Source organism: Hypomesus nipponensis, chromosome 18, assembly GCF_054491055.1.
Source record: "Hypomesus nipponensis isolate SF chromosome 18, ASM5449105v1, whole genome shotgun sequence".
Classification (NCBI taxonomy): Eukaryota; Metazoa; Chordata; class Actinopteri; order Osmeriformes; family Osmeridae; genus Hypomesus; species Hypomesus nipponensis.
Window position 1 is genome coordinate 19,084,714 of NC_140378.1, and position 133,162 is coordinate 19,217,875.

Below are 133,162 nucleotides of genomic sequence, written 5' to 3' on the forward strand. Positions count from 1 at the left end.
CAGCAATGATTAGTACCCTCACTCGCAACTGAGTATTATTTGCAGCAGTGTTACAGCTTTTGTATAATCAAATGTCAATGTATTGTATTTCTTCATAGTCAATCCCTACAAAGGAAATAAATTAGGTAATATGATTACACCGATTACCTGTTGTTTTTCTACTGTTAAATACTATTAATATTAGGGTTTTCCCCGGCAAATAATTATAACCTTCAAAACATGAAGACCAACTGTCATTGGTGGTCCAAAAAAGAACAGACTGTGGCAATGCTACAGATGGTACAACATTGCCCCTCTGTGGATGAGGATACATTTCTGTAAGAAATGTAATTTCTATATATCTGTAAGAGAATTTAAAAAAGGAGAGACAATTCCATACAAATTAATGAAAAAAGAATGTTTCTTTCATAACTTTTGGCATACTGCACAGCAATCTTGTCCACTGAGACCGGAGGACATAGAAAAGTAAAAACAGATTGGAGTTTAGATGCATGTTCCAAACAAATCCAATTCTCTGTCTCCCAGGAACCAATTTTGACATACAGAATTATTGGTTAAACTGCCCACTTCTTCCTGCACAACAGTTTTCTCCAAATGCCATCATGCCCTTGAAAGCCTGGATGCTCCGGTGCTTAGATGCTCAGCTGTGCATATGTTTGGAGCAACTGGAGGAGAACCACCGAACCGTGACTGTAATTGATTTCCTCTATGCATTTTTGCATTTCCACAGTAGTACACCAGAGCATGGAAGCCAAGAAGAGGCATTCATTATCCAGGCTTCCTATGAGTCACCTACTGTAGCACAGTACATCCCTCTCTTAGGTTTTTTGTAACTTACTGTAGCACTGTCGACTACATAGAAGGCCTAGAAAATAACATGTTATTTTAAAGAACCAGTCGGTATATAGCACTCATAACTAGTCACTCAACTAACACAAATACTTCTGCCTTTGTACCTAGACACCAGATGTGATGTTATTTTCACTCATTTCAACACCAGGATTGGTTAATAAGCTTTACAGATCTCAGGTTTGTTCCACCATGACCTTGATGTCTTGTAATTCATTGAATATTTTTCCAGAATAATAGTACTGGCAAATCTATCCATACATTCCAGAGAATATCAATCAGATTAACTGTTAACTTTATGCTGAGTGATGAGGATTGATTCACCATTAAGGGATGTCAAGTGTCCACGCATCAAAAGCCTGCATGTGGATTTGTAGCTGTGCTGTACTGACAGGTCCACAGATGAGGTCTGCACTGGCATCGGCAGAGCCCGGCTGCTGTATTGTTCTTTATTGCCCGGCTAAGACATCTAGGCTAGGTGAGCTAAATCACCCCGGCAGAGTGATTATGTAGAACCCAGAACTCAGCACACAGAAGGGTTGACTCAAGTCTATGTCAATTTGTTACAAGCGGGGGAGTAGCTCTCACAGATCGGATTGCGAGTAAAGCCTGTGACCGCGCCGTAGCAGGATAAATAAATAAACAAACATTGAGAACGTGTCAACAGAACGTAAAAAGGTTGCTTAATAAATCAAGAAGCCAGAAAACAAAACTTGCTTTATAAAAAATCGGAACAATGTCACTTAATCAACACAATTTAGGCAGTTAATGTACCATCTACATTTAGTGTATGTTAAATGATATCGTGAAAATGCGAAAAGTAGGCTATATCTTTCAAATTCACTAATGTGTCATTTAGGTTAGGCTACTCAACTATCAGTTAAGGACCGGTGTCAATCTGACGTGTAGGCTAAAATGTTAAGACACTTGTAAATGTTCCAAATGACACTTTCTTGCTTCTGTTACATGCACTTTGAAATTACGCGATATATCATCATTTAACCCGGTGCCAGATAGCCCACTCTGACTGACCAAGATGCTCATGTCATAACCGGTAGCCTGTTCACAAACCACGCACGACGCAGGGAGTTCCCTTGAACCGCAAAAAAACGCCCCTCCGTCTCTGCCTATCTCTACTGCTATTCTCGCCGGTTGATCTTCTCTGCAATTCTCCCGGGTTATCTCCCGTGACGGAGAAAAGGAGCTCCGGGGCGGTGGCGGCGTCCGTGTTCCGTTGCTTCGCTGGCCCAACCTCAATGGTCCAAATCTGGATTGAAGACTTGACATCCGGACCTGACAGGACAGGTAGCTCGCAGTGTATTGTGTATTTTCGCTTTGTTAATCTGCACGGTTGTCACAGGTAGAGCCAACGGTACCGTTTTACGACTGCTGTGGTCTAAAATAATGAGAATGACATTGTGGACTACATTTAATTGGTCCGTTTTTAGATGAAAAGCTGTGCTCTAAACCGTGAGCTGACCATCCATCCATCCATCCATCCAAAAATAGGGTAGCATAGCTTACAGTTTGTATGCCACTGCCAGTTACCAGGATAGAAGGTGTTTATCGCTTGAATATGTGCAGCTTTCGTTGTTCGGTTGGTGATTGCATAGGTTGATGCATCTTTTTATATCTTGGTTTCGTTTGTCGATGGACTTGGGTCACATACATGCTTTTTAGGCGCTGCCAACGAAGCAGGTGCAGGGTTTGTCAATGGGCGATTTTGAATGAATTGTACAGTAGGCTACTATTAGCCTACTTACAGATTACTGTATGGTTTAGAAATGCTGTTCATGGGTCAGGACCTTCTTTTGTGTCCCTATTAGAGGATTCATTATTCTTACCGCCCATCTGGCGCTCTCGGTAACGAGCTAATTGGAGTCTGAAGAATTGGTGCGGGTGTGGCAAAGGGGACAGGCATGCGCGCGCCGGGAGGTAGAGCGTGAATAATCCTGCTGGGCGCACCTAAACGCTACCGAGGAAATTGTTGCACTTCACAAACTCGCGCTAAAGGCTGCTGCCGTTCATGAGGTGAGATTGTGTGACAGCCAAGCACACTGCAACAATGACTAGCCTGACTATAAGAATATTATGTAATAGCCTACGCCTAGCCGTTTTACCTCAAGTCATGCGAGGAACTTAATGTAGTCATACAGTTGCCTACAATGTGCTTATAGTTTGAGGCTTATGGTCATAATTCTTTCAGCGTGTATTGATTATGTTTCCTCATATGGGTTTGTAAAATGTATAGCTTATTGATTACCTCAGGCCATGAATGAGAGTTAAGACTAATTCCTAACCAAACAATACAGAATCTATGATTTCATTTCAAATTAGGCAACTCATAATTTAACTCTGCTTTCTAGATTATTTTCAGACAAGCGAGTTTCCTATTATAATCGTTACTAACAGCCTGCTGCTAAAGAAACAAAAAATCCACCTGAGCTTACTATCTAGAGTAGCTCTCCACGCCTCCACAATCCCCACAGGCCAAAACCTATTTTCTGGGTGTCTTTGTGTGTTTAAAGGTGTGTGTGTGTCTGGGATGTGCCTGCTTCTGTATGGGATCCCCAGCTCTTCTGACTTCCTCAATGTATTCCACCAAGCGTCTTTCCCTTGTTGTATACGTGGATGATGTTAGCAGCTAGCTGGTGTATCTGTGGAGAATGTCTGTGGATAACTGCACTAGAGGGCTTAACCCTCATCTCTTTATTCTTTAATTGGAGCTTGTTCGACTCCCTTCTCTTTCCTCCATCTCCCTGCTTCTCTTCCCTCCTGTTTCGACTCCCTTATGTGTGTTTTGTATTCTGTGCGTAGCCCTCCAAGGTAAACAAGCCAGGCACTTCTCACAAGTCCTCCCTCTCTCCTCAAACTTCGATTGGACAGTTGGTCAGCTGGAATCAAACCATAAAAAGTCAGTTGTATTAAGGTACTGAAAACGACATTCTAGCTAGACATTACATTTCAATTCATTCAATGGACGCTTTCATCCCAAAAGACATACAGACAGTGCAAATAGAAGGTATAGCAGGCGATCAAGGATCAGAAGTGGATATTCCTGTATTTGAGTGGTCAGTGGTCATGGAACTGATGTGTATTTGTCACGTTGAGTAAATGTGTTTGTTCGTCTGTTATCACTGGTAACGGTGGCACGCTATCACTTAAGGATTGAAGTGGTGTTTTTTTCAGGATTAAGGGAACATTTATGTACAGTGTGTGCCTGCAGTTGTAACCTGCTGTCTGCAATCTGTCATGTGTAAACAACTCTTGAGGGGAACAATTAAATTGTGAATTTTGAACAACGACCACAACAACAACAACAAGCTCTATTTGTGTGTGTGTGTGCGCATGTGCACGTCCTGCCAAGGTAACAGTCAAACACAATGTCTCCCCCGAGTCCCATTTCCATCCCTCCTCCTGTATGATCGATTGGTATTAGTTCATTGAGCCTGTGCCAACAGCCAGCACCAGAGCGTTTTGTTGAGATGGGTCGTTCACACAGCTGTGTCTTAAACACTTAACTTGACTGCGTAAAACACACACGCGCGTTTGCTTTATAGCTCTCTCCAACGACCTGTTATCGAAATGTACATTCTGTTCAAGGCAATCCCCCTTCAAAATGAGAAGCATGGCTTCAAGGACTAACAATCCATTTAGCAACCGGCGCAGCAACAGTCCACAAACACAGAGGATGGACTGTACTGTGCATCATTTGAGTCTTTGCCGTCAGAAACAGATGACCTCTATCTGAACCCACATCCAGAGCAGTTAACAGATAATAAACGACTCCAGTCACCACCGTGCCCCTCACCAGGTCAACCCAATTTGTAGGAAACAACCCTTTCAGTCGGTAATCTACTTCCTCGTTACGAAAAGGCTTTGATGTGAAGGGGCTCCGTGGCTGCCGTCAGCTTGCCCAGATGTTCCGAGCGTCACAGCGCTCTGCGACAGACTCGGCCTGGCCTGCAATGTGCTCTGTGACCATCTGAACGGAAGCTGCCACAGACAGCGCCCAGTGATAGTTTCTAGAGAGGGAGAAGGATGGAGGTAGAGAAGGAGAGAGAGAGGGAGAGAGAAACAGGGAGAGAGAGAAACAGGGAGAGAGAGAAACAGGGAGGGAGAGAGAAACAGGGAGAGAGAGAAACAGGGAGAGAGGGAGAGAGAAACAGGGAGAGACAGAGAGACAGAGAGAGAGAGAGAGAGAGACAGAGAGAGACAGAGAGAGAGAGAGAGAGAGAGAGAGAGAGAGAGAGAGAGAGAGAGAGAGAGAGAGACAGAGACGTGCGTCAGCCTCTGACAATGTCTCCAGGCGGTTTTCTCAAGTAATTTTCTGATGCGCCCGACAGACCATGTTAGGGTTGGGGTTACCATGGTAACTGCATCCTTAACAAGAGCTGACTCTTTGTGTTAACTATCGTCCCTGGCCTTCCTGCCTTCCTTCCTTCCTTCCCTCCCAACCTCAGCCAAACTGAGTTACAGGGCCAGTGCTGTCATTTTCTTGTCAGAGGGAGCGAATGTGAAAGTATGTTTTATTTTATTTTCTCGTTCCTGTGGGCTCTTGTGCAAATGATTGACTCTCCAAGTGAAGGCCTGCCATTGTGAGGCATCTGAAGATTTTTCGATTTGCTTCATCTGAGTGGCAAGACAGTGACAATAGGGGACTTGAGGGAGTGCCAAATGGAAGGCAGGCAAGAGAGAGAGAGAGGCAATATAGCAAGGACATTGACTACTACCACACAATCTGTGAGAGAGTGCTCATACTCGGGTACATGAAGCGTGACTACAACCATTGGGTTCAAGAACAATGCACTCTGGGAGATGTTGTCCAATATGTGGATCATAGGCAAATAACCTTTTACTCTGACACATTGATCGGCCCTTCGTAGTTCTATGCAGTATAGTTCCCTGGAACTACATTTCCCAGGGTGACAGGCTCATTAACATGAAGAATGATGGGATGCACTGGAATGATTGGTAGGGTTATCACATAGCCGTCCTTGAGATTTTCACAGCTATTGACTACCAATGCCATCACCTTAAGTCAAGGTCTTCGTGTCAAACCCTCACTGAATACAGTGCCAGGACGTTATTTGAGTGTAATAGCTTTCCAACCATACCTTAATATCATGTAAGAGTAATATGAGTTTGCACTTTTTAACCATTCCCCCCTGTGTTCACCTTTTGTTGGATGTGCGGGATTGTTTGGCCTTATTTTGAATTCCCTCGTTAGCTGTCAGAGCGCTGGTAGCTGTTGGCATGCTGAAACGAGGTCTCTTCCAAACTGTACCTGTCTCGGTCTGCACCAGGTCAGTGAGCATCATGAACGGAAGCAGAAACCCCCTCAGAGAGAACATAAAAACGTGACAAATACACAAACCTCCACTGTCCTCCTGCCTCTCATGGGAGGCAGGTTGTAGGGTGCTGAACCAGGCAACACAGCACAACCCCACCAGGCACGCTCTCAACTGGCTGCCTGGTTGTATTTGCTGTCTGCTCTTAATGACTGCCTGCTTGTATATGTTTCCTATTCGTACTGACTGCCTGCTGTTCCTTGCTGCCCATTTCCCCTGCTCAGGGGATGATGGCACAGCCTCATTGGCTAGGCCCTGATATCATTTGTCTCCTGTTGTGGCGTGACACAAGTCGTAGCCAGCAGACTGCTTGTGCTTGTACAGACTCTGCTCTCCCCAAGACTGCTGAGCGCCAAAGGTTTTCAGCATGTGTGTGTGTGTGTGTGTGTGTGTGTGTGTGTGTGTGTGCGTGCATGCGGTTTTCCCTCCAACAAGGACGTCTCACCATTCCTTTCCCTGCCCCCCCCGCCCACCCCCTAAACCACAGGGGCCGAAGCCAACCTCCACTCAGCCCAGATTGATGGACTGGCTGTAAACTCCATTAGAATAAAAGTTCTGATTAATAAAGCTCTGAGTCTGCGTGGGCTGGCATACTAAGCAGGGAATGTCATATATTTTTTTGTGGCAGCTCCCTTGATTGGCCAATGTTCAAATTAAAGGGTGTGGTTGGACTATAAATGACATTCCATTAATGTTTTCAGTTTGTGTGTTACTGGACTGTATTGTGTTTAAGTATGCAGTGCCTGTGATGCTTTCGGCAGTTGGGTAGAAGTAACGGTGAGCCAATGTTATAATAAGGCACTCCATGGTATCAGACATGAGTCATGGCTCTGTACCGCATTACCCAAAATGCTTCTGCTCTCCAGGGCTGGCTGGCCAATCAGGGGACAGATCAGGAGTCCCTGTGCAATGGCCACTGTGAAGAGCTATGACGATAAACACAGAAGTCAGTCACTGCTTGTCAAAGACACCATAGAGAGATTAACAAGCACCAACAAAAAAGAGGGGGAAAAAAGACATTTCTGTTCTAACGCCCACTATAGAATGGCAAAAGATACTCATTATGAGGATAGTTTTACACAGGGGCTGAGACGGGAAGGGAGGAGATGCCTTCAGATTCGAGCGGCGTCCACAATGCCAATCGATTGATTGCCCTAGATTCCTTTCACCTCCATCAGAATCTCAGTTATTTTCAGGTGGAAAATGAATTGCACTGAAAGAACAAGGTGATTTGGTCCGAATATCGAGACCAACAGGAAATGTTTATCCTCCAGCACTGCTGTGACACTGCGGGCATAGTCTGAGCAATTCTGTATTCTGTATAGTCACTACAACAAACCGTTTAGCCAAACTTTTTTTGGTTTTTGGTTTTTATCGACGAAACGTTGGCGACAAACAGTGTTTGACGACCTGGCGTATCTACCCGCTGTCTTCCCTGCGTCTTCGCTCTGCTGTGCGACGCTTCAGCGAGGACCCATGTTTGATGGATGCCTCCTGCCTGCCCGTCGCGCAGATGAAGGATAGGCCCCGGGATACGGAGACCCGCCCTAGCAACGCATCCATTTATGGAGACCTGCAAATTGGCAGGGGCTCAGTGAGGATGGGCCTGGTGAAGACGAACGAGGCTGGCCAGGACCATGACGAATGTTGAATCGTAGCCGACACTCCACCCAGAATGATCCCCCATCATTTCGGTTACCGTATAGGCATTTATCTGTGCGACCTGCCATCGATGAGTGCTGCTATTGTGGCGCTACAGTGCCTGTGCCCTGTATCCACATTTGAGGTGGCTGGGGTCGATGTTTCCATAGCAAGAGTCTCAACTCCTGACTGCTACAGCTGATTGGGTTTTTGCAGCCTGTCATTGATACTGAGATATCTATTCAGCTGGCGCTGGGTGCCAGTTGGAGGCTGGGCAGTGACTGCTATCTCATCTTTGACTCTGGAACATACCAGAAAGAAAGGTCATTGCAGAGATACAAGGCAGACATGATGACGCTAAGAGCAGTGACAGTGGCTTAGATCTGCAAACTCATAGCGGGGATTTATGCAGCTGTCGAGACGGCAGGGCTTAGATTTGAATTCAGCATCACAGCCAAAATAGCCTACGTCTCCTGACTTTTGAATGTGTTTTTAAGCTTGCTACAGAGACAGTTTATAAGATTTCCATTCAGAAGCAAAATGGTTCTTATCTTGTTAAGTGCCTTGTGATAAACATCAATAGGCAAAAGCATATCTCAAGAAAATGGAAAAAAAGGATGTAATTGTTTTCTTATCTTTGGTGGCAGTACATTACAAGGCCCCTTCAAGGCTGAAACTGCTGTACAGCTTCAGAAATGCAGAGTCCAACCAGTATCTCATACCAAATTCATTACTACTGAAATAAAGATTGTTAAATTATAACACCATCAAAACAAATTAGATGTGTGGGTATACTAGTGATATAATTTTTTGCAACAAAGCTGATAAAAGTAGCAAGTGTGTCTGGCATGGCCGCTAGTTGGCTAATGCAAGTGTGCAGCAGGTGCTAATGCGTTTTAACACAACCTATCAAATCATCAGTGAACAAATGGCTGTGGATAAACAATGAGGATGGCTTGCAAAACCTTCTTGATTTCTCTATTGATATGGTATTGACCTTTAGATGACGCTGTCTTATCTTATTATAATCACCCGGAGACCCTTTAGCATGATGAAACCTTTTGTTTGGTTCCCTGCTTACTCTTTTCATTTTGACACGTACACACAGACACACAGACACACACACACACACACACACACACACACAGACACATGCACAGTCCTACAAGAGGGTTTAGTGTTAGCATTAGCAAATTAAGTCCTTATATTCATATAAAGTCCTGATAATAATAATCCCACCAGCATTACTGAAAATGCCAACATGTGTTTTGGATTTATTCAATATGTCAAGTTGGCACCATTTTGTGGCACCTCCATAGCATAACTTTTTACCTAGTTCCGGTGGGCTATGCTAGATGAAACAGCAGATCTTTCACCTCAGGCACTGAAAACACCTTGGTGAGAAGTTTTGTTAAATGTTCTTGAAATCTGTTTACAAGGGTAAATTAACAGGAACACCTGTTGCAGTGAAGCACGATCCAGTTTGTAGAAATGAAAATGATAGGTTATAGGAATGCAAAGGATTGGATTTTTGTTGTTCCAGGACATCGTAGACCTGGGATGTTGATACAATTCCCATAATGCAACAGGAAATTATTATTATTATTTCCTACTCTGGTACACATTTCAACAGTTTCTATGTCCAATTACAACCATTTTTATTTTTTATACGGAAAGAATTTAACGGAGTTAACGGAAAGTTTTCAAAGAGAGAGAGAGAGAGTGAGATTATGTTTAATGTCAAGGAGGTTCTTTGAAGACAAGCTGTCAGCGGCTCGTTGAAAAGCCTTAGCAGAAAGAGAAAACTAATCTGTCTCTGACAATGATTAGGTACGCCCTGACCAGAACAGGCGCGGATGTCATTTGATTCAGTTGCAACTGACCCATATTAGACACCCATTAGCCTTCTTCACGTCTTCCTGACGTGTTTCAAATAAGCACCTATCCTCCTCCAAGTCCACTTCAGATCTTGCTGTGGACGTTTATGATAAATACAGGCTTGGCTTTGTCCCTGGGTTTCACATGAAGCCTGAAAATGGATTTTAGAAAGATGTGATTAACTTTTTAGGAGATTTTTATGTTGGAAGACACTTGGACTGGGGCTCCAGCACACTTTGTGACAAGGTGTTGAAATGTGAAAGAACGTCCTTAATGTTTGACGTATACCTACACAGCTGTTCAGTATGGAACTACTTTTTAAAATTACATGCTTTGTCTGAATTTAACACCTTCCATTGAATAAACATGAGGTGGGACAATTGTATAAATAAATAAAGATAGTAGTACTGTGTAGAACTATGTGAATAGGCGACTGGGGACTTCTCAATTCCCCAGAAATGAACGCATTCAAGAATCAGAACGTCTAGTCTGAAACAAAGAAACAGCATCAAAAATCCCCCTTTGGGCTTTCAGAGCTCATAAAAACAAATGAAACAGTTTACCAAAATGTTTGGTAGAGCTTCAACCACATGAATGTAAGGTGATAAGACCTATTTCATCTTTCAAAATGACCAGCTCTCTGAGAGCCCCCCCATCAGCACCACTAAGAGAGGGAAGCTGCTGCTGCTGCTGCTGCTGAGACGTGCATCCTCTCCAGAGCCTGTTAAAACCAGCCTTTGATCATCTCTCATTATGCAGAGATGGGCGATATCGTTGAGGGGGGCAGAGTAGCGGGATGACCAAACCTCTCGAATGGTTAACCCAGAGACACATTCAGACAGCTGGCGGAGGAAAAATGTTAATGTTGGCTTCCTGCTCATGCTCGCGGTGACTCACCACCATGTTGTCCATTGTGTGTTTACAAGTACGCCGGTAACGATCGAGCTGAATTAAAACACAGCTTTCTTCCTTTTCCAATTAAAGTTGTCCTACAGTTAACGTTTTCATCCTTTCATCCCAGCACTTGTACCTTTTCTCTAATCCCTCGTTCTCATTAGACACATCATCTCTTGTTCCTCCCTGTTCTCTTGCAGGGGCTTCTCATTAGCGCTAATCGGTTATTCACGCCAAGAACACCATTGGATCCCATGTAAAACTCTTACCTATTAGAAAACTGCTCAATAGGCGACAGAACCAAAGCCCAATTTTCCATGCATTTTATGTCAGTTTGACACAGTACAACAGTTAAACTTGCAGTTGTTTACATGCTTAATATCCCGATTAAACTCCTCAGAAGCCCCTTGCTTGAGCAGTTCCTACTGAGAGGAAAATCATAAAAATAAAAAAAACAAAGTGTTTTTATCAAGCACACAATACAGTCAAGGTCAGAAAACCACTTAAGGTAATCCTGGACTGCCAAACCATGCAGAGAAGCATTGCATACAGTTTTTCTTGCAAGAAAAGCAGTTTGCCAGGATAGAGAAGTGAGCACCAAATAATACAAAAATCAAGCCTACTGAATAAGGAATACATTATGACCCACCAGTTATTTTAAACATGACAAAGAATGACCCTCTATTTAAAAAAAAAGGGGATTAAGACTGACTAATCTATCTTCAGAAACATCAGCTGAAGCATAGGAAGGCTAGCAGCAGGCCCATCACTTCTCTTCCTCTTAATAATGAAGCCATAGTGTAACTGGGGGCTTTATCAGCCAGAGAGAATTCATCTTTCTGAGCTGTATAGCCATATATGAAGATCAAGTCTTTTTAATCAGGGAGGAAAGAGGAGCACTTTTTCGAGAAAAAAAAAGTGCAAGAAGTGGTCACCTTCAAATGACAGGCATCATCTGTCTCTCTCTCTCTTTCCCTGTTTTCTCTCTCTTTTCTCCCTCACACTCTCTTTCTCTCTCAATCACTTGCTCTCTTTTTCTGTCACTGTACGTTCCTCTATGTCTTTCCACCGTTCTTTCTCTACCTCTCTGATCTGGAAGATTATGTTCCCTGGACTCTTCACCTCTCTCTCTGCCTCTCTACCTGTATCCCTATTTCTCTCTCTCCCTCTTTCTCTCCTTCCCTCTCGCTCCCTCGCTCCCTCCCTCGCTCGCTCGCTCGCTCCCTCGCTCCCTCCCTCCCTCCCTCCCTCCCTCCCTCCCTCCCTCCCTCCCTCCCTCCCTCCCTCCCTCCCTCCCTCCCTCCCTCCCTCCCTCCCTCCCTCCCTCCCTCCCTCCCTCCCTGCTGTCTTGTGCTGTGCTGCAGGGTCTCTGTCTGCTGTAATTTATGCTATCTCTTCTCTGAGCATGAGGGAGAGGCTCCCGAAGCCAGCACTCTTCATGCAGAGTGGTCCTGTGGGAGGCTGAGCCCTGCTATTACAGCCACAGACCAATAGGCTTTCTCTCTCTCTCTCTCTCTCTCTCTCTCTCTCTCTCTCTCTCTCTCTCTCTCTCTCTCTCTCTCTCTCTCTCTCTCTCTCTCTCTCTCTCTCTCTCTGTCTCTCTCTCTCTCTCTCTCTCTCTGTCTCTCTGTATCTCTGTCTCTCTCTCTCTCTGTGTGTGTCTCTCTCTCTGTCTCTCTCTCTCTCTCTCTGCCTCTTACTTTCTTTCTCTCATATCCCCTGGTTTTCTCTTTCTTTCTCTGTCTTTTACTTAGGTTTTCTCTATTTCTCTCACCCCCTCTCTTCCTTCCTTCCTTCCTTTCTTCCTTCCTTCCTTCCTCCCCACCTCTCCCTCCCTCTCTCCTTCTACCTTGCTCTGAATGTCTTGGCTGCACATGTGAAAATCACTTATGCCGGCTGAGACTAATTGAAGCCGCTACACAATAGCTGTCAGTCTTGTAGCTGATTGGATTTGACACTACCCAGTGTATTTTCTGGCCAATAATTGTACAAAATGTGACAGTGTTTTAGCACAATCAGTATTTTACAGAGGTGGGGACAGACGTGACAGTCCAGAGTAGAGTGAGGTGTGTAAGTTAACCAGCCTATGGGATGTGGCCTGTCGAGAACACTGTCAGAAGTGTGCAAACGTGTGTTTATGTGTCGTTTCAGGATTGTGAGCCATCACCATGACGACCGAGAAGGTTTTGGCAGGGGAGATAAAGAGTGCCATGGAGGGTGATTCCAGGAGAACCAATCAGGTATGAGCACCCATCATTCTGCGCGCCTCACATCCAATCATTAAAGGAGTATCCGGCGTAGAGATTGGTATAATCCTTGAGCCTGTTTGGTTCCCTGGGGGCGAAACATGCATTATACATTTATTTTATACATTCGAGGAACTCGCACTCAACATCCAGTGAGTGAAGAACATTGAACAAACAGTTGGCTCAGTTTCCAAGGTAATAGTCAACATTCAAACTGTAAAAAAATATATATAAATAAAGTCACATTTGAAACTGTGCCACTTCTCCAAAGGATGATGTCACTAAGGTGTCAGATGACATGGATGACAGCTCAGACAAGACGCCCAGCAAATCCTCCAAGTCGCCCCAGAAGACGAGCAGGAGGCCCAAGACTGTGCCCGTCAGAGTGACCCTTCTGGATGGGTCAGATTACGACTGTGGAATGGAGGTACGTACTGCGTCCTGGCTCTTGCAGTGAAGGTTCTCTACACCAGTGGTTGTCAACCCTGGTCCTCAAGTACCCCCTCTCCTGCATGTTTGAGATGTTTCCCTGCTCCAACACACCCAATTCAAATGAATGGGCCGTTAACAGGCTTCTGCATAACTAGATAACGACCCATTTGTTTGAATCGGGTGTGTTTTACACGTGCAGGGCAGGGGGTACTTGAGGACCACGGTTGAGAACCACTGTTTGAGACCATTCCAACTGGGGGAGGGGCAACCAAGCTGGGGCCATGTCTACTGTTAGAAGGACCACTTACTGTAAACATTGTTGTCTGTAGTTTTCTTCACTGCAGTGAAGAAAACTAACCCCCCCCCCTCCTGGACTGTGAGAAAGAAAATGATCCAACACTTTCACAATCATTTAATGCTGTGTACTCTGTTAGGGATTAGGTTTTGTGTTATACTTTGAGGAAGTATAACACAAAATTGTGGGATACTTTGAGGAAGCTGGAGTATCCTAGCACTTGCATGAGGTCTCTCCTGGAGTTTAATTTCAAACGCATCTGAAGAGTGTTTGATTTGTTTGTCTCCTGTGTTTCACCCATGTCTTCACAACCTGTGAATTAGAAACCCGGTGAAATAATTAGACTTAATTGCTGTCTATCTACAGTGACATTAAAGTGACTACAGAGATAGAAGAATACAATGAGAGATAGAATTAGTGCCACCCACGGCAGCACTATACGGCTTCATTATGAAGAAACATCCTGTGGGAATTTAGCTTTACATTCACGATATGTGTGTTCCAAGAACTGGATAAAGTTAACATTTGAAAACACTGTGATGTCCTTGGGTTCGCTTGATTCGTGTTACTCACAAAGCCAGCAAATCAATCCAGCTAGTGTCAACCGTGAAACAAACGCACCGCTTGTAAATATTTTAAAAACACTCCCTAGGTCTAATCGATTTTTCGTAACGGAGCCAGTTCTGTTGTGTTCTATATTTTGATGTAAAAAAAAATATAGCGTGTTAACCGCAGTTTAAATATCTACCGTAAGCAGTTCCGCTTTGAACTGGTCTTTCTGTGCTCCGTGTGCTTGAAATTCATCCCCTGTCGTCCCTGGAGGAGGGGCAGGGAGGAGGCCCTTTCAGGAGATTGCTTACAGCCCTGCCATATCAATGGAGCGGTTGACTCAGCAGTACGAGCCCTCAGTGGGCCTCCCAGTCATGCTACGCACGCTACTGACTCAGGGAAACATGCTCTCTGCTCTGGTCCTCCAGGGGGGAGAGGCAGTTTACATGGTTAGTGGGTGAGGGGTGAGAGGTAGGGGTGAGGTGTGGGGGTGGGGATGGAAGGGGTAATTCAAGTGAAGTGTTCGTATGTTTGTTTTCAACTGTGGGTGGGACAACTTTTTTATTAATAAACGCGGCTGTTGAATATGATTTTCTTAAGTAGAGAGGGTAAAATGTCTGGGGAAATTGTGAGGTGTACTTGCGTCGGTTGCAACTGGGGGGATATCACTTTTCATGTCAAAAAACAACAACAAAATAAATCCTTCCGCAATGCAATACCCTCAAATGCAACTTTCGTTTTATACACATAAGCAACTGCTCTTGCGTAACCCCCATCCACACTTAGAACTTGAGTCCCAATGTTACAGTAATTGCTTACATAAAATCACAATAGACATTCTCAAACTATATTATCCACTAGGGGTAGGGCTGGGCGATATATAGAATATTAGCAATAATATTGCAATAATTTTGACAACAATGTAAAATATCGTGAATGTCGAATTGAAAAAAAGTAAAACATTCTGGTCCTTGTGTTGCTTGTGTTTTAAGATCACCGTCTGGCTCCTCTGTGTTTAAACACACACACACAAACACAAACTCAGTGTGTTCACATGCCTACAAACTGAAAATTGCACTCGCACTCTCTTTTGCTCTTTTTGTCCTGTCACACAAGTGCATGAATCGTTTCATGTGAGTAGGTCAATGCGCGTAGGTTTTTGTGAAGTTTGTGACTGTGGCAGTGGCTGGCTCGTTAGCTACCGTTTGCTTCACTTTATGCCTCAGAAACTTAAATTATGCCTAAACCGTGCAACGTAACCTTCTTGCAACGTTTTCGGGAAAAAAAGAACATTGACACCGACACAGTGTAGTGCTAAAACTGATGGACTCAAGGGATTATAATCATAATAATTAAATAATAAATATATTGAGATAGAATATAGCAGGGCTGTCAATAACCCTGAATATAGGTTGTGACAAATTTGCCTAGTTTTCAAAATGAAAACTAGCCACACTGTGAAATGAAACCTTGTCGCAGTCACATCCCCCTGCCTACAGTAAATGTTTGTCTCAAGTCGTTTGAATAATGCTGTGGCTAATTAACTGCCTTAAAGTGTAGTAATCGGACAGGAGCCAGGGAAATAAAGGAGCGGGGCTCCTTTAAGAGGAGAGATGGGCTCAGGCCAGGCGGGAGGTGCCGGGGAGCTTACAACAGACAGTGGGACTTAACACTATGGATCATGTTAGTGTCGGCATGGTAACCCTGGCCGCTGCTAAAGGTGACAGGAGATTGGTGGAGATCTTGTTGTCGATGCCGGCTTGACCTCACCTCGTCCCTGCACAGCCCCTTCGTCACCACGGTGACCTCCATGCAGAGTCTATGCAACACTGACCCACCCCTAACCTCCTCCCCTCTCTCCCTCTCCTCCCTCACACCCTCTGTTCTGGCATCAGAGACATTAAGCCAGGATGGGAAATCCATACAGCTGATATATGGCTGCTCTTACTGTAGGTGCACCCAGGGAGAACCTATACTATGGGGGAAGGGAGGGACGGAAGGGGGTAGGTAGTGTGCGTGTTGGTATGTGAGTCTATGTATGCTTGTGCATTTGTACTCCCACTGTATGTGGGTGTGTGTGTGTGTTTATTGAAATGCACCTACTGCATGTGGGAGATCAAATAAACCACGGTGTTGCACAGATTAAAAATTCCCAGATGTCCATTAGTGTAATTGCATTAATGATGTGGAATGCCCAGCCGTGCTTTAATGATCTACACCAGTCATGCAGCAGTCTACAATCTTCTGGAAGTTGGGATTGATGTTCTAGCTCTTAACATCACAGGGATTGATGGAGCACAGCGCATTGTTTAATCTGTGACCTCAAGCCTCACAAACGCGACAGGAAATCTGGGGGTCTCCAAGCTCAACCTCTGATAAACATTACTGCACACACAAACACACACACACACCTTGATAGTGAATATTAGCGGCTTAATGTTTTTGGCTGCTCTTACCTTCCTCCTGTGCTGCCAGAGCGAACAGTTGAACTGATTTGATCCATAATTAATTACAGTTATACCATTAATAAGAAAATAGCTGTCTGTATCAAATAAACCCAGTTGAAGAGGCTTCCTTTTTGTTTGAAGGTGTTTGTTTTAAGCCTCACCTTGAAGCAGCTGACATCCAGGGAGCAGGCTTTAATATGACCACCTTCTCACACTTATATTCTCCTTTGATTTGCTGTGTATCTATGTTCAATACTGACACATCCTCTTAGACTGGCTGTGAGTCTGCATACACACACACACTGCCTGCTACTCTGCACACACACACACACACACACACACACACACACACACACACACACACAGTCTCCTTTCATCTTGTTTGCATGGTTCATGCAATCTTCAAAATAGATTTCTAGGATTACTGCAAATGGCTCCTTAAACAATCAGAGAATAGAACCAGTGTATCAGAAATGTGATTGGACCCGATTTGAAACAACGGCGAAATCTCATCACCAGAGTTGGATTGGCTGCAACGCTTGGCAGACCACCTCAAATGTGTGTTGCAATTTCATTTGACATGAAAATCGAATATGTTTCCAACATTTCACCACGTTAAGTTCTGTTTTGCTACCATCTCTGACACCTCTCCTGGCTAATGTGTTTTGCACTGGTATGTTTTGGATTAAATTCAATTCTCATGTTTAATTAATTATCTGCCTAATTAATGCTTTTCATTTTGGCTCGTAATGACTGGCTACTGTACGGCTTTCTTAAACAAGATCGGAACAAAGCTCTGTGCCCTCACTACACTAGAGCACACACACACACACACACACACACAAAGAGAAAGAGAAAGGCCCTATTACTTCTGTTTCCATGGTAACAGCTGCTGGGTAGCTCTGTCGCCGTAGGAGCCAGGTTTCCCCGGGAGACGAGCATGGCGCGCGTGTGTGTGTGTATAGACAGCATCTGCCAAGGCTGCATCTGAATCCCACTGAGTTGACTGTGGAAGCCCTGAAGGGTTGACGATAAGGTGTGGTCCTCTGAAACGATTCCAGTCCTCTCCCTTATATAGACATATGGAGGCCCTGGTCCCGCCCCCACTCCTTGGGGAGGAAAGCCTATTGGGCCGAGAAAGTGTCTCTCAGCCAACGGAAGGGCGGGGTTTCTGTTTTTCTGTAACGTTACAGTGCTGAGAGAGGTTTTATGAGAGAGGCGGAAAGGAGATTTGATGCTGTGAAGCGTGAACACATCTGCATGGCGTCCTCCGGCGCTCTGGCGGTCATTAATGTAACGTGTCACATCCTGCGGAGGCTTTAATGGAGCCTCGTGGCTGTTGCATGATGAAACCTGAGACATGTGCTGAAATGAGAGACTGTTGCTTTGCATTTGTTTCACTTAAATGCTCTGTTTCATGGGTCCTGTTCCCTGGTGACTACAAGCCTATGACAACCAGATGAGAGAAAAACATCCCTTGGATTTGATTGCTACTGTGTTGTTGTTTTGTCCCATCAGTGGTACGATGTGAGCCCAGATGGTAGCAGAGATACTCAATAACATCGAGAAGCATTTTGGATCATATCATGAGATTTGACGACTTGCTTTCCTAAAGGGGGCAAATCGCAGCAACCGTACGGCTTTCTTGAAAATGTGTGTGCGTGCGTGTGCGTGCGTGCGTGTGCGTGTGTGTGTCTTTGCAGAAGTTTGCCCGAGGCCAGGCCCTGCTTGACATGGTGTGCGGCCATCTGAACTTGCTGGAGCGGGACTACTTTGGGCTCTCCTTCTACGACACAGACAACACCAAGGTCAGATCCCTCCGCCCGCCCCCCCTCCTTCCACCCAGGCTGGTTCAGACACACCAGATCAAATCACCGCTCTCAGTCTCCCTCCGCATCACTGAGAATCATCAATACTCCATTAGAATCATCCCTGGTATATACATGTACAGTGCTTTAAGCAAGCCCTCGCAGTCAGTAACGATGAAGTTATGTGCAGCGTTGCTGAACAATTATTGAAAACCAGAGGGAAACTGAAACTCAGACCCAGCTCCAGCTGTAATCTTTAATTTAACAATCACTCCAGAGATAAAATAATATTCAAGCTGCATCTGAAGGAGTAATCAGTTCCATCAGTAATACCTTTCATCAACCAACAACAAAGGAGTTGGAATAAGAACTGAAGTTGTTAATGAGCCGTCGAGACAAAAGAGAAAAATCATTAGGAGGTACAATAGGATCTCGCCGAAAGTCTCGACCAAAGCCTGAGGTAGAATGACTCTTGGAGGTCACAGGAAGTGATACTGTAAGTACTGGTTGCCCTTTTAACAGGAAATTGGTGTGGTCTTCCCAGTGGTCACTCCCAGTGTGGGAGAGACACAGAGAAGGTTGCCCTTTGAATTGTGATTAAATGTGATTTGCCCTTTTCAAAGCACTGCGCGGTTGGTGTCGCCGTGCACTGGAACCGTCTCTCTGAAGACTCCAGTGACATTAAACCATGCGCACTGGGCTTAACTGCCGTTTATTCCTCTCTGTCATAAAAACCTAAAAGCAATGACACCGCTTATGGAAGAATTTGTTAGTATAATTTGTAAGTATATTTTTGACCTCAAAAGATCTGGTGCCCCCCGGGCCTGTGAGAAAGGGAGTCGACTGCAGTGTTTCCCTTCATCCTCTGAGGGTTCTTCTCCTTCATGTAACGTCTCTTTCAGAATTGGCTGGACCCTTCGAAGGAGATCAAGAAGCAGATACGAAGTGAGTGTACGAGTGCACTCCACCCTACCTTACACCCGACCGACCTAATACACACTCTCACTCTCACTCTCACTCTCATTCTCACTCATACTAAATGAACACTGTCTGATGTTTGTCCACAGTAGGCTCGTGGAACTTTGGTTTTGCAGTCAAGTTTTACCCCCCCGACCCGTCCATACTGATAGAAGACATCACCAGGTGTGTGTGTGTGTGTGTGTGTGTGACAGGTGTGTGTGTGTGTGTGTGACAGGTGTGTGTGTGTGTGACAGGTGTGTGTGTGTGTGACAGGTGTGTGTGTGTGTGTGTGTGACAGGTGTGTGTGTGTGTGACAGGTGTGTGTGTGTGTGACAGGTGTGTGTGTGTGTGTGTGTGTGACAGGTGTGTGTGTGTGTGACAAGTGTGTGTGTGTGTGACAGGTGTGTGTGTGTGTGTGTGTGTGTGTGACAGGTGTGTGTGTGTGTGACAGGTGTGTGTGTGTGTGACAGGTGTGTGTGTGTGTGTGTGACAGGTGTGTGTGTGTGTGACAGGTGTGTGTGTGTGTGACAGGTGTGTGTATGTGTGACAGGTGTGTGTGACAGGTGTGTGTGTGTGTGACAGGTGTGTGTGTGTGTGACAGGTGTGTGTGTGTGTGACAGGTGTGTGTGTGTGTGTGTGTGTGACAGGTGTGTGTGTGTGTGACAGGTGTGTGTGTGTGTGACAGGTGTGTGTGTGTGTGTGTGTGTGACAGGTGTGTGTGTGTGTGACAGGTGTGTGTGTGTGTGTGTGTGTGTGACAGGTGTGTGTGTGTGTGACAGGTGTGTGTGTGTGTGACAGGTGTGTGTGTGTGTGTGTGTGTGACAGGTGTGTGTGTGTGTGACAGGTGTGTGTGTGTGTGTGACAGGTGTGTGTGTGTGTGACAGGTGTGTGTGTGTGTGACAGGTGTGTGTGTGTGTGTGTGTGTGACAGGTGTGTGTGTGTGTGACAGGTGTGTGTGTGTGTGACAGGTGTGTGTGTGTGTGACAGGTGTGTGTATGTGTGACAGGTGTGTGTGTGTGTGTGACAGGTGTGTGTGTGTGTGACAGGTGTGTGTGTGTGTGTGACAGGTGTGTGTGTGTGTGACAGGTGTGTGTGTGTGTGACAGGTGTGTGTGTGTGTGACAGGTGTGTGTGTGTGCCTGTGATGGTCTGTGCCCGTGCTGAACCCTGAGCGTATGTCTGGACAGGTACTACCTGTGCCTGCAGCTGAGGGATGACATCCTGTCTGGCCGGCTGCCCTGCTCCTTCGTCACCCACGCCCTGCTGGGCTCCTACAGCGTGCAGGCTGAGCTGGGGGACCACGAGCCGGACGAGCACGGCCCCGACTACGTCAACGACTTCCGCTTTGCCCCCAATCAGACCCGCGAGCTGGAGGAGAGGGTGGTGGAGCTGCATCGTCAACACAGGTGAGGGGGGGGCGGGGGAAGGGGGGTGTGGGGGGAGGAGAGGGGGAAGAGGGGGTGGGGGGTGAGGGGAGGGGGGGGAAGGGGGGTGGGGGAAGGTTGGAGTGTGAGGTGGGAGGAGTTGTGAGGTGCGGGGGGTGGTGGAGGGGGAAGTTGTGGGAGGGGTGGAGAGTGGGTGGAGTTGGGTGAGGCGGAGGGGTGTGACTTGGGGGGGCGTTGTGAGGAGGTGGGAGGGGAGGAGTGGGGGTGGTAGGGGGGTGGGCTTGGGGTGTGAGGTGGGGGGCGTAATGATGGTGGCTGGGGGTCTGGGCTACAAGTCTGACTACAGACTGTTGTCATGGTTCTTGTTGTGATTTCATTTGTTTTTACTGTTGGTTATGTTTTTGGGGGTGTTAAAGCTAGCTAGAGATTGTATCTCAGCCTTGATCTGAAAACCACTTGAGCTGTACTGAATCATCCGTGTCTTAAAGTTTCAGTGTCTTACTAATCCCTGATATCTGTACCTGTCCACTCCTAGTGTCTGATGCTACAGCGTCTACGAGACGCCTGACTGTAATCTTTACTGTATGTTGTGGCCTAGGGGCATGAGCCCAGCTGAGGCTGAGGTGAACTTCCTGGAAAATGCCAAGAAGCTGTCGATGTACGGAGTGGACCTCCATCATGCCAAGGTACTGCAGGCCCTAACCCAGCCCTGTGGAGCTCGCCTGCTCACCCCGCTCTGACAGACTCGGACAAATACTGTAGGAGTACACACCATTAAACATAGACAGGATTGACCACATTGGTATTGGATTTAACATACAGTACCAACCAAATACGAACACGATTAAACATCTGCAAGATTGTCCAAAGATGTACACGATTGAGCAAATTGTAGTAAATCATTTGACCGGATGTCGACTGGATTGCCTCCGCCCCCCCCTCCCCCCCCCCCCCCCTCCCCCCGGTTAGCTTCACACAAACCCTTCTCTCCCCTGCGCTGCTCTCTGATTGGCAGGATTCGGAGGGCATCGACATCATGCTGGGCGTGAGCGCCAACGGTCTGCTGGTGTACCGCGACCGCCTGCGGATTAACCGCTTCGCCTGGCCCAAGATCCTGAAGATCTCCTACAAGAGGAACAACTTCTACATCAAGATCCGACCAGGAGAGGTGGACCACACAGTAACGTTGCTCTTCACAAGTGTCGTGTTCTACCTGACCTCACTCTGTTACACACACACACACACACACACACACATACACACACACACCTTGTCTCAGCACGTCACGACAGCCAGACTGACATTGACATTTGAAAATCGTTCAAAGATTTTATCATCATACTTTTTTTTATAAATGTCTTTTACTTGAGGATGTGTTTACGTTTTGGACTGTTCCAAAAGGTTCAACCACAGCCGTCTGCGTTTCTGCTCCAAACGCTGTCGTGACTTGTTGTGCAAAGCTGTGCATACACATATCAGGTTACTTGGCTCGCTGCAGAGGAAATCAACACTTTGATGCTGTTATTTATAGAAGTCCTGATACTATTCTTACAGATGAGGCAGATGTGTTTTTGTGCTTACGGAGAAGAGAAGGGGAAGTCTTAGTCTGTGCTGACTTCAAAGCATGGTGGGCTGGGTGTAAAGATTTGCTTTCATGGTGTTTTTTTTTTTTTACTCAATTGACGTTGAGTTAGCGCCTCTCATTCGGCCCGCTCTGGTTTCCAGCTCTTAAAGCGATTACGCGCCTCCGGTCCTCCTCCGTTCCCTGTCAGTCAGACGGCTGGCGTGCATGCTAATCTGGCGCTAACATCTCCATACTGGATAGCGGAGATCTCCACTGCCTGTTCCTACCACTGTTGGGAACGGCAGGGCAGAGCAGTCGGCCAACATGCTTGTCTGAAAGCTCTGCGGTGTTGATCAGGGAGGGCTGTATTTCTGTCTCCCTCGCCAGACAGCAGTGCTGATGTCAGCCGTTCACAGTCAACAGCCTGTAATTCACCAAGCAGGCCTCCACTCCTCCCTTGCACTCCCTCCTTTTACTACTCCTTTCTCCTCCGTGTCTTCACTCCATCCTTCACTCCCCTCCTCCTCCTCCCTTTTCCTCCGTGACCCCTCAGTATGAACAGTTTGAGAGCACCATTGGCTTCAAGCTACCCAACCACCGGGCTTCTAAACGCCTGTGGAAGGTCTGCATAGAGCACCATACCTTCTTCAGGTAGGGAGACACACACACACACACACATACACTCACAGACATTCCTACACGCACACTAGGGCACGTATACACACACTCGCACACACACACCTGCATGTGCACACATACACACCCACGCGCACACTCACACGCGCGCGCGCGCACACACAGATACTTGCCCTCGCACACGCACACACACACACACCAAAGCCTTGCCCACCACGCATGGCACAGTGCACGCTCGACTACACTGCTATGCTTGGCCTCACCTTCTACCTCAGTCCACTTTCCCACCCCCCAAAGAGGTCACTTTACACACACACACACACCCACACACACACACTGCGCAGCAGCCTGTATGTGTGGCGGCAGCCATTTTGATGTAAAACGAGCCTCTCCCATAGGCTGGTGTCCCCTGAGCCTCCTCCCAAAGGCTTCCTGGTGATTGGCTCCAAGTTCCGCTACAGTGGACGGACCCAGGCCCAGACCCGCCAGGCCAGCGTGCTGATCGACCGGCCCGCCCCCCAGTTTGAACGCTCGGTCAGCAAGAGGCACCTGCTGCCTCGCAGCGTGGACGGAGGTGAGGGTGGACCAGGTCTTTGGGCCGTGTCTCGTAGAGAGAGGGGGTCCCTCATGGGTCCCTCTTCCAGTACACCTGATTCAATTGAAGGGTCGTCACCAGCTAACAACCCTTGATTTGAATCAGGTGAATCAGACCAGAGGCAGGGTAACCAGACCAGAGGCAGGGTAACCAGACCAGAGGCAACCAGACTAAAGGCAGGGTAACCAGACCAGAGGCAGGGTAACCAGACCAGAGGCAGGGTAACCAGACCAGAGGCAGGGTAACCAGACCAGAGGTAACCAGACCAGAGGTAGGGTAACCAGACCAGAGGCAGGGTAACCAGACCAGAGGCAGGGTAACCAGACCAGAGGCAGGGTAACCAGACCAGAGGCAGGGTAACAGCGCTGTGTCGTCCCCCAGCCTCTGCCCTGGGAGACAGCATGGACCACCTGTCCCAGCGCAGCTCCAGCGAGCGCACACACTTCCTGTCCCGAGAAGACCTGGACCAGGAGGGCAGCCTGGACCTGGAGCACGACCACTATCACTACCAGGACCAGGACCAGGACCAGGACCAGAATCAATACCAGGATCAGGACCAGGATCAGGACCAGGAACAGGACCAGGGTGATCAAGCCTATGGTGTTGCCATGCCTTCTAAGACCATGGAGATGAAGGTACAGTACGAGAATAGAGCGGTACGTGTCTCAATACTCTCAGATCGTTCTTTCTACCTGTGTCTTCTCTCTACCTGTCTCTTCTCTCTACTGTCTCTTCCTTCTACCTGTCTCTTCTCCTTTCTGACTGCTAAGAAGTGAACATAAGCCTGTCTGATTTTTCCCTCTTTTTCTGTCTTTTTTTAATCAAATCAAAACGGTTATGGAGGCCATTTTAGTGATCAGTCTAGGCTCCCCTTCCAATTCCACACCTAACCTGCTGGAAAATCAAATAAAAATGCACACAGAAGTACATCTGGTTTGACACAGTCGCAGTAGTCTGCTCTGCACCCTCAGTGCAAACACAGAAATAAAGCTTTCTCGTCTGCACCCAAACACTCCTTATCCCTCTCTATTGCTCCCCTTTGATTTCAGACAGTAATCCCTGTGCCATCTCACTCTCGCTATCTCTCTCTTTGTTTCCATCCTCTCCCCCTCTTCCGCTCTCACCCTCTCTCTCTCTCTTTTTGTTTCCAACCTGTCTTTCTCTCTCCTCTGTCCTCTCTCTTTCTCTCTCTCTTCCTCCCTCTCTTTCTCTCCCTCTCTTTCTCTCTACCTCTCTCTCCCTCTCTTTCTCTCTACCTCTCTCTCCCTCTCTTTCATTCTGTCTCCTCTTTCTCTCTCTTATCTAAAAGTGGTACTTCTCCCGGCCGCGTCTTCTCCCTTAATCTGCTCCCGGTGTGTCTAACCTCCCCAGTCTTTCTCCTGACCTCTTTTTCTTTGCTGTGCCCTCCCCTTTCCTAACAATCCTTTTTTCCCCTTGTTTCTTCGCTGTGAGCTAACAGTACCAGCCGCACTAACTGCTTCTCTCCCCCCCCCCCCCTCTCTCGCTCTTGCTCTCTCTCTCTCCTGGCCTGTAGGCTGAGGAGGCAGGCTCGCCCCTAGACTCAAAGCCAGAGGTATTTAGTCTGTGGTCACCGGAGTCTGTCTGTCTGTCTGTCTGTCTGTCTGCTCGATGGTTATAGAGGCAGCCTTGTGTCATCCTTGAGCATGGCCGTTCTTGTTTCACGTGTCGTAGTTCGAGGTGTTTTGTCTGCACAGTGTCATTGTTCATGCGTCTATCACGTCATGGCTGTAGCAAGGCACCATAGGATGTAAGGGTGGACATGACCTGGGAGACTGACTGTTTCACCTCTAGGTTCACCGTGGGATACTGAATGATGAGCATGAATATATTGAACGTTCGGGAGAATCTCCCATACTTTGACCTGGTTATTTGGCAATCATTATTTGGCTTAGGCCATTAGCAAATTGAACGCGGTGCGGGCTAATTGTCGACAACGTTCTGTAGCGTGTACAATCCTAATGTTTACATTTCTAATGGAGGGATTAACTAGTATTAGAGGGATAAACAGATGGTGAGGCAATGCTGTTCATAGGAGAAATTAGCTGTAAACATGGAAGTGGTTTGATAAACATACAGTCGAGATCTCTCGATGAATACAATCACATTATGGGGTTTTTGCACGCGTTAATTTTATTTTCTGTTCAACAGCTCAAGTACTGTTGGAACCTCAGATGTAAATATACACCTTTTACTGATTGCTTCCATCCGTCTGCAGGCATAGAATGCAATTAAACACTGCAGGGAAGCGTCAGTGCTGATTACATCAAGCCGATAGGTGTTGCGGTGCGATCATGCATACGTCTGCGACTCGGTTCATTCGTTGTTATTTCCCCGACGGTTGGGAGAGAGAAACCGCCCTGAGATCTCCCACTCCAAAGCTCCTGCACCAGTCGTGACGTCTCAGTTTCCATGGCTCCAATCACTGTCTCTGTGTGTGTGTGTGTGTGTGTGTGTGTGACGATGATTGCCTCTCTCTGTCCGTCCATCTGTCTGTCTTGTCTGTTTGGCCGCCTGCCTTCTGGAGTCACCTGCTACCTCTCTGTCACTGAACGCGCCAACGCCAACGCCTGCTTCCCCCAACACCTTCCTTTTCTTTTCCCCCAACCCAACCCCACACCCTCCCACCCTCCTTGCTCTGCCCCAAGCCCCTCCCACCCTCCTCCCCCAACCCAACCCACTCCTCCCCAAAACCCCTCCCACCCTTCTCCCTTACTCCTCCTCCTCCACCAACCCTGCCCCATCCCTTCCCCAACCCCCTTCTCCGCTGACCCCCCCCCAAACACGCCTCTCTCACCAACCAGCAGGTTCAGCTCTCCCCTGCTCTGTGCTCTCTGTGATCCACACCAGGGCGCTCTGTCCCGGGGCTGTTGTCTTGTGTGTCAGAGGACCAGTGAGCTGCTGTCTGACTGGATGTTGTAGTCCTGTCGCATGCTTGGCTCCTCTTCAGCCTTCGGCCTGTGGAACGCACACCGCAAGCTGTTCCCTACGTTGACGTCCACCTGTTTCGCACCAGGGGGAAATGTCTCTTTGATTAAATAGACGAGGGGCTTTTCATTGGTTTCACCCACTGAGAAAGCGTTGAAATGCAATCCATCACAATTGTGTAGTCTCCTAGGCTCTGTTTTATTAATAAGCAGGGGCATCAAAACCCCGGGGGAACACATGGAGACTTCATTAACTTTTAGTTGCGCTGATGAAGACAGATGTTATGTGATGAATGCACCGCTCAGGAAAACATCAGTTTGTTACTAATCTCCCTTTCATTGCATTCTAGTCCTCGTTCAAAAGCAGATACAAAACAATGCGAAAACAAACTTTTGAGAGCCGTATAATGAGGTCTGTGAACATCCAGTCATTCATCTGTCCATGAAGTCAGCATTAGTCTCATTGGCCTGCAAAGGGCAGAAACAGATTGGACATTTGTTGTTGACGTCCTCAACCAAATCGGAATGGACATGGAATTTGTAATGAAAAACAGCCCCCGTAACTCACTGTGAAAACAGGCGCTTTCAACCCAAAGCCCATGTCTGGTTCGATTTCCGAGAGGTCAAGATTGCTTTTGAGGGGCTCGCTAGCCTGTGCGTCTCTGGCCTCTGACCTCCCTCTGTGTGTGGCAGCAATTCCTGGACAAGCCGGAGGACGTTCTCCAGAAGCACCAGGCCAGCATCAACGAGCTGAAGAGGGCTCTGAGGGAGCCCAACAGCAAGCTGGCCCAGCGGGAGAAACGCCTGTCCTCTGCTACCCCTCCTGGAGGAACACCGGAGAGGAAACTGGTAAGGGAGCCGGGGGTTGAGGGAGGGAGGAAGGGGGGAGGGAGGAAGGGGGAGAGGGAGGAAAAGGGAGGGAGGCGGGGAGAGAGAGGCAGAGGGCGGAGGCGGGGAGAGAGGGAGAGAGACAGACAAAGAGAGACACGGAAAGAAACACAGACACCGAGAGACAGGGAGAGACAGGGAGAGACAGGGAGAGAGAGGGAGAAAGAAAGAGGGAGAAAGAGAGAGGGAGAAAGAGAGAGGGAGAGGGAGACAGAGGGAGAGTGACAGAGAGAGAGAGAGAGAGGAAGAGAGAGAGGGAGAGAGAGAGAGGGAGAGCACCTCTCTGCGGATATGTTCCAACACTAATGCGGCTAAAATCCTTTAGACCATAACCAGTTCTATTTTAATTTATTTTTCGGTTCCCTGATGGTTATGCTGGAGGAATGGGCCTGTTGTTCGTGTCACTCAAACATCTCAAACACAACTCCTTCCATCTCCCGGAAACCAACTCTGTTATGGAGGTAGTGTGAGAGTAGTGCATGTAGGATAACGCAACTGTTTACTTTATGTCAACATGTAGGCCACTGTGGAAGCCACATTGAGCGGAAAGCACCACGGTTATCAAGGAAGCTTGGTGTCTGACTGGAACTTGGAAAAGACGTCCCTCTTCACACCGCAGTCCACTGCAGGGGAAGACAAGTTCTCCACCGAGGCTTGGCATGAGGGGACCTCGGAACATGGTCAAGCGGGCATAGGAACAGAGGTGACCCTTCGTCAAACACCATGTGACTCTCTGGGAGCTGGAACAGTCAGCACGGGGTCAGAGTCCCCGAGAGAAGCCCCTGTTTCAGCAGAGCTCAAGGACGACATGAGCACCCAGGAAGACACAGCAGGAAATGACACGCATCCCTGCGACTCCGTGTCCTCGGGGAGTTCCTGTCGAGAGAACGGCTATGACTCCCAGTCTGTGGAGAGCTATTACTCCAAACAGAAAATCGAAAGGGAAAACCTGAAGCTGAAGCAGAGTCTGCAGCGGGATGTTCATCGTCCTGAGAGGACCCGCGACGCCGACGCCGGCGCCCAGCGAGCGTCGGATTCCAACAATCAAAACCAAAGAAGCGACTCTGAGGGGAGCCGGGGGAGGGCAGAGACTGACGCGTCGGAGAAGAAAGAGCGGAGCTCAACGGGAGGCAACCAACCCGTCAAACCCGGGAGCGTTCAGTCGGAAGTTACCAGAATAGTTCCCCTCAAACCGCAGAGATCAAAGAAGTACCTGAATAAAGAGAACAAAGGTGTTGTAAAGCCTTCCTCTCCGGGCCCGACTGAAGAAGACTGCGCCGTGACCCCGGGGGCCGCTCGGATGACGACACCCGCACAGGGCTCTGCTGTAACCGTGACGACGGCAGACGAGTTTACTTCGGTGTCTCCCTGCGCACGCTACCACACTCAGACGGGAACTTCCACCAGCAACCAGCGAGCAGAGACTTCCAGCTCACCTTACCCGCTGCAGACCAACTTCCTGTCCCGACAGGAAGTCGGGGTCCTGAGAGAAGGCCCGGGGTGGATCCACTGTCGGGACGGTGACCGACACCTTCATGAGGACCACCTTCGCACGTACCCTGATTTGGAAGACCCGCTCCCCTTCAGCTCTAAGGTCTCGGCCCACCAGACGACCACGACTCCACCATCGACCCTCCCCTTGAAGATGCAGTGGCCCTGGGACACGTGTGTGCGGAGCAGACACAACACGGCCAACGTGGACACCAGCCACATCCACTACCGGAGCTCCTGCCAAGAAACATCCAAGAGGAAGCCAGCGGTAACAAGGCGTCTACCTCCACCTGCCTGTCCGTCATCGGGAATCCAAGCATTGCATGTGCTTCAGGCGATGGGTCACTTCCCACAAGCCTTGTGCTTTGTTTGTTTTTTTTTTTTTTTTTTTTTTTACCACTTGAATACACACACTTCTGAGCCCAGTGTATAAAAAGAGTCAGGTAAAAAAAAAAAAAAGACTTCACAGCACTACGCATCGCACCACGGCCGGGCGCCATCTCCAGACGTGACTCACGTTCATGACCCAGCCAGGCGGATGGCGTGTTCACTCCGCTTCCCCCCAAAAAAAGCTTAACATCTTGCTTGCACATTTCAGAACCCAGTGGGCCTTTTTAAGCAACGTTTCCATTGCTTAAGCTTCTGGCCTCCTCCTCTTCCTCTCCCCCCTAACGTCTCCCTGATAACAGCTGGTTTCTCCTTCCAACATCACCCTCTTTCCTTCCTGACTAAAGGTGGTTGCTGTTGCAAGGAGCCCACACACCTCCCACCATCTTCTTCCTTTGAAGCCACAAATGTTGTGAATGTTCTTTGTTTGCCAACAGCGTTGGCCATTTGGACCGAATGTTCAGCTTTGGCAACTCTGCAGCTATTGACGGTAGTAACCTCATTACAGGGCTAAATGCGTTGGCTGCAGAGCTGTCAAGTTATTCAGGGCTGAAGTATTCTTGCGCTGTGGAAGATTGTTTGTGTGTGAATACTTGATTCCTGAAACATCTCCTTATTAACTCCAACAGTGCATGGCATTACCATTGCACTCGCAATATCGACCTTGTAAATACATTAGACATGCATGCGACTGGCAGTAGCCTCAGGTAATGCTCATTTCATGTTGATGAAATTTAGCAAGGATGAATTATGACAGCATTTCTGTGTGTCTGTTGACTGTAAGGGAGGAAAAAGCTTCAGATACTAGCTAAAAATACTTATTTTGCCAATCATATAATTCCTGGTAACACACAGTCAACATTGTATGTAATAAGTTTCATACGATCAATGCAAACGATTCAATAGATCATAGTGGGACTTCTCTCTCTGAAAACACTAACATGTAACGCAACTGTTCTGGGCATCACTGTTTGTGGAAAGCGACTTGCTTTTCATGATTAAAACATCCTTCTTTTAAATGGTCACCTTTCCCTTACAGGAGACTCCTCCCACACCTGCCATTCATGAGGAGCCTCTGGATGAAGCTATGGTGAGTCAGCGCTCTCTTTCAGAGCTTCCAGTTAATCCTCTTCTTTAGTCTCTGCCTCCGGGACAACACAACAAAACATAACTGAAAAGCGCCTTTAATTCCCAAGACTCATCACAGTCACGTGTCTTTCATGGGAGGGAGTCAGGTGGCTGAGCGGTTAGGAATCGGGCTAGTGATCTGAAGGTCGCCAGTTCGACTGTGCCAAAAATGACGTTGTGTCCTTGGGCAAGGCACTTCACCCTACTTGCCTCGGGGGGAATGTCTCTGTACTTACTGTAAGTCACTCTGGATAAGAGCGTCTGTTAAATGACTAAAGGGAACCCTAGGAAGAAGCCTTACCGCACTGGCCTGAGTTTCAATCTGGCCGTGGCCCTTTGCTGCTTGTCTACACCTCTCTCTCCCTGCCTTTCCTGACACACTTCATTTACGAACTGTCCATTAAAGCATGAAAAAGGCAAAAAAAACAAACATTTATTTCATTTTTTGGGCCATTACTTGTATTCCTTTCCCTGTGTCATATGTTGTATCCCTCCGTGTAACCCTTTATCCCTCCTGCGTGTCGTTCCTCGCCTGTCCTCCAGAGGGAGCCGTGGGAGCGACGCCTGGGCTCCGTGTCGGAGGACGACCCCGACCACGAGACCCTGTACCTGAAGGAGACCCACCTGGGCATCGAGCGCAAGTGCTCCAGCATCACGGTTAGCTCCACGTCCAGCCTGGAGGCGGAGGTGGACTTCACCGTGCTCATGGACCTGCACACGGGGATGGAGGAGTTCTCCAAGGGCATGACGGAGCTGGGCGGGAGGGACGCGTCCCCGGACGGCGGCCTCAGCCTGGGCATCGACCTGCTGCAGGAGCCCTGGGAGCCCCAGCCCCCGCCGGTGGCGGTCCCCATCCCGGCCCCCCGGAGCAGCCCCCCCATGAAGACGCTTCTCCCCGGGGAGGAGGTCAGGCACGAGGGCAAGCGGCCGGAGGTAAACGGACACCGCGGGGTTGGCGGCTGGCGTCGGCGTGGCAGCACTCTGTTGTTTTGGTTTGAAGATGGAGGGGTGGGAGTTTGTTGGTTTTGGGACACTGTTTTAGTCTCACTCAAGACTGTAAATTCAATTCATTTGGCCTGACCCCCCTCAAACATTTGTATTGTTTGTCCCCATCCACTCTTCTAAAGCCTGTAGTTCCCAGAAAACCAAAGAGGTCGGTGCCTGTCGACAGAGAGCCCTCGCTGAGAGACGTTGGTCACATGGCCCCGGGCCCGGCGCTGAGCCGGGAGGCCAGCGTCGTCATGGCGCCCCACGGGCCCAGGAAGACAGACGTCCGCACGGAGACGCAGCCCAACGGCTCCGAGGTCACCACGACCATCGTGGAGTTCACCAACCAGGTAGCTAACCCTAACCCTAACCAACCAGGTAGCTAACCCTAACCCTAACCAACCAGGTAGCTAACCCTAACCAACCAGGTAGCTAACCCTAACCAACCAGGTAGCTAACCCTAACCCTAACCAACCAGGTAGCTAACCCTAACCCTAACCAACCAGGTAGCTCCCGCTTGCACAGGCACTGTCTGGAGATGGATACATGAACGTACTTCTGTCGACATTCCTCTTCATTCGTAAGATATGACTGGCAGGTGGTTGGATGAGTCTTTTCTAACGGATGGGATCAAGTGGAATTGATCGTTCTCTGTTAATGTCATGACTCAAACCTGTGGGACTTTGAAACGCTGATAAAACAGATGACTGTGATGTGAGATTGGTTTGTAAGTGTTCAGGATTCCTGTGTGTTACAGGATCAGTGTGTGAGTGGCGTAGGAGAGGGGCCGTACCTGACGAGAGAGAGTGGGTCCCCGGTGAGTAAAGACGCTGTCTGATTTGTCCCATTTTAACTCTTCGGCACGCTGAGCAACAGGCCTCAGGGGCTTGAGCCTACTTTCCCCTCAGTGTTGGAGTGGTGCACCAGGGACCTGAATTCTGAATGTGGGCCTGGCTTTGTGTGGCGACTGTATCATAATCAAAATCATAATTGTGTTTAATCGCCAAGTAAGTGTTCACAAACAAGGAATGGACTTTGGTGGGCAGGTGCATACAGTGAACATAATGAACAAAATAAAAATGTAGAAAATGTCCAACAAAATTAAATAAAATACTAGGGCTTTACAATATAATACTAAGGCTATAATATAAAATATAAAAAGTATGTGCGTACGTGTGCATGCACATTAAGTGTGTGTGTCTCTGCGTGTGTGTTGGTGTGTGCATGTATTGGTGTGAATGTGTGTGAATACCTTTGTGTGTGAATATGTGTGAATATGTGTTTCTGTGTGTGTGTATTTACCTGTCCTCCATCCTGACAGGTGCACATGGGTTCTTTGAGAAGAGAAGCTTCCGGATCTCCCATACTGGTCGCTGAGAACGTTACCTCGGCAACCACACACGTTACCAAGGTAGCGAAAAATGACATATATTCTAATTATCTTTAATACCTTTAGCTGCATTCTGTTGCTTCCTAATGTTAGACAGTTCAGTGTGTTGAATAGTACCTGTTTTGTACCTGTGGTGTGTTGAACATAATTCTGTGTGATGTGTTTTGTTAAATGTCGTTCTGGACCTGTGGTGTGTTGCAGACCGTGAAAGGGGGCTATTCAGAGACCAGGATTGAGAAGAGGATTATAATCACAGGAGACGATGATGTTGATCAAGAACAGGTGAGATGTCAAGTCTGCACTGCAACACATGCTGGGATCTTAGGGAACACAAAGAATGCATCATACAGGATGAACCCTATATATGTGTCTATATCATGTGAGTAACATGATGCCATTAGCAACATGTCTAACATACGTCATTATGTTAAAGCATCCTGGGATCTAAAGGAAGACTGAGAGGCCATAGAAGGTCTTGAGATGTGTAGTTCTTTAGAGTTCTGTAGACGGTTAAGTATTGCTACTCTGTCTGGTGGCACTGTGTAACCTCCCCCCTTTTATTTGTATATCTCTCCTCTCCCTCCTCTCTCTCTTCTCTCTCTCTCCTCTCCCTCCTCTCTCTCTTCTCTTTCTCTCCTTTCCCTCTCTCTCCTCTCCCTCTCTCTCCCCTCCCTCCCTCTCTCTCCCCTCCCTCTCTCCTCTCTCTCCCTTCCCTCTCTCTGCCCCTCCCCTCTCTCTCTCCCCTTACTCCCCCTCTGTCCCCCTCTCCCTCTTTCCCCTCCCTGTCTATTTCCACTCCCTTTCTCTTTCTCCCGTCTCTCTCCCCCCTCCCCTCTCTCTCCCTTCCCCTCCCCCCTCTCTCTCTCCCCCTCCTCTCTCTCTCTCTCTCTCTCTCTCTCTCTCTCTCTCTCTCTCCCCCCTCCTCTCTCCCCCCCTCTCTCTCCCCCTCCTCTCTCTATCTGTCTCTCTCTCCCCCTCCTCTCTCACTCTCTCTCCCCCTCCTCTCTCTCTCTCTCTCTCTCTCTCTCTCTCCTCCTCCTCTGTCTCTGTCTTCTCCCCTCTCCCCTCTCCCCTCTCCCCTCTCCCCTCTCCCCTCTCCCCTCTCCCCTCTCCCCTCTCCCCTCTCCCCTCCCCCTCACAGGCCCTGGCTATTGCCATCCAGGAGGCAAAGCAACAGCATCCTGACATGCTGGTCACCAAGGCAGTGGTCGTCAGGGAAACGGAGTCCTCGACGGAGTCTCCACGAGGCGTGTCAGAGGTACGGCTGGTCAGAGAGCTGTGGTGTGACTCAGCTGGAGGTCACAGTGTGGTGACGCCTGCTTGTTTTCTTCTCTCCTGCAGTCATGATTCCCAGAGACAACAGCGCCCCCCTCAGGACCAGACATGTCAGTGCTGGACCTGAGGCTACAGTCCTACACACCTGACTACTGCCTGTTGAGCTCTGACAGACACACACACACACACACACACACACATTCACAGACACACACTCATACAGACTGACTAATTCCATCACACTGGAAATCTCAAATAAGACAATATTGTTCCCGGATGTATCTACCCCAGAAGCAACATGACTCATTAAAAGAAAAGAATCCCTTTATTGGTTAACCTTTCCCTTGCTTTATGCATTATCTGGCAATGAATGGGTTAATCACAGACTGCAGTGGCTCGATGGACATTTCAGTAAGAATATCAGGAGGAGAGGGGGGTTAAATACAAAATATAATCCGAGCTAAAAGAAACAACAATATTGTTTAACATGTTAAAAAAAGAAAAGAAAAAAGGATTAACCTGGATTCCAGATAACTTTATCCACAAGTATTCCCCCTTTAGAACCTTCTACAGACGTAAACCTACAGTGAGCAGTGTGTTCCCCAGTGTTCCCTCATCTCCTGGTGTGGATGAGGAGGACCCACACCAGGACTGGAGTAGTGAACGTGCTGAAGCAGGGTTATCAAAGGTGGAGTCGCACTTGGAGATGTTGTACTCTCTAAGCTGGCTATGTCAAGAACAGCCCCGCCACGCCCTCCTCCTTCTTCCTTTCTCTCTTCCCCCTTATCCCCTCTTCCCCCTTCCCTTTGGCCCTCTTCCTCCTCCCTTTCTCCCTCTCCTCAGTCCTCCCTTTCAGTGTTCCCTCAATTTTTTTTCCGCAAACCTCAGTACTCTGCAAACCTCCCTCCCTCCCTCAGTACTCTGAGCAAAGTTTGCAGAGAACCCTGCTAGCTTTTTCCCTAGCTAAATATACCAGAAACCTTCACCATCGCTTGTGTCCGTTCACGAGTACTTCAACCGGTCTGCGTGGTCGCGTAGGTGCGCAGCTTAGAGGGAACATTGCTCCCTTCCCCCTCTCCTCCCCCTCTCCTCCCTCCCCCTCATCCCTCCCGTGTCTGACAGAGCGACTGGTAAACTGTCCGAGGGATGTGTCTGGTTGAGGTCCCGAGGATGTGTGGGCACCTGCCCTCGACGGTGAGGTCGCTGGGACGGACGCCTGGCGGGTTCTGGAGCGCCAGATGGGCCGAGGCGAAGGCGTGACACGGCAGGTCACACGCCAAGGTCGGCGCCGAACTCCTCTCTCCGTCGCCCTCGCAACTCCCTGCTCACGTGCACGTCTTGTTGCAAGGCTGATGTGGGTTGCATTCAAACAACTGTCCCCTTTTATATTGTTTACCCCCCCCCCCACACACACACACACACTCAAACACACATACATACACACAACCAAACTAACTACCAACTGTATGGTGGAATCTCAGCAGTTACTATCCTGGACAAGTAGATTATAGATGTTACTGTATTCTTATGGATTTTTTTAATATTGCAGATGTTGTAGGTGTGAGAAGGTGGATTTCTGTGAATGGAGTGGTCATCGCATGGCCACTGGTAGATAACGGATACTATGTGCCTGGTGTGTTTTCATAAAGTGGTGAATGTGTGACTACTGAGCATGTCTGCTCCTGGGTCCAGACAGGCACCTGAGATGCAGAGCGTTCAGCTGGAACACAAGTTTGTAGGCCACTGATTTATCAAGTTCAAATAACGTAGATATTTAGAAAGAACTTAGCCAACTAGGCTCCCATTGAAACAAAGTATTTTAGAAATATCCTTGCATGACGAATACTTACATTATGAAATTGAATTGCATTATTTGATAAGATAGTAGGAAAATGGTTTTCTTCTCGGTAAACCCCGTTGTAATGCGTAGAGCAGCACATCCAGAATGCTGTACAGAGGATTGTTTTGCCTCCATCTGCAGTAGATAGGTTTGGTATGTGGATGAAATATTATGTTATCCTCACCCTTGAATTTAGCAACGTCAGATCTCAAATCTGCACTGTAATCTTTGAATCTGCGCACAGGAAATGAATCTTTACGACAGGAAATTACACATATCAGCGAACAACGGCATTTGCAGTTCAGAAATCGAAAAAGATTGATGATTACACTCAGTCCTCATGTGAAAGGGGTATTGCTAATCATCTTTCTTTCTTTTTTTACCAAACAAAAAAAAAACAGACATTGAACTGTAGCCTTTTGTCTCTACGATGCTGTTGCTTCCCACCTACAAACCAGTGCTACAGTGCATCTTCAACTGAAACTGCAAACTCTTTACCTGAAGGAGTACTGGTCAAGTTCATGAAAACATCTATATGCATGAAGGGAGACTGCAAATGATCTTTCTGTGCTGGTATTTAAAGTGAGGATAGAGAATGTGTGTTTGCCAGTGTAAAGTGATCCAGCTAGTTCCTGGGCATCTTCTGAATGAATTGATCCTCCTTTAAGGAAAGTGTTACAAGTGATAAGAATCGGAATCTTTCATTTATTTTCAGTGTTTGTTGGTGTGTGTGGTTGTACTGTTAGGAAGAGACCATGGACCTTGTTTACTATGACGTGTGGTGTGCCAATGTATGGTAGTAGTAAAACTAACATTTTTGTATGAGGAACTGCTTCTGACAGCTTTATTATCAAGGATTTACTGTCCATGAACGATGGGCCAGAAATATGACAAGGCTCCCATATGGAACACAGGGGGAGGGAAAACTTTGACAAAATTTAGGAGAAAGTTTGGATAGCAGTACAACAAATCCACTGTGTGTTCTGTTGGCTACCAGACCCGAGTGTGCTGTTACTGTAGTTACCGTGGCACCAAATGCAAGCGTGTGGGCCTTCTAAATGTATCTGTCTCCAAGGACAACCATGTGGTGTTTTTATATTTCAGTTACAACGTCTCTTTCAATGACAGTTGTTGATGCCAGGGTTTAATGTATAGTAGGGGTGAAAAAACAACAACAACCTATATCCACAGGCTTGGTGAGGAAGTGCCCTCTGTTGATTATACTCATGTACACTAGGGGGCGCCCTTTCCCCAAATCGGAGGCTGTTGGTGCACTCTCCTCTGGTAAGAGGTTTGCCTATGAAAACATCAGCAAACTAAGTCCTTACCTTAAGTCTTCATCACAAGGGATCAAAACACATTTGACCTTGAACTCTGTGGTAACCTCCTCCACCTCCTCCTCCCCTCACCCCCACCTCCTCCACCTCCTCCTCCCCTCACCCCCACCTCCTCCACCTCCTCCTAGAAGGAGCAGTCCACTCCTGGATGCCTGACATGTAATCAAACAGACCCTGATTAAGAGACACTCAGCCAACGCTCTGTGCCAAACTCTGATTGGACGACCTCTGGCTGACCCCACCCCCCAACTCTTGCTCTTCCTGTATAGTCCTGCTCCTTCCTCACGTCAGTTCTCCTGTCTTTTGCTCTGTGCTGCTTCCCATCGCTAGGTGACGTGTCTTTGCTGTACAGTGTACCTGCATTACTTCTAAATGAATAAACGAAATTGAAAGAAACAAGATCTTTCTCACAATCTTTTCTTTTTTTTTGCGTGTGCCTGTTGTTCTCATATGTTGTTTTTTTTAATGAATTTCTTCAGAGAAATAAAGCTGTTGAGAAAGAATCGTTTTGTGTTCACCAACAGCTCAAAATATGTAATCAAATGTTGTCACATTCTGCCATGTTTCCCAAAAATTTGAATTGTTACTGAGACACAAAATAAATGACAATATTTGTTTTTATTAAAAGCAGGGTTATCCATTCGAACATCCTAAGCCACACTGATCAGAATCATGCCAAATAGTCAACTGTAAAACACCATCTCTCACTGCAGTTTTGAATCGAAGCAATGTAAGAAAACTCAGCAATCACGGCCACTTCTTTCACAACGTATCATGATGGTAGGAGAGAAAGGCATATCTCACTGAGCAGAAAAGCTCAAAAACATACGATGGAAAAGTTTCAATTAAATACGAGGATGAGAAACAGCCCAACAAAAACATAATTAAAGAATCGTAACAAAAAATAAATATATATATATATATATCTAGAGAAACAAATCAACACATGATGACGTACTACCACTTACAACATGGACAAAAAACCATGACAGACTTAAGGCTCATTTTGGACCTGAGGGTTTCATACATACAATGTACAGATGTTGCTCACACCTTCTAGCGTGGCTTTTTATGCACTTATATAATGGAGGGAAAGGAGAGGACAGTGGGGAAACATCCATCTATCAGTGGCGTTAAATTGAAGTGCCTACTGGCAGCCATGTTGGATCACAGTGCATGTTTTTGCTGCACCGTGAGGCCAGGTGGATGGGAGCCATTTTGGCTCAAAACCACGGTTGAGCCCAGTCCATTTGCACCACATATGGATCGTCAACAATAGCGACTGTTTTAAACTAGACCCTAACAATGATGCGGTTAGAATAATTCCCCGGTTGTTAAATTCCTGCGAGGCTGGAGAGCTTCAGTCTGGCGCTGACTCACTTCAACAGGAAGCTTTAGTACATAGATCCCATAGCGACAAGGCGGTTTCCCTCTCTTAGTTACATATGGTGCTGTTTACAATCCTGGTGCAGATGTGGCCCAGGTACCAGAAGCTCTGGATGGGTCCGCTTGATTTGTCTCCCCAGTCAGTGCAGTCAGGGCATCAAATACAGTAGTCCCATACTTCTCCAAGAAGTCACTTAAACACAGCTTTGACTGCTCACACTGAAAGCTGTGTATGCAAAATCAATCAGCATGTGTAGTTCTCTCTCACCAGCCAGTGATGTGCTGCTGTTGAACGCATCCAGAGGATGCCTAAAGACAGACATTGGCTTGCGTTCGACCACATTTCGGACTCAAAACAGACCAAGTCCTCGTGGACATCACTCCTCGCTTTCCGAAAAGAAATCCTTTAGAAAGTACAGTATGATATGGCAGAAGCTAGAAAAACAATCAAGACTGAAACAAAATAAAAAAGCGGTCACATCCATCCAGAAGCAGCTTTTGTAAGGAGCGTTGGCGCTGGGCTTCCAAACGTCTCCTTGTTAAGATTTTTTTTTCTAAAACGTTGAAAGAAAGCCTCCACTTGACGGAGGTGGTCTTTGTAAGAAAACGATAGATTAGCAGATAGTGGAGAACAAAGAGACGCAGCTCTTGCGTACGTCCCTCCCTCCCTCCCTCTACGTCTCTGTGCTGCCTCCTGGAGAACTGTGGAGTCCTCAGAGTGTCGGTCATAGCAGCGTCCAGGCTGTGAGGGCGAGAGTCAGCACGCTCACCGCTGAGGAGGCCGGCGACGTCGCCGCCGCTCCGATGGCCAGCGAACCTGCAGGACATGAAGATTCTAGAATATTCAGAACAAGAAGATTCTAGAATATTCAGAACAGGAAGATTCTAGAATATTCAGAACAGAAGATTCTAAAGGTTTCTCAGGCCTCAGACATTAGTACAATATCACACTACTAGAACTGCCTGAGATGGAGCCACAGCATTGGTCTTATTGGCTGAGCTGTATGTCAATTATGACTCAACTCACTGTAAAATGTTCCTCACTTTGTGTGAGGAAAATGTCACATTTTCAGATGGGCAAGATGGATGTGTGTATTTTTACCAGTCCACACATACTAAGGTCTAAAAAATGGCATGATGAAATATAACAGAAAATTACTAATACAATAAAATGTAAAATTCTAGGACTGATGCAACTAAATCCATTTTAATCTGCACTTTAGTGTGTTCAGGTCTAAAATAACAACTGGTTGAGTGTAATTACTTTTAGAAGTCAGTAGGTGGCACTGCTGTGCTACACTGGATATTGCTCTTCATCTACTGCATGGAGTCATTGTTCTGGAAATTGCGTGTCTATTTTAAACTTTCACATAAGCTATTTTGTTTGGTTGCCGTCTCCAACAGGTGCAATACCTCATACCCAACGTGTAGAGAAAATAAACTAATTATCAGGCGTCACAGGAAGGGGCATCACATTTTGCTTACAACGTTTTCCTTTCATTCCTTAATTTGTTTGCACGAATATCTGTACTTGTTACTTCTTGCACTGTGTTTACACTGTTATGATGTTATTAAACTGTTGATACACTTGTCATTACACTGTTGTTACACTGTTGTTATGCTGTTATTACACTGTAGTTACACTTTAATTATGTTATTGCAATGTTGTTACACTGATATTATGTTGTTGTTACACTGTTGTTACACTGTTGTAGAGGGAGTTAGTGATTTTTACATGACTGAGAATAGAGCCATCCCTCATCACCCATGGCCATATTGGAGAGGTTTGAAATTGTCAGCGTGAAAAAGGATTCCTGGCGAATTTGCGTGGGAATGTCTATAGTGTCTGTGATGTAAGATCCAGTTACCAACGTGACACTAAAACAGGTATTAGTAATGGCTACTTTTTACTTAATTATATGTCACAGCCCATACTTCTTTACTTGAGTGAAAAAGTGAAGTCAGTACTTCAACTTTTACCAGAGTCTTTTCAAACATGAGTATCAGTACTTCTACTTGAGTGAAGGACGTGTGTACTTTTGCCATCTTTGAAAGGAAGTGACATCACGGCAAGTAATGGCTCAGGAAGTGACATCAGACCTGCTATCCTGGGGATGGTGATCTGCCTGCTGCTGAGGCCCTCCCCTCCCTCGCTGAAGGGCTTGATCTGGATGACGTAGTCCTGGTTGACTGGCAGAGAGAGCTCCAGAGAGGTGCTGTTGGTCTTCACCACGCTGGGCTGGCCATGCCTGTCCTGACTGTACATCACCTGGAGGGGGCGACACACGCAAACACACGCCTCAGAGGGTTGCCCCGGCGGCCTCGGGCACGCTCGCTATACTGCTGGGTTTTGTCGGTCGGACTGAAAGCCCGGGTGTGGATCAGGGAAAGTTCAGCAGTGAGGGTAACCCAGTAACTAACACAGAGATGGTCAACCAACCCAGAGAAGGTTAGTTATGAGTTTTGTCCTTTCGTTTCTATGATGAGAAGCCTAGCACAGTCACAACGGGGGAAGCCGACCCCCTCTCTGGTCCTGGTGGGTTTCTACACCAGGAAACATTAAATCACTACACACACATCAAATCATCCAGAATAAATGGAGGTCTCCTGACAGGAGGGGAGGCACTGTAGCGTTTCAAATCTCGACAGGGAATCTGCCGGGCTTACAGTACAGAGACACACATTATCTTCCAGTGCACCACAGAGATGTGGACCGCCGAACAGCAAACCTTCCTGCTGCTACACCTTGTTTATTTCCCCCCTCCTCACTTTGTATCCGGTGACCTCGGACTCGTTCTCCAGCGCTCTGACTTGGTCCCACTTCAGGATGACCTTGGAGTTGGAGGTGTTCCACATGATCTTCACAGGAGCCTGGCTCGGTGCTGCACGACACAGAGGAAGGGAGGGATTAGGGGAGGGGAGGGAGAGGGGTGGTGAAGTGGAGAGGCAAGATGAGGAATAGGAGGCAGGGAAGGGAGGGATGAGGAGGAGGGATGAGGAGGAGGGATGAGGAGGAGGGATGAGGAGGAGGGGGGGTAGGAAAATGCATTAGAACCGTGGATCAACGGTTTTGTTGTTGTTGTTGTCAGTTTTATTTTATCTATATTAAACACACACAAATTTATTCATAGAATTATGCAATACGTTTCCTGACAAGTAATTGAGTAAGAGAGAGAGAGAGAGATCAGCTCATTAGACAGGAATACAGAAGAAAAGAGAGAGATGTGTACAGAGAAAGAGAACAAAAGACAACAGAGCGAGAGAAAAAGACGGAAAGGCCCACTGGCAGACAGACAGATAGAGAGACAGAGAGCGAAAGAATGACAAACGAGAGAGAAATAAAGCGAGAGAGAGAGAGAGAGAGAGAGAGAGAGAGAGAGAGAGAGAGAGAGAGAGAGAATGAGACAGCAAGAGTAAGAAGGAGCAAAAAAAAAACACAAAGACAACCAAACAGACATAAAAAGAAATGTAGTTGTGGCGTATTCCTACGTGGTTTCTTGGTGGTGATGTTGACGGTGGCGCTGTGCGGGCCCAGCCCAGCGCTGTTGTAGGCCCTCAGGGAGAGGTGATAGGTGGTGCTGCCCTCCAGCTCCCTGATCACCACCGCCGTCTTGTTCCCCAGAGTCCGGACCACCCGCGCCTCCTCCTGCTTCTCCCCCTCGCACCAGTACCTCAGCTGATACACACAGGACGCACTCAGGCCCTGTCTCACCTCCGCACTCAGGCCCTGTCTCACCTCCGCACTCAGGCCCTGTCTCACCTCCACAGTCAGGTCCTGTCTCACCTCCACAGTCAGGCCCTGTCTCACCTCCACAGTCAGGTCCTGTCTCACCTTCACACTCAGGCCCTGTCTCACCTCCACAGTCAGGTCCTGTCTCACCTCCACACTCAGGCCCTGTCTCACCTCCGCAGTCAGGCCCTGTCTCACCTTCAGTCAGGCCCTGTCTCACCTCCACAGTCAGGTCCTGTCTCACCTTCAGTCAGGCCCTGTCTCACCTCCACAGTCAGGCCCTGTCTCACCTTCACAGTCAGGTCCTGTCTCACCTTCAGTCAGGCCCTGTCTCACCTCCACAGTCAGGCCTTATCTCACCTTGCTCTTCAAACACAACGATCATTCACAAGAGAAAGGAGCTGTGCAGAGATAATTCAAGTTTGCCCTTCTCTACCTTTTATGAATCGCTACACCTTTATTTATAACAAGATTTGCAAAGGCTTACTCTATTATGTGTCATTTTCAATGGAGTGTGTGTGTGTGTGTCAGAAATGTGTCAAATGCTAAATTACTAAAAGACTGTTAAAAGCTTGAGTGCACTTGATGCATCTTCTCCAGAGTAATAAAACCAATGGATGACTCCCTTAAGGGGAGAATTAAACGCCCCTCAATTACTTTTAAATACTTTATTTGATTTGTGTAATTGACCCAGGTCTGGTGTGCCTGTGTGTGTGTGCGTCTGTCTACGTGTCTCCATTGTGTGTGTGTGTCTGTGTGTGTGTGTCCCCATGCTCTGACCTCGTAGCCCAGGATGCGTCTGCGGTTGTTGCTCCAGGGGAGGGGCTTCCAGGTCACCTCCACCTGCGAGGACGACACACTCCTGGCCCTCAGCCGTCCTGGAGCTCTGGTGGGCTCTGCACACACACACACACACACACGTACGAACAAACACACGCACACACAGGCAGCATCGTGCGTAGGGGCACAGACACACCAGCACAGACAAAATACACACAAATGAAAGACAAGAGTCAAATCGGGTGAATGGTGTTGTATGGGATTAAACGGTCTTGACAGTATCAACGATGACCTCACCTTCCTCCGCAGAGTGGATGGTTGTCACCGGGCCGAAGGGCCCCTCCCCTTTGTTATTGTACACGCCCACTTTGACGTGGTAGGGCGAGAAGGGTGGGATGCTCTCGTTCTTGAAGACGTATTTGGAGGCATCAGGAGAGGTGACCGCCGCCTGCATCCAGCCCTGTGCCCCGTGAGGGCGGAACGCCACCACGTAGCCAAACCCAGGACCACCCTGCTGCTCCTCAGGGACTGGCTGGGGGGGGGGGGGAGGGGGAGAGGAGGGGGGGGAATGGTGGGAAGGAAGGAAGGAATAGTGGGGGAGGGAAGGGAAGAGTGAGGGGGTGGAACAGGACAGGGCAGGGGAGGAGGAGGAAGGAACGGGGAGAGACGGAGGGCAGGGGAGAGAGGGAGTGCAGTGGAGGGAGGCGGGGAGGAACGGGGAGGGAGGAGGGAGCGGAGGGGAGAGGAGGGGGGCAGGGGGGAAGGACACAAGGTTATGATTACGGTAATGCACAAACCTCATGGTACCACACACACATACACACAAACACACACAAACACACACACACAAGGCAGGGCGCTGGGTGACGTACCTCCCATGTGATGACAAGCTCTGAGCGACCTCCACCACCTCCGCTCACTCTCGCTGGAGTCACCTTGGGGGCTGTGGAATCAAAGTTGCTTTCAGACGCCTTCCTCTGCACTCCTTTCTTCCCGTCTCCATGGCAATATTAAACTAAATTTTCACATTATTATTATTATTTTAATTTCACACAAATCCCCCTCTTCCTCCTCCTAATCAAAACCATCATCATCATCTAGCTGCGACAAAGAGAGAGACAAAATATTCCAACGACCTCATACCTTATGCTAACATTACTGTGTAAAGGAGCCTTGACTGGAATGGCATCGTGAAGGGAACACAAAGTACTACCCAGAGGTGAGAAATGTAATTTCTCTAGTCTTTGAGAGGGCTACATGTTTTGAAAGAGTGAGTGTGTGAAGGGTTAGACACGTACGCATGTCTTTGGTGCGAGCCTTCTTGGAGGACTTGCTGGGTTCTCCAGTGCCGATGGCGTTGGTGGCCAGAACCCTGAACTCATACTCCACCCAGGGGCTGAGGTCCACCACCGTGGCTGTCAGCTGCCTGCCTCCCAGCAGCTCAGGCACTGACAGAACAGGAACCAGGAAGGAACCAGGAGGGAACCAGACAGGAACCAGGAAATAACCAGATAGGAACCAGGAAATAACCGGATAAGAACCAGGAAGGAACCAGGGAGAAACCAGGAAGGAACCAGACAGGAACCAGGAAGGGTCCAGATAGGAACCAGGAAGGAACCAGACAGGAACCAGGAAGTAACCAGATAGGAACCAGGAAGGAACCAGGGAGAAACCAGAGAAAAACAAAGAGACAAACCAGTCAGTGAACAAGCACTGCTATTGGTATGTAGATGAACTGCACAATAGTTGATCATGCTACTTCAACCAAGTATTGGTATGGAATGATCAAATCCTTAATAATTCATTGTGAACACACACTCTCCCTATCACATGCACACACACATCCACACACACCTCCACACACACCTGTGTTCCTACCTGTGGTTCCAGCTTGCCAGCCCAGGGAATAGGGCGTGCGAGCCTGGATGATGTGGCTGAGGACTGGGCTGTGGTTGTCAGGGCCTGGGCCCCAGGAGAGAGAGGCGGTGGTCTCAGTCATGTCTGTCACCTGGAAGGCCACCGGAGGACCTGGGGGACCTGCGAGCCACCAGCACCTCAGTCACAATCACCACAGACGACTTGTCCAAACAGAAAAGTTGTGTCCCTTCACTTCTAATCAGGGACAGAGGTTTCATCGTACAAATTCAGGTCGTCAGGTGGCTGAGCGGGTTGAGCATCGGGCTAGTAATCTGAAGGTTGCCAGTTCGAATCCCGGCCGGTGCACATGACTTTGGGCAAGGCACTTCACCATACTTTCCTCGGGGAGAATGTCCCTGTACTTACTGTAAGTCGCTCTGGATAAGAGCGTCTGCTAAATGTAAACTGCAAATCTGTCTTCCTCAGGTAAAAAAAAAAAAAAAAAGCTGTCCCACCCACATTGGAAAACAAGCCCACAGCGCTGATTCAGATTGAATGATTTATTGATTTAGTTTAGGTGTACCTCTAACCACCACGTCAGTAGCGATGGACACACTGTCCACTTTGGTCTGGACGGCACATGTGTACTTCCCAGCATGCCTCAGCTGAATGTTCCGGATCATGATGTCGCCCGCGGAACGCTGAAAGAGAGAACAATGACGCGATGACATGACAACGACACTGGGGAACATTCTAGATTCATTAAATGATAATAAACCTTTTATTTCAGCTGAAACTTAGAGCAAGCTTCCTCAAACATATGACGACTATTGCTCAGGCATTAAATATCACTTATTTCTCCATGCAGCTACAATGCAAGATGTTCCAGGCAGGATTTTCTAAGTGTAGACCAGCAATGCTCTAGCCTGGCTGCCAGCCCAACTTCTCCCCGCCCACACAAAAATGTGGTCGGGAAGTTAGGTCTGGAGGGTCTCGTATTGGGGAACAACTACAGAAAACCAGGATCTGGGCGGACCAATGAAATTGCCAGGGCGGGCTTTATACGATGATGGACAGATGATCAACAGTAACGTAATCACCACATCACAAAAGAGCGCTTAAGTTGAATTTGTTTTGAACAAACAACATATTACGTTGCTCTGATTGGTTGGAGGTCTATCCAATTGAGCGAAGAGTCATTTGTTTTCGAGGCTCGTTTGAAACACGCCCCGTAGTCAAAGCCCAACGGAGAGTTCTCAGATTCATATTCTGACTAGAATTATGAGTAGGACAACGTCAGGCTAGCAATGCTCTCCAATCAAACCTTTCTGGTACATTGAAGTCTCCATCCAAACCTTTAAGAATAATTTGTATACTGTACAATCACAATCTACAGGAATTAGACTGACCTTTCATACTTTAGCTACATCCACTAGTAAACCCCTTGATCTAGTTAAGAGGCTGAACAAGCGAATGAAGGCAGCACTAAAACAGTATAATGCAGTATTTATGTAAAAACTTTAATTGGTTTTTAAATTCTGAAAAACTTTCAATCCAACAAAAAGCACTGGAAAAAAAACATGCTTTCCTTTTGGGCTGCATTGATGGTGGATAAAGAAGGTTAGGTTAAGAATCAAAGACTTCAATTGAAATTATTGGATGAAGGTTTTAATCCAATTTTTTTTTAAACATAAATTATAAAGGGCTTTCTTTCAAAGAGAATCTAAGCGCTTTTATTCTTGTCCCTGTCTATACTGCTCCATATAAATCTATACTGTTATAATATGTGGGCCTATTAACTGTGACCTTTAACTGTACTGAAAAACGCATGTCAAAGTAACGTCTGTCTAAGAGTGATGGGCATAAAAGATTTCACCGAGGACATTTTGTCGGAATCAAAAGCCCAGACTCTAAGAGACATCCTGTTCATTGGTTAACTTATCGATCCTTTACTTTTTTTGTAAAAAAAGGACCAATCATGGCACAAATGATCAGCTTTCAGACTTTATTACTGTAACCTGGGAACTAGATCATAAAGAAATGGTCTGAATTTTTTGGGTGGAACATTCCATCTAAAGCCATTGATGTCTACAGCAAATTCTCCACAACTAAGACACGCTGTAATTAAGCCAAATTCTTTTCAACAGTTTCGCAATTATTTCTATTCATTTTTCATGTCCGTTCCCCAATCCTGAAAGGCATATCCGTTTCCATAGTTGCCATTACGGAAACCAAGGAAATTAGTTTTTCCACCATTTGTGGCGGTCAACTCATATAATGTACTCTAAATTAAGCTGATATATTTCTAGACATTTGCTTTTTGTATTTTACGGTGTTTACTTTTTTCTTCCCAACAGGTTAGTGTCAATACTGTAGCTCAGGGTGTCAAGCACCTCGGTAAGACAGGGATAAACACTATCATCCCACGACCAGCACCGCCAATGATCCCACACATTCCAGAATAAACAGAAGGTGATTAAGAACCCAAGCCATCATAATTACTTTACATAATTAAAGGAGAAATGTATTCGGAGGTAGAAGATCAAATGCAATGCTCGACTGAGCAAAGAGCGAATCGTCAATTCCGCAGGCACTGCTTTTGTCAATGAAGGAGGTGTTATCAACGAGCATAAAAGGCAAACAAACTCTCGTCAATTGAGATAAATAATGATTCATAATTGGGAAAGCGTGAAATGCTCTGGTAGAGCAGAGCTTGAGAGACCCTGAGGCAGTATGAAAGTAGATGTAACAAACAAGTATTCATCTCAAAGTTTCACCCTCTGATCTACCACAAAGTCAATTTAAGGGTTGTGCTCTTTGAAGGTAAACAACTTCAAACAAAGTTTACTAATGGTTTGGAAGTTTTGGAGGGTGTCAAAATGTCCCTCTAAAATAACTTTTCCTTCACTTAAGATTCTTTCAGGAATGATATTCAATGTCTCCCCTTTACTAGAACGAAAGAAGCTTTTACAGAAATCCTGCACAAAGGGCGAAAAAAAAGTTGCACATTCTAAAAGCACTGCATTACAAGAGTAATCCGTAAAGAAATCACTCACTCCGCCGACTCTCTCAAAGTACCCCCCATGGCTCCCGAAGTGGATGAGCTGCTCGTTGAAGAACCAGGTGAACTTGAGGTCAAGCGAGGGGTCGTGGGCGACCTGGCAGGGGAGGACAATGCTCTCGCCCACAGTCACGTCCAGGTGCCCTGCCAGACTGGTGATGATAGTTGGCTCTGTAGAAACCAAAGCAGCACATTTTCAAGTTATCATAGAAAAACCCGCTCGGGGTCATCTCCTCACCTTAGATAGAGCATTCCTTCCTGAGCAGAAATGCTCAGGAATGCTTTTTTATTTTCCTTTTCAAAAGTTATTTCTTTCAACCTAGTTTCAAACCACAGAACAACTGTGGGAGGTCAGGGATTGTTTTAATACATATTCATTTAATGAACAGACTATCGCATGTTGTCAAAACCACGTGTCTCTGCAGAATACAAATCAATCGAATTGATTTGAGCTTGTTTGTTTGTCTTCCTCGGACTCAAGCAACCAGTTACTTCCACAAAGCCTCACCATGTCTGACTAACGTATCAGAGATAAAGAGCAAGAGAGAAAAGAGAGCGAGAGGGGGGTGCTCTCTTGCACAAACCACCCTTTCCACAGGTCAGCCCAGAGTCTATAATTTGGTTCCATTTGCGCCCAGACAAACAGCCATCCCATTTCAACCACAGCGTGGGGCGTGTTAGATATCAACATAATCTTTGGTCCGACTCGGTTGGGCATCTCTTTCCCTTCGACAATGCAAACCGAATGTGTGTGTGTGTGTGTGGGGGGGGCCGTACCGCAAGCCTGTGGTGAATTATGCATGCGCATCATAAGCGTCTAATGGACAGAAACGCCGACACAGCGTGTCAGGGGGAGTAAAGGTCTGTACTGCAGGCTGTCAAAACAAGCTAGTTTGTTTATCTCACACCCCCTGAGGTGGTCTGACTGGTAGTGGAGGTGCATTTCAGGTGAGGTTGGGAAACTAGATCTAGATTTAGACTGAGAAATGAGAGGGAGGACTTCATCAACATCCGGATTCTGAACTCCCACCTGATGTTTGCCTTGAAGATCAAGGGCACATCTGGGCCTACGCCTGTATTTCATACAGGAATACAATTCAGCTACTGAGGGAAGTAAATGTGGATCAGGAATGTGTAACGTTTCAGAAAGTCAACCAGACAAAATCAACCTGGGGGTTATATCACATGCTCCTTGAAAAAGGCTGGGATTGATTTCCGTCAGATGAAACTGGTTGCATTTCATGAATACCATATGTAAATATGATCCAAAAAGATGTACTCGTGTAGGTGATAGCCCCATACTTACATGTGAAAGGACCAACAATGGGAAAGGAAAGAAGGACATTTGCAATTCAAAACTTGGGAAGAATCACCAAAAAGGCATTTTAATAGAGCATTGTTGTTGACTCTGCTATTTAAAAAGGGCTGGGAAATTCATTGCCTTGCAGAAGCATGTGATTTAAATGGATTGAAGCCTTAAACAAACCCAGCACGGCTATTAGCCGGCATACAAAAGTATGAATTAAACATCAAGGCCCGGGCGCAAGTTTAAAGTCAAACGCTTATTCTAACCTTGACCAATCAAGTAATTGTGCAGAATATCTTTGTGGCGTTTGGAAACTAGCTGCTGGTCTCCCATGCCATGCTTAGCATGTGTGGATAAATGTGGTTAGGGAGAACTGTGGTTTGGCTGCATGATGTCGGATACGTGCAGATAGTTAACTTGAAATTCTTCAGATATAAGTGGCACAGCCTGCTTTTCTAAGATATTGTAGGAATACAATTCATTTATTTTGAGCTGTTCAAGAATGATGTTCAAAACATTTGCCAGCTCATTATAATAGCTGAAAAGCAAGCGAAATTATCTTCAAAAAGCTTTTGGAATAAGTCCCACACAACACACAATACAACCAGGAAATTGGCTGTAAAACATTCTGACTGGCTGAGGGTTAAGAGGAGTCTACTAAGGTTCTAAAAATGATTGACCTTTTCTGTGCTGTATTTTTGGAGACAGTTGAAGAGAGAGACAGAAAAGCAAAGAGGAGAAGACATGCAGGAAATGACCCGGGTCAAAAATTGAACCTGAGCTCCTGCGTTAAGGGCTTGGCAGACCCTGCACCTTACCTTTAACAAAGAGACTCCCGGCACTGCTGGCTACTCCAAACTGGTTCCTAGCCACACATGTGTAAAGACCAGCATCCATTTTGGAAACGTTTGCGATTCGAAGACTTCCGTTGTCCAACACAGAGACCCTGAGGGGCGAGATTAAGAGAGAAACATTTAAACAGAACAACTTATCTCTGCGTTAAGTTAGACTGTGACTGTGTGTGGAAAAAACAGCATTTGACTGCCAGCATCAGTTCATAACTGTATATGCTCTAGTGGTCACATGAAATGCGTAACTCGTTACTTGTAGCTGCAAATGTTCTGACTGTTCTACCTCACTCTTCACACGATTATAGGTTAGAAACTTTTTAAAATTCAACTGACAGTGAATTGTAATCCTCTTCTTCTGCGGTGTGAACTTGTGATGTGTTGGAATTTTTATCAGTTATTATATTACCTGTTAAACCCACATTGAGACTTGGAATCTGTCATCATTGGATTGACGAAGACGGTACTTTGACAGTTACTGTCTCTAGTTAAGAATAACAATGTGTGTCATTGCAAGCTAGCGGTCATGTGTGTCATCATTTTTTTGAGTTAGATCAGGAATCGAATCATGTCCAAGTATTGAGATTTAACAAGTAGGGTAACGGCATCCGCAGCAACACTGAACATTTAATTTTTAAAAATGACCCCACTGTATATTGTTGTCGTTTTATCAAGCGAGGAGGCCACATAGCCTACTTAGATTGAATGTTTTATATCAATTTATCTTCATCTAAGGTTAGAATATGATTTCGGGTAATTACAACCTACAGGATAGGCTTATAGGTTAAACTCCTTTCATTTTATTCCAAGTCTACAGTAACTGGGGAATGCTGCCTGTGGGTTCATGCTAACAGCATTTCTGTCAATCACCATAAAGTAGCAATGAGGCAAAAAAAATAAAGAAATAGACAAAAAGAAAATGGAGTGCCAATCTTTTCACTTGTAGTGAGTTGAATTGTTTGTGATTCACATTTTGAGACTGTTCAAATCAAGGGTTTATTGATGCCTTTGCAGATATCGTGACTACTGTAAAATCATAATTAAGGTAAGGTAATCCAGTCCATGGTTCTCATACAAGAACGTGTTGCCGGCTACAATGTCACACATCTATAAATACACGCCAAAACAGGTGCGGTGATGTTTATACACTTGTTTACTGTTCTACGTACCTCAGTGTGATTATCTGTATAAGTTTGTACTTTTTCGAGCAATAAAAAATAAACCCAAAAAACGAACAGGTGCGGTGAGGAAGCGAAAAAAGTGGTTTCTAACCTAAAATAATGAGTGGGCCTTACGCATAAACAGGTGTTGCGTTTTCATGTCACGTTGCCATGTGCTTATCTGACAATGTGAACCATACTGTAATACAACAGCAGATTTTGTTTCAATCGAAGGATCACCACATTCTCCTTCCCGTTGTCAGTGGAAAAACGCACGCTCCGGCAAAACCCGTTCTAAGCCTCCCTCATGTCATCCAAACTAAAGAGAGTGCCAAAACTGGCCGACACCCAAGACACTTATTAAAAGCTTTAATAAGACATTCATCCCCCTGAAACACGCTGCCCAACAGGCTAGGTCTTACAAGATCATCAAATCTGACCTACTAAGATAATACGCGAAGATCCCACGAATTACAATGCAGCAGTGTATTCTGTGTACTATAACTGGTCCCTCAGGATAACCAATGGGGTATTTCCCCCACCACTACCCCTGGGTTTTCTGGCGTTAATAGCCCGTAATAAAGAGTTATGGATATAAGACATCACAGGGACTAAACTGCAGTATCCAGCACTTTTCCTACAATACATCTCTCACAGGGAGTAATAAGATTTGAAAGGGTGAAGAAATTGTTTCCTCTTTTGTTCTTAGGGTACTCTTTGCTCCAGGACTTCTTCGCAACCATTGAGGTTTAAGGGAAAATCTTGTGGTGCATAGAAACTAAGACTGGCTTGGAGATAAACACAAAGATGGCGACCACACGTTTCTAACGTCACGAAACAAAGTCTCTTTAAACCATGTGCCGTGGGAGAAGGAGACTCCTTCATCTTGATGTTCAATGACATTTTGCCAACTCTCTTTGAGATTATAATCTGGAAAGATGCCTGCTTCCTGCTTGGGTCTGTATAACAGGATTAAGGGCTGCGTTCTCGTCTCCTGACCTCAGTATAACAATCGTTCACTCAAGAGGTCTATTTTCAGTGTGATTTTGACAAACCTATTAGTTCAATCTGTTTTTACAGGCAGTCGGTCTGGTCAGCATCGAGATGTAATTATGGTAAGCACATTAATGTTAACCTTATCGCCCTGTATAAGTGCGCTGGAATCCTGTTATATTAAATCCTGTTAGAAGTGACTGGCACAGCAACCTGATCTCATATCGTTTCGTCACTTACTGAGATGGTGAATATGTTAACACAATGTTACAAATGTGACCGTTTCAGATATACCCCAACTCCCTCCAAATTTCATATTTTCAAGGTGACCTGCTCTATCTGAAATGTGGACCCACAGTGACAGCAAGCCATCGGCTCCTATGGCAGCTGTGTAAAATGTGGAAAGATGACTCAAGTCAATCAACGAATCAGATCCCCAACAGGTCAGGGAAGTCATAGGTTCAAATCCCCCCCTTGTGTAGCAACACAGGAAAGCCTCAGTTGCTTAGTGCAGCTCAATATGGCAGAAAACTTGCTTATATATTTACAGACTTATTAATATTTTGCAGAGATTCATAACATTATTTACGGTATATTCACATCCGACACACCAAGATAGAATCAAATCAGACTTAAATAACCAGGTTCATTGCCAATTACAGCTGAGATATTTTCTTGCCATGTACTACCCACTACTAGAAAACCCAGTGTTGTTCTTATTTACAATCGGAAAATACAGCATCCTGTTGTGGAAATCCGTGGTTTGCGACTCCTAAACGAATGCATACCTCAGAGGCTCATCCATCATTGGGTTCTACCTGCTGCGAGATGAAAACCAGGTGTACAGCATGGGCGGAGCCAGCGGGGGCGGAGCCAGCGAGGGCGGAGCAAGCGGGGGTGGAGCCAGACGTTATTACAGTTTTTTACAATCGCTATGACAGTTGTTTCAATACCTTTAACACGTTTCCTAAACTCTTAGCACAGTTAGCACAACATCCGCCTGTGTAGGCTGTACAATGAACACATTTCTTGTTGCGTTGACACAAAATGCATAGTGAACACAAATTTGAAATACTTGAACTTCTTTTACATACGTATAAGCTCAACCAAGACCAAAACAATCTATTTTTACTGCCCAATTTACCAATGCTTTCACTCTGTCTGCAAAACTGATAACATCATGTTCAAAACCTAAATTATTGGCTAAAGTCAAAGTGAACACCTGTTTATATTGTGAATTGAAACACAAATATATCCCTTGTATTTTATTCCATTGCTACTGAGAAACAGCTGAGGTTATGCAAATACTGTAAATCACAGCTGATTCCCAACTAGGAAACACTCAGGTGTTGAGGTTCTTTCAATTGCATGACCATATGGCAGTGGTTCTCAACTCTGCATGTTTTAGATGTTTCCCTGCTTCAACACACCTGATTCAAATGAATGCGTCATTACCTAGCTCTGTAGAAGCCTGGTAACGAACATGCATTTGAATCAGGTGTGTTGGAGCAGAGAAACATCTAAAACGTGCAGGACAGGGGGTCCCTGAGGACAGGGTTGAGAACCACTGCAATATGGTATAGACAGTAACGAGGACCTCTTTGGGCTGATCTTGTGTGGGAAAAGAACAATATAGAGCAACATGAAGAAAGTAAGAATACAGTAATGCCTGCACGAGGGAGAGGGAGACAAGTACCAGGACAAGGCAGAGGAAGACAAGTAGCAGGACAAGGGAGAGGAGGACAAGTACCAGGACAAGGCAGAGGAAGACAAGTAGCAGGACAAGGGAGAGGGAGACAAGTACCAGGACAAGGCAGAGGAAGACAAGTAGCAGGACAAGGGAAAGGAGGACAAGTACCAGGACAAGGAAAAGGAAGACAAGTACAAGGTCAAGGGAGAGGAGTGGGACAAGAGGGAGGGAGAGGAGTTAGAATGTGTGGTGGCGCTCAGAGAAGGGCCAGAGCTAGGGTAATACTGTAAATGGAAGCTATATTGCATATTTCTTGCAGTAATGTTCTGTTGCAAATTAAGCCTTTACTGCAACAATTATATTTCTGTCTTCTTTTTTTCAATACAGTAACCGTACATTCTATAAAGCTACTCTAAGATGAGTCATTCATTTTTTGTTCTGAATTTATGCTGCAAAAGAAACAAAATGCATGCATTTTACAAAACCCAACAAAACTAAAACGTAGAGAGGCTTCAAAAGAAACTGCATTGCAAACACAATCTATAATCCATAAACTGTGAGACCTGACACATACCTGCATAAATGAAGGCTGTTTCTGTAATTCCATCTGATGTTAGTGCTTTTTATGACATTGTGCTATAATTGACTAAATGTTCCAGTGAAAAGAGAACATGTGTTATTGTTTGGTAGACATGGTGTCATGTTTAGGGTATTTTTGTGTTATGACAATTAGTGTTTGAGTTTAGTTTATGATGTGTGATTTTGAGCATGAAATTAACAGTTTTGCCAATTGTGTGGTAGGCGTGTTGGTGCGTTGAGAGTTTAGAAAACTTGTTTAAGGTATTGAAAAAACTATCATAGCAATTGTAAAAAACTGCTACATCCGAGCCTTCAACCAAGGACCTAGTCAAGGTTGGATGTGAGCTGAGATAGAAACTTCCAAAGGTAATCCAAGGGCTAAATGCATTTTTTTAGCATTAATTTGAGCGTAAAATAGTTTTTCGAGCTTTATGGAATATAAACATTACGTTGGACTCATATTGTTATTTGTGCCAAATAATAAAATCCAAATTTTTACCTAAAGGATTCAAAGCTTTTGAGAAAACATTTAGGGCTCAAGACCAAGAAGCCCCCCCCCCCCCCCATGGTCTACAATAGCCTCAGTCACACATCACAATCACAACCTCCTTTAGTGAGATATCTAAACCAGGTCCATGCTGGGAGCATTGCAATCATCAGTTATTATTTATGCAGCGACACATCACGTTGCCCGGGGAGGCAAGAGGGAAGCAGTGGGGAGAGGTGGAGAAAGGGGGAGGAGGTGGAGGGAGGTTGAGGTGGTGGAGGGAGAGGGGTAGGAGGTGGAGGGAGGTTGAGGTGGTGGAGGGAGAGGGGTAGGAGGTGGAGGGAGGTTGAGGTGGTGGAGGGAGAGGGGGAGGAGGTGAGAGAGGGAGGTTGAGGTGGTGGAGGGAGAGGGGGAGGAGGTGAGAGAGGGAGGTTGAGGTGGTGGAGGGAGAGGGGGAGGAGGTGAGAGAGGGAGATTGAGGTGGTGGAGGGAGAGGGGGAGGAGGTGAGAGAGGGAGATTGAGGTGGTGGAGGGAGAGGGGGAGGAGGTGGAGGGAGAGGGGGAGGAGGTGAGAGAGGGGAACCTGCAGCGTGCCATACCGTGGTGAAGAAGGATCTCGGGCAGCACGGTGGCACCAAGGCTGCTGATGCAGCTAATACAATTAATCCCAGATCAAAAAAGAAATTCAGGCCCCCCCATCGCCACACCACATGCACAGGCAGGTGTGCTGTTGTGTCTCCTGTTCAGAGCGCCGTCTGCGCAAATTAAGAGGCTACCAAAGGAGGCCAGGAATAGCTGCAGAAGATCCCTGCTCTGCCTTGTATAGGAGGCGTGCTGTAGGCTGTGAGCAATGCAAACCAGTCTCTGGAGCTCGTCTTTTTGGTAGTCGATGCCAAAAATTGACGGTGCCAGAACAGTTGACAATGTGTGTGTGTGTGTGTGTGTGTATAGCATGTTTGCGTGGGAGGATGTGAAAGTGTTGATACCTTGAGTCATCAAACACATCCCTGCACTTTCAGTTTTATCATTCCACTGCTAAACCCCGACAGTGGAGAAGGGTTGCAGGGCTTGCCGTCTAAACGAACCACTAAACTCTGACAGTGGAGAAAGGGTTGCAGGGTTTGCCGTCTAAACGAACCACTAAACTCTGACAGTGGAGAAGGGTTGCAGGGTTTGCCGTCTAAACGAACCACTAAACTCTGACAGTGGAGAAGGGTTGCAGGGCTTGCTGTCTAAACGAACCACTAAACTCTGACAGTGGAGAAAGGGTTGCAGAGTTTGCCGTCTAAACGAACCACTAAACTCTGACAGCGGAGAAGGGCTGTCGACACAAAAGAGCTGTATCACTCCGTGTGCCAGAGCACGCAAGGACAGTTCCACTAATTCCCGCTCCAGTTCCCCCAAGCCCCACCTCGACCAGCCACTCCTCCAAAAACCACAAACGGATGTCCTCTGAGAGAGTCTCCCTTCTCCCCTTCTCCTGCTTTGCCGGCTCCACAAAACGTCTGCACAACGGAAAAGATCCAAGCCTTTAAAAATTCACTACCCACAACGTGTGTACTGCTGCTACAGCACCAGCACTGAGAAAGCAGGAACGCGGTATAGGCTCATCAGCCAATGATGGATCACGCTAGCTGGAGGCAGCCTCCTCCACCTCCTAAGACTCAATGCCAGGATCGTACGTTCAGGCCTAACAACCCCCTCGACTGGGCCACCTCCCCAGTAATGAGCGGATGGATCCGCCCATCGATCTGTGTGCCAAGGTCTAGCGATGGCCAATTACCTTATGTAAACACTCAGAAAGCACTTGCAGACCGAGCCAATGGGGAAATGTTCAGAGCAGCTCTATGCAATAAGGGGTGTTGAGGGAGATGTGGGAAAGCGCAGAGTATGCTGTGTTTAATGCACATTTTCCACGGGATAAACCATTTTTTAAGTGACGTTTAAACGTTTTGTGGAGTAACACATATTTATACGGGTACGTTTAATTGATAGCAAGAGGAACTCTCTGACACGCAAAGATAAGCATTCAAAAAACAAACACAATATTGAGAGATATTACAAGAACACAATATTACACAAATAGCGCCAAACTAAGTACACTACATCCTTACAAGGTAATCTCTGTGATCCAAGCTCAAGTGGATTTCCCATTTGCCACCAGTCCAGGTGATCACATTGGAATTCTTGGTTCTTGCTCCTCTGAACTATTTCCTAGCAGCCTACCCTAAATCCTGTGTCCTGTAGTTAATCTTAATTGGGTGAACCCTAATCCCATGTAATCTAACGTTCAAGCAGCTGTGTGACTGACCCACCTGTGGCTCTCTCTCAGGGCCTCCTTGCCCTTCCTCCAGGAGATCATCCCGTGGGGAGACATCTTCGGCCGGCACTCAATCAGCACGTCTCCCCCCTGCCTGGTCAGGGTCTGGGGCTTCAGCAGGTTCTGGGAGAAGTCTGGAGCTATGGCTAGGGAGGGATGGAGGGAGGGGGCAGGGGGGAGAGGGAGGGAGAGGGAGGGAGAGGGAGGGAGGGGGCGGGGGGGAGGGAGGGGGCAGGGGGGGAGCGGGAGGGAGGGAGGGGGTGGGGGGGGGGGGAGGGAGGGGGCGGGGGGGGGGAGGGAGGGGGAGGGGGCAGGGGGAGGGAGGGAGGGAGGGAGGGAGGGAGGGAGGGAGGGAGGGAGGGAGGGAGGGAGGGGGAAGAAAGGGAAGAAGGGATAGAGAGAGTGGGGGGAGGAAGGGAAGGGGAGAAGAAGAGAGAGAAACTGTTTAATTTACTGTCAGAAAGATGGCACTGCAGAGACGAGAGTTGAAGAGGCACTGTATCACTGTATTCAAAAACATGTAGAACACAATGAGAGAGAGAGAGAGAGGGGGGAGGGAGAGAGAGCGAGAAAGAGAGGGGGGAGAGAGAGAAACAGAGAGCTGGCGTGGATGTGTCTTCTTTAAAAAGGCATTAATTTAAGGGGAAACTCAACGCTTAGCACTTTCCTAACGCCTCACAGTTTTCCTTGATAGGCTATAATACATCAAGCATTCAGCCATGGGGTTTCCAACAAGAAAGAGTGGTTGTACGGCGAGCAGGAGGCTTTGTAGACCTTGCTTTAGGCTTTAATTACTGACACTCTATCAGGCTGTTTTGTATGCATGGCGACTCATCAGAATGCTCTTCAAAGCCAGCGTAGGGCCGAACACTGGTGACAGCGATCCTACACGCTGTGCCTCACAAATGACTCCCTGCCACGTCAAGCCTTGAAGGAAGGAGAGAGAGTAAAACACACACCAATGTCAGCCCTTCCTTTAATACCAACAAGACAACAGATATCGCCATTAAATCCCGAGGTCCCCCCACAGCTGGTGAGGAATGAAGAGCAGGTTCCCACACAAACAAACTACAACGATTCTCCCTGTCTGGATCTCTCTCTGAGTAACAAGGCTTTTTGGTGTAACTATAAAGACATGGCAGTTTGAAATGAGATTCTCCCCAGATTATGACCAGGCTCCAGACAATTCATAAACAGATCTGGTTTACTTCCTGAACATACGGCACAATCAGGAACAACTCAGGTGCTTTGGGGGAGTCTGAACTGATCAAAATGCTCATTGTTTGTTTTTAGAGACACTAAACATGGCTGCAATTATAGAAAATCTACATCCCAGTGAGCAGATGTGATGAGCAGTCAGTGTGTGTCTGGTGTGCGTCCTGAGTGTTTCCAGTGTGTGTCCAGTCTTACCTATCACTCTGAGCTCAGTGTTGGTGAAGACTCTTCCATGCTTGTTCTCAGCCACACATTGGTACATGCCGATGTCTACCAGCCTCAGGCTGTTGATGGTCAGGACGCCGTTATTCACCTGAACCCTGTCCTGAAACACACACACATAAACATACACACACACACATCAGGTCCAACTGATTCAATCCCATTTAAATTCCTGTTTTGATTCATCCTTACCTTAACCCAAAAACCTAACCTGAACTCTAAACCTAAACCCCCCCCCCCCCTTACCCATAAAACTAGTCTAAACTCCTAACCCCAATCCTTAATGTAATTCTAACCCCAACCCACCTATTACCCACTAGACATAGATAAGAGGGCCAAAAACATACCCCCACAACATAAAAATAAAATAGTTTGCTGTCCTTGAGTGGATTTCTGGTCCCCACAAGGATGGTTAAAGACCCAGCTACTCACCACCACAAAGACTTGATTAAAGCCAGGTTTGCAGTTTAAAGCCAAAATGGCTTTGAACAATTTAGGAACAAAATGTGATTCCTAACTACCCATTTGGAACATAAAAGAAATCCTATAATTGCTGTGTTCAACATTCAGCATTTAACATTTCAAATCCACAAAGAGGCATATTTCCATTATAGCGTTGTAAATTAAAAAGCTTCTAACATAGCTCCTAAAATAATACATCACATGACAGGAGGAAATGAACCTTCTAATAAACTGTCTCTAGATCCAGTGCAGCCTCATGAAAAAAGAAAACAGCCGATTCTGTGCTTTTTTATGGTTTTAATTAGTGCTATACCGTACAGTGCATGGACACTGCTCAGATGCCTAAGTACTTTTCCATCAACACTAGCGTCTCCTCATGGAGGACTGATCTACAGTAATTCCTTCTCTCTATCCTCGGGAGTTTTGATAATTGAAACATTATTTTCCAGGGTTCTAATAAGCCCAGAGAGAATCGTTCTTCAACACCATCCACCCCCCCCCCCCCACCCCCCACCCCCCCACCCCCCACCTCCCCGCTCAGATTCTCATCAAATCATCATTTCAAAATGAACTCTCTCCACGGTATTAATCAGAACAACACAATAACCACCACTACGTACAGATCTGGATCGTTCTGAGCAAGGTTTCACGCGGCGTCATTCGCTGTGAACACAATACACTCACACACACACACTCACACACACTCACTCACTCACTCACTCACTCACACACACACACACACACTCACACACACTCACTCACTCACTCACTCACTCACTCACTCACTCACTCACTCACACTCACACACACTCACACACACTCACACACACTCACTCACTCACACACACTCACTCACTCACACACACTCACACACACACACTCACTCACACACACTCCCCCGGTTCTCTCCAACCCAAAGTGGATGCCGTTTCGTCCCTCCCTCTCCATCCTACCTTTCATTCCCTTTGACCTTATGAGAATTGTCACTGCTTCCTACTCCCCCTTTATAGTCGTGTCAGTGTGCGTCTCGGCAGCTCTCATTGTGCTTGCCCTTGATCTCCTCCATTGAGTGCAGGGCCGGCCCCTTTTTTACATTTTTTTTTAAACCCATTGAGAGAGCAGTTCCAGAGGGGCCTTTGGCGCGTCCGTCTGTTGTCTGAACGCATTACTTCGCCGCCACTTGAAAGGACAAGGCCTGTCCCTTCCCATCAGTGGGTGACCCTGCTGAGCCGTTTCAAACAGACTTCTGACTGAGCCGTTCTCGACACAGCAGAGAGGCTGACCCAGCGCAAGAGCTCACGCCCTGGGGGAGGGGGGAGAGGGGAGGGGAGAGGGGGGAGGGGGGGGGTAGAGGGGCTGTACTTACGCACACAGCACTTAGGATGGCACAAAGCAACTCTCCGGATTTTTGGGGGAGAGAGTTTGTGTGTGTGAGTTGGGTGTGTGAAACAAATAGAAAGGGAGTAGTGAGTGTGCGTATTTCAAGTGCACGCAGCCGTGTGTGTGTGCGTGCCTCTGCATCTGAGGTGTGTGTGTGTGTTTGTCTCTCCCGCAGGGTGTTTTTAAATGACCCGACGCGCGGCCCCAGAGCTAATGGACAGCGGCCCTGTCAGAGACGGGCGGGTGACACGTTGGGCCACTTGGGCTCCACACGCCCATTTAGACTGAAGTCAGAGGACTGGATACTGGGTCAGACTGTTGCTGCCGGCACAGGTGACAAATGGAGCCATACGTCAGCTTCCTGCGCATCGTTAATAAAGCGTCTTCTCTGTGGTGCCAGAGAAGGCCGTTCAGCCAGCTTCCCTTTTCTTCCAGAGGATTTAACGATCACACAGGCTGTTTCTTAGAGCCGTAGGAGTCCCTGGGATGGAACAGCGCACCGCCCGCCGAGGAAGCGTTTTTAACTGCGGAGGCATGGTGTGAAAACGGGGAAGAAAAAAAACCTGATGTGAAGGGGGGGCGGGGGGGGGGGTTTCTCTTGATAGGAGTGGAAAATGAGTAAGTGAGAGTGGGTCCTTGTCTCGCAGTGGTTGTATTTTGAAGTGACAGCTCTGCTCGACGCCATTTCCTTCCCCTGACGTGATACTGGAACCAGGAGGAGAGAGACAAAGAGAGAGGAGAGAAGGGAGGGAATGAGAGATAGAGAAAGAGATAGAGAAGAAGAGGTCGAGGGCAAGGGAGAGAATGACAGCGTGAAAAAGAATGAAAGAAATAAAGAAGCAGAGAGAGAGAGAGAGAGAGAGAGAGAGAGAGAGAGAGAGAGAGAGAGAGAGAGAGAGAGAGAGAGAGAGAGAGAGAGAGAGAGAGAGAGAGAGAGAGAGTAGAGGAGTGGAGTGGATAGACCCTTTGTAATGAGGAATAACAAATGGCACCCTTCTCCTCATTCTCCTTCTCCTCTCTCACTACATCTCTGACCTTTGGGTTTGGAAATTGATTAAATGTTGCCGCCACTGACGGTGGCATTTGGAAAATGGTAACACCCTCCCTTATTAATATGGCCAAGTGTACAAGAAGCCTGTTACCTTGCCCTACTCTTGACAGAGATTTAGAATACAATGTTACTCCAAATATCCATGCCGAACAAGGTGTAGGGACGCCCGGTGTAGTGATGTTTCTGACAGGCTGGCATAATATGGGTCTCTCTTTAGCCTCCCAAACAGATGGATGATATAGATTCAGATTTGAATCAACGAATCGAAAGAATAGACATTCCAGACAAACAAATACCGTTGGTGCCACAGAAGCTATTTAAAACTCTACTACCTAATTAGATGATAACACGGATGACACTAGCGTTGGTTCCAAAGTATGTATTCCTGGTGATTAACCTCTACTGTACTACGGAAGCTCACACTGAAACTGCCCAGCACTTAAACGAAATGTTTTTCACGTGTTTAACACATCTGCTCAAACATGCTCAACGCTCAGACACCATCAAGTGTCTTCGTTCACCGAGGCCACAAACGCCTTAAAAGCCTCTCACCGCCACAACACACTCCCTCCAGCACAATAACAAACTAAGCGTGAATGTGCGATCCACTCAGTATGATAAGCTTGCTTTCCTTCCATGGGGGGAAAAGTGGTCTAATGGTAAAAAAAACTTAGACAGATTACAGAGTTTGACGACTAGAGGAAAATTGCATCATTTTGGGGATATTTGATGCCAATTTCAGTTCCTCCTGGGGATGTTTTACCCCTATTCTCTTGCCAAATAAAAGCACCTGCTATGACTTTTGTATGTTCCCAACTAACAAACAACAGTTTCCAAAACATGGAGAGGCTACAAGTGACGTGCTTTGTTTAGTTTGATTTCCACTTAAGCAAAAAAATATGGTCAGAGTTTTCAAAGTACACAAGGTTCTGCTTTGGTGATTCAAGAATAGCTCTTGTGCAGCTGTTTATGCCATAATGTTCTGCACGGCACCACTCTACTCCAGGACAAAACTAATATACGATAACCACAGCCAGCTAAATCATTTAAAACATGGGCTCTTATCTATGGCAAAAGCCTTTTCAGCACATCCTGTAGCTGTCCTGAAGCAGCCACACTCCCTACCTACCAGTTTCCCTTGACAACATCCTCATGTATAAATCTACATTTACATTTCAATCTTCGAAGCAGCTCTATGAACAAGAGACCTCTGAAAAAGCCCGGGCCCTCTTACCTCCATGGGGTCCAGAGACTCCCCGTTCTTCAGCCAACGGTAGGAGGGCTTGGGCTTGGCGCTGGCCTTGCATTCCCAGACCAGGGTGTCGTCGATGGGCCTCTGGGCATCCTCGGGCTTCTCAATCAGGTGAGGCGGCGCTGTTGAGGACAGAGCACAGTCAGCGGGAGGGGGGACAACATTGCAGAGCCCTGCATCTCGCTAATGAATGAAGACGTTACGCAGTGGGGTGGGTAGGAACTGCAACTGGGTCATAGTTAGTGTGAGAATCGATGGATCAACCATGCAGGCAATTAGTTTGTTAATGAAGCAACCAAGTGTGCCATTAATCAACCAAGTTCTCATTAACCCAAGGCTGACCTCACTGGGAAAAGAAATAACAGCAATACAAGGTTAAGAGGGGTGGCTTTAACAGCAAAGCTACTGTATTGTTCCTCTGTCATAACCATTTACTGGGCTGCAACATTTCCTACAGGTTGGGTATTGGATGCTAGTTTGTTTGTGTTTCGAAACTGATTTTCAGACACGGAGGACTTTGTAAGTGTTAAGCAATAACTAGTTAATAAAACCAGTGCAAACACAACAATTAGTATTTACTAATGTATACAACTTAGATGTATTTCACTGATCCATTTCTTTAAAGCAGTTTTGTTTACGACTTGAGAAAATCCGGGATCTTTTCACAGTGTTGAAATGGTGCAGTATTTATTCACGAGAGTGGTTTCTTTGTCACATAAATGACTGCAGTCTTATCTCCTGCAACAATAGCAGAGGATTCATAGTCTGAAGCCTCCTCATAAATACTGTAGGCTCGTCCAGGGGTCGGGAACAGCTCTGTGAAGCCTGAACGTGTGTGTATTTGCGACCGCGTCTATGCTGAACACTTGTGTTCTTCTATACCCGTGTGTGTAGTTGAGTGTGCATGTGCATGCGCCGTCAAAACATTGTGGTAAACAAGGAAAATGACCAAAACACATTAGAATGCTAAGTTTAGTACGTACAGACTGTAGAATCAACAATACACCACTATTAGGATGCAATTGAAACAATCTCCTTCCTTAGCTGACTTAAAGTGTGTTTAATGGGTGGTCTCAAAAGATACTGTCCACTCATTAAAAGGTGATATAAATATAATTTTGGGGGGGACAATTCTGTCTCGTATTTATATAATATTCTCACAAACTCAGTCAGCGGGGGAAGGGAACAAGGAAAGAAAGAAGCTGGAAAGCAATAAGCCCAAAAGTCTTGAGGGCGTTTCATGTTGCTTATTTCCACTTTCTTTGTTATCTCCTGAAACAGGCTCGCCGAACACATCGCCTGAAGAGGGTTTCACCACAAAGACAAATTCTGCCTAATTCAATTAACATTAAGGCCCTGTAAGAAGTTGTATTTTCGCCTCTCTAAGGAATGGGGATCGAACCAACAACGTCTGTCTCCTTCCCTCTTCTGCACAGTAGCCTACTACCTTATGATGAATGCTCCAGGAAGCTTTTAGACAATGCTAAATTGAAAATACATTACTTTACAAAAACAGATACCAAATGACAACCACCCAAGCTATTACAAATGGGACCACCAAGGATTAGATAATGAAAGGAAGACGGCAGAACTTCTTGGGAGTCAATTTGATCCGGCGCAGGTCCATTCAAATGCATCTGACCACTACATGGTTTTATTTCATAAATTACATGGAACTCGGAAGAGCCATTAAGTGGGAAATTGAAAGCACGACACCGCCCCATATGGAGCAGGAGCCAGCGGTGGTCCTTACTGGGAGCACCAGATCCCTGTATTGATTCTCTTATTCTGCTATAGAGTTGATGGATGTCTCACAGGCACCCGTCCATGGGAGCTCAAAATGAGATTACAGATTTTTATCACCTGGCAAGGAGCCAGTTTGTGTGGCTTTGAAAGAAGACAGCACCGAAAGTTAACAAGGACAAACAGCGCTTCCCATACAACTAAAGCTGAATAAAGCGGGCTTTGAGACCAATGTCAAGTGTTTGTACTACAGCGGCGAGAGGAAGCTTCTTTCATCTGACTTGCAGGTACAGAAAATGCGTATTATCATATCAAAGGCGCTTCCTTCGGAATAACATTTCTAAAAAGATGGATTCGATCATTTTAAAATGAGCACATCCCAGCAGAGCTTGGTGCGCCATCATCAACGCATTAACAGTCAAATTAGGCTTTGAAATACCATTAAAGCTTTGGTGGAGACCTTCCAAGCTTCCTCAGTAAATGGCCAATAACTGGAGTTGTAGGGGAGACAGAATCCTCTCTCCCTGAAGTCAGGTATAAATCTGTGGGGGTCTACGCTTCTAGTTAGCCTCTGGCACAATAAAAAGGTTGTCAAGAATGAACTATTGATAATACTTTAATTTACAACGCCATTTCATTCTATGATGCAGGTATACTGTATATGGCCAGTGATAAAAGCTTCCAGAGTTTACAACAAATGGGACTTCTGTCAGAAATATGACTTTTTGACAAAAACGATTAGACAACAGTGCTATAAATTATCTAAATTGTATTTTTGTTTATAGTCCCTAGATCACACGCCTGTTCCAGTGCGACACATTTTCATAGTATCCTGTTCAGATAAGACCCCAGCCTCGAATCCCCCCCCCTCCCCCCAAAACCACCAGCCTACCATAAAACGAGAGCTTTCCTTTGACAGTGTTCCTCCCTCTGGCGTTTTCGGCCACACATTCATACAGTCCTGCATCTTCTGCCTGGAAGTACGGGATCTCCAGAACGCCGCTGGCCTTGTTCACATCCACCTTCCGGCCGAACGGAACCTCGTCCACCCTCCTCCAGCTAATAGTGGGGACAGGGCTGGCAACACAGAGAGATCAAAGTCAACATCAGACGCAACTGAATGGATTTACTCCGCCTATGTGTCTGTCAACAACTTTTTAGACTCTCTACAGTTACCAGCTAACTTTATATTTTTCTGGGAAACTATAAGCTATAACTTTACAATATTGTCTGGAAAATGATGCATAGAAGCAGAAGTAGTCTTGCTAATTGTGTATGATAGCAGTAATTACTGCCTTTTTCAGTTGACAAAAAATATATTTTTGATTCTATTAATCTAGCAGACGCTTTTCTCCAAAGTGACATACAAGTCCAGATGCCCTGTCTGTCTCCGTGTGCCAGGATACTTACTTTCCCAGAGCGAAACACTCAAGCTTCACCGTAGAGCCTTTCGCCACAGGCACAATCTCTGGAAACTGAACCTCAATCTTTGGCTCATATTCACCCATGATGCCTTGAACAGTGTAAACAAAGTGTTAATCCTTACAGACAAAACAAATGCACGCATTCAGAATCCAACATTTTTCATAAGATTACTTGTGTGGGTTTTAAGTGCCAGCGGTTTAATTGACAATAAGGCCACCATTGATTTCCTCATTTATAAAAAAAAAAAGGTTGAATACAAAAGAGTAAGGAGCCCACCATCGACGCGGAGCACCAAGGGGGCGGGGGGTCCTTGAACGCTCCTCTTGGTGACCGTGTTGGTCACCACGCAGGTGTAGTTGCCTACGTCCGAAGGCTCCACCTTGGCGATGTACAAGTTGCCCGTCTTCTGGGAGACAAAGCGCCGGGTGTCCTGAGTCACAAAGGACGGGTACTCGTTGAAGATCCACGTGAACGTAAGCTCTGCGGAAGGTCGGAAAAGTCAGGGTGAACGTGAGCTACGAAAGTGTAATTTTTTCTTAGGTTATGTTTCCAGAGAGCCAAGTGTGTTGTGGACCACGCTTGTAACATATTGTGAGATGCAGAGGAATGACAAATATGATCTACTACTGATCTACCCCTGTCAGGAACACATCCCTTTGTGGTAGGCAGAGAGGAGACCAGACTGTAAGTTATCTCAAATTTGAGTTGTTTTGACTCACAGAAACCATATGTGAGGCTCATGAAAGCAGATATTCTCTGGTTTAAGATGAAGCCTTCACGGTTGGACATAGCATTTATCATTTATGAGGGCAACAGCTTAATGAAAATGGCAGAGATTCTCCGACACTGTGAACATTGAGAAGACTCGTTTTTTTCTCCTTTTTTTTGCTATACCCAACCAGAACCTTATAAAAAGGAATGATGGTGTTTTGACATATTGACACTGGGATAAATTGCTCTGGACCAAGTTGCATCCCTGTCCCAAAAGCAATCTTTGCTGTTGATCAAAACTTGGGTCAAAATGATGACTCTGCATTATTGTATTGGGAATAATTGAAAGATGAATTGAGCATGGCTCCGCACAAGCCCTGAGCCAGAGTTCTTCAGTACTAAGCTACAGCACCTGCCAATCAGCTAACCACAAAACAACGTTCATGTGTGCTGCTACTGAATGACTTCACAACCACATATACTATTTTACTTAACGAGTTGATGGCAATTATACTGCCCAATACAATACTAGATTAAGTTTGAGCAAAGTTATCCAAGCTCTAGGTACAAGCCTTTGTACGCATCACAGAGTTATACAGATTTTAAAAGACTGGATGACAGGATATACAGTATGTAAATGACTTGGGCTGTTTTCACAATACCCAATGGGCATAGCCTTGCTTAGCATCTGTGAGTCGCAACATCTTTATTAGCATGATACATTCACTAAGAGAGACAGCTGTAAGATATTCCTCTGCCATTAATAAAACATTCCCCCTCATCCTGACAAAACGATGCATTTTTAATGGTTGTTTTTTGTGTGTTTTTTTTTTACAATATTTTCCAAAGGTGCAGGGCAGTACAAAGTGGTACAGCAGGAACTGAAAGGTTACTAATTGGGCCCAGTTAAAGTTTAATGATAGGAAAGAGGAAGTTGGCAGTAGATACATTATCTCTGCCAGGACACTTGAGAGCTTTGGTAGATGGACAACAGTGCAATAATGCCGTAATGAATGACAGTGAAAGACAGATATTCATTTGTGGTTCTGATTAATGGTTTATATGGAGGGCAAAATCCATTTTCTTTTGATGATTTATGGTGGACTGTATAAATTGAACATGACAGAAAACTGTATTGATATTACGTATTTCCCTTGAGTAAAACCATGTCATTTCAGTAATGAATTCAAAAGTGAAGTTAGCTTTTTGTAATAATACAATACAAACATACAAATATGAAAAAACCCTCAACATCACATACAAGAAGGACCAGTAAATAACATAGGTTAGGTAATCTACTGGTAACAAAACTGCGTAGGATTCATACAACACACCTACATCCTCTCTTCTGGGCTTGTGTGTGAGAAAGAACAAGAGATTTCTGCCTTGAGGAAGCCTGAAAGGTCTGCTTCCATTAGCGAAAGGAGGTCGAGTGCATTAGGTCTGATTCTGAACATGCAGCCACTCAGAAACTACAGAAGGACACAGAGCTGGTTGACAGACAAACAGGCAGACAGACATGCAGCCAGACAGACAAGAAAAACAAAAAAATAAAAACAGACAAAAAGAGTGAGTAAGGAGAGAGAGATACAGAGAGAGAGACTGGTTCCTAATCCAGGCTTTAGGAAAGCAGACAAGACCGACTTCTCTGGACTGGCCATTATCATTTTGGCCACAGCGTTAACAAAGTTCACGTCCTGCAGCATTCTTGAGGCACTTCTCTCCAACGGCATCATTAACATGAAATAATGGCGTGTTGAATAATACATGAGTCAAGCTTTCAAAGGGTGACGAGGCACATTTGGATTCCCGACAGTGTGTCGCTGGTCCACGCTGTCCATGCTGATCATGGTGCTGTCGTATGTACAGTTGCTTTCAGAGGCATAGGTTTGTTTTCAAATGTGGGTGGGGCAGGATTTATAATAACTGAGGATGCAGCTGGAAAATTGTATTTTCAAACGTTTTCAAAAGGTTTCATGTATACTGAAACCTGCGCCCGTGGTTTTATTGCGTTTTTCGTACAAGTGCAATATTTGATTTCTCCATTCATGGGAATGGGACGTGAAGAAGACATGAGTTCTTGGACTCCTTTCTTCTCTCTCTGTTTCAGACTCTCTCTGTTCCAGAATCTCTCTGTTCCAGAATCTCTCTGTTTCAGACTCTCTCTGTTCCAGACTCTCTCTGTTCCAGAATCTCTCTGTTCCAGACTCTCTCTGTTCCAGACTCTCTCTGTTTCAGACTCTCTCTGTTCCAGACTCTCTCTGTTTCAGACTCTCTCTGTTCCAGAATCTCTCTGTTTCAGATTCTCTCTGTTCCAGACTCTCTCTGTTCCAGACTCTCTCTGTTTCAGACTCTCTCTGTTCCAGACTCTCTCTGTTCCAGACTCTCTCTGTTTCAGACTCTCTCTGTTCCAGACTCTCTCTGTTTCAGACTCTCTCTGTTCCAGACTCTCTCTGTTTCAGACTCTCTCTGTTCCAGACTCTCTCTGTTTCAGACTCTCTCTGTTCCAGACTCTCTCTGTTTCAGACTCTCTCTGTTCCAGACTGGGAAGTTGCTGAATCCTTGGGTGAGGTCTCTCACATCTCCACTGTTCTTTGCTTGCCCGCTCCCACTTCAAGAGAGAGAGGGAGGGGTGCGTGTCCTGGGTAATTAGGGAATAAATCACTCTGAAGTTACCTCCGTGCAATCCGCACCTCACTGACCAATCAGAGTGTCTCTGTCCTTGTTACCGGAAACAGACGGCAGCGGTTGCTGGTTCATGGACGAGTCAATTCTGTCTTTCTCAGTTGGGGTTGGGATGCGAGTCAAAGCTGATGGAGTTAAGTACAGTATCTGACGTTCTGGGTGTAAAGATGAAGAGATGTAATCAAACTTGCCAATGCAGTATTTACAGTAATATATATATAATCCAACTCTTAAATAATTGTTAAATGATGTAGGAAGCGGGAGAGGTTCTTTCAAAATAAAGTTGTTTATTTACCACGTAACTATGGCTATGTGGATATGGAAGTCTGAAGTCCCAGGCATTCTGTGCAACAAAATTAAACACTGTCAAAGAAAGGATAATAATAATAATAATAATAATGGTAATAATAAACTTTGTAACACCCTTTTCTTGACCCAAAGTGCTATAATCAACAGATCATAGATCAAGACCACAGAAAACACAGCAAGACTGGGTCCTCCAAGGATACAGGAACATACAGGATGTTAATGATGATGTGTTTTCTGGGGGATTTTTTGAGGTGAAAGTGTGTGAATAACGCTGAACAGGAACGGCGTGCATTATTGTCATGGCAGCTGTGAAAAGACGAGACTTTCTGCAATGATGGTGGAAAATGCAAGATGATTCATCCTAAAGCACACATCAGCATTCTCAACATCTCCATCAATAGGCGTAATCTACTCTGACAGGAGGCAAAACCCAACAAGAAAATTGATCATTTCGGCTCCGCTTTCAGTCTCGAGGGGACTGTTACAATCCATCACAACATGAAAGGCTAAATGGGCAATTTGAATAAATGGAAGCTTTACTGTATTCTACGGCTCTAGTGGCCAAAACAACCTCCAGTTGCATCTGGAGAAGAAGTCTTCATGTGAAAAACACTTGTGATCAGAGAATCTCAAGGCCAGTTCAAAGATTTGCCAAATTTCAGAGAGTGTCACTCTGCCAAGGAACAGCAGAACCGGTACAGTGTAACATCTCAGTGTTGGAAGGCACAAGGACGAAGACATCCTGTCGTACTGTATATCAATCAACAGGAATTATTACAATGATGTACATATCAAAAGATATCTGATAACCAAACACCTAAAAATACAGTACTGGGTTCACAATAATGTAATCTAGAATTCCTCTGTTCCAAGCATCCAAAGAAAAACGTCTTTGAAGTGAGAAATTGTCAAATATGCAACGCAGTCACCACCGCAATGCAGTCAGCAGGCATGAACAAAGCGAGAACAACAAAAAGCCAAGGGAATCTCCTCGACGTTACAAAATCGAGTTTAAAAAGAAAGATGTTTAAATTTTTTATTCAGGATTTGAAAGGATGTGCCATCCATCCGCACCCCTCACCATGGCACTGAGAGCCAAGCTGCGCGTGAAGACAAAGAGTAAAAAGGCGCCCCGCTGTTTTGACCATCTGTCAATTCAAAGTTTGTAACGAGACATCTCATCTCACATGCAAGAACAAAAGCAGAATGGAAAGAGCACCACAAGTGGGCGGATAACAATACCGCTCTATGTTCATCCGATCCGTGCGATTACATGAGGTGAAACCTCAAAAAGTTTACATCCGGCACATTTGGAGGAGTGCAGAATGTTAAAAAGGCCACAGTTTCTGCTGTTCTGCTGTCCATTTACAAAGCGAGACAGACAGAACAGGAGACCTCCCTCTCTGTAGCCCAGACGTCTCTTATAGTAATGCAGTACAGACCCTCTAAACATGCTAATTAATGTGCACGGAATGCTATTCTTATCAACACGTTTTACTGAGCAAGGGGTGACCTTAATTTCTACAGTAGAAGTCATGTTAGGCAAGTAATAGTCAACATCTACACAGATAACATCTTCACCAGACACTTTTGTCCTAAGCAAAGTACAGAGGGGGATTTGAACCTACGACTTCTGGATCTGAAGGCCAACACTCTTCTACTGAGCTATCTCCTGTACAGCTGATGACACGTTGTATTAAACTCTGACTGCTGTGACCATTATAGGGAGTGTGTCATCCACCACCGCATGATACAATACTTGACTAGCATCTCAAAACAACTCCTTTTTAGCTTCCTGGTAAACATGAATGGTATGGTAATGAGGTTTGTGAGGTAATGCAGTTGTTTTTAAACAGTGACAGCCAATATATATCTTAAATGTAATTTCAATGAAATCATAAAAAGTGTAAAATAACAACAAAAAAAAAGCTATCACAACCAATGGAGGAAACTGAAATATGTTTTTTTCCGCAAGTCTTTGGAGAGATCCCAATGTTTGCCCACAACTCATTGCCATCATCAAGGGAGTCTGTGTTTTTAAGTCTTTGACACAGTAATTTCCCACATGAAGAATAACCACATTCTCCAACAACTTGGACATATAGCATACAGAAGTCAATTATTTGTTTCGGATTGTGCCATAAATCAGTTTTCGCAAAACCAAACCTAAGTAATTTCTATAATGTAGCCCTAAAAGGTCAACATTACCTTTACTATACATGTATTTCCTATCTAAAAGCACCAGCAAGTGACATAAAAACAAAATGTTCGCCACTTTCCAACTTCAGTGAAGTGTTCTGTGATTACTAGTCAAATTTGTTGTCATCAATTGAAAACTAACTACTTCCTGGGAAAACTGAACCACTGCATGTAGCACATGATTAAAACATCAAACTTGTCAGAACATAATTGCGCCCCCCCACAGTTAAAAAAATATATATAGGCACCCAGACTCACAATCTGGAGTGTCTGATTTGCATTTGATAAGGCACAGCAGAAACCCATTGAATTGAAGGTAAAAAAAAATAAAATAAAAAAAGGTTAGAAGATAATTATATTTACCCCGTTTGCTTGAATGACTGAAAGGCCATCTCCACAAAAGCCCACTAGAAGTTGGGAGTTAATAGCAATGGACGCTAAATCCCCATTTATAACGTCATGGTTACAGAGGCTGATTGGAAGGCAAACAAGACACCTCGAGACAGGAGCTCCATTAATGACGCTGCAAAATCAGAGTTAGATAAAGACCGTCCAAGTCTGTGTGCCCAAGCCTTTCCTGGGCGCTGCTTTGAGACGAGACTGACAGCCGACGCTACAAAGACACGTCTCAACTGACCGAAAGAATAAGAAAAGTATTTGAGCATCTTGGGAAAAGATGACAAGTCTGACCAGTTTTGGCACATTTCTGTATCCCTATTGATAGATAGATCTACTCTTATAAGAGCGAGATATCAAAGTCTAAATATATACCTTTCAAAGTGTTTATAACCAGAAGACACATGTATAACTGGTAAGTTAATGTGCGTAGAATATTGAGACCATAGTAGCTAAAATGCGTTTTGCATATAAAATGTTCGAAACAATCATTTGAGGATTTTAGAACAAACGACATGACTGATTGCAACGACAAAGGGTAAAGGTCACACTTTGAATGTTGGTGGTCTTACCTCCAGAATAGGGAGGGGGTCCACACAGCAAGACCACACCTTGACCTTCACGAACCCTCACAGGACTCCGTTTCTGGGTCTTGAAGTTTTCCAAGTCTGTTTTCAGGACACACACAAAGAAAAATGATGAACTGCACTTTCTTTTCATGTTCCAATTACAATATATAACCTTTGCCGTTTTCACAAACCCAAAACATCGAATGACGAGCAGCTTCCACAGGTTTTGCCGTGCAGTTGTCATACATGGTATGAATTGTCTACAATGTAGTAATTACTGATATAAGTCGTGTATTTTGACTCGAGTTTCCCAATCGTGAGGGAAGCAAACACCTGAATAATTACATTAAACCTAATAATTTAATCTCAAACTCTTATCAATTGATTTTTCTTTTCTATTAAGTTAAACTGCAATACAATTAAGCATTCACCACGCAACTTCATCATGTAATCATTCTCTTTCCACACACAGCAGCATACAATCTTAACCACCTCTGGCGAGTAGAAAGTAATTCCTCAAGTATAAGTTTCACATGAGTGGTTTTAATTGGAACTATGCCATTGTTATCCCTTTCTGTGTTTCATCCATTGAACACAGTCAAGTAACAATTAAATGACTGAAATTGAAACGTTGTTTGTATGAAACTGGTTCCTTGATGACAACCTGCAGGGAGAGTGAGAGGGAAAACACAACAGACGTGTTTGTGCTGCTGTCAAAGCTCTTGGATTTCCAAGAAGCTCCTGTCGAAGAAACAACAAAATAAAAGTGAGGATCCAAACAGTGAGAGCTTGACTACTGCAATCTCAACACAGGTTCCACTTATTCAAAAATAATGATTTGGAAACACCTACATGGCACTGAAGTTAGACTGCTAGGAATTTTTGGAGTGGAGCATGTACAAGAACGTCCACGTCCTTGTACGTGCTGCTCTAGCAAACGGTAAACAAACTGCAAATGTTTACTCTTCGCCTTTGGTCTGCAAACGCCTTTGTAAGCAGATATTTGTTAAAACGTTGTTAACCGAGACCGTAGGTCGAGAAACAAATCCGTTTTAACAAATCGAGGCGAATCTTGAATCTTGAACATAAAGCCTTTCTGTATACAGAGCAAACGCCTGTTCTTTTGGCCCTTCAGTGAGCAGTGGAACTCTACTGTTCTGTGATACACAAAATTCAAATGAGAAAGTCTCTTCTTCATTCAGCACATTATACGCTGGAGATAACTGTAAGATTCTGGGGAATCATTAGGCCCTTTATGGTCTTCCAAAAAAGGTTGAATCCAGATTTGGGCAAGTCTGGAGGGGCCTCTACTATGACTACTATGGTGAAGCACTGCTAATTCATCTCTAACATTATATGTGTGATTAGTTCGGCTGGAAGAAGAGGTTTAAATTGGAAATTGCATAGCTCTGTAATTTATCAAGAACATGGTGAGGTGAGGTAATGAGTGTCTTTAAGGCAATGGGATAAGTCAATTACAAAGCTGGGCTTTGCTTACCTCAGATCCAGTATTTGCATATAATTTAAAAAGTGTGCTATCGGTCCAATTAATAACTTTATATATAAAGTACAATTTTCCACGACAGAAAACTTCCATCACACACAAATCCTTTCAAAAAAACGAATACAATACATACTGTGCAGTGCTTAAAATGATCAAAATGATCCAATCTGAATAACGAATGAGAACCACTGAGGTGAAAGAGCCAAACGATCAATATTCTCATAGTGTATCGTGAAGCATAAATAAACTAGGCACACCAAAACCAGCAATGCCTGACAGGCCAGGCTGCTCTGCAACCCACGGATCGTTTTATCAGGCCTATCACGAATACCCCCCTCCCTGGTCTGTTAGCCTACATTGCAGGGTCCAAGCTATTTTGAGTGCTTTGAGATCCATGAAATTGGATGTAAATTAGCATTTTTGGGCTAGCTACCCCCAATGTGACCCATTTCAATGAATGAGACGGGAATTTGGAAACGGTGAACATGGAGAGATTGTGGTTGTTGTGAGAATGACACCCATTGATGTTCCGCCACGTAAGAGTTAGTGGTGAGTTTATGGGGAGTTGCCTGTCCTGATTTCATTCTCACATCCATGAAATACGAACCACAGTTTAAGTTCTGAAACTCCATTCTACTCGATAGAGAGAGAGACAAAGAGAAAGACAGAGAGAGAGAGACAGAGAGAGAGAGAGAGAGAGAGAGACAGAGAGAGAAAAAGAGAGAGAAAAAGAGAGAGAAAAATAGAGAGACTGATACGCAGAGAGATACACAGATAGACAGACAGACAGGGAGAAACAGGGAGAGAGAAGGAGGGAGAGAGAAAGACAGTTTATGGTGGCCAGCACCAACTATCACCCACCAGCTCACTCCTACTTTAAACACACTAATATACAGAGAATATAATAAGAACAGAATATCTTCAGTTCGAAACTAGCAACAATTCTGCTCCAGCACTGCACTATAGTGTACACTGCAGCATTCAAATACTGAACGCCTCCTCAGGAAAGTATTTTTCTTTTGAAACCTAGGAACAGGTCTTAGCAAGGCACAACCCCTGAGATCAGATTTTGTCCGCATCTCAGAAAGCAGCACGACTCAATAAGAACTTAAGAATTTCCACCTGATGATGAAGCAGTTGAACAAAATGGCTGAATAAAAAAAGGGAGACTAGATGGAGGGGGAAGAGTGAATCTTCTCGTTAAAAAATAAGTGATAAAAATCACATGCTTGTGAAGTAATTACACAGATAACGGTGTTATGTCAGAACGGGCACAGGCAAATATTGCATGCAAATTATACACAATTATAGATCCGCAATGTAGGAATGTCAAACCTTAACACCCAAGATACACGAGCTGTGGTTCCTGTGTTGTCTTCATAAATACAGCTATTTCACCCTTCATTAAACACAGAGCTAAACCACAGTGGTGCAGGACTGAATGTTGCGTCTGCTGCATGGCTTGCATTTTGTCGTGGATTTGCATTAAAATAATATCCCTGTAAAGCAGCGGTTACAATCTGTGGTGTAATGTTATATCTTACAACAGGGAGAGCCGTTTCAATTGTGAAAATCCCCAGGAGATTAGAGAACTCAATCTGGCCCTTGCAAACCAACAAGATTATTCCAGCCCTCACAACAGCCAAGATGAGAGCTTTTATACTTTGAACCCGCAGCATTGTCAGAGGGATTGTCAACCTATATGAATTCTGACGCTTAAGCCCCTATTAGTTGGTCCAAAAAACATATTCCATTCCTCAGGCTACAAACAGGGGAAAGATGTATCTACAATGTCATGATGCCCTTACACCTTCCATCCCTTCAAGTTGGATGTTATGAGATAATAATGAACAAACCGTAGGAATTCTGATGAGCCAACAAGCTGTAATATGAATCTTGATGTTTGCAATTAATCGTAACATAATTTGCATGCCACGCAACATCGAAACATGATTACATTCTTGTTAGTTTAATGAACTATCTCCATCTTCACAGCACCAACATAGCACTCGCGTCACCTTATCGTGGTATTTCAAAGCTTTTGGCTGCACACAGTCAAGATATACCCCAACCGACACCACACTATTTCAAAGTGCACGCCAGGCTCCTAGTCTTCTTACAAATGACACAATCCCCCTTCATCGCAGGAAGCTCCTGGATGAATTATACCTCTGACCTGGGGCCAGTCCATCACCCAGCATGGTTAATTAAGTTAAACCAAGAGCAATAAATAAGACAGACCACACTACATCAGCCTCTGGTCCCCCTCAGGTAACAAAAGCCACAGGTCAAGCTAGGCGGAGTGGGAGGGGGGGATGGGGGATGGATGGATGAGACCAATCACAATGACAAACAGTGTGGGACTAACTTGTAAAAAAAAAAAAAAAAAAGAATTGAAAAAGGATAGCACGCATGGATATGATGCACTGCCCTGTAGGGAGATGGGTGGGGGTGGGGGTGGGGAAACTTAGGACCGAATGGTGTCCTGTACGCAGATGATATACTGCTCCAGGCACGACACACACCAACACTCCAACTGTGGGCCAGATGAATGCCCCTGGTGCTCTCCCCAACAAAGATCATCCTTGGGACTGCTGGAGCAGGGAAACAGACGTCAGAATTCAATCTGGATGCACCATCTGTTCGGCGATATAGCTGCTGTCATTCTAGATGGGCTGCCCGTCACAAACAGAGGACCGGAGTTCACCTTGCCATCAGAGGCGGCGATGACTCTGGTCTTATAATACGTGATGGATGAAGGCTGTAAAGCATCAGGTATACAGGACTCTGTCAAGGCCCCCCCACTCCCCCCTCTCGCAATCTCACCATCTTCATCACTGGCTCTATGGTGAGCTACTCGTAGGACCTCCAGACAGAGTCAACAGGCTTAAACCGGTTTAAAGGATAAACACGTCGCGTGACATCAGCACGCATGTTAATTAACGTCCTCGTTGACGCTCGGCCCTTCAGTGTTTTTCCATTAGTCCGGCAAAGACTTCCACTTGGAAGAGGAGCTCCCAAATTAATTACAAAGGAGGATTTGACTTTTTTTACTGAATAAATATGTTTATTATTTAATTTTTTTAGAACTCACAAGCGATATGCAGACTGGCTTCTCTGCTGACAACAGTGCCAAAGGAATTAGAGGCCAGACACTGGTAGATCCCCACGTCTTGGTCTTTGTTGAGGTGGCTGATGCGCAGGTTCCCCCCGCTGAGGACGTAGCGTGAACCGAGTCTGGGGACGATGAACGAGTCGTTCAGCTTCCACCTGCAAAAAGGAAGTGACACGGCTCAGTGCGTCAGGAGAACACGACACACGGCGAACCAAACTCCACAGCAAGAACTAGAGAATCTGATAAATCAAGTGTCTTCAGGGTTTTTTTTTTTATTCATGTTAACACTTTGCACAACAGCGTTGGATAACACATACAGTATACAGAAGGGGATATCTGAGTTTAGCTTCTCTACATTAAATTCCCCCCAAATCCCCATATTCTGTAAGCTGAACGTTATCCTGAGTGTATGACTGGAAAGGCGTCAGTGCGAGCCAACACTTCGTGGCACGAGTCCCAAATATCATGTTCTACTGCAGGTTTCCCAGCTCTGGTTCATTATTCATGCGATCCATACCGTCGAAGACCATAATGACACGCTTTCATCATGATCAACCCATAATCTAAACCCAAACACCACACCACCCTTCCTTTAACTCTGACGAAATTAAAACAAATAACAGCCTTGTGTGCTTCGCTGCCAACGACATTGACTTTAATTGAAGTGGAAGGTGATCAGTGAGAAGCATTATTTATTCTCAATGATAATTCATTCATCTCTTTTCACGTCTGTGCCTATCTGAGGCAAAAGTCAATACGTACAAACACTGTAATCTTTTAGTATTTTTTATATATTAAACCCCCCCATGAAACAATTCCACGGCACTCCATGGTTTGCATTTCATACGATGCTGCTTTATCATCATCCTCATCATCATCATTGCAAGTGGGGGTTCTGGGTTCACCATGGACACCTTTACCTAGTTAAAATGTTCCACTGACAGAAGAACAGGAGGTCTTGTTGAACTAGGCTGCTTTGTGTAGGACACAGATGATGTTAATGGCTTTTGATTAAAGGTCACAAGACATTCAGCCCACAGAGAATAATAGCATGTACCAAGTATTGCAATCAAACAGAACTGGAAAGGTCGATCTCTTGAAAATAAATCCAGGAAGTGATGGAATGTTGAAGGAATGGTTAAGGAATGTACTTCATTTGGTGATATACAGGAATTTGGTATGATAAAATGAACTATGTATAGTTATCGTTTAGAAGTATTGCTCATGCTTGTGAATGTCACTCATTTTGCTACAATACTGTGACTTCACAGGATACCTAACTTTTTAAGCTTTGAGCCAGAACTTCACAGCGTAAAGAATTCAGTGCTTCAGATTTGACTTGCTAACTGTCGATCGTTTCCATTTTGTCGTCAACTTAGCAGCACCTGAGAACCCATGACAAAAAAAAGAACACCATGAGATATTTTTGGTTTCGGTGACTGTGGAAAAGGTACTTTCAATCTCCAAAGAGTTCTGGAAGACAAAGACAAAGAAAATGAAAGTAGGGAGGGGAGCAAAGAAAGCCTAACAAGAAAAGCCATTCTCGTGAGAGTCGGCTCTTGAGAAATGGCTTTTCAGGGGCGGGATAAGGCACAATTAGATTGAGTATTAGTCCCGTTGGGCTGATTGGAATTTCACAACTGCTTGAGCAAACTAAGCATGAGGTTTCTATTTTTGTTGGGTCGAGAGACAGAAAGAATCAGTGACAAAGAGCAAAGAGAGATAGGGAGAGAGAGAGAGAGAGAGAGAGAGAGAGAGAGAGAGAGAGAGAGAGAGAGAGAGAGAGAGAGAGAGAGAGGGAGGGAGAAAAAGAACGAGAGACTACGTTGCAAAATGGAGCATATTCAGTGGAGCGGTGCTCAACAGCAGATTGGCTGATAAGATTGATTCAGTGATTGGGTGTTGCTGCTGGAAAAGATCCAAAATCTCCAGACGAGACGAATCAAGGAGGCCACAGTGACAAGTCAGAGGAGGGAGGGTAGTCTTAGATAAATTAATTTGTCCTTGGCGGCTCTGAAATAGAGCCTCCTACTCTGAACTGCCTTCCACACGCTCTCCAGACTGGCGGGATCTTCTGTGGTCCCTAAAACCTTTCTCAAAACCAATTTCAAATGCAGTGACAGGTTACTTTAATGTAGAAAGGTGGTTAAGCTTTCGCACAGTGCAATTTCTGTAATGTAATGAGTAGGGCCACTCAATGCTAAGTAACAACACTGTGCCAAGTCTACCGGCACAGTACCTTCACACCCACATCAGATAATCCCTTTTCTCTCACAGTTCCCGGTTCCTTGTTCTCTGTCTCTATATTGGTATTGCTCAGACTAATAAGGCAGACGGTGCAATTTATGGATTAATTACGATATGAGCAAGCCTAATATTTCAGTAGCAAACATCTTGTGGAGCAAATAAGTTAGCGACGGAGTCACATAACTCCCTCCCAAACTGCTCACCTTTTCATCTAGCACAAAATATCAGATATCGGAAGCTTTCTAACTTTTACATTCAGGGGAGGTAAAATAGGGGTGCTAATTGTCAAGAAAATCAAATAATTGAGACATGGCATCAGACACAAACTGTTAAATTTAGGCTCATTAAAGTAAATTTAAGTAAAAACTTGGAAGCATTTTGAAATGCAGCGTGGGATGGCATTTAAAACAGATGCACAAAAGAGCCAATATAAATCCTGATTGAAGTATTCTTTTCAGTCAAAGGAGTACGATTTTGTACGTGCGTTTCAATTTGCGCACATTACGCGTAACTCTGAAGATCTTCAAGTTACATTAATAGATGAACCTAACAACGTTACGTGGGGCTGTTCCAAACCTCTTAGGCCCACACATTAAATGCTTGGTTTCGCAATTTGCATTTAATTACAGAGACGGGAAGAGAAACGACCACGTTGTTGTTTGCTAGATTGTAAATGAATAGCTTGTACGGACGTTGTGCTTTAAAGCAAATCATCGTTTGTCATCTGTTTTCATTTGTCGTCACTTCAGCCTCTGATGCACGAAGCTTTGATCCGTTTGTAGGACAAGACAGCCAGGACAACACATGCAGAGGGGTTGGCGGGGGCAACGTGCCTAGAATTAAACTGTGACATCGTATAAGGAAACGCTAGCCTTCAGATCAATTAAGTGATTTTTGTTATTGAGCTCCTCATGCCACGATAATCCCTAAACGAGTCTTGGTGCGTTGTCTGGAACGAATTGTTTGGCGGAGAGAGTAGATGGGTGATACTGTTGAAGAAAGCTGGCAGAGAGAGTAGATAGGTGATACTGTTGGAGAAAGCTGGCAGCTACAACAGTCTGATGGAAACCTCCTTGTTCAACCGACATCCCTTTTGGAGATCCTTCGATTGGATGGCAGAGAGAATCAGTAGATCAAATAAATAGCACTGGTATTATTTTTTATAGAAATGATCCTTCCCTTGAAAATACGAACATGCCGGTCCAGCAGACCAATGGATGACACAATCCTGAAATGAAGTCTTAATTCAGGAGGCACCATGACACACCCTGAGGTGAACCACAGTCGTCAGGCGTGCAGGTCTTTCCTCTGTCCCCTGTTCCCCCCCCCCCCCCCTTCCCGGTTTCAGTTTTTTCCCTGCCCTCGTGGTCCCTGTCTCATTGTCTTTGCCTGTGTCTCGTTCAGTTTTCGTTAGTTTCATTGTGTCCACCTGTGTCTTGTTTGTTTCTGTGTATTAAGGTTCCTGTTTTGTGTCCAGTCTTTGTCTTAGCATCACCCTTTGTCCCTGCGTGTACCCTGTCTGTTTCCCGTTTTGAGGATTAAACCCTTTTTTGTTCACAACGCCTGCCGACTCTAGTGCTCTTGGGTCCTACCTCACACCCTGACATCCTCAGCTGCTATTCCATTAACATTTTGTCTTACATCATTTACATTTACATTTATTCATTGAGCAGACGCTTTTATCCAAAGCGACTTCCAAGAGAGAGCTTTACAAAGTGCATAGGTCACTGATAATAACAACAAGATAGCCCCAAAGCATTGCGGGTAGCCAAATCAAGAAGCACACATTGTGAACAACCAAAAAATAAGTGCCAAAGGAAAGAACCATAAGAGCATGTAGTTAAGCATGTTACAATTAAACAACATGAATCTCTAAGTGCAAGTGTACCTGTAGAAAAAGCAAGCAACAGTAAAAATAAAAATAAGATTAACTAAAATATAATATTTTGCAGCGAATACAACAGTTTAAATCAGTTACCACTAACCAACAAGAGCGACAAGTCTCTAAGCAAGAGTCATTGTGATCCTTGAGGAAACTAGCATTGGGTTCAGCAAACCATTCCTAAGTAGCGTTGTACTCCCGGAACAAGTGCATCTTGAGCCTTCTCTTGAAGGTGGAGAGACAGTCTGTGTCTCTGATGGAGGTGGGGAGTTGATTCCAACCCTGGGGGGCAGAAGAAGAGCTTGTGTTGGGACCGGGCGGTCTTGAGCGGTGGGACCACCAGGCGGTTGTCTGAAGAAGACCGTAGGTGGCGGGTGGGGGTGTAAGGCTGCAGGAGAGACTTGATGTAGTCGGGTGCAGTCCCGTTCACTGCTCTGAAGGTCAGTACCAGGGTCTTGAATCTGATGCGGGCCGTGATGGGTAGCCAGTGGAGGGAGATGAGGAGCGGAGTAACGTGGGAGCGTCTGGGTAGATTGTAGACCAGACGGGCCGCTGCGTTCTGAATCCTCTGAAGAGGGCGGGTTGCGCATGCTGGGAGACCAGCGAGCAGCAAGTTGCAGTAGTCCAACTTGGAGAAGACCAGTGCTTGGACAAGCAGCAGGGTGGAGTGCTCAGACAAGTATCTCCTGATCTTCCGGATGTTGTAGAGGGTGAATCTACACGACCGGGAGACCGCAGCAATGTGGGCCGTGAGGGAGAGCTCATCATCCATTGTAACCCCAAGGTTCCGTCGCAGATCCCAGGGTGATTGAGATGATGAGAAGTTCTGTTTTGGCAAGGTTCAGCTGGAGGTGGTGCTCGGTCATCCAGGCGGAGATGTCTGCAAGGCAGGCCTCAATCCTAGCTGAGTTCCCCAGATCGATCGGGGGGAACGACAGGTACAGCTGCGTGTCGTCAGCGTAGCAGTGGTAGGAGAAGCCATGGGAGGTGGTGATTGGTCCAAGTGAGGTGGTGTACAGAGAGAAGAGGAGGGGTCCCAGGACGAAGCCCTGTGGGACACCAGTGGAGAGCTGGTGAGGGTCTGACAGTTTGCCTTCCCAGGAGACCTGGTAGGATCTTCCCAATAGATAGGATGAGGTCCACTTGAGTGCAGTGCCAGTGATGCCCATCTCAGAGAGTCTGTAGAGCAGGATCTGGAGGTTAACCGTATCAAACGCTGCAGAAAGGTCCAGCAGAATGATGACGGATGACCTCGAAGCCACTCTGGCAGACTGGAGGGCAGTTATGACTGAAAGGAGGGCAGTCTCTGTGGGGTGGCCGGTCTTGAAGCCTGATTGGTTGGGGTCAAGCAGGTTGCGTCTATTGCACATGTTACACTTTATCTCCCCAGACACTACTTCTGAGTTTGTGGTGTGTGTGTGTGTTTGTCGGAGGGGGGTATTTGCTTCCAGGTGTAAATCTTGGAGGTGTTAACTGTAAAAGGGCTGATGGCTTGAGTGTGTGTGTGTGTGTATGTGGTGTGTGTGTGTGTGTGTGTGGGGGTATTTGATTCCAGATGTAAAGCTTGGAGGTGTTACAGAACCTGTAGAAGGGCTGAGGGCTTAAGTGTGTGGGGTGTGTGTGTCAGGGGTGTGTGTGTGTGTGCGTGGAGGTGTGCTTCCAGGTGTAATGCTGAGAGGCGTTACCTGTAGAAGGGCTGAGGGTGTCCCTGGGCCTCACAGCTGAACACAACCTCCCTGTTGTTCTCGGCGGGATGGAGAGGGAACACTATGCTGCCAGGCTGCTTGGTGAACACAGGCCTCAACAGGACTCCATTCCCTGTGGAAGACAAACAACACACACACCGGACCTCAGATCCATGACCTTGACAAGATTCTTCATCAGACCCGCCAAGGTCAAAGGCTGTGCAAATGTTTTTTTTTAACACTGTTAATACTTCTACTTGACAACTTAAAAATAAAATAAAAACGTATTAAGCATTCCTTACACTAGTCGTTAAAGCAATAGTTCATCCCCCCAACCCCTGTACTTCAAAGAAAATAGCTATTTAGATTGCACTGACGGCCCTGCACTTTTATATCTAATATCAGGCTCATATAAGTTATCACCAGAGACCCATGGGATATCACCCAATATAAAAGCTGGAACAAAATGTCAAAACAAGTTGGAAATAATACAGACTCGTTTGACAAAAAAAGGGCCTTTGGGGGGTTTTAAGTGGAAGAACATACTGGATGCTTTGCTGAGTCCTTGATACACAAAAAAACAAACAAAAAAAGCTTGAATGTTAAAAACACATTCATTAACTACCGCTATATTACTAGATCCTCATCCACAAAATTAGCAGATCATTACCCATCCTGCTTTGCAAGAGATTGATGCTTTGATGACTAAAAAACAACTGCAGACAGCAGTTCATGCAGTTGATTGCCTGACGGTTATGTGAGTGACTATATAAAGGATATATAGCAAATTACTGTTATGTGAGTGACTATATAAAGGATATGTAGCAATTGACTGTTCTTTGGAAATAACGATACTGTACATCTCAAGTCTATGACTGCAAATGCAGCCCAACACCCTTGCATTAAACATGAGGTGTCGAATGGTTTACCACAGTTGGTAAAATCCTGGTAAAAAAAGTACTCGTAGTAAAAGTACTCCCGTTAATGTCTAAAAAGAAATTTCCGTAACACCGATCTTTCTTAAAAAAGGCAACAGATCTAATACAAGATGACAAAGGCATATCCAAGGTGACATTCCTTTCTCTGTTGGTTAGATACACACACTGCTCTGGGCGTGTGTCTGTGTGTCATGATCCACTGTTGCTGAAGAAACGAACGAGTGACCCCCTGAGACAGACACCAGGATTTGGAATAAACATGTCTTTTTCTGGAAGAAAGGAAATTAATTTGCCTTTTTTTTTTTCAAAGACGAATTTGCATTTGTGCAACACCGAAAAGGTGGATCCTTCAGTTAATTTATATGGAAAGGAGACGGTATACTCAAGTCTCAGAGAGAACAGGTTTCTCCCTAGGACTGAAAAAGAACACTCTTATTCACAGAGAGAGAGAGAGAGAGAGAGAGAGAGAGAGAGAGAGAGAGAGAGAGAGAGAGAGAGAGAGAGAGAGAGAGAGAGAGAGAGAGAAGCAAGCTGTTTGACAGGGACCTTGTGCACCAATTGTTCCCCACCTCAAGGATAAACCTTGTTTGAGAAAGTTACACAAAATGGAAGCCGGCCTAATTATAGTCTTTGCTCTGCAGAGCGTGTCCCCTGAAGCTACGCTGAGAGTTGATTGATTACTGGAGGACATGTCTCACCGAGAGCTACTATGCAAGCACAAATAAGCCACTGTACACAACACCGTACCAGTATGTAGGTCCTCTGGTATACACAGTCATGAAATGAATTGACGTTTTGCTAAAGTATCTCAGAGAGTGTGACAATGCATTGACAAATGGCTTGGCTAATCAATGCATACAAGCTTGCCTGGAGCGTACATGGCTTGTGTAACTAGAGACATTAAGAAACCATGTTCATAATAGTTTTGGTGCTATGGCATCAAACAGCTTTAGGCAGTTATATTGTCTTAACACTTGTTCGGTAGTCATTTTTAGATTGATGTGGAAAGTTGCCATAAGGTTTTATTATTATTGTATTAATTATTGTATTATATTATTATAGGTTTCATTTTACAACACCATACAGACCATATTGATCTTGAATCTTCTTTAATCCGCAAAAGATTTTCTGTTACTTCAGGATTTTGTCAGTTTATTGTTTTAGACAGGTGCTGTCTTGAGTCATTGTCAGGGAGCTGTTGATGGACGCAGGTGGCCGTCATCGCAGAATTCAAGGATTTGTTGAGGACAGAAAGGCAAAAGTGCGTGTCAAAACTCTTCCAGACACACAGGACATGACATCACAGCTCCAAAGGACCCAGACACACAGGACATGACATCACAGCTCCAAAGGACCCAGACACACAGGACATGACATCACAGCTCCAAAGGACGTGTGGACGTCTCTGTCAGTGCTTAGTGGGAAACAGGCCTCCTTCTGATAAGAGCTACAGGCTGTTAATTGTTAATTTGATCCAAATACAGTACCAGTCCAGTAGGGCCAACTATGGAGGGGGAACAGCTGTTCTCCAGAGGGACAACCTCGGAGGCTGCTTGTAATTTGATACGCAGTAGAAGTTGCTAAGCATCACGCTTCGCTGACCGAGTGCACGTCTTACATTACTAATGTTCCTACACAGAACACACTGCAAGGCGCTCAAGCACATCAGAAAAAGAATCTTTTGGTCTGTTCCGTGTTCCTAATCAATCTCAAAGTGGTTTGCGGTGTGGCCACGATTTCCATGCATTTATGGGAAGATTAATCATCATAAAATCTGTGTTTGGGTCTCAACAGGTAGGCTACAGTGGAGTCGAGCCCACATGATCTTTGGAAACACCATGGCAACAGTTATCACGGTGAATAAGTGAAGGATAATGAGATGGTATTGAGTTCTCGGGGCTGTGCCTGGAGGCTTAGTCCAAAGTGATGCAAAGTCTGTGAAACTCCTCCGTTATCCGATGGGAATTTCTGCAGCACACAGTAGGGAGGGTTGGAATAATTTTCAATCTTGCTTTCTGGTAATAAAGAGAACACAAGTAGACCTTGACGCACTCCAGTACTGTTAAACTTGGAATAGCGTACAAAGCTTCATGCGAGGGATTTTGAGGAATTTGAGAATCATAATTCAAAAGCAACACCTAATGTAAAGACGTTCCTGTGCTGACCAGATACACAATAGTTAGAGAATACATTTGCGAGAATTCAATCTGGCAAAAAAGCATACCACCTACTCAGTGGCAGCGTTGACCTCTGAATATGCAAGGTCTTGCCCATCGTAAGTGTCTGAAATCAGATCGGAACAAGAGATCACATCAAGTTCAACCGTTTGCACAATCCAATGCCCACACAATCAGATTTTAGCAGGCCGCACCACGAGTGTCTGTGAAAACAGACAGGAAGCCGATGAAAGGTCACTCGGTCGGAAAGCAACTGTAGCCGTCGCGAATGCTAACAGGAAGTTGACGATACAAAGCCTCGGGACTGAGATGGAGGTCATTATAAAAGTGGCTTTTTTGAAAGCGACTGCCTGCCTCGTATCTCTCAACTGCTGCCAGATGGCGATACGTACCGGTGCTGGACCTAAAACTACACACACGACCAGCGACCCAGCGTGGGGAGGGGAGGGAGAGCGGAGCAGAAAAAAGGGGTCTGCTTTGGAAGGCTGAAATAAAAACTAATCTCAAATTCAATACCGACTGACAGCAAATGAATTCAGTGAGCTTACCTCAGCATGAATAAACAGCCACACGGGGAGCCGACTGTGGGGGAGGCGTCGTCGTTTGTGAGGTCTCCAATCCATTCGCTTCAGCTCTGGGGTTTTATGCATCAAATGAAAAAGGCAATCTTGCTTTTTAGAGCATCTTTCCCCTCTGTCCCTACTGATAAGATACACCCTAAAGGTCTCTCATTGAGGGGCTTCAAATGTTATTCTGAGACAGGAAGGAGGTTGGGCTGGGTTCAGGGAATTAGAGATACACGGCGCAGGTCTTGCCGCTGTGATTTTGAGACGGAATTCTTGAGGGTTTTTCACCAATGGACACCTTGTGAAACTTTACAGACGACAGCTTTATTTTTTTCTGAGTGTTTTTTATAGTTCAACATGTGTGTAGAAATATGTTCAGTATGTTTAGCATGGTGTGGTGTGGGAGAACTAATTAGCAGGTCTCATGCAGCTGGAGGTAATTACCTTTTTAATGACTTTTTTCATTTTTATATATCACAGAGTATTCTTACCTAATTCACAAATTAGTCGCCAAGCTAAATTAAAATAAGTAGTATGTCTTGACATATGGATCTTCATTCTGTTTATCCTCCCAGGCAGTCGATACTCCTTATGATTAAATCAAATAATTTACTTCAGAACACAGTTACATACCTATGTAAAAATAGGAAATGGGAAGACAGCTTCATGATTGCTTCCATTAAAACATGGCTACCTTCCTCTTGTTTCTACTATGCTTAGCAGGATATTTGTCATCTACAGTATAGCAGTTACTGTGGGCCACAGTAATAGTAACATTTATCATGGTTTCATGTTGCACGTGTCTAACTATACAACCTTCCAGAATGCTTGATTATAGCGTTTGTAGATTTCATTTACAGTTTGACAGTAAGGGAGAACATGATCATGCATTCTAGGCTTTTTAATAATTACTGTATCAGCAATCAGAAAGAAGGAAAAAACAAGCGTTTGTCGAGTGTCACATATATCGATTGCTTTCCTTGTTTCGAGATTGGTTTTTTTCTAGATTTATTGTTTTAAGAAATTGATTGTTGAGGTGTGATGCTTCCTGAGTAGAGCCATCTGAGGATGTGATTGGCTAGTCTCGCTTACGTGCCCAGAATCCAACACCATACAACCATTCACTGCTTCCCTGCTGAAACACTTGATCCCTCCCCCCCGTTTGTTTGCTCAAATCTTTGTTTACTTGTGTATGAAATCCTTTTCAGGTATTCTTGATTTGTTTGTGTTTAATCAACCACTTTAAACTGGGGTTTGTCTTTTGACAGTGTAAGTATACGTTTCCACTGCTTCTTTTAACGTCACACTGGACGACTTCTCTTGCTGTGTAAATCCCAAGCAAACTCAAAAAGATCAGGTTAAAACTAGACCATATGAAAAAATTGACTTTATTCAGAAGAAAAAAATCAATAATAAAAGTGACATGCTACGCATGAGACAAAACTCTGTGCACTTACTGAACAAAGCATATGACATGAAAATCCGAACAAATCAAGTTATGAATACATTGAAAAATAGCAGTGTTAAATATATTGGAGGAGAGCTAAGCCATTACTTTGGTGGAACATTGTCTTCAGAATACCCCACATTATCGTGGTGAATAATAAAGAGTGGAGAGGAAAACATTCACCAAAGCAACACCAAGAAACCGACACCCATGCCTCCACCACAACCAGAACACACACCAGGAACCACGACTAGATAACACCTCCTCCTCTTCTTACAACCGTGATGTCATAATAAATAGAACTAAGAGATTGTTAACCCCCTATTGCAATCTTCACCAATCATAAAACACATAATGCCTTTCATGCTTTTTTTTTTCTCAGTTTTTACTCAATGAAGAGTTATCCGTGTATGACTTGCCCCCCAGACCACCCTCCCTCCTGAGGGTGTCCAGACTCAGATGGAGACCTGGGGGAGGCTACTCCAGCTGAACCCCCAGACTCAGATGGAGACCTGGGGGAGGCTACTCCAGCTGAACCCCCAGACTCAGATGGAGACCTGGGGGAGGCTACTCCAGCTGAACCCCCAGACTCAGATGGAGACCTGGGGGAGGCTACTCCAGCTGAACCCCCAGACTCAGATGGAGACCTGGGGGAGGCTACTCCAGCTGAACCCCCAGACTCAGATGGAGACCTGGGGGAGGCTACTCCAGCTGAACCCCCAGACTCAGATGGAGACCTGGGGGAGGCTACTCCAGCTGAACCCCCGGTGTGGATGTCTTCCATTGGTCTCACACCCTCCGACACAGTAGTATAACCGCTCTGCCAAGTCTGAATAAATAACTGGCATTACAGTTCCTCACACTCTCAAGCTGTGTTTTCTCAGTTTGACAGGGGATATTTGCGCGTGTGGATGAATACTAAAATTCTTATCATGTCTCTCTTGGAATAACTACGCTCTCCACTTTTCTGCTCCCTTCGCAAAAAAACTAACAAATGCACTACAGCTTATACTGCATACTAAAGTACAACCAACTCTGTGTGTTGACAGCGAGGCAAAGGCTCTGCTACGTGTAGGCAAGCGTTGAACCAAGCAATCTTTGTGCTCTTAGGAACAGACACACTGAACAGAAGGAGGCTGTTTTGGGGAATTTGCTAGGTGACTAAACTGGGGTGGTGGTAAAAGTCTACCATGGCAATGTAAACCTGCATGAAATCTCATAAACATTCAGAGGTATTAATAAGATCATTAAAAGGATTATGAGATTAGTAACACCAATTGCAATCTTCACCTTCTTTTTTTTGTTGTAAACTATACGTGTTTCTAATCTATATGTTAGGAGCACATGTTCAGGGTACAAAAACCTGTGAGATTACTAATCCCTTGTTGAGTCACTCCCGCCTCCCTCCCTCCCTCACCACCACCACCCTCATTAGCCAGCCACCGATGCACACTGGATCCAGTGATAAGTGGTGCTAATTGGTGTAGAGGGATATCTATACACCAACCTGCTGTTGCCGGGCGCCCGACTGTGGCGCGCTCTAATTGTTTTCAAATCCCAACTGTGATGGTGGAGTCTGACTCTGAGGAGAGGCAGTTACCCAAGGACATTCCTCCATGGAACCTCTGATGGAAAACCAGATTCCTCTTCGTGTAGTCATCTAATACCGACAACTACTGGAGCATGGTGTTTGACCCTTCCGTCTTGTAAGAGAGAGAAATTAGGCCGCCTCATTAAAACTAGATCAATGGAAGGGCTCTCGTTCGGTCGGCGTAGTCTCAATTAGGGTATCAATTGTGCCGCGCTTCTAATGAATGACTGCACAATCTAACAGCGGATAAGGCTGTCTAAGATACTTCTAACCCCACATTCTCTCTCATATCAGGATTCACAGGGAGGATAAAGAACAGTGTTCACTTAGCAAGTGCACAACTTGTTCTGCCTCGAGAACAGAATGGTCAATGGAGTTCAGTTCATCAGATTGAACCTCAGACAAAACGTGGTCCGAGATTCAATTTGACAGAATAGTTTAGTTTGGTCTCAAACAAAGTATGGAAACAAGGAACGCAACTTTTACTAAAAGCAGCGGATATAGCCCCCCAAAAAAATTATCTGAAGGTTCTTACCTGCAAGAGGCTCCACCAATGAAAACAGCAGCATCAGTTTCCATAGCAACTCCATTTGAACTGTTTGGGTCAATCACAGGTATGTAGAATCTCTGATTTGTCCTTTCCGGCACCTTTTCTGGCCTTTTGTCAAAGCAAAGAAGAGCAGACAGAGTGGTAGAGAGAGAGAGAGACAAAGAGGTAGAGAGACAAAGAGAGATATAGAGGAAAACAAAGAGAAAGAGAGAGAGACAGACAGAGAGAGAGACAGACAGAAAGGGAGAGAGACAGAGAGAGAGAGAGAGAGAGAGAGAGAGAGAGACAGAGAGAGACAGAGAGAGAAAGACAGAGAAAATAGAGAGAGAAAAAGAGAGAGAGAAACAGAGAGAGCACATTAGACATTCAGAGAGCACATTAGACATTCAGCACGTGTGGTCACTGGTCAGTCCGGGTGTTTTAAATCACAAGGACAGTAATTGTCCATGTTCCCCAGGCAACGATTCCGAGACGAAAAGGACAAGGGGAAGATGAAAATTCATCTCATCTTTAAAGTCTTACAGGTATCATTTTGTTTTGTTAAGCCTTTGTACTCCCTCCTTGTCCACAGCTTACTTTCTACATGTTATTTTACTACTATGTATGTACGTTTTTACCCATGAGAATGATTGTACTGCAGTTATTTTAAAATAGCCCCAGGAAAGTAAATATTTCTATAACAGACAAACCCTTTCTGGTGTCTCTTTATTCGATAATATAGAGACATGCACACACATTACTCTCTCAGCACAATCTAAACCGAATTATTATTGCATGAAGACTATTACTCACTTTGAACACTTTTACAAAAGGCTGGAATATTGTAGTAAAACATGATGGGTTTTTATTCAGTTAAGCTGATGCATTGCTCACATTAACATCTTAGTATTGAAGATGAGAGCCATGCTCAACCCTCTGGGAAACTGAGGCAATTGTTTTTCTTAAAAGCCCAAATGAAATTCTCAACTTCTTAAAACTCAAAATCACAAACCAATAAAATAAATACCAAACTAATAACATGGCAAAGGAGGCTCTCATGAACACTGATGTAGTTTAATGAGGGAATACTCTGTGTCTTTGTGTTCATTGCTGCTGTAGCACAACATGTATTCCTTTTAAACAATGTTAGATTTACGAATGCAGCAGTTGATTCCATGTCACCAGCAGTTGCTAGTTTTGGCTAATCGACAGAGGAAGGGATGGGCTCTGTTTAAACAGACAAGCATCAAAATCAGGAAGTGTCCGGTCTTACAGATTGACAATCGAGTCCAGAGTACGCGCTCCTCATCTTCCTGAAACTAATTTATTTGAGAGTTTGGATATGCAGAATATCACCATTTTACCCCAAATCCTGGGCAGTCAGCCACAGAAAAAGCTGCTATATTTCCACTTATCAGCTCTGACGGTACAGCTTCTATCTGTGAGCTTCTTTTAAGCATACCGATGCTCATTTGAATACATCAACTGTATCCCTGACACGTTCGCCTGCAACCTCCATTCTGTATGTGATGAAACATTAAAGACAACATTTTTCCTCATGAATCTCGTTATGGTGATCGGGCTCCAAGTGTCATATTTGTTCAAAGTTATCAGGCAGTTATTTGGATGCAAATGTCAAGAGTAACTGGGGGTTTTTGCTAGTAAATCCCTGAGACCTCACCTTGAATACCAAGTTACAGCAAATTAAGTGGGTATTCCCCCTCATTTGAGGGGTATACAAGGTTTACAAGTTGGTGTAAAAAAAAACACAATATCAAATGACTCAACCCAGTTTCTTGGGTTAGAAATTCTTTCAAGTAAAACAATAAAACATCTAACAACCTGATTATTTGTCCCTATCACTCCAATGGACCAGCCACCAGACAGTTAAAAACAATACCTAATGATAATTGGAACCACAAAGAAATTATTACAACTTATGGGATCATACGTGCACTAATAGCTGCTGTTGTGAAAAGCTACTAATGTAAACAGGGTGAGACAACATAGCTTAACATGAGTCATTAGAAGCTTTAGACTAAACGTAGAACTCTCCTCATGACTGTTTGAACAAAGGGCATGTTATGATATCTCAGACAAAAATGGTTTCTTTTGTTAGAATTTAGTCATCTACGGTAGGACGTTTCATCTACATGGATGTCTGACGTTTAGAAAAGACAACATTTACACATACAGATGAATTAAATACTTGAGTGATCTGGGAGGAGATGGGAACTAAAACCCCTTTCCTGTAGAGTTGCCTGCTATCTGGTATTCTTGGAGCCAGGTAACACCTTTGACAGCTATCTCTTGATCTCTATTACTGAGAAGCCTGATACACGAGACGTCAGACACAGGGTTAGGAGAGGGGGATGAAAGACGGCCTTTTGATCATAGAGGTCTCATCCTCGGATGAGGGAGCCAGTCGGGGTGTGTCCTCAGTCCTCCTTGACTTCGTCTACAAATTAATTACCCTCATGACCTAATACAGTTGCTACAAAGCCTACAATTTTTTTCTTTCATCCCGAGGTGAGTCTTCCAATAGTTCACTGCTCTGAATGCAAAGCAAATGATATTATGTGGAAAAAAATGGAACTGCATTCAAGCTGCTGGAGTGTGGATACATGATTCATTAGCATGGTGTCGCGAAATCAAAGTGTGTGTCACGATAATGTTTTCAGCAAAAGCGAACTCACACAATATTAACGACAACATGAAAATACAGACACGTTCGTTTTCAATATTCATTCAAAGTCACTCTAGATCAGAGATCTGGGAAAGATAACGCAACACCGACAATGTTCTAGACTCGACTTTGTGTACACAGAAGAACCAAGTTGATAGAGGCCTTCACAATGTGGAAAAAGCATTGAACGCAGGAGGCCATATTGTCCTCTGTTGACTGAGAATATATTGTATCTGATGTTGTCCCCGTAGGAAGCATGATTTATCCCTGTTGGACGTCTCAAACCTGCTCACAGGACATGGCCACTAATGGAACCTGACGTGTAGCCATCTCTGTCTCCTCTAATGATGGTAAATGTGCTTCCATTAGCCTCCCATACGCTACAGAACTGTCTGTGTCTCCGGGCAATCGGGATGTTCTTTTTGATCCGAAGCCCCACTACCTGTGGATAGGAGAATCAGTTTGGACTTGCAGAACCTCCAGGCAAACGAGGAGGCCTACGGATGTAATGGGTTAGCGGTTTGGAACTCGCTTCTGCTCGAGCCCTTTGCTCGCACGCAACTCTGCAGTTTTCTTTTATCGTACGGTGGACAAAGTTACAGAGGTGATTTCACAGAAATAGAGGTCGAAGCTCAGACGAATTGAGCGTTTTTTTGTGCCTCGTTAAAGTTTGCCTGGTGAATTCGAGAACAAAACAAACACACTCCGGCAGAGACGCTTTTATCCATAACATGTACTGTACATGGGGTGGATTGAACCTGCAACCTCTTGAACTGCACCACTGAGCTACAGCCTCCCCTTCAATACGGAGTCTGTTATGCTGTCCCCACAATTTGTGCCAGAAACTATCTGAAGGCCTACATAAGGCCAAGATCTCAAACTAAAGATAGTGTAGGGCCCTTCTGGTGAGCACGGCATTAGAGTTTCATTCATTCGGTTTATCGAGCCTTTTAGATCTTTTTGATGAATGTAGCCAAACACCAGATTCATACCATCTGGCCTCGAACTGGGCCTCAGTTGAACCAGAGAAAACTTCTGAAGGGTGGCAACGGCAGAAAATTGTCTGTTTGCCCCACAAAAGCATGTGAGCTCAAATTCAGAGGCACTGCTCTATACATTCAGTCTGACCTTTATTTATGTAAAACTATAATTACGTTTTATGTAAACATAGAGTCATTCTTAAACAGAGTTTCCAAATTTCTGGATGAGGCCTACCGAAAAAAAAATAAACAAATAAATAGTATCAGTAGAGAACATAAAGATACGAAAGTGTAAAAAGCCATGCACAGTACATCTTCATATAGAGACGTATAGATAGGCAGTTGATTTGACTGGCCATACTTTAAAGTCCCAAAAACCATCAATCTTTCAAGATTGCACTTGTGGAAAAGCACTCCTGGAGGCCTGGCTGTTGAGGAGCCCAGATGACGATATTCACACTAAAATGCATGAGTACTCCCTCCCAGCCTGAATCATGAATGATCCAGCCTCCCACACTCCTCCGTACAGACAAGAGCAGGAAAAAAACATGGCATCTAATACTACATCTTTAATCAGCTGGGCCTTGACTTCACTTGATCCACAGACACCGTCTCTATCAGTGCACCCCCCGCACACCATGTTCATCTCACCGCTCTAAGTGCCTCAAGTCATTTAAAATTCATTCGCCAGCGTAGATCGGTTGAGTCCAGTAGGGAAAGACGACAGGAAGTTTTACCCTCAATCCTGTGTACTTTGATTCAACTCGAATGTATATAAAAAATTCACTGAGCTGCCAGACTGTTCGGAAAGTTGACAGTCGATCCTAATTAGGCAGTGAAACTGTAATTAAGATACTCCCTTCAAAATATAACGGTTACTTCTTCTCTCTTTCTTCCTCGCCACCAACGCATCATGACTCGAAGGCAGAAGTAGTGCCAAGATAATCCCTGGCCAAGAAACTGCCGTGAAAAAGTGGCACTAGACAAAGAGACTAATAGTGTTTTGATCTGAGCACACACAACCCACAGGCATGACATAACACATGCCAGCTTCTACGTCTTTACAGACCCCACTGAGAGCGCTCTGATGTGCTCGTACTCAGTCCCCTGTGACAGGAAAGAAGCGTCTAAATATGTCAGTGGGTCCCCCCCCCCCCCCCCTCCGCCTGCTCCACACACTACACAGTGCTGCCTGGGTCTGCAGCTATTTCTAGATGCTAATACCTTTCTCTACAACTCCAAATGGAATTCATGGTTGGGTTCACACTCAAGGGGTGTAACTTTTGACTTTCAAGGAAGCTCATCTTTTTCCATTCAAGTTCTTTGTTTTTGAACGTACAGAGATGAAAAGGAGAATGGAGTCTAAGAACCCCCCTATCCGTTTGATATCATTCAACATGCATATATCAAACCAGCCATGAATACCCACCTAGAGTAAAGTGACAGCAGTCATGTCTTCTGGCCTTAATAACATCAGATTCAACTAGAGTCGTGACAGTAATCGTGCTCAACATTAACAATAACATACTAAGTCCTTCTCTCTCCAGAGGGTGATGGGAAGTTTGTGAAGCCTACTTTTCAGACCCTGGAGGCTTTGGTGGGATGGCAGTTGATGACATCATCATTATGATGCTTGTCATTCAACGTGTCAAGATTGTGGCTTGTTCAGCTTTGGTTTGTGGTGTCACAAGTGCGTATTTCTTAAGTCGACCAACTGATTGACACTTTTTTGAATGAAGCGCGACTCACTATATATTCACTATAATTAAAAATGCAGTTTATATAAGGACACTTCTGTGCGACTGAAATAGCATGGGGTCCCTATATTATCCATGGCATGGACTCTTTACACTTTACACATGAATAACTAAATCGAGTGCATAAAACAGAATGGGTTTGTGAAATGAAGCCACAATCAGGCTGGAGGCTTGGAGTTCCAGACAATCAAAGAAAGGGACAGATGTTTTGATTTGAATCAGTCCAATCCCCTGTTGCTCACAAATGCTAAACGCGTTCCAGACTGCTACAATGTATTTCAACGAAGCCGACTTTTCATAAATAAAAACATATTACATACAGGGTGTTTGGGCGTTTGTCGTTTTTGAGAAACTAAGAGGCAGATCACTAAATAAGAGAGAGAGAGGAAGAAAGAGAAAAAGAGAGACAGAGAGAGAGAGAGAGAGAGAGAGAGAGAGAGAGAGAGAGAGAGAGAGAGAGAGAGAGAGAGAAATTAAACGAGATTGCGGAGGTGAGAGAAAAATGTTTCAATTGATCATTTATGACAGAGGAATATGAGGGTCCCTCAAGTTGGATCTTGTATGAGCCAAGCCTTTTTACATTGCTCAGAATGATTACCTGTCTAAGTAAGGTTTGAATAAATAAATTATGAAGTGACAAAACACACCATATTATAGTTATACACATTTTTAAAAGCATTTGCCAGTAAAACAGCCGTTGGTGCAAAATATAAACACTCCCTTTGTAACTTAAATAAATAAGCTTGAAAGCATTTGCTAGTAAAACAGCCGTTGGTGCAAAAGATAAACACTCCCTTTGTAACTTAGGCTAAATAAATAAGCAAAAAGTGAGAACAATCCCAGCCTCCTCTCACTACCATAACGACCTTTTAGAAGGAACTTGAAACCACGACAAAATATCAGGTAAAGAAAACAAACTGAAGAATATAGTACAGTTTTAAGATTACAGAGGACACAGATGTGTTGGTGTTAGCAGTCTGTGTTACCTGAACGCTCACTGGAATTTCTTGGAACGCTTATTCTTTTCCCGACATCCATGGTCCAAGCATAATCTCTCTCATTTTCCCAGCAGAATCCAACATCGATGCCAACGGTGGAGTTTGACAGTTGGAAATGATATACTAGACGAGCAATTGATTTACTAGACTGTCTTCTTATTTATTCTTGAATTGATGGAAAAAAAACACTTCGAATTCTGCCTGAAGTGCGACAGTCCAACAGACCACTTGATACCGTCTTTACTAGGAACTCACATCCGCGACCGCCAAATAAATAGGGGAAGCAGAAAACCCCTATTTTCGTGCCACGACGAAAACAATCCCGCAAGCAAAAACTCTTACAGCTGAATTGTTGCTTTTCATTCGCAAATGATTTCGTATTTAGCACACAACTATGGGGAAGAGTGCGCACTGTCAGCCCTGTTTCCCCAACCACGCGACTACTTGATCATGAACAACCCTACTGCACGAGCGCGTTGGAGGTGTCGTATGGAAGGCACGGGACGCTCCATGTGGCGACGTCTCCCACTGCAGGTTCATTACGGACCGTTCCTCGAATAGAAAAGATAGTCATTCCATTTAACAAAAAAACAGGTTGAGATTTTGACTATTTTACCTTCTCTGTGTAGAGACACAAAGGGGAACAACTGGCTAATCGAGTAGTAGGTTTAAATTGAATTGTAGGCTAATTCGATGTAGTCTAGCATGTAATGAGCTTTGGTTACAAAGTATTGCGGTTTGAAAGCGTCTTAGTAAAGGAGAGTAGTCTACAGCCACACCTCAGAGGGCAGCGAGGGTGGGACAGCCTTAGACATAAACACAGGTACAGTATGTCTACGGGAACAGCGGTGGCCCGCCATTAAGTTCACTCAAATTGGGAAATAGATTGCCATTAGTCCGATACACACAACATTATTGAAGTCACGGATAGATATAGCCGAGGTGAGAAAATGGCAAGCCTGCCTGCTTAATGAAGCCTTGGCTATTACCGCAAAGTTTAGAAAGTCGGCTGGAATACACTTTTTATTCATATTCAGTGAACAATTGCGAATGAACTACCAATCTCAAATACAAGCCTAGTGAGTAATAGGATTAGCATATTAGCCTATGTTAGATTTCATTTAGCTTATGGGCTAGTACCACAGGCCCATTATTCTGTCAAAACCTTCAATTGTACTAAATGGGTTTTAAAAGAATACCATTTTCATAGAAGATCATTGAAAAAGTCACAATTAAATTAATTAGTCCCATGCTGGGTTTTGGGGAAGGCAATGGGAAGGAATAATACGTGGCTTGTTGAATTGAACATTGTTTGGTGGTCATGTTGCCATAGAATCCTACTTAATTGGACCACATTAAACATGACTAACATTTTATGGCCATGTATTCATATGTCATTAGACATATATCATATTCAAGGTATCACAATTCACACTTCTGTTCTGTTCACTAATGGCAAAAGCATAGTCTATATTTATTAATATTTATAGTCTATATACGTTTTTTTGTGTTCAGCTATTTTGTTGTTTGCATTAGCATTCATTGTTAGGCCCTACATTCATTTTTCTTCCAACCGAACCCTATTTGATGATTTGTGTTCACCTAGAGGCAATAAATGAGATGCTTAAATTATCAACAGCTTGTCAAAGCTGACAGAAATCCAAAAGACAAACACAATTTCAGCAGATTTTATTTATTTATTTATAAAATACAAACCAGTAAAGTGACAGAATGTGCTCTATAGTAATTTCTTAAAGCCACAGGCATCTTAGGGGTTCATCGTGTTTCATAAACAGTTTTCATTGTTGTTAAGAGCGTTAAGCTCCATCCTGTTTAACAGGATCAGTTTAGCTCATTCATTTATTTCAGCTCATTCATTGAGAGGAATATATTGCAAAATAGATCTGAAGCCACCCTTGGATAACTACCAGTGTATTTGACCAGTGCTAAATAGGATGCTTACCATGCCTAATGGCAAACTATGAGAATGAAACACTTCATTGTATGCTTGTAATTGAAAAGTTTCTTGTCCAATATCGGTAATCGACAGCGCCCTCCCCCCTCCCCTGCCTCCCCCTCAACTCTCAATTGTCTGTGTGAGATATCTCTCCAAAAATCAAGAGTTGTGCCTTTTCTCTCTCACCTGGCTCCCACTTGCTGCACACTAATGACTGTCTTGCTAAACCGTTTAACCTTGAACCAATCTGTCTTTTCACTTAGAAAAGGCAAGCTCCTGAACCATGAAATGGAGGCCGTTGCCCTTCTTAAAGGAGGGTTACAATCCAGACTCTTTTCAAGATAAATCAATTATAGCTGTTTCAAATGTTAAATAGTGGTTGGGTGGAGTTATAAACCCAGATTAGGATTACCTCCGATAGGTCGGCTGCATTGCCACAGTGTCATGTTTATGACTGTAGGTTTCATGTTTATGAAATTATTCAGAAATACCAGTACACACAAAAAAGCCATTCCATAGATGCAATACAAAAACAGGATCTCAAATATAACTAGCAAAAAGGGAAAAAGTTCCACAGGTACACGGATGTACAGGTTCTCAGGTTTATGACCTTGATGGGAAACAAGCCATGGATGTCTAGCAGCTACGATACTTATCCTTACAACTGCAAATTGTGTATTTGTTTCAGACAACAACACACATTTCAAAGTTTTCCTTTGATCGTATTTGCCAAACCTATGCACAACCAGGGATTACTATCAGAGACCTTTGTCTGAGTCAGAGTGAGTCAGCCGCCAACCTTTATTACTGCCTCTCACAAAAGGTATATGAGTATGCTCCTGTACCTTGCTGCCACACACTGATGGCTTCAAAGTAAATTCACAGTGATTCATGTATGGTTATTTATTTATTTACAAATTTGTTAATGAATAAAAATCTATATTAAAGTAGGGTGTGCAACTGTTTGGAAATGGTCTAAAGACAGAGAGAGAGAGAGAGAGAGAGAGAGAGAGAGAGAGAGAGAGAGAGAGAGAGAGAGAGAGAGAGAGAGAGAGAGTATTTCAAAGAAAAAGAATGACATCTTGGAAGTTGTCTTCCGTGACCACAAGGTATAAATGAGTCTCTGGTTTGAATCAATGACAAGTAACGCAAAACGACTATGACAAGTTCCATTCCACCTGGTGTAGAACAGGAGTGAAAAAAAACTGACAGGGTATTTGAAAGCATGCATGCGCGCCAGATGGAGGTAGTTACTTAATGAGTGATAAGTGTCTGAAATATTTTCTCATGCTGTTTCATCTGGCATACATTCACTAATATCTTGGAGGTTGCAAAAAAAGGCAACCCAATTGTGAAAAGCGATAGCTGCGATTGATATGTATTTTTATATTACCAGCAATGTGTTTAAAACAAACTAAAATTACAATTTGTATCAAAGACTTGTGTGGGTGATTGCTTATTCTCTATACTAATATGGTATTTCTTTACATTTTCTTTCATTGTCTCATTGCTTGATATACTTGATATTACTTTGGCACTGGAATTAAGTTCGAAGTGGCTGTAGTATCGTTTTTCTTCTTTCAACGTAAGCCTACAAAAAAGACGAAAAACCCCTTTAAATTAACTTAACTATGCCCAACATTGCCCTTCAAGTCGATCTATTGTTGGGATGACTCCGACCTGTCTCTGTCCCCTGACACCTCATGCTCTGGGACTGGGACCGACGCTGATAAGTCCTTGCTCAGCACTCCCGTTTCAGATATCCCTCAGGTGTTGTATCATACCCGACCTGCCTCGGAGAGCTAACTTCTACGAGTCGCATTACTCCTGCTCTGAGATTTAGGGAGCGATACGGTTAAGCTTTTACACTCTCTGGCTCCAGCGAGGTAGCGGATTCGGTGGGCGACACTACCTCTCCTGTCTGATGAATAATGCACACTAAGACACCCAGGGTTATCCAAGACCAGGCTTCTTTCATCCCTGTTGGAGTGCATTGATTTCCTTGCTCTCGACTGTCTCTGTAGAGGCTTAAGGGTTTGCTTACGTGTAAGGGAGGGGATCAAAACAACAACACAGAACGGCGCAAACAGACAAAGCGTCTCGTGAACTCTGGAGCGTCATAATAGCGGGAACACTTTACTCCCTAAATCTCCATTTACTTCTCTTTCACGCTCATCTTCAACGCAGGAAGGAGTACCTGCATAGATGAGGACAAGGCCTTCATTTATTTCCTGTGACTAAAGAAGTTCTGTTTAATCCTTTGTAATTAACTGATGGCATATTAGTGCTGATCCTTCGATAAGGATGGAGAAACAGCGTTTATTGTTCACTGGGAAGCATGTCTCATTTATCACGATCAGTATCATCTTTCACCCAGAGGAATTAATTATATGCAACATCTGTTTTAATCAGACTTTCATGGAACACGAAGAAAATTGTGTAGATACCGTGTATAAAAGGTATTGTCTTCATATAGGAACTTGTGAAAGACAGAAGGGACAATGAAACCACAGCACTTTTTAGTCTGGCTGAAAATGAATGTTTGGGTACTTATAACAAATGGAACACTAAATAATACTTGTACTTAAATATTAGACAACGGTTTAACTGACAATGCAAAACTTGCCCATCCTTAACTAGAAAGAGCTTTTGTTCTTTGATAGTAAAACATTAGTTTTATGAAAGACACCGTTGCATTTTAAAGTGTCTTTTCAGCAGAACTACAGTATATTCACAAAAGGTAATCTACACTAGAGCATAACTAATTCATCATGAGTTAGTAAGAAGATGACGGCTAATGAACATTTCTTGTCTGAAAGTTATTTCTATATCCTCCATAAACATACTGCTCACTTTCCATTATACTATTTGTACAATTACGTAGGACAAAACGAATCAGAATTTCAATCTTATGTCAAAAATGGTGATGTCGTATCTATACGTGAGGGGACGAGGAAGTGAGAGAGAGAGCACACAAAGGATAGCCGAGCTTTAAAAATTCAAGGTCTTCCTCCCACCAACTGCCACCATCTGTCTCATATTTAACAATTTTAGATTAAATCAATATTAATCCCACAGTGACCGAATGGGAGTTCTCCACCATTCAAACAAACCAATTTGATAAGGAGACCCATTCTTGGATAAGCATGGCAAGAAAATCAGTTCAACATACTCTGCATTGGAGAATGACAATGTTCTCCTCCTCCTTGATTGCTGAGTGACTTTGCAGAGAAAAGTTGACTTGAGTTTCCTCACTGTAAGGGGCCAGTACTTTTGGATGTCTCTTACAACAATTGAACAGATGCTACCTGTACTTACCTGAATAGGAACACTGCTTCAGACTGTAAATGGAAGTGATTGGTCTTTGCCAACTGCCACTAACAGTTTTCACTATGCTCCAAAATACACAGAAATCAATATGAAGTCAGTACCATACACTGGGCAACATTCGAGAATGTAACTATACAGTACTGGATAGAGAAGCCTGTCTCTTTGAGTGGAAAGTTGAAACGTTTTAGACAGGCATGGTGTTGTGTGACTGCCTATGTGACCCTTTTGAATCCTTTCCCACTTTGGTCCCTTCACAGCCTAGCAACCAAAATATTCAGCTCTCCCAGCCTCGTCCCACTGTGTGGCATTTCTTACAGTATGTCTTGTTACCTATCGTTCAGATGTACAATAACTAAGTTAATTTCTGCTCTCTCTTTTGGTCCCTTCACAGCCTAGCAACCAAAATATTCAGCTCTCCCAGCCTCACTCCACAGTATGACATTTCTCACAGCATTTCTTGTTACTGGTCTACCAGATGTACAATAACATTAAGTTAATCTCTGTTATTGCACTTACAGCGTAGCAGCGTCCAGGCTTGTGATCACTGGACTAATTCACATATTCATACACAGTGCAAAATAGTCCTTGGATGCCTGGAAGAGTTGGCTCAAGTTTTACACAGTGGCTGCTTGCTAGACGTTCACAGTCTGAGGGACACATCTTGTGCTAAGTCTAATAGGTTTTGCTCCACTGAGTGTAGGTAGGGCTTACAGGTGTCTTACCTTCTGGCGTATTTCTCAGTAATCCTTCAACACGTACACACATACACGCACGGAAATACACATGTACACACTTTTTCATTTGGCACTCATATACTTTGCATGCTACTTATTAAGTTCTAAGTGGGCCTGAGGCTGTACCATTTTAAGTCTCAAATATTCATTGGTTGGTTTTTTTTTTCAGTTTTTTTTTCTTACATGACACCCACTCGGAAAGGGATTTGCAGCATACACACACAAAAAAGGATGACATGCTTCTGAACTGCACTTTATTACTCAAACGATGTCAGTGATCTTGCTAGAAGGTGTAATCCGTTTCCTACAGAGAAGTGATGAATGCTTTATTTAGAGGTATAGATGAGCGACACTGTGGTCTGGAGAGGTGGCTGACAACATGTCACTGTTGCCACCGAGCCAAAGGACTAGTGAGAGACAGGCCAGCTTGCCTCACAGTTGGTTTGGGCGCAAGCCTGCAGGGGTTAGCAAAGGTCAAAGCGACCACATGCTCCATAACCTGCAGTCATGCGACTGATGAGCTTCCAATAGCCAAATGACTGACAGAACAAAGCTCCAGTGAATCCTCACTGATTCTGATATTCAGCTGCAATGTGAACAAAGCTTGAATGACATATCCTTCAAACGGTGTATTTCAGCCAAAGAAGTGACTACCATATATATTATACCATTTCTCTCTCCCTCTCCCTATATATATATATATATATATATATATATATATATATATATATATATATATATATATATATATATAATATGAGATACAGTGTACAAATACAGCATGTAAAAAAACTTGTGCTTTGAGGTTGAAATCCCGGCCTGCTCAATAGAGAAGGGATATCCTCAGAGCACAAACATCTTATGACCACTGAATGTTGCAACCTCGAACAACGTAATCATTTTAACCACTTGTTATGTCTTTGATTCTCACATGCCAACAGAGCTACGTGTATACAACATGCCTGATACATACATGTCAGTTCCACACGGTTCACAGTATGTGCCCCACATCACTCCATTCCACTGGACCACATGATGTTTCTAAAGACTGGACTTCTGTTTGCGTGTTTGATACATTAGCATCTATAAACCCCCAACAGGCAATGCCTGCAGGTTTAGTCCCAAGATTAGTATTTCATGCACGTTACTGTCCCTGAATAATACAGGTTTTGTCTAGAAAAAGACCCATGTCGTGATGTAAAACTAAAACCTATTGGAAATGTTAAGCATTGTGTTCTGTTCAGATGTGTAATGAGCATTTAATAACAAGTAACCGTTTGGTTTCTAGAGATCAAGGTTTAGTCGTGTGTCTTCATTTCCCAAAGTTTTAATTTTGATCACGCAAGGTCAAAGAAGCCTAGAATATATGATACTTCTGGATGTTTGTCTCGTTAGTTGAGACTTCTAAGCAAACAGTCCCTAACTACACCTAGTACATTCTGGTGATTTATCATTTTGAAATAAACAACACAATTAGTGTATTCTCTGGATAGTGATTTTCTTAGACCAATTCTCAGAGGGGAGTTGAGGGCATTTCCTGTGTCATACTGACCCTCATTATTGTAACAAAACTAATAAAAAAACAAGAAGAATTACATTTAATCTATGTGTTGGTTTTGAACATGGTGATGGAAGCTAAAACAGTGTTCTCCATGGAAGTGGAAGGACAGAGCTGACATGGTGTCAGAATGGGTACAGGACTCCATCAAAATCTAAATGGAAAATAAGGGTCAACTCCATCTAGACACACCCTCATCTCTCATCTCTCTCTCTCTCTCTCTCTCTCTCTCTCTCTCTCTCTCTCTCTCTCTCTCTCTCTCTCTCTCTCTCTCTCTCTCTCTCTCTCTCTCTCTCTCTCTCTCTCTCTCAGACTAACAAGGCAGACAGCCCCTCAGGCAACAGGAGATCCAAAGGTAAACGCGGACTGAGTAATGTTATAATGATGTTTGTCACCATAGATGATTCAGCTTGAGTGGAGACTAAGAGGGAGATGGAGACTAGTCCACGTTCTTAATGGAGCAGAAAAATTGACATTAGAAAGCGGATTATTAGAAGCACTCTGGATTCTTAACACGGGGAAGAGAAAACTATTCTTCATTGAGCCTTGTCTACAAGATGAATTTGCAATCGATAAATGTGTTTCTATACAGTGTGTTTTATATGCAAGACGCGTTTATATGCTTTTGAAAGATGTACTCTGTGAAGTAACCGTGAATCAAGGCTGTTTGAAGATGATGGAGGGTGTGACGACATTGGCCTTGAAATGCAAACTGTACATCTCAAGTTCAAAAAGGAGCTGAATTATTTTCACATCCTAAAGCCTATCCTGAACCTGAACCACTCAGCATTGCATGTGCTTACCCTAACTTAAACCCTAACCCCTGCTACTAAATGGTTAATGTCTAATCTCGTCTGTAATTTGCAGCAAATGGAATAATGTCAGTAAGTTTATTACGGATTATGCATGTTGTGTATTGGAGTAAACTCCACGTTTATGCAGAAGAACAGGGTACATATTTTCGAAATAGTTTGTTTTGTTTTTTGCGCCTCATGCATGCCTGGCACCCCAAATGTATACTTATGTGTAGAGACAATGTGAATTACTTTACTCCTTACACAGGTTGCCTAGCAGCCTGTCAGTTCTAGATTTTGTGTGAAGCCATGTCTCACTTCATTGGCCCCATTCAGTCCAATCCGCTACTGGCTAACCTTCAGGTTGTTAGAGCCCCTGGAACACGGATGGAGAATCCCCGGTGTGATTTCACCCAATCAAAACAATTACCGTTCCCACATAGCCCCAGTCTGTAGAGAGCCATGCGATACCGCTCGATGGATGGCCTCAAGACATCCAAACGCCTCTCTGAGATCTGCTGCATGGTGACACTGGAGATAAAAAAACAAAAGATTCCCTCATTAATGTGACATCCTCTCATGAATGGATACTATTTCGAAACGTGTCAAGCCAGTTGTGAGATAGAAACCCTCGCTCACCCGTGTTAAGGGAGTGTGAGGGTGACACACTGTTTAAGTTGTGACCAGAGGTGAGAGAGACGGGCAGGAGATGCAAAAACTGTTCGTAAAACCAAAAGAATTACAGAAAAACGTCCTGTGAGACCGTTGGTATCGAGGCCATCATGGCAGAGGTGATGGGTTTTACAGGAAACTTCAGATCACATAAGTTAAAGCACTTTACCAAGCCTGAAATAGAAAGTTGTACTGTATATCATCACGGAAGTGTTTAAAAGAGAGCCCAGCGGCTGATTTGAATATCCGCTGGGCGCGAGATGAAAAGGAGAATGATTTGGTGCATATGATTGTGAAGGTGGGCAGGAACCATAGCAGAGCTGCACAGTGATTAAAGGGATGTTGTTACTTAGTGTTTCTGAAGTGGCTACACCTGGTGCTTGAGACCGTGGGGCTAGCGAGGACCGGTCGTTTCAATGGGCCTTTGTTCACCGACTTTCAAAGACTGATTGTAATGTTGGTTTCAGTATAGGTCTCTTGAGAGTAAAATGTATGGTGTTGCTGCCTTTTCATGTGTGAGCGCACGCATTTTACATGGTTATGAATCATGTATGATAGAACTAGCGTCCCCAAGTTTTAATGATGGTCACTCCTGAACTTATGGTTCATGCAAATTAAGCTTTATTCTCCGTAGCTACATGTAATGCATTCCCACCCCGTAAGAGATACATAGAATAAAAACGCTGGCAATATATTAACGACTCACATGTGCATTTGCTGCCACTAGACAATGAACATGCTAATACAAGTGTTAAACCCAATATCATTATAAACAAACAACCCTTGTTGTCCATACAACTTGAGTGCTAGTAATAATGTGGCCTTCTTAATAACGTTACATATAACTTATTTGTTCTTTTTTCATTCTTTTTGTACCATAAACGTGTACCTTTGTTTTCTTTCTTCTCCCATTTACTTCTTGTTACCCACAAAACTGCTTCCTGTAACCCACAAAACCATTGACAAAACTCACATTTCAAATTCGAAGGTCACTCAAAGGCCACTCAAAGTGCAGCGATAAACACAAACAAAATAAAAGTCGCAATAAGATGTCAACATCTCCTGAAGTCGTTTACAAACTAGTCTTTGAAAGAAAATCCAGACGTCAACCGCTAGGCCAGTGTCATTTTCAAAAATACAACCGACGCTTTTTAGGCATTTTAAATCATTGCTAGGGATAATCTACTCATCACAAAAAAGCTGTAACAAACAACCTGCTTGCATAGCATTTTGTTTGAAAGGCTGTGACCTAGTGGGGAACTCCATGGTGAACTTGTCATAAACGTGTCTTGAAAGGGAGACGTTTGACTGGTCCATTAGCTTCCAATTGAAAGCGGAATGGAGTCTCCTTGAGTATTCTTGGACCGATAAAAAGGATATCCTGTTGTTCCATCTTTCCTGTTGTTTTCTGTGCCTCACACCTGTTCTACATTGTCGTCAGATCCCAACCGTGCGTCCAGTCACTTAACGGCACAGGAGCATGAATAAATAAAATCTCATTTTGATTTACATTTGCGATCCCAGTTGGAGTAATTGAGGACGTCGGTTATCAACAGAAAGAGGCCATGCTAACTTGATAAGGTCAAATCACCTTCTCCTACGAGCGAAACGTGACATGTCTCGCCTTTATTTTACGCTAGGTTAATGAGGTATGAAATACCTCAGCGAAATCACGCAGAGACTCTCTGAGGTCAAGGGTAGGCCCACATCACAACAGTCGTCCTCAATATCAAGTGCTCAAACGGCTCTCAACATGTAGCCTAGAGACCGACTACATTCCCAAATTGCTTTTAAAATCGTAGCTGCTTTTCTCCATGTTTCAAATGTGACGTAACGGTTTGCTTTCACTGTGAGCTGCCTGTGACTGTGTCCCTGTAATCCTGGATTAAAGTTAGTTTCCGGTGGTTTATATTCAAGGGTTACCTATGAGTTGACAGGTGGGGTAGAGGGATCAGAAATGTGCAGATCAGAAATGTGCAGACCAACTGACTTCTTTGTAGCCTAAGTATTTGTGCTTGTGTCAGTACAAAGATAGAAGATCAGAGGCAGTCTTACATTTTCTGTGATTTATGTGACATTTTCTTGAGACTTGACTACAGTCACAAAAAAGTTTGGATTCACCTTTAGTAAAGTCAAATTGGGATTATTGTCGAGCCGATTTTGTGGCAAAAGCTTCCTAATTAGCACAAGGTAAACCTAAATCGATGAGTGCTAATCAGATTAGTTCAAAAATCGTCCAAAAAAAACGAAAGCCTAATCTAGCCAAAACTCATAGGGCCAAACGGATAGCTCATTTCGAAGGACTCATCTTTGTAATATAACGCACAACAGCTTCATAGACTTCAGTACGTTCCCCGCGCGGCCTTGGTAGGCTCTGAAAACCCTTTTGATGTGTGTCAGATAGCCTATTTGACGCTGCACTTTGATAGTGATAGGCCCTCATGGGTGGCGTAGAAGGAATCTTGTAAACCAGCACAAACAAAATGGCAAAGAAGAGCACAAATGTCAGAAGTGACATAATGAGGACAAAGGGAAGAGTTTCTCATGCAGCCGGGGTAACACGCAGACACAAGTTGTGATTAAGAAATGACGGCCATCCGTGGGTATAGCCTTGCCTGCTTTTTTTAGGCTACTGTTTAAAGCAACTCTGTGTTCCCTGTAGGCCCCCGTGTAAAACCACCCCTGTTCCCACTCACTGGGTTATTTCATTTGCACAAGCATCAGCGATAGCTCTCTGACCATTACCTCCATCCCGAAACATAGCCACATTTTACATAAACTTTAGTGTTTTGGGCAAATGTGTGTCCATTGTCATTCATATTTTATTGTCATTCTTATTTCTTTCGTTCACCACAAAGTAAGTAGCTTAATAGGTGTCTCAAAGCAACTGCTGCCTATTCCAATAATCAGTTTTGACTAAAACAGAGACTATGTCTGTTCAAAACATAATTACATATTAATAAGCACATTGATGGAAAACGTGTCCACAGTTGATGTTCCCTGTAATGACAGACGGCTGAGTTCCATAAATGCATAGCCTACATAAATGGAAGGTTAATGGGCACTGAATGACAGATGACGAATGGAAACTACATCACAGAGACTTATTGAGCAGTAATGAGTCACAGAGGCGCTTGGCGACGTCGTCTCAGACAGAGCAGGGCTTTAGGATTCCTCTTCAGAGAGAGTTGGGACCAGGCCCTCCGACATGCAAGAAAAACAACGTGAAAAAGCTACGTGAGTATTGGTGACACAGGGGCGGATGATTTTTTGTGCATTGTACTTGATCCAATACATTTCACTCGTTCTTTGAGCTTTTTTCAACAGTTAGCACAGCACCTTGGTTTGGAGAAAGATCAATAAGCACGAGTGTAGTTTTGAAAATGTAGCCCAGATTGTGCCAATATTTTTTGATGCTTCAATAGGCAGCCAGTGATGTGTCAAATGACTTTTTCAACAATTGCAAACATGCAAGACAGAATCTAGACGTGCAATATTTGAAAAAGAAAAAAAAGGCCTCTTCAATAAACCTGACTCCTGCATTACTCAAAGATGTGCTCTGTGCGTCAGTGAGCTTTCAGCTGGATATTGGGAGCAGCGGCTGTGATCAAAGTAGGCTTTTGTTTTGGGTTATGACTCGATAAGGTACCATTTCACAACTGGTGACAGAGAAAGAGGCCTGGAGCAGGAACGAAGTGAGGTTCTCTGAGAGAACAACAATTGGGAAGGGCCGGGAAGAAACAGAAGATAAGAAAAACAACAGAAAGCATCTGGCTGTTTGACAGAGTGCTCCTCTGCAACTCTCCGCAGAGCTTTATCAGTTTTTCACATGTTTAATTTCCGTGAGGGGAAGGCAGCGCTGAAAGCTGAAAGTACACATGAAGATTCTCCTTTGTCGCGTTGACACCTACAAAGGGGGCGGTCTGGAGATAAGGTTTTTTCCCCCCTTTGCCCTGTTCTTTATCTTAGCTACAGTACCCGTGTTCAGAAGAACACAATAGACAAACTCATTTTTTTCTCTCTCTCCAGCTACCAATAATTTGTTTCATCACGTTAAAGAATTCCTTTTTTTCAAACATTTTAATTTCTTACTTCTCCAATACCTTCAAAAAATATGCACTCCCACACACATACAGTACACACACCGACATACTGACAAACACACTCTACACACACTCATAGGACACACACACACACACACACACCACCAGCACCAGGACGGTAGCCCCACCGGCGACCACTTGATTGGATTGATGCGGTGATGTCAGTTTTGGTTTCGGTGGAGGATGTCTTGACTTTGCAGGGGGCCAGATTGATCGAGGGACTCCAGATGCATGCTAAAGTGCCAGTGAGTGGACTGGCATCAATTATTTATCCCCCTACCCACCATTAAGCCTGTAATGAGCTAGTTTAATTCACTGGGCAAACAGGCTTACAGCAGTCATGTATCAATAAATGTTAATTATCCGGGCTCCTGGTCGCGTCTGGGTGCTTCCGTGCACCAGCCAGATTGCCGGAGGACAGAATTCAATATGGAGGATGTCAATTCGGAATCAAATAAGGACTGTGGGCATGCTGCGTTTAGTCAATTAGGGTGCCACGGAGCTCTTTGCTGTAGCATAACCAGCATGTACTGTATGGCTGTGCGATGCTGGCTCACCTCAATCTTTAACATCAGCAGTGTTATTGATCCAGGTAGGGTCAGTGTCAAACGCACCACATCTTATTGCCTGGGGTCCTCGTGGAGGCTGGGATGCAACACGTGACGACCCGAGAAACATGCTGTCAGCTGGTCCTCAAGGAGGGAAATGATCGTAAAGTATTAAAAAGAAGTTAAAGTGATGTATGTCACTGTTTGTTTTTTTATGTTTTTTGTTTTTGCTTCTTGAACACAATTGTGATATATGTTGCCTCCAATCCTTTCATGTCTTGGAATAAAGCTTTCAGTCAGTGTGGATGACAAATAAAGTCCGACTTAGATGGTACATACGAACAGTGACTTCATACGCTGGCTCCATATGTGTGAAGTGACACCTGTCACAACATAGCTTGACAGTTAATTGGAGTGGACTTCTTCTGCCTGTGACAACCAACATACACAATGGCCAAAGCATTGAGACTTGACAAGTTCTGAACCAGTTGGCCCAGATGTAAGTGACATTGCATAGACAAAGTCTTGCATCACCTTGTACAACTAACTTCAGTATTGTCCACTTGCAGTATTAAGTCTGACAGAGGTTTGACCAACAAACACAGTGTAATAGTCATGGCTTAGTGAACTGCATGTGTCAGCAACGTGGATTAGCTTCTGGAGTTTAAGACAAGAATTGTTGTGGTGACAAACAATAGGTTATACACACAAGCACACACACTCAAGAATTCAGACACACATATATATACATTTAGTGGCACCAGGAATAGTCAACCAACATTTACACACGCACGTCTGATTGAAAAAAAGAAACCACCACCAATGCATCAATATAAAAATTAAATTAAATAAAAAAAAGAAACTAAACCATGAACAATGTGAATTCCCCCATCTTACACCACGGTCCAATAGCAGGTGCTACTACATATCCCAGACTTCCTTCACTGAGTCCTTTAGATAGGCTTTGGTTTAACTGCTTCACTTCATTCTTTCCAGTTCAAGTGCAGTTCAGACTCAGTTTCTCACTTAGTCCTGAGGGTCTGGCCAAAAAGAGCTGGATGATTCATAAATGGCCAATGAAGCACATAGTGAGCTATGGCAGTAATGATATTTAAGTACTTGAAAGTATGAACAGAACTGTATGAAACTGGAGAACTCTTTTTTTTTTTATCTGTGTTTCATAAGCTTTGTTTCCAGATGGATGTTGGCTATCTTGCAGATATGGTGTCGCTTTGGATAAAAGCAGCAGGTAAATCGATACAATGTAACTGTAAAACTGAGAAATAAATATAGTACATCCTGACAATACCAACTGTGGAACAGGCAGAAACCACTCCAAGAACATTTAATGGTTGTTGTTTAAAAGCATACAGCATAACATTTTGACTAGCTTATGTGGTGCCCAGTACTGTGCAAAAGCCTTAGGCACAAAAAGACAAACAAAATGAAAAGACTGAACACAAATGTTCTCAGCATTTCAGTTTTATAACCAACAGATGACAAATTTTTTTTTATTTAAGACTATATTATTTCTATATATATAAGAAGTCTTGCGTGCCCAAAACTGTTGCCCAGTACTGTATATCCATACAATCCCAAATTACTGGCACAAAGTCTGTCTGAAGCATCGTGCCAGCAGTAATTGAGGTGCCTCATTGTTGTGCGGCATTCAGTGCTGGCTGGTCCAACTTGTCACTGTTGTTGTGGTTTGAGAGTGAAGGAGAAACCTGGCCCTCTGGCCTTTGCAATTATCTGCCAATTTTCTCTCCGTCACTTGGCTTTATCTTTTCCCTCAGATCTCACCCAGAGGTCAGAGACTGTCACTCCACGACACCTCGATCTCTCAGCATGAGGCCGGGTGAAATGCAGAAGGCCTCGCGTTGACCTCTGCCAGATTCTGTTTGTTTCCTGGAAACACGAGACTCGATAGCGATAAGGGGAGATTATCAGTTTGGCAATCTGTACAGCTATTTAGGACGCTTCTCCTACTGAAGGAGAGAAATAAAAATGGTGACAAGTTGAATTAATACCAATTTTTTTTTACAAGCTTGCTAAAAACACATTTTTCTAAATATACACTATTGTGTACAATTTGAACAAATGAAAGAGATATGCCCACTCAATGACCTCAAATGTTCTTTATGACTTGAGAATAGAAACTCTTAGCAAAACATATTTTTAAAGCAAAATAGCTTTTCTTAATGCTTATTTTGGTTTGAATTGTCAAGAGAGCATATGACATTTAGCAGTTAGATTTCTGGGTTAGAGTGCTGTCAATAGCTTCAAGCTCCTGTGGGATGTGACTTTCACCCCTACAGACTCTGTGACAAAAAACTAATCCCCCATCTGATGTGACATTTGGACAAACAAACCCATACGAGGAAGGAATTAAAGAGAATTATTATTGGATGGGACACAATGTTCTTCCCATCTAAAACTACAGGTCAAACATGAGAAAGTAATCCTACAGAAGGCCTTTAATTGTCTCAGCCTCTGATTCAAAGTGTCACAACTTTATTGCTCTGAAAGACCCCAGGGAGAAGGTTAAAAATGAGGGAATATGTTAGAGCAAAGACATAACATAATTGCATCTAGATACCTTTTCTATTGAGTTCCCCACCTTTTTTGTGAGTGCACGGTCGAGGAATGTGTTAATTCTCAAATTTAATCAAATTAAATGTATTTATATAGCCCTATTTACACAGAAGCATGTTACAGAGGGCTTCACATACGCCCATAGAACTGCCCCTCAACCAACCTAAACCCTCAAGGAAGACAAGAAAAACTCCCAGAAAAACTCCCAACAGAAGAAAAAATGGAAGAAACCTTGGGAGGAGCAATTCAAAGAGGGTTCCCCTCCTCCAGAGATGGTTGGTGAGAGAGTTATGGATAAGAACCATGTCAGCGTCGGCGTAGGTGCAGAGGGGTGAGTCAGTTGTCAGTTGACTTGTCGAGTCTGCACGAGGATTGTGCACTCACATTTCTAAGTGAACTTTAAAAGCCTCAAAGCCGGTCCTATTGAAAGTATGATAAACAGCTCTCTCTCCCTCAGTGGCAGACGATAAGGGAGTCTTGTCTGGTGTCGCATGGGTCAGTCTACCGGCATTATCAGCCAAATGGCTCCCTGTCTAAGTAAACACTTTTTAATTCCTGATATAGCTGGCTGGGGGATTCCTACATATGGCAGGATGATTATGATACACGTAATAATTCCATCTATGAAGGCTCTTTTCCAGACACCAAAAAAACCTAGAAACCTAAACTTTTTTTTTTTACGAACTAGGACTAACAGAGTTAGTAATAACTCGGGTTACATTTGCAAGCGAGTAAACAGACAGCACATTTCATCCCACGTCATGAGCACAATCGTCCCCTTCTAACCGTTTTATGTTACGCACAGTGCATCTCCAATAGCTATCTGGGAGAGATACTTGCAAATGCTTGAATGGGCAGACGTCAATTTAGGGGCTATTAAAGCATTGAGGTCTTTTGTGTGGAAACGTTTTTTCATGACGTTGATTGCAGGTAGGTTTGCTCAAGTAAGTGGGGCTCTGACAAGCAGGATTGCTGTGGGGGGTATTGTCTGCATGACGTTCCCACGGAAGCCTGGAACAGAACCACCTCCATCTTCTCTCACCCCCTCTGCACCTACACCGACGCTGATATGGAGCTTATCCATAACTTTTCTAAAATAGCTTATACCATAAAAATATTGAGTGCAACACTATCGGGCTTCAGTACGACGGCGTATTAGGGCCAGTAGGTTAAAAAAAATCAGAGCCGGAGGAGAGAGGGCTGGTAATATTTCGAGATTAAAGTCGTAAATTTGCGAGAAAAAAACAAGTACATTTGCGAGAAAAATACACGGAGATTCTCCAACATTATTAAATCCAAAATATGGATTTGTTTTTTTCTCAAGGAACCTCATTCCTTCACTTTGCATGGTCAACCTCATCACAGCACATACGCCGTAGTTTGCTGTGTATAATTAAGCAATAAGCCCCAAGAGGCCGTGGTTTACGCTGATTTTAGAACAGGTAAGGGGAGTTGTTAGGCACTACGCGAAGCGGAATCAAGGATGGGAACAACCAGTTTTAGAAAGCCCAGTAATGGATGACCTGATGACATTATACTTTTCAATTGGTTCGTGGTTCAACAGGACACAGTCAAGACGCTGCTCTTTTCTAAACTGATCCACACCTTGAGGATCGACTAATTTGAGGATCTGTCGTATTGTGTCCTGATCACAAATCGAATTTGAATTGCCTGTGGATGTAACTAGCGATATCCTTGCATATGTCAATTGCATTGTAGTTCCTGATGCACAAAAGCAATAACCTCATCCAAATAAGTATTATGATGTTTCCTTCTGAATAGGCCCGAATCAAGTCAATGTCTTTTCAAAGTCCGAATGCGTTATATAATCTGGTGATTCTGGGCAAAAATCATGTAGCCTATTTCCTTATTGCTGAATCCTTTTCTCGCAAATTTACGACTTTAATCTCGGAATAGTACCCCCCCCTTTAATCTCGGAATAGTACCCCCCCCCCCCCCCCCCCCCTCCGGCTTGGATTTTTTTCTCCTACTGGCCCTAATATGCTAGCCTGGCTCTGCCCTCCTACGTACTTCCGTAGGACCTGTACAAGGTCTGGGAGCTCAGCTCTGAAGTCGGTTTCCAGAAACATATTTTTTGTAGGTCCAATCAGCGAACAGAGGGAGTGGCTGAGAACAATGACGTTAATGTCGTGCACTAGTTTGAGTAGTTCAGTAATGGCGGCGGAGAAAGATACGAGCGAAACTATTCTGCGGTTGTGGCTACGCTGCCAAATATCCATAGGTTAAAGCCGGAGCAAGAACATTCCTTGCTGAGTTTTGTTGGTGGCCATGATGTTGTGGCCCTCCTCCCCATGGGGTTCGTGAAAAGTTAGATTTTCCAGCTACGGTAGCTAGCTCCATTACAGTAGTGGTGAAGGAGTTGGCTAAGGCGAACGCTTGCGATAGGTTATGGCAAATCAGAGTGTCTCTGGGCAGATCCAATAGTTTTAAACTTCAACAGAGGACCCGCCTTCAAGGAAGTTAACGTTTGTCAATGGAGCGATCCCAGACCCTCTGTACAAATGAAATGTACGAGGGTCTGGTTAGGACAAGGCTACTAATACGCCGTCGTACCTCAGAAATTGTATGTTCAAAAGAACGTCAGAAATATTGTCAAAGAGTAAGCTATTGACTACGATGTGACTGTCAGCAGCAATAGTGGAAGCTCTATGTGTGTTTTGCAACCTTTAAGACTAAATTATGGCTTCATGACACTAGACGGTCCCCTCCTTCAATGTCACAGTCTGCCTGCCGTATCATCTGGAACAGCACGTCCCCCACTGAAAGCCTGTTTAACATTATCTCATCTATATTTAGTGCCGTAATATCAACTGGTGTTGACACTCCCTCCTCTCATTACACTCTTATCTCAACCCCGCAACCTTTGAATTAATTAGCTGCCTCAAGTCAATTAGCCTCCGCTAGCAATCACTACATGCCTGCCAAAACAGTCGCTTCAATTCCGGGCGCTCTGACGATGGGATTTCAAACGGAAATGTAACCTTGAAATAAGTTGTAATAATATTTATGGTCGGCAACTGTATTATTGAACAGGTAATCAACACTGTTAACGCATGACTAATGATCTATCTGCAATGTATTTCACCAGATTCTCAAATTGTAAAGTGTACTAATCATTTTTCTGTGATTTGAATGTTTTCTTATAATAATCCCAGACATGTTATGTAACAGTAAACCACAATAGAATAAAGGAAATGCTAATTATGTATTAATACATTGGGACGTTGGGGAAATATTTATTTTTAACAAGCTCTCAAGTTGCAAAGAACCATAGGAAGTAGATTACTAATCACAAATTCATTTCTCTGTAAATAATATTAAGACTGTTAGTTTACGTCGTCATCCAGACCGGATATCACATAATCCTTACTCAACAGATGCAATCCATCCATTCATCCATGTTTACATGACCACAGCAATCTAGTTGGTTCAGTGAGACATTATGGTCTGAGGCCGTGTCGGTTTCCATTACTGCAGGCCTGCGTTTGTTTTGATTTGAACTGCATGTGATTGTGCTGCTTCCCTATGGTGAACTCTCAGCCTAGGAATCCAATCAGAAACATCTAGCTGTGAACTCAGTCCCTCTGACTCATGTATTAAAAAAGTGTGCAGTAGTTACCCAAATGTCCTGGCGCTGATAAAAAATGTCAAGTCAAAAGAAGAACTCTGTGTACCCAGCCACTTCAAAAACAAGGCTTTCAAATCTCCTCCAGTGAAGGATGCCATGGTTGTGAATACAACTGTGCCAAGGACACACTTTGCTTTGCTGGTGGACACTTTTTGTTTTTCACACATATATCTGAACAGACTATAAAGAACAAACCATCAGTGTGGTCATATTAGACAACCACATTTACAATGTCAATAACAAGGAGAAAATAAAATAACCTTTGCACTCTGTGCCGATATAAATTCATTGTCATCTAAGTAATCAGTCACAACGCCAACCTTTCCAGTTTTTGTTTTCAGGTGTTAGATTTCTCCAGCTGGCACAGACAAACAGCAGACACGCCAACTGCCACAATCTGATGTGTGAGAAAAGGGTCAGTTATGCGTACAAGAGTGGAAAATACTTATTTATATCACAGCTCTTTCATAGAGTGAATTTATGCATCTTTATGCCGTTCGTTGGAAAATAATGTTTCTAATACGATTCAAGCAGGTACTGATGTTTGTGCTATCCTTCTACGTTTAAATACATACATGAATTCAAATGTTCAGATCTACTGTGTTACCACGTACAGAGAAAGTGAGTTTGTCCTGTCATATGTTTTTGTTCAATTGAAACTGGCAATCATGTTCTGCCTCACCTGGTCTATCAGGTCTTTCTCAAATTAATGTCACGCTCTCTTTCGATTCTTTAATTTTCTTTCTCTTTTCATCCTCCATTCCCATCTTCAAGGTATCCAGGTTGTCAAGATCTGTGAACTGCTATTCACAAAACCCTTCCTTTTATTAAGAACACATCCACATGAGAAGTTTTAAAGCAAAGTCTACCGTGTACACTTGTGAAAGGGTTTTACATCCCGTTTGTTGAATCTGCCATCTTACAGTAATCTTACTGTAAAAAAAAGGAAAAAAAACAGGCAATGTTGTCAAGCACAGCTGTAAAATACTGTTAGTGTTACTCTCCATAATTTTTCGCGTTGCTGAAAGCCCAGTCCATCCTCCTAGTCTCCCACCAGTATGGTGTCTATGGTGTTGTGACGTCCATGTGGCACTATTAGATTCAGGGAATATTGCACCCCTCTGCTACTGATAGTAAAACAAATAGATAGCTGTGCCACAAACAGCTGTGAACTGATTTTGTGAAGGTCATAATATCACAACATACAATAGGGACATTTACGTCGACTGCTACACCATAATACAGGCTGTGTGCTTTATCAATGTGTCTGCGGAGATGTGACTGCAGCCTTAGCAGTGTCCAGAAACTGATGCTCTAAATCTACACCTGCTGCTTCACTGCTGTTAAATGTACTCTGGTGTCTTATTCAGGAGGACTGTAATCCTGCTATTAGATGTCAAGTTCCCATGGCATTCACCATTTGAAGGCCTGTAAACAAACTGGTTTGTTCATATTTTTACAGCATGGTTAAATCCACAAAGAAAAGGCTGTCAAAGTTGCACTGATCCTGGACTGTATGTGTGCAGTATACCCATGTGTGTTTGTGAAAACAGTTACTGCTACATGTAAACATGTAGGCTATTCATATTTGATTGGATAACCCCCCCTAAGCTAATTGTGTATCATGCAACATTCATATGGATTTTCTGATGGAAGCCAGCAAACTGGTTGGGTCGAGGGTAACATTCAATCTTTATTCTGGAATGTAACTCACCGCCACAACAAAGCCGAGAGGCTAAATACGACACAGAAAAATATATGGACCTTGGATAGAATTTAATTGATTGGTATGTGGATGCACATGGCATGGGTAAATAACAAGGACACTAACTCTCCCATCTTGAGGCTGAGGTTGTCGATGCCTCCTATGTCGTTAGTCATCCACACTCAAGCATGCTGACAAAAATACTAACATGTGAATGGGCGGAGACAGCCATTACAGGAACCTAATTCTAACACTGCCTTGCTGTAAATCAAATCAGCAACTAAGCTAATATTCAAGGCAAATGAAAAAGCAATTCTTCTCCCATTTTTTGTGACTACTCGGAACGAGGGAAATATGGCACTTGACTATTCATCTCGAAACAAGGACTAAATTGGATAGACATTTAAATTTCACCCCTAATGATGCTTCAAAGCAAACAGGAAATCTACCTTGGTGGAAGAAATGCTCAGCGTGGTACTTCATTAGCATTGGTTTTTGTGTAGGTAAAACCTAAATAAAATGTCCACCATGTTCAGATATGACTTCAAAAGACTCATTCATTCTCGGGTCTGCCTCAATGTACTCTGGGGGTAGTACATCTCTTCCCGTGTTAGAGCTTCAGCAAGGAGTTCATTACTGCCTGTACAAAGATGCTTTTGAGGTCAATGCTTGACTCACACATGCATTTTTTATGTCAGAGGATATAGAGGTAAAAAATTTCACTGCTCATCATTTCAAAGATTTGGTTACCTCCCGCTAGGACTTAGCAGGAAATGCTAGCCCTGAGGAGATGTACAGCTATTGCCTGCAGGGTACATCTAGGCATTATGCTAATATACAGCAGTATTTTAGCACCGTTGGGTCAGATTCGACATCCCTAAGGTAAAACTAAATTCCCAGTGATTCATTAAAAAAAAGATTATGATTCCTAAAACCGTTATCAGGATGAGCTGGCTAATCATAATGGTCACTCAAGGTAACGAATGGCTGTTCTTTGATACCTTACCAGTTGAAATGGTAAAGTACAACATTTGAAAAAGGAAAGGACTTAATAATTTTAAAAAGTATACATTTTATTCTAAAACTGGTTGTTCCCATCCTTGATTGTATTTGGCTATATCGCGTTCCATGCCGTTGTAAAATCCAGCATAACCTTACAGGTTGTCCTCATAACATTCTTTGACATTCCATATTACTGCGCATCGAATATTTCCCATGAGGCCCATTATTATTTTTTTTTAAAACTGGTTCATAACACTTTGAACCAGTGGGTTTGACAATAATCTCAATCTGACGCGTCGTGCCTCACAACTCCCCTTAGCTGTTCTAAAATCAGCGCAAACCACGGCCTCTTGGGGCTTATTGCTTAATTTAACCACAACTCTTTAAAAGGCGGAGGGTCCAAAAGACTGACGTCAAAAAACCTCCAGAAGTCATGAATTATGAAAAAGTGCTACTCTATGTTGGTGATAACCTGTTTGGTGAGCACCTCCAGTGATTGCCAACTACAATAATTCCTGGGAGAAACCAGTGACAGAAAATGTAATGACACAGTCTCCATGCAATCCTGTCAACCAGATGGTATTTGGCTGTAAAAACAAGCTGGTAATATCCAGAGCTAATTAACCCAGGGTCGTAGCACGCCATATCACAACGGGGTGCAGTTAACTGTGAAATAACATCAGGAACCCGGTATTTGAGTGTTACAGTTCATAAAGTAGTCTCACTCCATGTAGGCCTAAAGCTATCAACTCAGCCTACCAGTCCTGCATAACAAGTTATGTACCCAATTTATCACCAATTTGCAATGGACACGTAGCCTACACTGTATACTGTACACTGTGTACTGCACTGTGTACATTAATAGGTTTAAAAGAGTCCTAATGTGGACAAAGTATTTGACCTTCTCTTTCACATGCTAATATACAGTAGGCCTACGATGTTCCTATTTTCCTGAGCCCCTCATCTGGATTTCAAAATAAATATGTACTTTGTCAGATGATTGGCTCCTATGGCTACATGGTATTTTTGGTTTCCTTTCTGAACAGATTGCATCTGCACCCAAAAACCTTCTATCAGGTGATACTTCTAAGCAGCTTAGATGAAGATAAAAAAAAGATACAACAAAGATATAATGTCAAGAGCCTCAGTCAGAAGAGAGATAAATCAAAAAAAAAGAACGAGAGAGAGAGAGAGAGAAAACACAGGGCAGAGAGGGGACAAAAACAACAATTTCTTCACCAAGAACCCAGGCTTATGTTAAGACGTGGTATCAACTGCTGGTGTTAGGGACATCATAGCCGCCAGACAATCCCTGGGACCCGCATTGATATTCACAGTTTCCATGGCAACATCGGTTTTGATTCTATGGTCAAAATATGATTTTGTCATGTCAGTGAACAATACCACTAGTCCTTCTGGCATAGCGTGGTAGTGTGGAAGGTAAGGTCCTCCATGCCCCCTCCACTGTCAGTTCTCAAAGCAATGCTGTATCTGGACATACTGTTGCATGAATGAGGGATACAATAAAAGTTTGGGAGAACAAGATTGTTGGCACTTATTCTCAGTTGAGATTTTTCCACATACAAAGTACACACAGTTCTTATACCAGTCCTGACCTGTCATGAAGATCATTTGAACAATGAGCGGTTTGATCCTTTGAAATGTCTGTGGGCAGGCACAACTGACTGCATGCCACTTCCTTACAAACAAACTAGGGCAAACACAACCAGGAAGTACAACTCACACACAGAGTAGCAGATGATGCTATGGTTTCCATGAAGCACCTGACAATCACTACAGACCTCAGAGTTTACACAGCTCTGCACCTGCCCGTCCAGGCCCATACATAACAAGCCGTAGCCAGAGACTAATCAGACCCTGCGTGTATACATCAACGGACACCCCTGGGCAAGCACCGCATCCCATAAGGCTTTGCGGTCGATGCAGATTTATGCTGTCCCCCCTCCCCCCCACTCAAAGCCAATCGGCTTCCTCGAACTCCACCAAGGCTGAATGTACTGTCTTTGCATTCTAAAGGTTTCTTGCCCTTCCAAACTAAACACATTCTTTCATATTGTATTCATATACTCTTTTCTGATGTCTCCTAGTCTAGAGGCATGGCATGCAATTACAAGTGGGGGGGACATGAAATAAGTTAATCTTTTTTTCATGGGCCTCATGGGAAGAAGTATGAGGAATATGCACATCTTTTTGGGGGGTCCACCATTGTTTTTTTTACTCAAACAAAACAAAAGGCTACTGTGATAATGATGCCACTGACAAAGTCACGTTCAGAATTTTGTCTTGTCCTCTCTTCGGCGGACTGATTAAGCGTAAATGAAAAATCACTGAGTAGTGTAACTTGAGGAGGCAACCAATCAGCAAGCAGTTCATAATAGCAACATATCAGTTTAAAGTAACAAAAGCAGAATGATTAGTATTTAAGATTGCTATTGTGAATGAGATTGTTCAATGCACAAGGCTATTGCTGATCCAGGTTCTTTCGATTACCTTCCTTGCCTGAGAACACGAAGGCCTACAGTCTTTTAAAATTTCTTATCATGAATGCAAAAGAGAGAGACCAGGGATTAAACACAAACAGCAAGGGCACGACAAACAGAGAAAGATAAAGATGTAAGATGGATAGATTTAGAGAGAAGATGGATAAGGGAAGGGAGAGAAACAGGTAAAAAAAAAAGCAATGGCTAAATGGACAGAGATTGGAACGGGAGAACTCGACTGATATCCGTTTGTGCCTGTAGCAAAGTCGCGCGCACACATTTGCTGTGCGTGCTAATGCAGGCCGCAGTGATTGTGTGAGCCATGTGCCTCTTGTGACGCCAGCTCTTTGACACACAGCATGCTGGAGTCATCGCTAGCTGCCACTGGTAATCACCATAATGAATGTAAAAGGCTGGATGCACAGACACACAGCCTCTAAAATAGCCCACAACAGAACAACACAGCCTTCTGTCCTTTACTCCCGAAATAAACAAAAGATAACCACTGCATTTATGGAGGGTTGGAGAACCCCATAGTACCCTAGCATTCCAATCTTTTTACGATGGTCTGTCATCTAAAAAAAAAAAAGACAAAGCATAATCTATCAAAATCATCACAACCATCATAAACAATGAACATTCTGTCATCCCAGTGCTACAGTGCAGTGGGTGCTTCCAAATGCTGAGCTGTTACTTTGGGTTTGTGTAGGATGCAATTGCCCCTCCATTTTTCAAGTATAAATATTCTTGAACCTTCGTATCTCACGGCAGTGTTGAATAATGCATGACTGTAATTATAGTCTCAGTGATAGCAGTCTCAGTTGTATCGTGCTTTTTTCCCACCACCTCGATCATAACCCATAGTTCCCTCTGTCTGGAAGGGGGAAACTATCAATGATAAGAGTTTTTGCTGCGTCACCTTAAATATTGGGACGTAAGAACCCATGAGTCTCATTGATCTAGTGTTGCACAATGAGCTACACTGTACATGTGCACCCACAGCACACTATACGCAGTCAGTGAGAATTGGAAAATCATCAAGGCTTGCAGGTGTACCAGATCAAACCCTGCAGTCATCTGATGTCTGCTGGAGGGCATTTCCGCCCTAGTTAGCCATCCACTGCCTTTACACATTGATCAAAAAAACGTTTGTTGTATGCCTCTTTCTGTGCACATCGCACTGTACAAGACGGGCATCAATTTAGGTCATGGAACGACTCTCAACTACAATTAAATAAATGTCAGGATCCTATGTAGGGAAATAATTGAATCTGCCCCTCATAACTTAAGTTCCTATACCACTGTGAGTGCTAAATATTTGCTTTTGTAAATTGAGGTGTGGGAATGTAATCTGGCTAAAATGTAGTTAAACTACAGAGTTGGATAGGCTTGTTCTATTACTGTGCCCACAGTTCATTTAGGTTGACTACATTTAGCATTTTGCAACAAAAAATCTTTAGGCTTTTTAGTGATAAGCTACCCATTGCACTACACACACGATAAAATTGTTTTTAACCAGGCGTTAAACTTTAACTTCTTTACACTGCTAGAGAAAGCAAGTTCTACTGACTTATAAATATGTGTCTCGGGTGTGGTTTAGTGGTATTAGTAGGACAGTCGTTGAGTTCATAGGTCATTGGGTCACCTACGGACAGATAAGCTTAACTGACGAGTGACGCAATTAATATGGAAGCAAATCAAATGTTTTGACATTTTAAAAGGCATTGAATACTTAATATTGAAATTTGAACAAAAAGTTTTGTGGCCGAAAAATAGAACCCGAAAACATTGGTGCTGAACAAAATGAAGCCCAAAGAAATCTGATTGCCGAAATTCAGACTGTTAGAACTGTGCAATTCAAATCGTTGATCTTCTGCTATACTGTAAAGCATTATTTGGGTGTCGCCATTGTATGAAAGCATAGACCCTATTAACAGAATCTGATGTAATGTACAGTATAGTAAAGCATGAGTACTTGTGTGTGGAAACACAATAAACAAGGGAAAGTATGTACCTTCTTATTGTCCAAAGCAATGTGATGGTGTAAGGATCTATCTGATAAACATGCCAAATGTTCCTTGGCACTGAAATATAACCACTGTTATAGCTGTGCACATCCGTTCCACAATTATCAGTTTGTTTTGGATGAAAGCATATGCTAAATGAATAAAATGTTCAATGTAATGCAACAAATAAAGTAGTTAACTTTATTGTTTGAAATGTCTCAGATACTTTTCATCTGGTCCAGCAGAATGAACAGCAGAAACTAGCCTGATGATGTAAGTTTTTACAACCCACTGTTGTTTTCTGATTATTCTCTGCTCAGTGACATGGAAGGTGTCCAAAAACAGTATACCATCCAGCTGCTAGCGCCTAGGGAGAGGAAAACACATGTACCCTCAATAAAAGATAATAGAAATGACTAAAAGATTTACCATCTTCATTGAAATAAACTGGGAGCCGTGCCAGCCTGTTTGCCTAGAATCCCACCAAATCCAACTGCCTACCTGTGTTAAGCAGGGATGCAGGTATTGCAATTTATTTGATTTAATGAGATTTGGTGGTAGGGGATGATTTGTATGCAACACTTCCATTTGTTGTTTTCAGTACTTACACCATTCTTTAAGTCTCCCAGCGGATAATTAGTCACAAAACACATCTTGACCATAATTCTTTATTTGATTAAATGTATTAACAACACACTAACAATCATCTCTTGATTCACACAAATGCAGTCCTTTTGTGAAATAGGACTTTGACTTACTGAACTTACATTATCCCTGGAGACTGGCTGATGAATACCTCTTGTACATTCAGTTTGTTCTGGTCATGGTCCTTGGTTGGACTGCGGGCAGAACCCTGTGTTTTTTCCCCTCTACAAGTCGGCAGACAGGAAAATTGCATGAGTATGCTATAAATGTCTTGCAAAAAATGTATACCGGAGTTACTTTTCGGATGCTTGAACCTACAAAGGTGCTACTAACCACTAAATATTTTAATGAGGGCATTTTCTCAGAGGTCTGGGTGATGTCCTTCAGCATTATAGGAGCTTCCTCCATCCAGGAATCCTGATAAATTAATGAGTACTTCAAGCTGGTGAGAAAAATTGAAATCTTGCAGCAAATTGAGTTGGTAGGGGTTAAAAGTTTAAAAGGCATTATCAAACTATTTCTCTGTGACTTTTGTGTTGTATCTTGTTTTGATGAGCTATAATGACAATAAAATAAGATAAATAAGTAATTAAGATATTTGCACACGCTGTATATATCCTAAAAACACCTTTGATACTGGACTCAAATTGGTAATTATGTCTTCATCCAGAAACACTGCAATAGTCTGCCAACCTACACCAAAGATGAATGCTGTTAGTAACTGTCCAACATTTGCCACCGTGCAGTACAAGGGGAATATTTGAAGTAGCGTTCCTTTGCCACGCAGTCCCCAGAAAAACACAAAAATGTGACACAAAAGGGCAGAATTTCACACTCATCATTCTTGGTGGGAGAATGAGGTCTATCACAGCTGAGTAGGTATAATGGGAAAGGACAGTAAGAGGCTTTCTAGTAATCATGCTTGTCAGGAGAGATTTCTCACAGGAAGAAATGTGGAAGATGGTAGAACAGCAGAGAAAATGAAGGAGGAATACCTGATGGATTCCTGAGTGGGATGACTGACCACTAATTGAAGTAGAGTCGTCCCTGTTGTGTCTCACTGCAGAGAGACAATCGAGAACAAATGAAGCCTCATAAAATCGTCTGGGAGATTCAGAGTTTAATAGAGTAAAATGGAGGCCAATTAATTGACGGAGGAGTAATTCTTAGGGAGTCTGAAACCTAAAAAACTTCAAATTAATTCTGACACTTCGATAGGCCATAATTCAAAGCGGCCTTTCTGTGTGCTGTACATTTGTGCATAGCCCTTAACATTAGTTTGACATTGAGAAATGTGTTGAGTAGCAGTTAATGAGAGTCTAGTTCATCCAGCTAAGCTGTTGTATTGGAACACTACCAAGTGTCATGGAGACAGATATGAGGCTTCAAAATATTCATGAGATATGCCCAGCCTATTAGGCATGTAATGTTTTGATGCTGTACCACCGCACACATCCATTATGGCAGTCATTCTCTAGCAGGTGGTGGTAAGAGGTAAATTAGCTTGTTTATCCAGACAACCCTAGCATACTCTGTGGAAAAAAACACCAGGTGAGACTACTGCTATCATGATTCTATAGCTGGTTAGCAGCAGTAGTATGAAGATTTATTTTTGCTTTGCAACCTTTGACCTCTGAAGACTAATGATGATCAACTGTCATTTAGTGTAGTAAGTCTTCTACACTTTGCAAAGGTGTTAACAGTTGGGTACACAGTTACTCTCAGAGACACATTTAGATGTAGAGAGTTTGTTGTATAAGCTTGGAGGGACAGCTACTTAAACCTTATTAAACTAAATAAAACAAATTGGTTGATTCTGATGAGACACAGATTCACAGAAAGAAATGCATGCAAGACAAGTCACAGAGGTGAATACTTAAAATACATTAAATGTGTGTTTTATTTGTATTTTTTGTTGGAATAAATGTCAAGTTAAAATAAAACGTTTTACCTTATCAATATGGGTTATCGTATCTTGGACGGGTAGGATTTAAAACATTATTATTAGTATGGTTGAAATGGGTGAATTGTTTGTAAATGGGTGAAAGCTTTGTACAGTAGTAGTTGTGATGATAATGTCAGTGATATAGCAGCTGTGACATAGCAGGAAGTTAAATCCCATTGACTTTAGGCTCGACAAAATATGAAGAGATCAACACAATCCAAAAGCTGCTGTTAAGAAGATCATGTAGCGTTTTTTTATGACTCTCATGGGCACTCTATATTTGAAGAGAAATGCTGCATTCTTGTAAAGTCTGCAAGCATGAAACGACAGTAATTTACTTAATTCACTTCTTCAATGAAGTAGGTCATTGCACCAATGAAGTTCACCCTGGCCCTTTCATCTATACACATGAAGAAGAAACAAATAATTCCAACTGTGCTATTAACAATTTGTTTATATTTTTCTAGGTTTGGGATCACATCTTGTTGGCAATCCAGTCCAGTGTTAAATAATTTGACATACGTATTTCAGGATCAAAAGCCTAAATACGCCTTGTACACATTTCTGCATGGTATGTAAATGAAGGTGTTTTTAATGAAGTGATCATGAATCATTCATGAGCGGCGTTCGGTTGCACTGCAGGAACAAATTCATGGAAAAAGAAACTGCTTTGGAGAAATAAAATTGGACATCTAAAATATCACCCCTGTTTGATAACCAGCCCAACTCATCAGATGCTCATTAATAAACCTCAAGTCTTTGAAGTGAAACCGCCTCACCCACAATTACTCAGAGGAATCTGAAATAAAGGAGTACAGAAATCTATTATCCAGTGTCCACCACAGATCTTTTCTATCGCAAAAAATGTGAACTTGAAACCAAAGTGCCCCATGTTTGATCTGAGCAAAGTGCGACCATTTTTGTTCTGCTACTGTTTTTTGTCTTTTACCCTATCTACGACCTTAGCTTAACCCCAACCCTATCTTATCTAATCTTAGCCTAGCCCTAATATTAACCCTAATTTTAGGATAACTCAAACCTTAACCATAGGATGGCCCTAGCCAAACCCTATCCTTAACCTAGTGTAACGGAGTTAGAACCGTGAAACTTGCTCCTCAGGTATGTAACAGGCCACCTGCGTCAACAAAGAGCTAGCTTTTCTTTGGCGTAGTTGGTAGTGGTCATGCTTGGCAGGTCGGAGGTGGTGCGTTTGAGCCCAGTGAGTGGTGAACGAGCCTTGTCGTGACGGAGCGTGGCTACAGCTGTTACATACCCGTCACATTGGTGCCATAACTGGTGCCCCCAATCCTGGGGTCACTGTTACAGAAATTAACAATTTGGGACTGAAATAATTGGTTTTGTATAGTGAAAACTATACAAAAGAGGTGAATTGTGCAGTTGTCTGGAGGAAAACAGTTATAAATGGGTAGTTGCAATGTTGAATGTCTCAAATGCAACCAACAGGTATAACAGACATGTCTGATGTTGGATGCTGAAAATGCACATATCCACTCTCATTTGAAAGACCTTCAGATATCTTTATTGTAGCCAGAATTATATATTGAATGTGCCAGCTCCTTGCATTGTCAGCTCAAGGTTATGAGGAGAAAGTGAGAATTAGTCGCCTCCCACACAGCACTTTAAAGCGACTTATCTCATCTGCACCTATGCAATACAACTGTTCACTGAAGTGAACTAAAACCGCACTAAAGGGACTGTGGTGTGCCATCATCCTACTTTACATTCAGTGCACTTCAACAGAAAACATTATTCAGAATGAAAATGTCTTCTATTTGATTGTGAACCACTGCTATGTATAGCGGGGACTGGCAGTTAATAATGGTTGTTGGGAGGAAAAATATGAAGATTGAGATCGTCTAATAAACACAGCATCAGACCTATTTTCTCTGCCTGCAAGTCTCCCAAAAACTGTCCCTCAGTCCTAACTTCTAATCAAAGACTTTTCTATAAAACCTCAAACCACAGCACTCAGACAAAAGCTTTGAAACTGGCAGACAAAAATCCCTTCAGCCTCCGCTTCGCCCGTACAGATGTCTCCACTCTATACTCTATCGTGCTCAGGATGAGTTAGTAATCATATTACCAATGCACGTCTCATTAGTTTTTACCAAGGCTGAGTGTCCCTTCCTCCCCCCTTGATCTGCATACTCACGTCCAATAGCTGGCTGCCATTTGAGAAGGTTTGGTCCTGCATCGAAAGCAGTTTTACGAGAAAATAATAACCCTCTAAAAGGCTCCTCTGTATGCAGGATCGTCAATACCATTTGCATTCTAGTGAGACAAATTTAATTTGAGCGGGAGGGGAGAATAGCGGCGTGACGAGATGACAAAGGAAACAGACAAAATTGACGAGGGCACCTGGGTTGATGCAGCAAGCTAAAGGGCTTGACTGGGGATGTTCGTGTTAGCGTGTTTCCTAGATTTGTGTGAAGATCAGGAATTGTGTGTGTGTGTGTCAGGAAATGTGTCACATTACAGGAAGGTGAGCTTCCTGAAATCAGGGGAGCTTTTGTTGTTTGATTCTGCGTGAAGCAAAGCAAACCCAACCCGACCTGAAACCTGATAAACGGTTGACGATGGATGGATGGAACCAAATGTTGTTTGGTTCTATCTTTATTTAAACAAGTTATTCAACTTTAATGAACATAACATGACATACATAGCGTATATGTTTCACTGCTTCTCTTTGAACTCTCACTGACCTCTCCTGGGCTCCATCTTGGCTCCTCAGACTTGTAAAACATACATTAACATCTCCGTTACACAACACTAGGCTATGCTGGATCCAGACTAATCTGCCAGCTCATCTCCCCTGCTTCAGATTAGCCTGGTCGGCCTCCCGTTCAAGCATACATCCCTCCGACCAGAATCTGGTCGGGCCAATGGCAATAGTTTATCTGACATATCGTTGCTCCGATTGGTTGTATATATTTAATTCTATCCAATTGCGTCCAGAGGCAGTTGGTCAGCGCCCGTTGATAAGGATGATAAGAATATGCATTTTCAAATTGGCCTGGCGTTGGCCATGGGCAGCCAAACCAGCTGATAATGATCAATACGATTGCATGAGGTGGGGGCGGTTGGGCGGTAGCATTTGCACCAAAAAGTGGATTTTACCAACTGAGATTAGTTTTATAATGACGTGGGAACCAATGGTGAGGCAATTCCCACTGATGTCACTTGATACAGGGGTTGCTTCCTCGTTTCCTTTTAAAATAAGTGGCAGTTGAAGAGAAGGGAAGAGGTCTCAGTCAGTTGCGGCTGGCTTTCCACGCTACTCTTGAGCTCTTCCTCTGGAAAGCTGCTGAGGCAGCTCTCAATAAAACATGCAGCAGGATAACCTTCAAATCCTTTCCCTCTTTAACACCCCTCTCTACAAAAGTGCTTTTCACCCAGCCTGGAGAATCTTCCTGCTCGTGGCTCTATCAAAACAATGTCTGCCTGGCGGACCCTTTTGTGTTGGTGCCTTTAAAAAGCTGCCGTGTTGGTGTGTGACTTTGTTGTTGATGCTTCCTCTGACGTTGCTAGCCATCTTGCTAGAAAAGTACAGGCGTACCACTGTAGGCAAAGACTTCTTTAAGTGCATCCAGAGAAACACCTGTCATATTTCCCCTCTGGTTGAACCCCTGTCTGGATGTTCATTATTGATGTGGGCTGGCCAAAGGCAACATGCATACATGTCCTCCATCTACCAGGCTTTTTGTCAACCCATTGAGGATTAGGATTATTAATGGGAACAAAAATTAAGATTTCGAACCATATAAAATGTAGGTTAGACTTCTAGGAAAATTCGAAGAGGAGCAGGATCAGGAATGTTCTTGTAGCTTTCTTGTTACAAACAGTTAATACACTTTAATCTTTTTAAACTTAACTGCACAGCACATGAAAGGGATACATTTATATTTCCTACCTTTACTGTAATGTACAGTTACCTTTCCCGTTCCCTAAAAACTTCCGCTGGATAATTCGTTTTGGAAGATTAACCGCTGAGCTGGTATAGGCCTATGGGCAGTGGGCTGACTAGCCTGAAGCATGTTTGAGTATGCTATCGATCTGCTCCCAAAGGCAATTTCTAAGGTACTTAGCCGAAAAATATCAGCTCCCGTCGCATTGATTGAAAGTGAGCGACCCGCTGAGATGAGATCTATACGTGTAGGCTAAACTCAAGACTCTGCACTGGATGTATAACAACAATGAAAATCTATAATCACTGACGAACACTCTGGAGATCAACTCACGTGAGTCGACAAACAGTAGAACTGTATCTAGGTCAGCATCGTGCATTTGAAATCCGGTGCAGAGCCTGCGCTAGTTACAAATAGGCCTATTAAATTGTGGCTTCATAAAAGGTCACCTGCGTCTCTTCCAAATGAATTTGGTGAAGTAAAGAGGACACGGCTAGTGACACTCAGGCCTCGCCAGTCACCATCATCAGGCTCCGAGCATAATAATCTTTTGTTGTTGTTTAGTGGTTTCAGCTTTCCACCGAGAAAGCAATTTTAAAACGGATGAGGGCGTAATCCCTTACAATTCGAGGATTATCTCTTAAAATGACCTTTATCTTGCCATGAGGCATGGAGTGCTTTACAACTGCAGAGTTCCTTGTTTGATTACAGACTGCCTATGGGATATCGCCCCGGCAAAGCCAGGCCATACAGATGGAAATATAGCCGCTTTGAGTTATAAATGTAAGCTAATGGGCAGCATGGCGCTGTGGCGACATGGCTGACGTCAAATACAGAGAAAGGGGATATTCTTAATGTTGTTGATAATTAACGGGGCAAAGCTTAGTTCTGACCGGAAACAGCAGTAAATGCACATTGTTGACTGTAACCACCTGGCGCGTGCGACTACTTGCTGTTTTGTGGCCTCAATGGCATAGGACGCCACTTTGTGACTATTTCAGCCACATGGACATACATGCAGCCTACGTGTTTTCATACATGTAGCCTACGTGTTTTCATACTTGCAGCCTACGTGTTTTCATACTGGCTATTGAATCACCACTATTTCCTAGGGTTACATACAACTTTGAACATTATAGGAAGGAAGAACAAAACGAAACAAACGGTTACATTTAACTTTCCCCTTAAGTTTTTGTTCGTTTAGAGTGTAGCGATTTGAAACTTAAACGATTTATCATACTCCATAAAGGATTTGCTTTCCGTTTGTTAGTAGCCTGGCTGCCAGCCCAACTTCTCCCTGCCCACAATTTCTTTGGGTCATATTCTGACTAGAATTATGAGTATGACAACATCAGGAGTTTGTTAGACCTGCTGTCACCAAACAGCCGTTTCCCAGGGTATGAATCACCAGAACTCTTTGTGGGATTGTCAAGATCATACCATTTGTTGGCTTGGAACATTATTGTTGGGTAACTCTTGTGGTTTATGTGTAAAGTTCGCACCCTGCAAATTCCCCAATAAACAATTCGCTGATATAACCTACACTGGGCTCAACAAAATGTCGACGCTCGATCAACATGTATAATTCATTTTACTGAAAGATTTCTCACGGATAAAACAAAATTAAGTTGCGATTTGGCCTGTTCTACCACCCTACTTGAACAGAACTAAGGATATCATGGTTCGAGCTCAAGGGTTAAACGCTGCATATTTCATTGGCAGCAGGGTTTGAATTACGGGGGTGCTAGACCCCCTAATTAAGATGTGGACCCCCATAAAAGAGTTAAAAACGACAGGTCGGGGGGGTCGATACATTTATATCTTTCTTACTTGTAATCGTAAATATTACTTCACGCCCTCGAGAAGAAATTGACCCCCGATTGTCATTTTATAATTCGCACTCTGATTGGCATGGTTTATTTTCATACTGTAGCCTGGTCATATGAATCCAATTCATAAACGAGTTTGGTAGAAAACCGAAGCCCAATCTCTTGCTGTAGAACACAGAGAATAACTAACCTTAGGGGCCCAGTGATTGCTAGGGCGAGCTCAGCTTTTTCTATACATTTTTTATAACTTGATTTCATCTATTTTACAGTAATCTTCTCAAAGACAGTTTGGGACCCAACCAATTGAGTCATTAATCTCCCAGTCGTCTATACAATATTGCACAGCCTTTTTTTAGGACATTTAGTACAGGACCTGACAATGTAAACAAAGTGATAAAAATAATGACTTGAGTTTTATCTTATGCCTACAGAAAGGAAGACCCACGGTCATTTGGTGGTGCATTTTGCAGTCAAAATATAGACACAACATTGTACTCAATCTCTCCCTATTGCTTACTAAGTCCCTTGGCTCCAATTATCGCAAACCA

The 133,162-nt window shown here is 44.1% G+C and overlaps 2 protein-coding genes across 2 annotated transcripts; one reads left to right on the plus strand and one right to left on the minus strand.

The window, feature by feature from the left end:
- The first annotated feature begins 1,913 nt into the window (after positions 1–1,913).
- On the plus strand, positions 1,914–34,862 carry LOC146252597 (uncharacterized). Its single transcript, XM_084679099.1, has 22 exons — positions 1,914–2,154; positions 12,765–12,853; positions 13,131–13,286; positions 18,286–18,390; positions 19,293–19,335; positions 19,458–19,533; positions 20,537–20,755; positions 21,333–21,434; positions 21,740–21,902; positions 22,852–22,949; positions 23,333–23,508; positions 23,911–24,164; positions 27,168–27,323; positions 27,883–29,121; positions 30,280–30,330; positions 30,912–31,301; positions 31,496–31,705; positions 32,113–32,172; positions 32,677–32,766; positions 32,947–33,027; positions 33,887–34,003; positions 34,087–34,862. Exons 2-22 carry the CDS (start codon positions 12,782–12,784, stop codon positions 34,090–34,092), a joined length of 3,864 nt encoding a protein of 1,287 aa, XP_084535225.1. The 5' UTR covers positions 1,914–2,154; positions 12,765–12,781; the 3' UTR covers positions 34,093–34,862.
- Positions 34,863–39,263: 4,401 nt separating this feature from the next.
- On the minus strand, positions 39,264–97,531 carry cntn3a.1 (contactin 3a, tandem duplicate 1). The gene is made up of 23 exons (XM_084680226.1): positions 97,104–97,531; positions 90,701–90,823; positions 83,447–83,579; positions 77,612–77,787; positions 73,017–73,112; positions 66,421–66,624; positions 66,130–66,232; positions 65,612–65,796; positions 62,959–63,098; positions 58,805–58,934; positions 57,390–57,540; positions 50,136–50,263; positions 48,007–48,182; positions 45,534–45,651; positions 44,972–45,130; positions 44,392–44,541; positions 43,966–44,036; positions 43,391–43,625; positions 43,094–43,209; positions 42,073–42,259; positions 41,353–41,465; positions 40,684–40,852; positions 39,264–39,400 (listed from the first exon to the last, which is right to left on the minus strand). The coding sequence occupies exons 2-23, from the start codon at positions 90,753–90,755 to the stop codon at positions 39,309–39,311; spliced, it is 3,087 nt and encodes a 1,028-aa protein (XP_084536352.1). The 5' UTR covers positions 90,756–90,823; positions 97,104–97,531; the 3' UTR covers positions 39,264–39,308.
- Positions 97,532–133,162: the final 35,631 nt, after the last annotated feature.

Bases quoted from the DNA above. Each gene is read 5' to 3' on its own strand.
- LOC146252597 (XM_084679099.1), top strand. From the start codon at position 12,782: ATGACGACCGAGAAGGTTTTGGCAGGGGAGATAAAGAGTGCCATGGAG. The intron at 19,336-19,457 runs GTGAGTGTACGA...GTTTGTCCACAG, and splicing joins GATCAAGAAGCAGATACGAA to TAGGCTCGTGGAACTTTGGT. The intron at 32,767-32,946 runs GTAGCGAAAAAT...GGTGTGTTGCAG, and splicing joins CAACCACACACGTTACCAAG to ACCGTGAAAGGGGGCTATTC.
- cntn3a.1 (XM_084680226.1), bottom strand. From the start codon at position 90,755: ATGGAGTTGCTATGGAAACTGATGCTGCTGTTTTCATTGGTGGAGCCT. The intron at 44,037-44,391 runs GTACGTGTCTAA...TTGATTCCACAG, and splicing joins GGCTCGCACCAAAGACATGC to CCCCCAAGGTGACTCCAGCG. The intron at 42,260-43,093 runs GTCAGAGCATGG...TGTGTGTATCAG, and splicing joins GACGCATCCTGGGCTACGAG to CTGAGGTACTGGTGCGAGGG.